We start from the raw sequence: 112,773 nt of genomic DNA, 5'->3' as shown, positions 1-112,773 counted from the left end.
CCCCTCCCCCTCCCTCCCCCCTCCCTCCTCCTGATCCCCACAAGAACAGTTCCGCTGTAGATAAGTTAAGGCTTAGCCCCTGTCCTGATAAGCTTGAGCCAAATCTAACTCAGGCTTAGGCTATCACTCTTGAGAGGGATCTGATCCCAGTAATAAAGGCGACTCTTTCAGGATTGGTGACATTATACCAGAGCTGTCAGTCAGAGAAGAATGGGTTTTTATACGACAAAGCATGTCACCAGCTCAAGTAACCTCATGAAAATCGGATAAATAGACACACGTGCTTTAAAAAGCAAGCAAGCAATCATCTTTTGGGAAAAGGTTACTTCAAATGCAGATATGTAAACGCTGAATAAATCACAATTAGAAAAAGAGTGACACATGTCAGTGGTAATATCATTTATCTCCAGGGGGAGTCAAACTGATTTGTCTCCTCAGTCAGAGGGCTGATGGGAGCAGGGGAGACTGGAGACAAGTAGGAGAGAGAGATAAAACAGCATGGTGTGCTTCGGTGGGGAAATGATTGCACACGCCTCCTCTGGGGGAGCTGAACTGAATTGTCTCCTCAGTCAGGGGTGTAAAGAGTCATGCCGGGTGTTGTGTTGCGTAGGTGGCTCCCAGCACCAACCTTTGCTCCACAGTCTAAGCTCAAGGTCTGGTGCCGCTACTCAGAATAGCATATGACACACTGTGTATGTTAATAATCTGCGGGAAATGTGGGGAGGCTGCGGAAGCAAAGCAGTGGGACGTTCCACTACTGCTCTGCTGAGCATCAGTGTTTTTATATGGAGCAGTGGCAACCACCAACAGTGTTTGTGTACTGCCTTTCAAAGCCTAACAGCAGCAAGTGCATGAGTTGTGAAACTGAGAAAAAGTACTTCAAAGTTTATCTTCTATCCTGACAAAGGGAGTGTTGGTACACAAGTGGATAGTACAGTATATATTTTAGTCACATTTATAGGTTTAATTTTTGCTGATATGAAAGCTAAATTCCCGTCATGCCCTTTAAAACACACAAAAGCTACTGCTATTTCCCTTTCCAGGGCAGTATGTCTATATCTGTGTATGTGCTACATGTGTCTGCCTAGTGAGTATGTCCTCCACAGGTCTGTGTGTGGTCTGAGTGAGATGGCAGGTGCTCAGATAAAACCTAAATGAGAACATAACCAAGAGGCTAAGAGGATTACAGGCTTGTATTGTCTTTGCACAAAATGTTGCATTTATATTTGATCAGCAGACCTTAAAGAGGGACTAAGGGATTGTAAAGGTGACCTAGTGCTTCATATTACACAGACCTGCACTGTCTAACAAGCACAGACAAGTGCAGGGGGTGGGGGGTGCACACAGGCTGCTCTGACACACACACACACACACACACTCACACACACATCTTTCGAGTCAGCTACATTTCCATTTTGTTTTTACATAGGTGAAGATATGAAATGAAATGGCAATAAGTCAAATAATGTGTTATGAAGGACACACAAACACTCAACCAGGATATCAAAAACACAATAATTTGTGTCACATTCTCTCTCACACCCAGTCTCATGTACTCAGGTGTACATGCATGTACATATGCACGCACACACACACACACACACACGTAAACACACTGACATACAGCTCTGCTGCCACTCAGCGACTGTTCCTTTCTCTAAGCCGTAATCTCTCCTCTCGACCCTGTGTGTAGAAGTCTGACAGACAAAAGCTTAGACTTCATTCAACAGCACAATTTCAAGTCTTCTCTCACTGAAGCAGTTACAAGTTCTGCTGATACATCTGTGTGTGTGTATGTGTGTGCGTGTGTCTGTGTGTGTGCGTGTGTGTCTCTGTGTGTGTGTTTGTGTGTGCAGTCACACCAGAGACCTCCCAATTTAGATTCTTTGAACGTCTTGGACTTTGGCTTGGCAGCAAGACGTCGGCCACAATGGGGCACATCCCATCACACACACATCCTCCCCCACATTGTGTGTGTGTGTGTGTGTGCATTTTTCCGTGTGTGTGTGTATGTGTGTGTAAGAGCAAAAGAAAGAGGTGGATGTGAAGTCTTGGTTTACTGGCTGAAATTCATAAACTGAGAGTAACACCCAAAACACACCCAACGCAAATAAATTCGCACCTCACTCTGTGTGTGTGTGCGCGTGCATGTGTGTTTGTGTGTGTGTGTGTGTGTGTGTGTTTGTGTGTCAGACTCACCACCCCCCCTCCAGTCCACTCTCTCTCTCTGTGGGGAGGCCTGGTGGGGAGATTAGGTGGTTAATCCTGTAGATCTCAGAGAAAAAGCCACTCCTGATGTCACAATACATTTCACTCAGTCCCACCAGAGAGAGGACAGACGCGATACACATCTAGACCTCTGACGGAAACAGGCCACACACACACACACACACACACACACACACACACACACACAGACACACACACACACATGCATACTCACACTCATGCACGAGACAGAATATTCCACTAAGATCAGGCTTATAGGCTATTACATTATGTATGTACTATACGCATGGTATAAATAGACCCACAATCATATCAAAGTCATATTATTCTTTCTCCTGTGTCCCCTCCATAATAAAACCAAATATATAAAACCCTTTAACTAGGGATGGGACAATATGCTTATCTCACGATACGATTCGATACGCAGTATGGGGTTCATGATTCAATACAACCACGATAAGATGTAATAAATAAAAGTTAAATGACGACAAAATCTGACTGCGCAGAATTATGTAGCAATGGCATTGTCTTGCTAGAATGTAAACAATTTAAAAATGTCATTACAAAGTGCAAATAATATAATTTCAATGGAGAGTTTGTGAAATTGTGATGGTCAAGCCGTCTCATTTGTGATTACTACAGCGGAATAAAATGTAGCTAATATCGCGATTCATTTTTCTGTCCCACGATACGTATTGTCGCATTTTTGTATTGCGATATATTGAATTGTTATATTTTGTTCCATCCCTATACCTTTAACAATATTTGCCTCCAAAATCTCTAATACCATTCAACAAAATCCCATAATTTTACCTTCTCAACTCTGTAAGACATTCTTCATTCTTCATGTACTAGAATGTAGAACAATCTTGGATGCTGATTAATTGATTGATTGACTGATTGAGTAATTCCAAAAGGATTAAGGATGAGCAGTCCTGTCGTCTCGCCTTGTCCTGTGAGTCACCAGTCACTTCTAATGGACTGACAGAGAGACTGATCAGCCTTGGCTGTCATTGGCATAAACCATATAAACCGTGGCAACCATGGCTGAACTTAAACAGATCACGCATGTGCACAGTATGATTTGTACACTGTTAATAAAATGTAAAAATGAGAGACTATCGTTCAGCCATAAGACTCGGGTTCAAGCCTCCGTGTCAGGCTGAAGTGCCCTTAAGCAAAACACTGAATCCCTACCAGCTCCATGGTTGCTGTTCTGTAGCTGGGCCTGACCTTTGACCTTCCTCGGGCGAGAGCGGGGGGGAGTAAAATGAGAATTTCCCTACTGGGATCAATAAAGTATCACATTCCTATCATCACATTATGTCCTGCCAGTGTCCGACAAAAAGCTCAGAAAAGGCTCGATTAAGCCGCTCAATTGACCGAGCCTTTTCTGCAGCGCTGTAAGGGTCGAAACACTTTGATACTTGTGTTTGGATAAGGCAGCGCATTGAAGAAGCAAGAGCAGCCGGTCATAGATTAAATTAGATGAAATTAATTTACATTTTTTTGTAAGAATGGTCCCATTGACATTCAGGGGCAGGTCAACCCCCCCACTTCCTCCCTCCCTCCATCCCTCTCTCTCTCTCTCTCTCTCTCTCTCTCTCTCTCTGTGCATTCATAGGAAGGAAAATCCCCCTCCCTGCCCCCTCTCAGGAGGGGTGCAGTCATTTCCCCACCAAGCTGCACCGCTCACTGTTTCATCTCTCTCTCCTCCCAGACTCTGCCCCCCCTCCTCCCACTACCCCCTGCCTCAGTTCCTCCTCTCACTTCAATCATGGAAGTATTATATTATCTTCAATGCTTGTCCCCCCCCCATCTGGGGACTGCCGCCATGTTCTTAGGGGGCTGCGTCAAGTTGAGCACAGATGGAAAGACTGAAACCGGAAATTAAGCGATTTTCGCCTTCAAAATAAAAGTGTAAATTTTTTTACATTATTTTTAGTTTTGTGGAAAAAAACATAAATTGTATTTTCCTTTTCTACAGATTCTACCTTAATATTGTACTGACCTGAAGACTGTAATGTTATGGATACACTTTGCTATTAGTGTGGTTCAGAAATGTGTCTGTTCTCACTCATTCAAGTTAGGAGGTTAAGCCTAGGGCCTAGTGGTTGGTGGTCTTGTGGTTGGGGGGGCTGGGCTATCTGTTAGGTTTGCACCCTTCGTTGCTACCTCGTTTTTGACTTTGGCAAAGTTGGTAGTAAAAGGCGCTGTGTACTGATCTGATCATGTGATTGAGGTAACTGGTATCTGGACATCCTTCAGTAACGTTACAATATATTCTTTATTTTCACTTTTTTTTTTTAGCAAAATTATCACTCAAAAAACGTTGCAGCATATGTTCGTCAATAAGGTTTTGATAAATAAATAAATAAATAAATAAAAGTGTTGAAAATAGTTTTATTTTGAAATTTCTGAACGGAAGTCCCGTTTCTGTTTTTCCTGGCTGACTTGACGCTGGTTTTGTGAGGCAGGATGACAGCTGAACGGGTCCTAAAGGGACAGGGGCACAATCTGTGACATTAGCAGCAATAATTGTTAAAAACTCCGGTTTTACAGAGCACACCCGACAGATTTTGGCCTGTAACGCCTCCGTACAAACCGGTGGAGGTGTTTGCGTTTGTCAGAAGACGTTAACCTTGCGGATTTTTTTTTTTTTTTTTAACCAAAAGATCCGTGTCCGGATGTGCCAGCAATATTTGGTTTTTCGCATGGCGTAGGCACCTTTTATAAAGCAGGATATTATTCACATTTGGAGGGTCGGAGGAGGCCCTCGGGTCGACTGTTTATTGACCTAACATTAACTGTATTCTGAAAAGACCGATTCGTCTGGAAAATGGTCAAGGAAATGATTGTGCAATAGAGAGGAAACATTGTAACACTCGTCTGACTACCTCGGTGTTGTGACTGTGGAAAGAGCAGTACCTACCAAGTCACCAGGAATAAATTGGTGTTTTATTGCCTCCTGTAAACTCAACATCGACGTGTTGTCAGAGCTCGTGAGAGCTGTTGTAAAGGAGACGAAAAGGGGAATATTTGTGTTTCTGCTCCTGTGTGAATCCCTCCGAAGACCGGACTACCTTCATCATGACGGGCAGCACCCCGGCGGATATGGTGAGAGAATTTTACCCCTGTTTCAAATATAACCATTTCCACCCAGTGTTCAACCACAGTGGGGCTTTAGTGCCAAACGCTTTTGACCAAAATACGGTACACAACTCGTCAGACTGTTTACTCAAGCTACAACTTTAGGTCACATTAATTGGAGTTGTATAGTGTCGTGAATACGTCGTGAATATACAGCCTCACAGGCCTAATATGACAATGATATAGAAACTATAGGCTACTGGCATAGCCCAGTGGGTCCCAAAGTGGGGTCTGGGGATCTCCAGGGGTCTATGAGAAGATTCCAGGAGGTCGCAGCAAAATGAGGAACGAGTTTAATTTCGGTTAGTTTCGGTAGCACAGTGAGAGAAGTGTATAGGAATGTCTAATCTCATCATAGTTTTCACTCTCTTTACTTTCTATAATATAGACAGTCTAGTTCTCCACAAATCCAACATCAACAGTCTTCTCAGATCCGTCGCACAAACTCTTATCAAATGCGGCTCTGTGGCTTAATTGGTGTCTATATAGGGGGAGATGGATATGAAAACGTGCAGGAACTCCCTGGCACAGCCGACACTATGGATTGAAAGATACTGAAGCGCCTATAGGAAAAGCCTATGTGCCTTCTCGCTGGTTCTTGAGCGCATAGTGCGCGCTACTTGCTCTGCCACCATAACCTCATTATGCCATATCCAGTGATGTAGTGGTAAATAAAAAGGTGGCTAAACTGTGACCTCGGTCGGTGATGGTCATAAGGAAAACAACCACCAGTATAATAACTACAATCACTTATATTTTATGAAAAGCATGACTTTATGTTCCCCTCCCCCCTTAAAAAACAATATCCTCATATAACTTCACATCAGGTTTATCCTGCTTACTATGATGTGTAGGCTACTATGAATTTACTGAGATTTATGTCAGCTTCTGGTGAGCAAACCATTCCACAAATAAAACGGTGTGTAAAGTGGGTTGAGGTGGGTTTACGGTCCACTGCATCCCTGGTCACAGCCGGCTCAAACATATATTTCCCCCTCTGTCTGGCAGTTTCATCTCTGTCATTTTGGCCGCCGTTGTGTTGTGCCTCTATGAATACTTCCAGGCCTATGTATAGAAAGGATAAACCACATAATATGCCCCGTCCATGCAGAGATCAACTATCCCAGCTGTGTGTCTGTCCTCCTGTATGTCCTAAGTTAAACTGATCCCCTGAACAGCAGGTCCATTATGGCGTCAGGATGTTGGGGATAATGGCGTGAGGAAGTTGGAGGTGAGCTGGCCTCTGCAGTCAGAGCCGTGGCGTCTAATTATAGCACATCACAAGGAATCTCCATGGATTATAGACATAATCATGAACGGAATCTCCCATTTTCTGGCCCGTTATGTGGCGGCTAGCTAAATCCTGAACGCAGCATGAATCCTAAAGACCGTTCAAAGGAGGTCATAGGTTATATCATCGACTGTGTGGATGTGGGAGGCTTTTACGTGGGGTTATAGCAGTGTTATTGATCAGTTATGGGTTATCAGTTCATGTGTGTTGGCTTGATGATTGTCACATTCCTCCTAATGAAGTTTTACATATCGTCATTGTCGGGTGAAAACCTTATATCTCCAAATTGACAACTTTTCAGGGACTAAGAAAAACTGCTTTATTTCTAGCTTGACGACCGTGAGTTTTCCAATGGGTTTTGAAAGGTTTTCATAAGTCCAAGGTTTGTAGAACTTTCTTGACCCCATAGAGGAATGTGTAATCGTTAAATTTCTGTTAAAATATGAAAATCACCAAACGAATTACAAGGTTTTCACACAACAGCAATGATATGTGTCAAGGCAGTAGAGCGGCTTAGTAGTTAGAGACACTGCCGTTCAACCAGAGAACTTGGGTTCAAGCCTGAAGTGTCCTTAAGCAAGACACTGAATCCCCACCAGCTGTTCTGTAGCTCACCCTGACCTTTGACCTCCTCGGAAGGGGGGTGCAAGCGGAAAGAGAATTTCCGTGTGGGGATCAATAAAGTATCACATCATTTCTTGCTAGCACCAGACAAAAAAGCTCCCGTCTCTAACATAACAATAAAAAAAGTTTTCTCAGGAAGAGGCGGAAGACATGCTAATCTTCAAACAATGTTTTTAAATGGGTTTCTGGCATGCCGGAGCTATTGTACTCGGCCTCAGGTGACGTACGCGCCTGCAGCTGAAACACAAAGGGCAGATTCCACATACAAGGAAGACTTGTCCCGGGCAAAAAGATTCCTGCCAGTGTAAGTCACCAAAACAATTATGTCCCTGCGGGGCTTGGCTTAATCTTACGTACATGAAACCAGCTCCTTATGCGCCCTGAGGAAATATTGGGAAGTATTAGTTATTAACCATTAACTCACATCTGCATTTGACTGATTCTGTGTGGTTGAATTCAGCAGCAGACACACACACAGTCTCCCTCCCTCCCTCTCCCCCTCTCTCCCTCTCTCTCTCTCTCTCTCTCTCTCTCAGTCTGTGGAAGGAGAGTGTGAAGAGAGCGAGTGTGTATGTATGTACACACACTTATAAAGGCTGTATAGAGTGGGAGTGAGAGTAGGAGGAGAGGAGAATGTTGGTGCCAAACATTGTGGGTGAATGAATCTGAGACGGAGAATAGGAGAAGGAATAGTCGTGCCTCTCGAGTATGGAGGATGGGATTTTTTTTTTCTGAGGAGGAAAAGAAAAGAGGGTGCAGGGACAGGAAGAATGAAGGAGAGGCAGGGGAGGGGAGGGGAGGCACGGAGAGGGCAAATTACCTCCCTTCAGGCAGGCCCCAGAAGTGCTGACGGGGTCAAAACTGGTCGCCATGGCAACACTGGGACGCTCGGATCCTAGGTCTCTTTGCCTGTGTGTGAGAGTATGTGGATGATGAGAGATGAGGAGTGGGATGGGGTGGGGGGTGAAGGTATGTGTGTGTGTGTGTGTGTGTGTGTGTGTGTGTGTGTGTGTAATGACTAGCGGACGAGAGAGAGAGAGAATGAGAGAGAGAGAGAGAGAGAGAGAGAGAGAGAGCGCAGCACAGAAGCAGTAGAAGAAGAAAGCACCTCTGTTCAGATAAGCTCTTGCTGAATAAATACACTCCAGGAAAGACCGAGAGTCACATGGAGCAGAGAGTGGATTTCAAACATCACCGCCTTTAACATGACCTGGCACAGCAGACAAGACTGGCAGATACAGATATACACACACACACACACACACACACACACACAAACACACAAACAGAGGGGTTTCAGGAAGTGAGAACAAGGCTGCACATGACTGTGTGGTCTCCTCGCTTCGGTTGAGTTGAAGGGGCGGACATGTGTGTCTGCATGTGCATCTGTGTGTGTGTGTTTGTGTGTATGTGTGTGTGTGTATGCACAGTATATTACATATTAGAGATGTTAGTAGTAAAGTAGGAAGTAAACAAAGCATATGGGCACACATTTATTCCTGATATGATCCAAACTTTTGTTAAGAAATACACGCACACAAACACACTCAGTGGGTAGTATTCAAACACCCCATCATTTTTGCTGTGGTGCGTATGTGTTAATTTGTGCTGGAGGTGGCAATCACAACCCTTACTCATCAGGTCTGTATTTATCCAGACCAGGAAGCACTACAGAACCTGTTAACCCTTCGAGGACAGGTGAGATTGTTCCTCTCTGAAAGGTTTAGTTCATTTTGTATTTGTTACAACGTCAATTATGAATTCTTGTGATTGGTATTTATTATTCACTGATTGTTCTGATAGTGCCATGCTACCTGCTGTCTGTTACAACAAGGACAGGAATGGAAACAAGTCAATGACGTCCTCATCTCGTTGTTGATGTCACTAACAGTCATGTACTTTTAATAAATGTTTGAATTACTGGGAAATTGCATGTCTTTTAAAAATTGTCACAACTAACTAACCAGCATGTGAGCCTTCCAAGCCCTGCTCTCGTTTTACTTTAACATAGAATGCGGCTGAAAGCTACTTCTCATACACTGCGCTTGGCTAATTATTGTTTGTGCATTGAAAGCAGTTTATAGTTCATTCTCAAAGGGTTAGACTCCCCTTATGGCACACAGACACACAGGCACACACACACCCTCACCCACACACACAAAGGGGTCAAAGGTTAGGGTCAGAGGTGAGCGGTGTGTGGGTCAGGGATAAAAGAAGAATGGGACGGGAATCCTTGCTGCTGAAAACCGCACACCCCGTCTCTCTTCCCACTCATGCTTAGCTCAGCAGTTATTACGCCGATTAGTTAGAGGAGAGCGGTCTGCAGCCGCTCCTCGGCCTCAGGGTGGGATGGTAACGCGGCTTTGATTGACAACCCAGAAACAGAGGGAGAGGCGGACACGCTGTTGAACCCGACAGTAGCAGTTGCATGAAGCATGTCAGCGAATGCGTGTGTTGCCAGTGCCATGTGTTGCGAGTCTGAGTTACAGATCAGGATTACATCATCCCGCCTGGGTGCAGGAGCTGATGTATCGACTCTGACACTGTCACATGCAGGCCTTCGAGCGCCAGTTCTGAAGGTGCTGGATCTGGGCTCCATTCATGTTCATTTCAAGCGATTCAGGAAATGGATTTTTCCTTTACAAAGTTCAAACATTAACATTTTTTGCCACAGAGGGGCTATTATATCCATTCGATGAAAGATGAGGGAAATACATCGTTATATATATATATATATCGTTAATGGTATTACTGTATTGATCTATAGTCATCACTGTCTCCTTGTGTTTTATTGAATTGTAAAGCACTTTCTAAACATTGTTTTTAGAAAAGTGCTATAGAAAATAAAGTTATTATTAGTAGTATTATTGATTGCTCTTTCAATTTACATTTTGATTTGTTTGAATTCAAAATTAATTGATTAAAACTGAAAGGTTACAAGGTTGATCAGAAGGCCTCGGAACAGGTTGTGTAGTTGTATTAGCTGTGAGAGTGTAGTTGCTATATGAAAGATTGCATATTGGTATTGACCGTTGTCAATGTCCTTTTTTCACCAGGCCTCTGTGAGTGTAGGATTAATTCAGAGATATTGATGCGTGTCTGCAACACCAAGAGGAAGACCTATTGAGAAAACTGTCATCCATTGATCGCTTATGCAACTGTAATGTGTGTGTTGGTCTCTGTGTGAATATGTGTGTGTATGTTTGTTGAGTGTGTGTATGTTTGTTGGGTGTGGCATGTGTCTGTGCATGTGCAGGCTATGTATTGTCCTCTATGAATATCTGCACCAGCATTCCCCCTGCCATTCTCCAGCCAGGTCGGTGCCGTCCCGGCTGCCTTACCTAGTGTCAACACTCCTGTTTTTCCTTTTTATTTGTCCCTTATTTTCTTCAGTTAATCTCCTGTGTTTGAGACTGATTTCCCATATTTCAGAGCAATTGTCATTTGTAGTTAATTAGAGTCTGCACCAGTTGGTTTGCACTGGTGAGTTATCCATCACATCCACCACATTCCTTTCTGTTCCAAGTAAAGGAGTCATATGAGTTCCCAAAATGTCGCTGCTGTTGGGTGAAAACCTCATATTGCCAAAATTTCAACTTTTTGGGAACTAAGAAAAATAGACTTGTTTGCAACTTGACAACCATGCATTCTTATTGTCTTTGAAAACGTTTCATAAACCCAAGGGTTGTAGAATTTGAGCACGTTTAATTACCAAAATTGAAGTTACGTGGTTTTTACCTGACACGATATGTAGAATTTATGGCTGGGAAAATAATGACCTGTCTTCATGATAATTTAGGCGGGGGACAAACTTTCAAAAGCAGGCTTTAACCACCAAGATGTAATCTTAAAGAGGAAGCAAGCTATTAGATTTACTGAGCCACCAGTCTGCCTGAAAATGAGACTCTTTATGTCTTTTTGTGCTCAGTTTGCACTTCTGATCAGCCCGGCTAGAAAAAAACTCAATAGTGGTATGAGTAGCCCAGTAGGCTACTATAAGAGTTGTCAGCGTGTGTGTGTGTGTGTGTGTGTGTGTGTGTGTGTGTGTGAGTGTGAGTGTGCTTATGAGTGTGAGTGTGTGTTGGGGTAAGGGCTTATTCTGCTGGAAAATCCCCCTCATTTTCAGCAGTCAGTGTTGGCAGGTATGGCTTTGCACAGGCTGAGGAATGTGTTGCACTGCTTCACCAGTGCAGGGGCTCCTTGGGCCCCAGCAGAAAAACCTTCTAGGGGAAACGTGCTTGTCTACACCACTGATTCTTGTCCTAATCTCTCTTCACAGTGAATAGGCACTTGTTGTGTTCTGCGTGTCCTCATGCCTTGAGTATTATTATTATTATTCAAGTATTGTAGGAGCAATGACGAAATTAGTCATATAATAAACACCAACTGCTCTACTGACCTCTGACTTTGAGCGCTGATGAAAACAGCGTTAGTTTCGACAGCTCATGCTGCACGCTGAAAACCCGAGGACAGAAGTGAAGCTGAAGTTCAGTGAAGACACTCTTTGGCTTTCATGCCGAGAGTAAACACTACAGAGAGTCAGAGCATGATATGAGTGGGTTTGAGTGTGAGTAATATGTGAGCAGTGTGACTGAAGCAGGAGCTCAGATGGAGCCGACACAACAAACTAATGTTGACTAGATCCTTTACGCCTGTAGTCACGTATGATGTGCATGTGTTTGTCCATGTATGTGTACATGTACATGTTTGAATACAGAAACCAGCAAAAGTCCAACCTGTTCTTCCTGTTAAGTGTGACGTGTTGCCGGGGGCTTTGCCAACGGAGCAACGCCCACTCCAGTTCACACTTGCCCCAGAAAACAGCACAAACTAGAATAGAGTCAAAAGGCCATTGTTCGCATATAATGGAATTGTGCCACTACTGAAGGCGCTGTGCCATTCGGTCCCTTATATCCCACTGTTAACTCTAAAGGCTAAAACTCACCCGATCCTAACTATCTGATAGAATAGTTGAACCAAACTACAGCTTTTTGCGTGAGGGGGCAAAGAAGTGACTGAAGAGATAAAACCCAGGATGCGGTGAGCTGACTGAATTGCGAAATTGGAGGGAGGAAGAGAAACTTTGTAGCACAGCAGAGTCGAGAAGTGATCACAAAATGACACCTAGAGGAGGGCGAGGCTGCATAAAGTCATTTTCAAGCAGGAAGTAGAGAGGTTTATGTTTAGTGAAAGGATATTCACAGCGTTATTGACTTTGGCTCATCTGTATAATTTCTCTGCTACTTCAGATCTATTGAGATGATTGTTTGATGCATACAACACGAAGTGAGATGTTATTCAAAGCCTTATTACCCTCTCTATCAAATATCCCGTTGACAGACATTTTTGTCAATGTGAAGCCAACTGGGTGATGTTCATGCTATTTATAGAAGTAGCTTACTTGTTCCTTTTAGGTAATAACTTTCTAATGGCAATGGGTTTCCGCAAAAGTAATGTCTGAATCAATGTGCTCAGTGCATATATTGATCTTCAAATTTTCATCCCATGCACTAATTGCATCGATGAAACCAGTGAGCTTGATACAATTCCCTGTTTTATTGTAGTTGGCATTTACACATCATCATTAAGAGTGACCTTCCAATTAAAGGGACCTTCCCATAAGGCCATATAACAGTAAGTTTCCTTCAGATAATTTAAATAGATATGCAGTAAAAGAAAGGACTCAAGTGAAAAGTACCAGCATTCTCCTTTAAGAGTGTATGTTCAGTAGCCCGTGTGTTCTGTGTGTGTGTGTGTGTGTGTGTGTGTGTGTGTTGGGGGAGGGGGGGTGGTAGACTAGCTCAATAAAAGGAGCCTTTCAGCTGCACTGGAAACAATTTCCAGTTGAGGGGACATTTATATTAAAGCTACTTCGTTCTAGCATAGTTTGTATGTGTGTGTGTGTGTATGTGTGTGTGTGTGTGTGTGTGCGCAGCCAGCAAGCATAGACTTTCCCTCATCCTGATACATTTTAGGACAGACTGCCATTTCTAAATCAGTGTTTAAATCTGTCCTGATATTGTAGCGTCCTGTGCCAGTGCAGCCAGACAGACAATACGTACTGAGGGAATTAGAGGGTCAGCGTGAGACTCCTCGGGTCCCAGACAGGCCAGACATTAGCCGCAGAGCAGTCAGCCAAAGGTCAGGCCTCATCTACTGGATGTTCCAACAGGATCAGCTGGCCTCCAGTCCTCATACACAAGCGCTGTTTTTTTTTTTATGGCTTCAAAATGTAAATAGTCAAATGGTGTTTCTGCATGGAACCCGGCGCAACGCGTCACGCTTTGACTGGGTTTACGGTAGCGTAGCAACGGTTGCCAGGTAGCCCACCTCAAAATTAGACCTCCAGGAACTTGTGCATGATTGCTACCAAGCACTAACTGAGCTGCAGTCTTAATCCTCAGCTGACAAACTGAGCTATCTTCAGTATTGAGGCTATAGGGGTTAGCTATGTGAGCAGTCTGTTTACATACCGATAATCCTGCTCAGTTTAACCATCTCATGGTACACTCACTGTTCCACTATCCCTCTCCACATCTGCAGCCATACTGAATGCCATAATGAAGGCACATGATGACAGAAAGATGGATGTGTATACAGTATGTGTTGTGATTTGTATAGGCTAATGACTACTGTATGTCTTGTGCTGTCTCCATGTATTCAGTGTGAGACCACTGTATCCTGTGTAGCTGAAGCTGTGACTACACTAGTTGTTTATTCCCTGCACCAATATCACCAAGACAAACCTCCCTGCATCAATTGTACCCGGAAAATAAAGTTATTCCGATTCTAATGCTGAATGAAACTGCAAAGTTTCCTTGGAACAGCATGTAACAGTAAAATAACTATACAGAAATATTTACATTTTTGAGCTATAATGGAAAGGGAGGATTAGAGCAAGAAGGAAAGGATTTTGGGAAGATGCTGGAAGGTGTTATGATGCACGAGGGAATGGTAATAGTGAGATATATGGATGGTAAAGTAGCAAGGAACCAATTTGCCTATGTTGCTTTTACACATTTACTGATTTCATGGGAGACAGACACAGGAGAGATGTGAAGGAGAGATTAAGGGATGGAGAAAGACGGCAAATGAGGAATAGAGAAGCTGAGGTCACACAAGAGTTAAAGATGGAGCTCAGAGAGGAGACGGCCAGAGAGAAAGAGAGGAGGGAGGGAAGAGTGTGTGTGTGTTTGTGTGTGTGAGTGAATGATGGAGAGAGGGTATATTTGGCCTTCATGCTGTCTTGCACAAATTTGTCATTGCATGTTGGACTCTACAGAGCACTCTGAATTCAAATATCCCTAATGAACTCAGCAGGGGTTGTGCCTGCGTGCGTGTGTGTGTGTGTGTGTGTGTTTGTGTCTGTGCGTGCATGCTTATCTGAGTGAATGAGCAGTAATGAAGCATTGGACCTTGGACTAGAATGATTGAGGGCTTTTCATCCATTTTTATCAATTTCTTGTAATGAGGAAGCAATGGTTTATCTCCAGGGAAGCAGCAGGGCCTTGCTCACATCTCTGAAAGCAGCAGGAACTTGCCTTACACGGAAGACATCAGTAGACAGTGACCTATAGTTGAGTTTTAGCTGTCTAAATGTTTGCTTACTACTAGCAATACACCGTAGACTAAATGTAACTTTGCAAAACAGCAATGTCCACAGGCTGCCAACAGTATAATAGATCAGTAAGTTTTAGACCCCCTGGATGTTTGTGGGTGAGTCAGGCTCGCACAATTTAGTGAAGTTTAGCTCACTTCAGCTTAGCTCAGCACAGTACACCTCAGTCAACTCATTTCACCATAGTGCAGTATGGTCCAAGGCTAGCAAGGACCATTCAGTCTGAAGGTGGCAGGTAATCAGGTGTCTAGAGAGGCTGTACTGTCATTTGAAGGTCACCGGTTCAATCCCAATGTCCATCTGTTGTCAAAGTGTTCTTTGAGCCAGTTGGCAAACTCAGACTCCTGTGGTGAAGTCCATTGTCTCAGAGGGATATACAAAGAAACACATTCCTCATTACATTGTGCAGTATGGCAATTGTGTGCTGTAAATACCTTAAATTTCCACTTCCTCCCCGTACAACAGGCAGGACAACCCCAGCAACCCCCTTGGCTGATTATGTGATCCGGGCATATTTTCTCACTTGGCATGGGACGATGTTTGTCAAAGATCTTGATTGGGTCCCCAGCCTCCCCTCTCCTCCCCCACCACCCCCCTCCTCCTCCCCCTGCACCGTTCCTTCCTGTTGTTGCTTGTGTAACCAACTGACTCTTATGTCTCCCCACTGAGGCTGCCGTTTTCCTGTTGAGACAGCACAGTGCAAACACACCCAGTCGCTCAGATCTCTAACCGGACAATAAAAAAACACACCAGAGATGCATTTCTTCATGCTGCAAACACACACATTAAGTTTCTGTCTATATTGATAAGCAATGGCACATTTGAGAGGACTTGAGATCCCCACGGGGATCATTACAATTTTATATTCTCTTTAAATATACGTGTATCACAGTTTAGGAGAGGAATGTGTCTCATTTCTACACAAATTACTAGAACTGGGGCGTCCTGGAGGCTTGGCAGTCTAGGGTGCATCCTCTGCTCTCACCGCATCCGGCACATTGCTTTTGTTGTATGTTATCCTGCATCTCTTCCTGTCCACTGTGTGCCGCCTGACTAATTAAAGCATTAAAAATTAAAAATAAGCATGAAAACCGGTAAATATGTGGATGCTATTAGATTATAAGGGCTAATTCAACTGTGCTGGGCCAGAACTAAGTAGGCGCCTGTGTGTGTGTGTGTGTGTGTGTATGTATGTGTGTGTGGTGTCTGGGGTCGGGGGGGTGAGGGGTTAGCAGCCTAGAGCATAGAATGTTGAACAATCCAGGAAATTGATTTATTTTAGGTTGATCTATTTTTAAATATACAGTACTGGTATGTTACTGGACAGTCTGTCTCTTTGCTGAATAGGCGTAGAAAATGCACTCTGTTTGTGTGTGTGTGTGTGTGTGTGTGTGTGTGTGTGTGTGGTAGTAATGCCCCTGGTTGTTTCTGTCCAATGCCATCTGGTAAATTCCAGCACAGAGGGCATTTTAGCTTGCCAGCAATCTCTCTCTCTCTCTCTCTCTCTCTCTCTCTCTCTTTCTCTTTCTCGCTCTCTCTGTCTCTCTCTGTCTCTCTCTCTCTCACACACACACACACACACACACACACACTTCTCTACACACACAGCACATCACGTGAGTTGTGACTGCAGGGCAGCACTCTGTCCTGAAAGAGTGAAAGAAAATGCAGCGTTATGGACGTAACTGCTGTCTCCCAGCCATTCCTCCTCTCTAGTCTTGCGTTCATTCTCTCATTTTTCACTCTCACGTATTACATCATTTTCTTTAAATTTCTGCTAACCTTTGTTGTTGTATCTGCCGAAAGGGGCAGAGGGAGTGATGGATAGAGAACGAGTGTGTGTGTGCACCCTCTCTATGTGCACAGGTGTACCATGCTTTTCTTGGGGGGTGAAAACCTTGTGTTTCCAAAATCTCCTCAGGAATTAAGGAAAACAGCCTTATATTTACATTGGCAACCATGCACTTTTGACATAATTGGTTTTGAAAGGGTTTCATAAGGGTCATAAAAATGTCCCATAGAGGACCATGTAACCTCAAAGTCACAGTGAATCTGCATTTTGAGAGCATCTTGCTTCCTTAATGTGATATATTTCCTGTTGAAACATAATATTGGGGCAGGACATAATGCAGTGAGGGATTATTCAAAAGTGTAAACCAATGGGATATCAGTTAGGCAGAGAAAGGCAGTTCAAAATTCTGTGATAGTTATTGGTTGGAATTTTTATGTACGCCTCCTGGTACACATAACTGATAGTTAGAATGACAGCAGCGATATACAAAGGAAAATACATGAATGTTCATGCATGCCACATAAGAGATGCATATAGTTTTAACTGCGTGTAAGAAGCAGAAGTAAACATTCTGCAGATTAGGCTAGAGAGTGTGTGATAGAGGTTAGTGTGCTACTACATAAATAACACAGGATGTTTTTATGTCATAACTTCTCCCAGCTTGTTGCTTTACTTTATGCTACTCATGTCTAAAAATAGATGCAAAGAGTTCATTTGCCAAATGTTTATCCGTTTTGGAAAAAGAAATCATTACATGAAATTCATCAAACAAAAACATGCTGGATCCAGTTTGTGAAAGGGTTATCATTTTATTAACCATAAACATAAGTTGCTCACTATACTTTAAAACCTACACATTTTGTTATAATCTTGTGCTATTAGTCAACTTGGAAGAGTTGGTGTCACTTCTTACAAATGGTTGATATGTTATTTTGCAACGAAACTCACCTTATATTCTAAATTATGGATGCATTCACACATGGAGCACATGGCAAAGTTTGTGCTGGGCTGTGCATAAAAGGGACAACCTGAAAGGTTACAGATCAAGCTAATCCTGCCTGCGGGGGATAGACTACACAACGGTGGAGAGACCACCTAGGAGAGAGGAAGGGTGGGGTGAAGGGTGAGGTGGGGGTGCAGAGACAGAGAGGAGGAGGGGAGAGAGACATGGGAAGGGCAGAGGTCACTGCAGAGTATGTTGTTCTCTTGGGGGGGGGGGGGGAAGGACAGCGGGGGGTGGAGGCTTTACTTGACTCTGGGGGTTTCACTTAGCGGGGGTCAGGAAAACATGGAGGGGAGGTGGGGGGAAGACAGTGGTTAGACACCCAGGAGAGAGAGGAGGGGACTGGGCAGAGAGGGCTAGTCCGAACCCAATGGAATGAGGAAGGGGCAGGAGGAAGAGAGGAAAAGGGTAGGAGGTTGTGTCATCATCGCCATCATCATCATCATCACCCCTCTGTGTGGTCCCTTCACACCACCGGTCCCCCAACATGCGGCATGTTGCCCTTTGGGTTTGTGTGTTTTTGTGTGTCTTTTTTCCCACTGCTTTTATAGCAAAAGTAACAGCAGCCCTTGTAAACCTTGTGTATCACTGTAGGAACTGAACAGAGGGAACATGGATGATGAGGTAGTAGGACTTGCCAAGTAATCTTTAATTACCGCTTTTGGGAAGCAGCAACAATTGCATACAAACAACACAAAACAAAGTCCAATGCTATAATTTGCTACCTCAAACCCTAAAGCCTAATATGGTAGTTCACTGACTTAAACCAGCCAACTTCAATACTATAGCTTGCATGCAAAACCGTTGAAAAACCCATGTAAATGTAGTGCTGAAATGAAAGTTGAAACAATGTCCGTAGTCGTCCATAGCTGCTACCTGCATCGTGTTGTGAAATTGGGACCTAAATAGCTTTCTGATACCAGTTCAAAACAGTTTCCAAATACCATATTGTGAAGATTTTGTGCTCGTTTGGGTTGACGCTGAACTCGGCTACCTCCTGCACGTTGCCTGCTGGGAAAGGGTTAACAAGTTTCAGGTGCCACTTCTCATCTCCTCAGGCAGTTCATTGTTTCCCTCAGTTGACCTTGCTCCCGCTTGCCACTTCTAGAAATGTGTCAGTACACAGAATCTAATGTAACTATCTATTGTGCTATTAAACTTGAGTGAGCGCCAAAGTAGGGGTTGGGGTTATCAAATAGACACCTCCCATCATAGATGTTTGGGTAAATTACACATCTCCATGGTGCAAGTTACTGCACAGCTGTTACCTGCATATCCAGAGAAAAAGAAAAAGACTTTATGGGCGTCTGGGTTTCAGGCAGTCTGTCGCTGGGGCTGCAGAGTGTTGAAGTGAGCAGGGAGATTAGCCTTCAACTGAAGCATGTGGGTTCAAGCCCCCATGTCGACAAACATCTGCCCTGCTGACGTGTCCTTGAGCAAGACACCGAACACCTATAAGCTCCAGGGGGGCTGCTGTCAAGCTGACCGTACACTTTGACCTCCCTGTGGAGCGGGGCAAGCAACAAGAGATTTTCACTATCTGGATCAATAACGTATTGCATTGTTACTATTATTATAGCACTATCTGGTGGTATTACAACCATAGGTACATGGTTGTTTCACTGTGGAACCGTGCGCCATCCCGTTACTTCATTCTCTATCTCATTTCTTCTCTTGTCTTTCACTGGGAGGGAGGGACAGATAGTCTAGACGCTGACAGAGGGATGAGAAGAGAATCGATTGAAGCATACGAGGGCAATTTCACGTCTCGCTCCACAGCTTCAAAAACAGAGCCTCAGCAAATGCCCAGCAGGCACCGTGTGTGTGAGTGTGTGTGTGTGAGTGCGTGTGAGCGCGTGTGTGCATATGCATGCGTGTGCACACGTGTGTGAACGTAGTAGGTGATTCAACACCACACGGCTGGTGGATGACCGAAAGGACAAAGTGACATTTCTTCCCCTTCTTCACCCTCACGCTTCCTCTTCTCGCTGCCTCGCTCTGACCTTCATTGTTCCCTCTTAAAGTCCTCTCTGATTCTCTCTCTGTTCCCTTCCTCAATCCCCCGGGCTCGTCTCTAGAAGTGTCAGCGTTTCTTCTGTCCTCCTATAGCATCGGACCTCGTCATCACTATCATGGCGTCTCTACAGCATCAGCACTTCACCGCTGCTGCTGTCTGATACAGGACATTTTGCTCCGTCAATCTTTCTCTCTGTTGTGGTCTCTTACCGTTCAATCCCTCTTTCTACAGATTGCAACACTCTCCACTGAGTTTTCTTTCTGTCTTTCTGTCTTTCTTTCTTTCTTGCTTTCTTCTTGCCACATCTCACTCTATCTCTTGGTGTGTTTTCGTCTGTACACCTCTTTCATGTTTAATTTCTCTCTGAAAATATTTATTGGAGTTCTGCTCTCTGTCTGGTGATGAGGAGAGCGCAGCCTTCCCTAGCCGAGGTCTGATGTGGAAAGCACAGCGCTGCCTTCAGCCCTTAAACTGTTACAGATGGTGAGCTTATAGACACTGGAAAACTTCACTAGAGAAACCAATGGAAATAGTCAAGCGACACTGTCATCCTGTTCTATTAAGTGACATTCTTTCTCGCTTTGTTTCTGAACACATACGCACTGCATTTGCGAGCGCACATGCACACGCACACACAGACACGCAGACACATGCAGACATGCCTCCGTCTTTCTCTCATTTCCTCCAGTCATTTGTAAAGTGTCATCTGTGATGCAGATCTCGTGTCTCATAATGTCATTAACTTTAGTTCCTGTGTTGACTCTGTAATGATATAAAAAGCTCTGACGTTCATTCCATAGACAAGTGACAGGGAAGAGTCGAGGTGCTGCCAGACACTGGTCTCAAGTCAGTCCGACAGTCACACAGGGTCCAAGACCAGGTCCAATCTATAAATGATGTTGGGAATTGGAATTATTTTTTTATTCATTCTTTTGTTAATCAGAGGACCTAATTAATTTAGGGAAATTCATGGGGGCCGAGCGTGGCAACTGCATTCTTTCTTGAGTTTGAGATTTCTGCAATCAGTGTGGCAGTACGTGCAATCAGGCTTGATTACTTTGTTTGACTGTGTGTGTGTGTGTGTGTGTGTGTGTGTGTGTGTGTATGTGTGTGCATTTGCAAGCCTGTTTGTGAATGTCTCTAGCGAATTTTCTCCTGTGTGTTTACAGTTAACAGCAAGGTGAAGAACATGTGTGGTGTGGTGGATTGTTGTGTCCTCAAAAGTCAAGAGCAGTAGAATTAATTTCAAGTTGACGTTCATGTCTGGCAACAACCAAAAGTCAAGATTGTTGCATTCATACACGCTGTGTTTCTCCACGAGTCTACTGGCTCTTGTTGGACCGTGGTCAGGTAAAGACGTCAGCCCCTTGACACCTTTCTTATTAACAAGCGTCCTGGGCACCCAGATTGTATCTGCACAGATTTTTATCAGGATATAGACGTGTAAATACTCTCAAGATGCACTGAAGACAGGTAGCAGTCTTTAGGAGGGAGTCACAGATGCATTATGGCACCACTGAATCCAGACGTAAATACAGTAGTTTACCCTTCACATACAACAACTACGGAAACGGAAATTAGTGTCCACATAACTAGTTGATATACACATGGTTGTACTGTGATTTTAGTAGTCTTCTGGTTTATTATAAAAGTGACTCCAAGTTGCAGAGCAACATCAATCTACATATAGTTGGCAGCTAGTTTGCCAAAGTAGCATTGAAATAGTAAGACTTTTTTATGACGCACTTCTCAAATGAAGGGAGCCAAGGTGGTGACAGCTGATAAACATGCTCATGTGTAAATATTTAGCTGGGCTCGAACTTAGAACTCTTCACCGATACTGTTCCCTGCAGGATAGCTAGCGGTGCAAGGTATTAACATGTGGTGTGGTTCATTAACTCCTGCACCATCTGAGAAACACAGTCCCATCGCACCTTTCACGTTCTTTAGTGACACAAATTAATGTTTGATAAAGATCCCTTTGATCTCTCTGCTTCCACACACTGTCCCGTCAGTGACCGTGGGTGTGTGGACTGCTGATGGGTAATGTAGTTCTGCTCAGTTTTGGCAGCGCTCACACTTAGCATGTTAATTCATTTGGCCCTGGGGTGTTGAACAGCCATTTGAAGTGTGGAAAGAAAGAGAGAGAGAGAGAGAGGGGAGGCAGCCATGCGTAGTAAACCTGCGTCAACTTCTTATGACAGCACTGATCGTGGAGAGGAAAGGATAGCAAGAACGTGTGATCAAAGGCATCTACCTGGCATCTGTCAAGAGAGGAATGCAGCCCTGGGTGTGTTTGCATGCACAATTTTGCGTGTGTGTGTGTGTGTGTGTGTTTGTGAGTTAAGAGAGGTGAATTTTTTCTGAGAAGAGACTGAGAGGAGAAATGACAGCATGAAAGGGGGCTCTACCCATTTCTGGAGAGAGGAGGAACAACTGATGGATTAAAGGGTTATCTGTGCGTAAACGGGGGGGAGAGAATGATGAAGAGAGAGGACGGAGAGCAGGGAGCTGTCAGGTGCAGCGATGAGCGCTGCAGTGCCTGCTGGAACACGGGAAACAGCCGATCATTCATGTGACGGGAAGGAGGAGGAGGGAGAAACGGGGAGCAGGAGCGACTGGATTCTCGCTGTGAAGAGGAAGTAAACGTATCAAAGGATAGGTCTTTTTGAATGTCAAGTACAAGAGGACGAGGACTTGTAGAAAGATATGGGGTTTGAGGTTTGATGGGGCAATTGAGAGATGACTGATTGATGAATAGAGTGAACAGACACATGACTGATGGTGGTGAGAGCAGGGGAAAGGAAGAGTGTTTTGTGTTGCTGGTTTTCTCCTTTATCCAGAATCCAGGGTGAGAACTTCAGCAGAGGAATAATGATGGTTGAAAGGCTGAACGGCTGTGCTTACCGCAGAACTTAAAACGGATAGGGTCTTTCAGGCTAACATTCCTGAATGGTAATATGGCTGGTGTCATAGCAGAGTCCTCTGCAAGCCCAGCAAACTTCTGGGTGCACAAAAGCCTCAAAGTCATACACTGAAAAGAAACTTCCCACATACTGTGCTCTTGAATAGACTGTGAAGTTATGGTTTGACCTCTTGTCAAATCTCCTCACACCTTAAACCTCAAATAACCTTTCATTGTCTGAATCATTTAACCTCAATAAATTCAATCTTTTACAAAAGTGCTGTGTGCGGAGGGTCTCTTTGCTGTGTACAATTTAAGATGGCTGCCATATGTGTGATGAAGAAACGCTGGTATGACAAAGTTATTAAATTTCGAATGTAGCCGTTTTAGCTGCGCCACAGCAAGTATGAAGCATGATCTTCCAGAAACTTATCTGATAAGTTCTGTGGTGTTGACTCTCACACACTACTCCATGATGATTAATAACCTTATATCCAAATATAGTCCCATAGGGAGTAAGTTATTCATGTCCATCCTTTTTTTAAAGGAGAGTGAGCAGTCCACTCACCTTTTACAGAGAAAAGGAAACTCGGAAGAAAATTCAGCTGGGATTTAATCACAGCAGCGGCACATGTATGGCTCCAAAAGTAGCAGATTTAACCACTCAAATAAAATATACAAGCAGACTATCATGCCACTCTGCCACTGAGTCATTTAAAGCCTGGTAGTAGTAGTCATGGAGAGGCACTGAAAAGCAAATTGACCGGAAAGAAAGCCCAACAATATGGTTTGCTAGATGTCATTGCACATTAATCATTTTTCCTTGCATAGGATAGTTTGTACTTTTGTGGAATATAATCTCAATCTGTCTAAGAACACCGTTTTACACAACACTCTGTCTGATGTTAAAGAAAGGGCGGTAGTTTGATACCCATTCATTTGATACAACTAAATTACCCTCAAATTAAAGCTGACATTCTGCACTTAACCTTGTAGTCATTATGTCAAAAGTATCAGCTACAGCATCAGCCTTTGTAAAAGGAACTGTGAAATGCAGAAACCTCGTACAAATGTACAAATGCTGTCAAGGTGAACTGCTTTATGAAACATGTCAATCTTAGCATTATCAAAATAAGCTAACTAAAATCTATGTAGGGTAAAAACCATAATGCACTTCAGACTTTTTTTGCGGTTGTTACAAGCTGTCCATGCTGAGTTATCACTTCTGTCGCTGAACTTTAAACTGGAAGGCTGCAATCCTGGTCCAGTTTGTGTGTTTTCAGCAAACTATCTCTATTAAATATTTGTTAAGCTAGCCTACATAGTGTGGGTCCTACTTGCATGTTAGCAAGTCATCTACCTCTCCACTACCCCTCTGAATCAATTCTGTGTCTAAAGAGAGCAATAATAAATCAGTACAAAGATCTGGAGAATAATCAGACTTCTATTTGTGAACTTTCCTCTGGAACTCTGTGCACAAAGTACAACATATGATCAAGTTTCAGTCAAGTCATCCCACTACTTTTAATGGTGTTCTACCTCTTACCTGTCTTTTACCTGCAACTGTCATCTGCTCCTCCGACTTGTCCCCAAGAGCACCAGTACATTTTCAGAAATACAGATTTCTATTTTGATTGCTAGAAAAAAAATATCAGCTTTCTAACTTTCCCCATTCCCTGGTCAGTTATCACAACACGGCTGGTAGCTGTGGAATCTCTAAAATCTTTGGTTTCATTTGAGTAATCTCTCTAGCTTAAAAACCGAGCAAGATAGGGTCATGGAAAATCTGCTATGTCGGAAACAGTTGTTGGGTCACCACCGGGTGCAGCAGGCTAATGTAGCGAGCGCATTAGATGAACAGACCGTACCTGCTTTTTTCTGAACAAGAAAAAAACAACACTGCTGTCTTCTTCGAGGACATTCTGTTCAAAATGAATTTCTTTGCTGGTGTCTTCTTTCATTCATCGCCTCATGCGTCACTGGACTAAGTTAGGTTTGTGAGTGCCATTGGCTGCCTGAGTGGGTTAACAAGCTCAAATGTGAACTCTACTGAAGCATGGCTCACGAGAGGCTGCAAAACTTTCTCAACCGCAAATGTGCAGATGTTCTTTTATTAATCTCACACACAAAACAGCAAGATTGCGTGTGGTTTCAGTTCAACTCAAAACGTAATCGATTATAGCAATGATTATAGCAATGATATCTTAGAGGACGTTCTTTCAGCACCACTGAAGAACCTGCTATCACAGTAAAGAACACCCTGTATTATTATAGTATTATGGCTTTTATGCAATGGTTGTTAACACATGAGTACTGTCTGAAAGCTTTCCCACATGGTGTACATAGCCTACAGAATAACAAAACAGACGGCAGAAAACAAGAAAGATGACTAACTAGCTCCCTGGTTACCACAAGAGTTGGCATAGCAACCGATCGAGCATGACTATATGAATTATCAGTGCTGCTGGAACACATCTTTGACCAGTCAGACTGCTTGGCTGAAGCTTCCCGTTGTATAACAGTGAAAAAGACTATTTATTCAAAGATCAAAACGCGGGGAACAGTGGCTTTGCTTGCTCTCACAGTCAGGCACCTGTTGGTAACATCTTCACTCTCCGCCTCTCTGTCTGTTTGTTTGATTTAGCCTATTATTTATACTTTGCACAATTAATGTCTGAGTTGCCTAAAGGCTTAAAAATCCTTCTTCAACCTGTTTCCTCCCTCTCATTCATGAATGAAATGGACCCAACAGGGGAAATCTGTCAGGGATCATAGCTTTCACCTGGATTTTGGATTCACCTGGTGTGTCTGTTTCATGAAAACAACAAGTTCCCAATGTAATGTCCTAGGGTAATACCAGTTGCCTGTAATACATGGTATTGGTAAGTGGGTCAAAAACACACCATGAAGCACAAGCCGTTATCGATAAGCGCCCTATGAAGGTGTTTAAGTTAATGATATGAAGGTGGTTACGTTAATGATAGGCTGAGTGGAGCTAGGTCAAAGTTCTGCTGTTTATTTCTAGATGTTAACTACAGTGGAAAGGTCTGTTACGTCCCTTAGCAGACTATACAGTGAGGCAGATGTTTGGGCTATGCATGTATGGGTATATGCCTTGACAGCAAAGCTATATTTGGATAGCCTACAAAATGTGCTCTTTTTCCTCTGAACTTTTCCTTGACTCCCAAAATGGAAGTCTTATGCCTTTATTGCGTTACCCTTATGATGAATGTTACTGCGCTTGCTAGAAATGATGATAATACGAGTCTCACAGTATTTCTTTCCCTTATCTGTGCGGATGAGTCTGCCAGTCTGCCATCCAGGATAAGAGGTAAATACAGGAACACCGGAGTCAATAACAGGTGACCTGCCAGATTATTACCACTTACATTTTGGCCTGAACTGTAGCCATTCAGTAATAAACACACACACACACACTCGCATATACATACACATATACTCACACAGAAGCACAGAGCTTACAGTGATGTGAAGATATAGGGAATTGCTTCCACTATTCCAATATCACACTCTCATCAATCAGCCGTCCTTACATAAGCGCTCTCTGTTTGTGTATACATGTGCGCACAAGTGAAGAAACTTGCACGAAAGAAGAAACAATATTACAATAATTTGCAATATTGTATCATATGTGATGAACTCAAAACTAGGCTATTAGCTCAATCAGAAGAGCTGATTTTCCTATGGGCTTGTTTTGTGGAGGTGAAGTGAGGCGCTTCTGATGTTGCTGCACGCATTTTACTTGCAGTTCCATCACGTATGGTCAAACCCTTTTCAAGAATAACCGTGCTCTATTTTAATAATTAAAAAAAACAATACTTCCTAATTAGCGAAGACATTAGCAAGCTATTTGTGGGTTAATAGTTGCAGTTGTTCTTTTTGTGACTGCGGTTTGTAAGCTCACTAAGGTCTGTTTTAAATAAATCAGTAAACAAGCGTGTTTTCTGGCAGCTCTATTCCTTCTTTTCCATTTGACAAAATTTATTCACAAGCCAGCCAACAAGCAGCGCCACAGCTTATATCTCTCTTACTGTGTAGCTGCCTACATTCACGTGCAGTTGTTGACAGTCAGAAGGCAGTGCCAAAATGAAAGTGCCTGCAAGTAAATATCAATGAAAGCAGCTATTGATAATTCACGTGGGATTTGTATTCTGAAAACTGAGCGCTCTGAGTTTATAGTTGAGTTTTGCCCAGGATTTGCTCTGGATGTGACGGGCAAGTCAGAGCAGGCAGGCTGCTGGATCCAGCCTACATCTGTTTTAAACAGACCACAGTCTTGCCAATCACCCACCTCCTCGCTTAATATTCATTCATGGAGCCAGACTTCCATATTGACAGTAGAAGCTAACCTTACTGTGTAGACTAGTATGTATGAGGCTGCTCTAATATATTCCCACAGGAAGGCTTCCCACTCTATAATTTGTTGACTGCTTGAGAGGGTCTAAAGAGCAGCAATACTCTTTAATGCACTTATGCACACACATACACACACAAACACAAGAAATGTACACAAACACACACACACATTCACACATACACACTAGGGATTGCCTTGAGGCGCATTTGAGAGTGGTACTCATGTAGAATAATTATAGGTGACACTGGGTATTCCATTCTCCACCGTGTGATGTGTACAAACAGTGTTTAGCCAAGGAGTGCTTGCTTGCTTCATGTGTTTACACCATGTCTAGCAGCACTAAGCAGCAGGCTTACATTGTTGTAGTTCAGAGTATGTCTAAATGTCTGGTCTGGAGGCTTGGCAAGCAGGGAGTCGTATCACAACTGCTCCACGCACAAGTAGCCCGTTTGTTTGACAGGGTTTTTCAGAAGTAGCCAAGAATAATGGCTACTGCACCAGCAAGTTCCAACATCCTGTTACACATTACCATAGCTCAGACAGAGACACTTTCACATCCTCTCTTGCAAAGCCGTGATGCAGTGCAGTCAGAGAATAATCTGTCCTTGAGAAAGCACATTGGGGAAGAGGCATATTCACTATGTTGTTGCTTCCAATTCTCCACAAGCCTTTCAAACTGGTCTAGGCTTCTTAGAGCTGATCTCAGACTAAAGCTTACGCTGCGAGTTCAGAGCGAAGCAGGTTGGAAGCTGGGACGTGCTGTGTATGTGTGTGTGTGTGTGTGTGTGTGTGCACGTGAGGAAGTGCATGTTTGCTTGCATATGTGTATGTGCTTGTGTGTGCGTGTGCTCCTCTCCCATCCCCGGAGCTGTTGCATTTGTTTATAGAGAATAGATTGTAATTGAATAGACTTCCCTGAGCTGGCTGTGAAACCTCATTACTAGTCCCTCTGTAGAAGAGACAGGGAGAAGGCACAGTGACCCTCGGGGAGAGAGGGGAGAGGGGGGGGGGGGAGAGGGGGAGAGGGGGGAGAGAGAGAAAAAGAGCAAGAGAGAGCTAAGACCTTACCTCAGTGAAGAAAAAACCTGAATAGAGGGAGAAATGAAGAAATACATGAATAATAGGCAGCAAAAGTCCACCCCCAGAGATAAGAAGAAGAGAGAGATGCAGGAAAAGAGGAAGGTGGCCTGTAAGGACAGAGAGTGCAAAGGAGGACAGAGAGAGAGACAGAGAGAGAGAGAGAGGTAGAGGCAAATACAAGGAGACCAGAAGTTGGGCAAGGTGATGATAAGAGGAGAAAGGCTGGGCTTACCTCGTCTAATTAAAGCTAGATCCGTGCCTGCTGTTATTCTAGGCTTGCACATTCTTTCCTACACTGCATATTGTGCAGAGCGGGAGATTGACAGAGCGGGAGAGAGAGCAGGAGTAGATGGAGAGAGAGAAAAAAACTGAAAGAGAGAGAGAGAGAGGGAGGGGATGCAGAGAGTGCTGCAAGGAGCGGAAGAGAATATAAAGGGATACAGTGGAAGATGCGGTGGATGGGGGTTGGGGGGTGGGGTGGGGGTGGGGGGGTGTATGCTATTGCGTTTTGTAGGTGTTGTCAGGTTAAGCCACCCACCACTGGCTGTTGTCATGGTAACGACCAGGTGTTCAACCAGGAAGAGGGAGCCAGGCTTTCCTTAAGGACAAGGGCTTTCTCTGCGTGTCTCTCCTTCTCTCCCTTCCCCAGTCATCATTTCTCTCTTCATGTATATCATTCTGGGTCATTCTCTATCACATTCCCCATTATTTATTTTTGCTTGTGGGTGTACATTAAAAAAAAAAAAAGCTGTGACAGCAGACGCGATCACTTAAATCTCCCAGCCTGTCAATAGGTTGCTAACATTCTGCAGTTTAATTCCAGATTGTAAAGCAGCTCATAGTGTGAGATGACAGGTAAGCTGTTGATAGCTGTAAAGCACAACACACATGCTGCTCAGATGGCAGCAGACTTGACACAGTTACAGGTATGCAGACAAGATAGAGCAGGAAGAAGCACCTCTTCATTAAAATTGAATGTTGTTTATCATTTATGTCAGTTTAAAGAATGAAGTGTCAGAAGTTGCTGTGGGCAACAGACAACAGTGTATGTGTGTGTGTGTGTGTGTGTGTGTGTGTGTGTGTGTGAGATGTACATGTGTGCGTGCATGTGTAGCAGTAGTAGCAACAGTGTCATATGTTACCAGCTGACACTGTACAGTGCGAATGCGTGTGTGTGTGTGTGTGTGTGTGCGTGTGTGTGTTTGTGTGTCAGTCCATATACATTTATGTGACATGACATGAGTGCTGTCAGACTTCATCAGGGGACACAAAATCATCTCCTACAAATCATGTCTGTTCTTTACTGAACAACATTTAAGTAAAGTAGAACATTTGACTTAAACTGTGAATCTTCACAGTTAATTTATGAATATTCCCACAATTCCCATAATCCTCTTCTTGTATGCAAATTAATTAACATCATGTCACATAATTTGTGAATATGCACACAATTCCCATAATCTTCTTGTGTGTAAATTAATTCACATCTCGTCATGTGGGGGGAGAATTCATTTATTCAACTAGTTCTCATGGACTGCTCTATCGTCAACGGGTCGATAAATGTACACATTTCCCAAGGTAAATGTAAATGTGTACATTTGTCCACATTTGTTTGTTTGTGTGTCTGTCCATATACGTTTATATGTGCACGTGTGTGCCTCACTATTTGCCTACATGTGTTTGTATACAGTGTTTCTGTTTCTGTGTCTATGTACGCTTCTAAAGAAAGCTCGGTACATCTGATCTTTCATGAGCTGCTTTATCTCAGTGAGACAGTGTGTGGGGTCGATGTTGATGTATGAATATCACTAGGTGTGTGTGTATGTGTAGGTGTATGCGTTGTTGTGTATATGTGTGTGTGAGTGTGTCTGTGTATGGCTCTCCCATGCTTAGAACTATAAGCTGATTTGATAACGTGCTTAGAGAGATCTCTGTTTCAATCCGTCGGTGTTAGCTCTGTTACATCACTGCAGCCGTCTTTGTGTGTGTGTGTGTGTGAGTGTGTGTGTGCGCGTGTTTGTGTGTCGCTCGGAGGAGTAGGGTTAGGGCGGGTGGGGGTGGTGTGATGTCGAGGGCCAACAGACGTTAGGCACATGGGAACGCACTCGGAACAATGACACACACGTGCCTGTGCCATGCGCGCAACGCCAGCTACACACACACACACACACACTGTACACAAAAGCAAACACACACCAGACAGACCTTTGCTCTGGCTCTTAAAGGCATACCGCTGTTAAACACACATCAGGGCAGTTAAGAGATAAGCTTGGAATAACCTCTGTTCTGCATTATAATGCCAGGCAACACTTTGTGATGGGATATGCAAATACTGGTTTTAAAAGCTAAACAGCACGCTACTTTTAATTCACCTCCATATTCACTAAGCTGTTTTTGGGTGATTTAAAGGCAATATAGATAAACACAGAGATGGGTTGCTAGGCACCGCATCTCTGTGTTTATCCACCTCTCCACCTCTATGTGGAGATGCCTGGCAAAAGACACCGATGTGAGATGTTGTTTGTGAATCAAATGTAAACGATAAATTTGTCTTTCTGTTTGTTGGTATGTTTAAAGTGTTGACAGAAGCATTTTAGGACAGGAGGGTAGCACAGTGAATAGGGAAACTGTCCTTCACCCAGAAGCCCCCGTGTCGACAAGCGTCCGCCCTGCTGAAGTGTCCTGGAGCAAGACACTGAATCCCACCCGGCTCCAGGGGGCGCTGTCCTGTATCTGACCCTGACCTCTGACCTCCCTGTGGAGGGGGGAAAGGGAGCAGAGGACTTCCTTATTGGGTCAATAAAGTATCATAGTATTATTCATATTAATATCACACTTGGCTGTCACCACTGAATACCAGCGGCAAAATATCAGGAATTAGTTATTTAAGACAGATGGCAAGGCTAGTCAAGGCTACCAGTTTTTAATGTCAGCAATCCAAAATAACTAACTCTTCGTAGTTTGTGGTTTGTTTTACACAGCGACAGCCAAGTATGCTTCTGTCGAAATTCCAAAGACACTCAGAGTCTCGTTCACACAAACTAACAATCTGAGTATACCTTATGTCTGCCAGCCTGTCTATTACTGGGATATGAGAGTGTGCCCAGTTCCAGGAAATTAACCAGGAACAGAAAAAAGTGCAATTAGCAAAAGCAGTAGGTCCTTTGAGTATTGTAAGCGAAGGTGTGTAGGAGAAGATCAGGTAAACGTGGTAAACGACAAAACGTGCAAAGAAACCACCGCACACTGTCTCTTCCTTACAGTTAAAACATTTTACTGAGAAAACCTACTTTTTAATCTCAGTCATCTTCCTCAAGTATGTCAAATAGTGCAGTATATTTGCAAACAGTTACACATATAGTTTTATCTCTAGACGGATACGATGGGAGGGAGGCAAAAATAGAAACCGGCTTGTGAGTTGTAAAGATGAGAAGGTGAGAAATTGCCAGAGAGCGACAGAAGTGGAAACCAAAGACAAAGAAACAGAGAGATGGAGGGATAAGGGAAAAAATAAAGAGGAAGTGAGAGAGACAGATGGGGATGATCCTGCGGAAGGGAGCCCTTCACTTAACACCGATCTCCGCAAGGTCCTAACATCCTTCTCAGTCTCTGTGGTGTGACATCCTCACAACCGGCTCTACGTATCAACTTTTATTGTCTAACATGCATAAAAATGGAAATTGCCGTTTCCTACTAAATTGCCAAACTTGCACCTCAGTGTGTTCCTAGATTTACAATATTTGAATGTGACGAGCGCGACAGTTGTTTGTGAAATGTGGTGTTTGACGTGTCCATCAATGTGTTTCCCATAATGACATATCCTCTGTGTTTGTGTCTGTGTGTGTTTGTCTGTGTTGCAGATTAATCTGCGGCTCATTTTAGTCAGCGGGAAGACAAAAGAATTCCTCTTCTCTCCTAACGACTCGGCAGCAGACATCGCCAAACACGTCTACGACAACTGGCCGATGGGTGAGTAGCTTTGTTAACAACCACAGCCATTATTACTGGTAATGGCAGTGATAATTCTGAAAGAAGTAGCGGTAATTTTCTTCAAGAGGCAAGTTCAGGTCACTCAGACACATCATGGGTTAAAAAATCATCCTCTAAAGGTCATGTCTGTTCTTTATTGAGCAATATCTGTGTAATAAAAGGAAGTGAAAATTGTACTATTGTGAAAATTTGACTTAAATTGTGAATCTTCACAGTTAATTTGTGAATATTCACACCATTCGCATAATCCTCTTCTTGTATGCAAATTAATTCACATCACGTCACATAATTTGTGAGTGTTCACACAATTCCCATAAACCTCTTCTTGTGTGCAAATGAATTCACTTTGTTGCAACTAGTTCTAATGGACTGCTCTACTGCCAACAGGTCGATAAATGTACACATTTCCCTTGGTAAATCACATTTGTACATGTGTCACAGCAGTGCAAGGCTCTCTCACAGTCCTGTCACTGTTTTGTTATGGGTACGATGTACCATGTGGCCAAATTAACTCAAATTGGCTTCTGTAGTAAAGTGAGATCTGTGAGGTGCGGCATATTCATTCATGTAGCCTTACATCAGAAAATTGGCAAAGGCAGACCCTGTGTTCGCTTAATTGTCCTGCATGCCCCATTGGACGGAGTTAGGATGGAGCACATCTGAAGCCAATTATTCTTTTGCCAAACTGGTGCGCATTGGCATGTGTGCCTCTTAACTGTTTGAAGGCAGATCAGACGTTGCTGTGTTGATGGTCTGTGTATTCAACGTAGATGTAGTTCGGCCAAGTAATTGATGCCTGTTTGATTTTGTATTTTAGTCCAGTAGTGAATGCACTAGCCTGCACTACTTTCATCCATGTGTAAACAGATGTGGATGTGGATGCGCAAAACATACTTGGCTCTTAGTTATATTCTGTAAATGTGATTTTAAAGACTCTACCGTAACATAACTCCATGAGGCCAGTAACCTGTTAATATATCTGTACTGCAACAAATACTTTTCGATTTCCTAATCTGATTAAATTCGTCAAAAGACCCTCAGGTGCAGAACTCTATCATTTGACAGTGGCACAATACGCAGTCATTATGGTACAGATGTACAGTCAGCAGGGTGAGAGAGCCTCGGACTACTGTGAGTGTTTTCCACTCACATTAACTGGGATATGTACACGTTTACCAGATTTACCTTGGGAGTTGGCAAATGCACTCATTTACCCTAAAATACATACACACACACACACATATTCTGGCATTTTATAATAAATCACATTGTTGCATAAGCAGAGCTGCTTTGTACGTATGTAATATGCTATAAGCTACGTCTGCTAAAAAGTTTGTTGCAAATGTAAACTAGCAAGCCAGGTGATCTAACATTACTGCATTCTCCATGGAAGAGATGAAGTCAGCTGATCAAGTAGGGAGCCAGAGAGCTGAGATCACATCATACAGGACTGTGGGATTGTCCCCTCTGTAAAACACCCACCTCCTCAACTACCTCTACTTCACTGCTAGCATTCCCTTGATGTTATTGTGCCTGCTGACCTTATGCCAGCTTGAATGCGTGTGAGCAGACTGCAGCTTTTTCCCACGTGTTCTTTGAAGAAAGTTCCATCTGCTGCGGTGGATGTGCGGCAACTCGATAACACACTGTAATAAATGTTGCAGGTCGGGAAAGAGCATAGACACCCTGTAGGCGCAGCCCACAGTACATACGAAACAGGATGATGAATTCTACCGGTACAATAGACATCCAGGCTCTCCTCGACACGATTAGCCTCCTGCACTTGGGGTCAATTTCCTTTCAGTCCAGTCAGTCGAGGAAGCACCCTGTGTTCCTCCTAGACGGCAGATCTGAACCTTGGAAGACCCGGAGCCGCCGCTCAGCACCAACACCTTCTACTGTAGTCGGAGAGACACACATCTGGTGGCCAGACTCTGCCACCTCGCAGCTCCTCCCTCTGTTCTGTTCTCTCTCCCGTGTAATACCCTCTCTTTTGTCTTTGGCCCTTCCCGAGTCTCATCTCATGTTCTTCTGTTGCTCTCAGCCTTTCTCTCTTCGGGTCTCTCTCTCGCTCTTGTGTAACGGATCCTACAAAGCACACATATTCTACATACTTTGTAGTTTGCTTACGCAGTACGGTGTGGGCGGTGAAACCTCTCTTGTACTTACACTGCCTTTTATCCTTAAATGTTTAAGAACATTCATTAGCTGTGTTCAGTCGGGAATGGGCTTGTTTTGCTGGCTTTGTTTCTTTATTTTGGTTTTTAAATTGGTCTTAAATTCAATTCCAGGAAGCATTAAAAAGATCTTAAAAAGGTCTTAAATTTAGGGTTAGGGTTAGGGTTCTGAAACCTGCAGATACCCTGTGTATGCAGTATAGTGGTGATGATGATGATGATGATGATAATGATGTGTGGGAGACAGGTGAGAGGAGTATGACACTGAGAAGGTGGAAAATTAGATGCAGAGAACTTTGCAATGATGATGTGAAAGGACAAAGAAGAGGAAGGCAGCAATGAGGCAATATATGAAACCTCATTCTCTTTGTCGTTTTCTCTTTTTAACTCGCTCTTTCTCCATCTTTCTCTGCCTCTTTCTTTCAGATTGGGAGGAAGAGCAGGTCAGCAGTCCCAACATTCTGAGGCTGATCTACCAGGGGCGTTTTCTACACGGCAATGTAACGCTAGGAGGTGAGAAAACACACACGCACACACATATATCACACACGGACACACATATGCATATGAAAATACACCCCCCAGAAAAAACTCATGTGCCCATAGACACACACACATACACACACACATATATATATACACAGCAGTGCGTTGCTGGAAAGTTCTTTGCTGTTCCCGTCTCTTCCTGAGCCGCAGAACAGAGGTACCTCAGTGCTCTGGACAAGCCCGCTTTGACGGAGAGAGGGAGGAGAGAGGAAATACAGAAAAAGAGAGGAAAGAGACCGGTCAGGAAAGGGGGAAGACGGGTGTTTGGGTAGACCTCAGCAGACGAGAGAGAGAGAGAGAGAGAGAGAGAGAGAGAGAGAGAGAGAGAGAGAAAGGGAAAGAAAAAGGGAGGGAGAGGGGGGAGGCGTGAAAATGTGCGCCATAAGTGAGGAGAAAAAAAGAGGATGGTTTCTTTTGAAGCGGCCCGCTTCACTTCTCCCTGGCTTTTAGGCTTTTAGTCTACTTAACCCAATTTTGATTTGACCGGTGTTTTGTGTGGTTAATGGGGATATGGCTGTCCCTAACCCTTTTACACTCATCCCATTACTGCCATCTATCTGATAATTCCCTTATCGTTGGTTTAACATGTTTGCACGCTGACACAGAATCCTCTTAAAGTCGAGCCAAAAGATAACGCCCAAAATTCCTGACAGAATTGTTCCAAGTATAGGCAGATGGTGCAGGATTATAATGCTCCATAGGGGCGAATTTAACGTTAGCATCCCTGGAACACAAGGCGAACTAAAATAGTGCTGGTTGGGTTATAGGGGGACAAAATTGGTTTGTTGGTTTCGTAATGCAAACACACACACACACACGAACATGCGAGCACACAGCCTTGTTATGGTATGATTGATGAGTCAGATGATACTGATGCTGTATGACTTTGTGTGACTTTGTAATTGTGGATATGGCTCATTGAATAACCTCTACACCTCTCTCTCTCTCTCTCTCTCTCTCTCTCTCTCTCTGTCACTTTCTCTCCCCTCCAGCTCTCAAACTGCCCTTGGGGAAGACCACAGTGATGCATTTAGTTGCCAGAGAGACTTTGCCTGAGCCAAATTCCCAAGGTAACCAGCGCTCCATCCAACCCCCCCCTTTTTCCTTTCAGAAGGCCTTTCACACGCTAAACAACTCTAAACGTTCTGGTCCCAGCCATTATTTATCTCTACACATGGCTTTCCTTTGAGAAACAGCCACTGGTGCAAATAATTGGCTCCCTCAAGTGCATCCACAGGATACAGCACATTGTGTAGAATGTACTGCTAATATAAGTCATATTATGTCATAGGTGTTTGGAAAGACTCGCAATATGTGACAATACGTATCGTGGGGCAGAAAAAATAATTGCAATATTAGCTACATTTTATTCTGCTGTAGTAATCACAAATGAGACGGCTTGCTCATCACAGTTTCACAAACTCTCCATCCAAATTATATTATTTGCACTTTGTACTTTTTGACATTTTTGAATTGATGTTTACATACTAGACTTTGTTGTCATTGAAGTTTTATTTACTACATCGTATCATGGTTTTATCTAATCGTATCGTGAGATAAGCATAATCTTCCCATCCCTAGTAGTAGGTAATCGTATCTAGTCTCAGGTCATGTTAAATTTAGCTGATATTAGTTGTGTGACATATAAAGTCTTGTGAAATAAATCTAACTAGCTACGTTTCTGTCTGCCTAGAAGGTGATTAGGTGACTGGGAGGATCAGTGTTTGCCCTGACTCTGATGTTTTGCATATGTGTGTGTGTGTGTGTGTGTGTGTGTGTGTGTGTGTGTTCTCAGGTCAGAGGAATAGAGAGAAGACCGGGGAGAGTAACTGCTGTGTCATTCTGTAAATACACACCTCCGCCATCGGCCCTCCATCCTACTCGTCCTCTTCCTCGTCTTCGCCGTCCTGGACCTAATGAGCTTGTCCCCTGTCCTGGAGCCTGTCCACAATGCGGATGTGCGCACGCACACACACACACACACACACACTCTCTCTATCTCCCTCCCTCTCTCTCTCCCTCTCTCTCTCTCTCTCTCTCTCTCTCTCTCATACACACACACACAGACATACACACACACACACACACATTAAGACAGCAGGCTCAGGCTGATCCAGGACACAGAGTTGGGAGTATGATATTGATTGATGATAGAATTGATTCCTTTGTTGTACTTGATTAATTGTCATAACAGAAAATTAGAGGAAGGAACTGGATCATCAAAGTTTTGCATGTTTGTTTATCTTTTTATTTTTTTTAAATGCACACCTTTTTAAGCCTTCTTCCATACACACACACACATACTCATACACACACACACACACACACACACACGCACACACACACGCACACACACACACACACACACACACATCTTGTCTAGCCAACCCCAGCCAGTCTGCTGTACTGACAGTTCGGCTGGGTTTCTGGCTGGCTCCTCATGCTAGCTGGTTGTCATAGTAATGCAGTGCCCAAGTTTGTGTGTGTGGCCTTGTTCTCTCATACAGACCGCAGAGAATTTTAACCACTAACAGCTCTTCCAACACACACACACACACACACACACACACACACACACACGTACACACACATACACACACACACACTATGACACCCTCTCTACGCATCCAACCATATGTGCTTGTGTGATCTCCCTTGGTGCAGCAGATGAAGCTTAGACGTGCCTGATCAGAGTACTCAAACCAGGACACACACTCACACACACACACACACACACACACACACACACACACACATACACACACACCTGTGTCCTTTTTACTGCCCTCCTCTGCATGTGCCCTTAAAGTGCACAATAGAGTAATGATTCCTTCTCGCTGGGAGAGCGTTGCAGAGACCGAACAGATCCCACTTACTCGCTCATAATGGTCTAGCCGATGCCTAACAAACAAACAAATACACAAACAACCAGTGTTGGTGTTGTTGTTTTGGTCATTTGTTTGTCCATGACATTTGTGACTGTGTTTTGACAGTCCATGCATATTACTGACCGACCAGTGTTGTGATTAATAAAACTTTTGTCAGTTTTCTTCCCTCCCTGACGCCCCGTCCCATTCTCCATCTCTCTATTTCTTAACCCCCCCCCCCCCCCTCCTCCCCTCTCCCCCTCTCATAGGAGATAAGGAAAGGCTCAATGCGCTCTTTTTTTAACACAGTGTTGTGAAGGATCTCACTGACAATTGCTATCCAAGCAGGGAAATGAACTCGGAATGAAATGTTCCTTATTTTTCTTAATTCGCTCCTTGCTCTCTCCTTAATTCTCCTCTTATTCTCCCTCTGCGTTAACAAGTCCACTTTGCACAACCGAAGCATGTGCTCCTTCATCGGATTAAAACAAAATGTATAAAAAAAAAAGTTTATTATTTTATTTTATATTTTTCCAATGGGAATAATGTTCCAAACTAAGGTAACGTGTAGAATATATTTAATATGAATCTTATATAGAACATGATGACTCTAGATCTTGTTGATATACAGTATATTGGTGTTTAGTCTTCGATTGTGTATACGGTTAGCTTCTAGCCAGTTCACACTGTCACTCGCTGACAATGTCTTGTACTTAACAGCAGCAAAACCTCCCTAATCATTGACAGACTGTATTTTTATTTTCTCTCTTCTGTGCTCTTTTGTTTTATTTTTTTCAATTGTTCATAATTTAATGTAATCTTTTTTTTTCTTTGTGGTTTTTTTGCTTTAAGGAATCGCTTTGTAACAGCACTAGGTCTTAAAAATATTGTTTATATTGATCAGGGTTCAAATCTGTACAGAGATAAACGTTTTCAAACCAATTGTAAATAGCACTAATGCTCCCCCTTCCCCTTCCAAACTTCAAATGGAATACATCTGTAAACTAAATAAAGATTATTGAAGTGCGTGGCCTTCGTGATGATTTATTGCAGAATAAATGCATGCGGTTACTTTAGTCTTGTACTGCTTATTGCTGTTGTCAACCACTTATCTGAAGAAATGATTGCTAATCTTCCCATTGACGCCCACTCACTCGCTCACTCAGCTCACTCAGTATTCAAGGCGTAAATGACCACAGAAACTTTTCATTCAGGAAATAATAACACTAAAATTGCAGCTAAATGTTTTTTCCTGTAGCCTCTAGGCAACTGTCCAGTCTGTAGGCTGAAGCGCAGCAGCAAGAAGAATAAGCACATACAGTCCAGGGTTCAATTTTGCAGCAGGGCCATGCTCTTCCACTTCCCTAATGAAATGCTGACAAAATGAGATGTCAAATTAATGTGGGGGCAGTTTTAAATTGGAAAATAATAAATTAGAGTCTCTGCATGTCGCTCGGTGTTAATGTTAGTGTGTGAGAGGGCAAGAGAAAATATGAGGGGAGTTCTCCTGATGTGCTGAAGAGTGCATCATTGTATTAAAACATGAAGACTGTACTTTAGTGTAGAGAGACTGATGTGTAGCTTTCAGTTGCCTTCAGTGAAATTCTGTTTGGTTTTTCTTCTTCTCCTCCACCTCCCTGTTTTCATCCCTCTCTCCTCTCCTCCCTGCTCAGTCTGACTGTATTCACACAGTGACTGTAGTGTGGGCCAGTTATTCATCATGAATACAACTATTCTCCTTCTGTCACACACACACACACACACACACACACACACACACACACACACACACACACGCACACACGGCCTGGGAGCAGACAGAGTGGAGCGTGGTTTGTTACAGTACCACTCGAGTCCCAGGACAGCACGTTCTGTGTGTGAGACATTAAACCAGTCACCCTTGCTACTGCCTGGCCCTGAACAATACGCCAGTCTCTTAACACAGATAGATTACTGTTTCAAAGGAAGCCTCAGTCTGTAACGTGTGCACCTTGCCTCTTGAGATATTCTGCACGTATCGCAACTGACAGTGACATTTAAGTATGAGGCTAGACGACGTCTGTAAATATCAATAAAACAGATTATGTAAAATGATTGGGCATTGCTGTTTGAACAAGAGGCTACAAGGGCGGAATAGATAAAATGTGAGGATAGGCAGGTTCACAAGAGCAATAAACAGATGAAGCAGATGAGGACTGGTTCCACATGAACCACTCAATGAAAGTGTTTTTTCTGTCATTTATTCAACTTAATACGATATGATTTCCTATAACTGGCACTAATTGCTCCATTTCCCTGGTGTAGAGTGAATGGGACTGTAAGGCTGTTTGTGAATATGCATAGGAAGCCTCTTTCATAGAGTGATGTTATGCCACATTTAACTTTTCTATGGACGTGTTTGGGTGGATTATATGGTCGAAAATGTGATTATGGGTTTTCATTCACCAAACATTAGTGGGTAGCACGGGCTAACAGCTACATGTCATGAGTGTGCGGTCCATGTGGTAAAGCAGATCACAGTGGAGCCTGTGAAAATTATAAGGCTTGTAGATGCTGCCATCTTCTGGCCAAATACCTGTATGGCAATAATATGACCACCAGTGCTAAAAATGTATTCATGGTGCTGTAAGGCGCTTTGGATAAAAACATCCACCAAATAGCCTATGTTATATTATGAGTTTGGCAAAATCTTTTTAATTTCCATTAGGATGAATGTAAACATCTTACAGTCTACATTTAAAACTAACTCAGATTATCACATTGTAATTTATCCTTCCTTCCTTAAGGCTCTTTCCATGAAAGTTGCACCTCCCTCTTTTCAAAGCCCATTGATTTACAAACATTTATAAGTTCTGGAAGACATTGCTGATGCAGCAGCCGCTTAGGGAATATTATTATTTTTTTACTTCCTCTTTACTTCCCTTACTTCCTGTCTATATTCCATCCATCTCATGACTGATTTTATTAATCTCTTGTTAAATATCTGAATCTATCTTGTGTTTTGCGGTCTCTCTATGGTTGCAGATTACTCGATTTTTTCTCCATTCAAAGCTTTTTTTTAAGGGCAGAGACGTCATAATATTCCCCTTCATCACAGCTGCAAGGGCGTCCCAAAGCACAGACGGAGACACTTCAGCCAGATCATTGTTTCAACTGCGGGTGTATTTCATTCTCCGTCATTCTTTTCCTTTGGGGCTATTCAGGATACGTAAATTCAACCTCCATAGAATGAATGTTGATTTCCTATTCAAACAGGGAATACAATAGATTGGACATGCTTGGAGGTTTCATCGCTACACCAAATCTCCGGTTTATTTCTGTTGTAAATGAGAAAATAAGCTTTCAATGAACTAAATAAGAAGAATAGATATGTATATAGCGCTGACTTGACTCTAATGGTAATAATAATGTTGATTTTAGGTTTTGAGTGTGTAGGCCTGACTTTGATGAGGCAAGGTTAGGATTTAGACACTTTGAATAATTCCTTAAAAAATGTAATCACAATTCAGGAGTGCAAAATGCGCTACAAAGACAAACAGCAGTAACTATATTTTGTGTGTTTTAAACGTCAAAAGTGGTTTTAGATTTAATATCAACAAAAAATATACCCATAATTGCTGTCAAATTATATACAGTCCATCTGTGCTTTTGTCAGGGCAAGAGATCTTCTTTGAAGTCACTTTTCTCAGTTTCAGTACTTAAGTAGTTACTGCTCTTCGGCTTTGTTGGGCAGCTTACACTGTGAGTAACCTAACCACAGTGCCATCTGCCTCTCTTTCCTGTAACGATAATAAATCTCTTTGTCATTTGTTTTCGACAGGCAGTATCTGATACGAGGATAGCTTCCCCTCCCCTGTGCCCTGATTTACAGGAGGATGAAAATACTGTCTGCCTTTTATATCCCATCCCACCATGGCAGCATTGTTTTGCTGTAAGAGGATAACACAGGCAACGGGATATTTCAAACCACAGGTGTTATGGATGTCAGTGTTTTCTGTGGCTATGAGGTCCAAAAAAAACCCCAAACCTTCCCTTTAGGTTATTCTCATTCTCAGTTTAACAGCTTGGCCTGCAACATGCTCACTTTAACGCTGTCATTAAATTTATTTTTACCACAGGACTTGTAGTCTAGATTACAGCAGGGGTTTGTTTTTGTTTTCAGTACCATGGGACTACCACAGGAACATGTTGTTTTTGTAATGGTATTTGTTTACGTTTTAGACAAAGGAATTAACCCAAAAGTACAGACGCACATAAATATAGTATGAATTATCTGTTTTGGATTTTTAGGGTACTGTTGGTACACATAGAGACATGGTAAGAGGGGAAAACAGTGGAAAAACATGTTAGAGGAGTAAACACACTCAGCCCCAGCTCCATAGTTTCCCATCCATACAACATATTTTTATATACTCAGTGAACCAATTGTGAACATCTATACTGTATATTTGTTAAAGGTTTAAGGGTGAAAAAAGGATGGATAGCACATAGTGAATTAACTGTACCTCACAAGTACCCAGATGGCCTGTGTTTATCTACACAGGACCTTCTTGTTTTTTTAAATATATATAATCCCATTCAGAGCCATAAATGTATTATGTGTGTATTTTATCCCATCCATAATCAAAACATCAAGACAAAGTGTTTCACTTGGTGACAGAGGCAACTAGGCCCGGCTTGGTGGGCGTAACGCCCCTCCTCCTCTGGAGCCAGCGTCTGAATATCTGCTTGATCTCCTTGGTTCTCAGGCAGTAGATGAACGGGTTGATGAGTGGAGGGAACAGACTGTAGAACAGAGTGGTGGCTATACGCTTGTCAGCGGTCATGGTCAGGTTAGGAAAGTAAGGTGTAGAGTAGATGAAGAAGCGTGGTATGTAGTAGATAGAAATGATGCACCCCTGGGTGGCACAGGTAGAGAAGGTCTTCGCTCTGCCCTGAGGAGAACAGTGGCTTAGGGTTAGAAGGGACACAGTTATGAGCTTTAAAAAATAAAACTTGCTGAGAGAAAGGCAAAATGCTGATAATCAAAACGAACCACAAACAAACCCGTTCAGTTCATTTTAGAGGGTCTGGGTTCATTTGGCGTGTTCACATATGCACAAAAAATTGCTGAGTCATTGGACTCAGTCCACTTGAGAGGCTGAAACAGACAAAGTGCTAAAACACCCTATAACTTCATGATATAAATGATGGTGGCTTTGTAATATAAATTATCATAATCTAAACTATGAAGGTATCAAATTCAAACTCAGGCAAAAGGACACAAGGACAGTCTATATAAAAATACACCATAGTCAGAGGGGAAAGAGAGGTGAACCTGACCTGTCCGCTGGCCATGCGCAACACCGAGATGATGATGCAGATGTAAGAGAAGATGATGAAGGATAAAGGAACATAGAGAATAAACATCGCCGCGGCAAAGGCGGCACTGAACTGCCGGATGGCGTCGCCACAGACTAGAGGTGTGAGAGACATGGTGTCGCAGAAGGCGTGTATGATCCGGTTGGGTCTGCAAAACGGCATTGTGGTAAAGTTGATGGTGCTAACGCCGGGGAAGATGTGAGCCAGCGTCCAGAAGAAGAGTGTGAGGCCCGTCATGGTCCAGTTAGTCATCAACACCGGGTATCTGAGGAGGAGGAGGGGTGGTAGAGAGAGAGGGAGGAAGAGCCAGAACCATGGAGAGGAGAAGAAAAAGGAAAATGGCTTGTTTTTAGTCTTCTCATTGCAGGGCTTAGTGCTTGATCTGACACAAGTGCTGTAATAAATGAATATGAATCTTGATGAAATGCCACCTGAGAGGGAAACAGATTGCCAGATAGCGGTCCAAGGCCATGGTCATTAAGATAAGGGAGTTCAAGGAGCCAAAATAATGGATCATCTGCTCTTGGAACAGGCAGGTGTGGAAGCCGAGAGTCCCATCATTCCACCAGTAGCGAGCGATTAGTTTAGGCAAGGCCACTGTGGCAAAGCCTAGGAGAGAGAGAGAGAGAGAGAGAGAGAGAGAGAGAGAGAGAGAGAGAGAGAGAGAGAGACAGAGGGAGAGAGAGAGAGTGAAAACAAGAACAAAAGAAAAGAGACACTGAGACACCGAGCAGATTAAATGTGACAGGTTTATTTTCTTCTAGAATTTCTTTAATTATTTCATGGGGAAAAGGCAGCAAAACTGCAATGTCATCAGGTTGATTTGACTTGCAGAACAGTCATTTCCAAAGCTATAAATTGGAGTCACAAGAAAACCCATTAATTCAAACCAAAAGTCAGACAGATTCATACTGTATACCCTCGACAGGTAATTAGGAACATTATTGGGTACACCAGTCACCAACCCCCTTTTGCCCTCAGAACAGCCTGAATTTTTACACAAGGCAAGAATTGTATAAGTTGGAAAGTTGGAAGTTGGAAAGACTCCACGGGGATCAATTCATGTTTACATCAATATTTGGTTGATTCTGGCCTACCTGGCTTTCTGTCACCAACAAGTTGGAATGCAATCGAATTAATGTTTTTTTTTTTTGTTTGTCACACATTTTCTGGTAAACTCTAGACAGTGTTGTGCATCAAAACCTCAGAAGGGCAGCCGTTTCTGAGATGCTGAATCAGGGATAAAATAAGACTTCAATGACCAGAGTTCAAAGTGAAAAAGCAGCACACCAATATTATAATGAAAAAACATGAAAAAAAGACGTCACCTCATTTTACACCGAAATGTGTTAGCAGCCATGGCCAAAATTTTTTTAATAAATAATAATAATAAATAAATGAAAATGAGGTGATGTTTTTTTATCATGTTTTTTCATTAATGGTGTGCTGCTTTTTTGTGCTGAAACTGGCGTTCCTGCCACTGACAACCATACCATGCTCAAAATCTGTTAGGTTACTCATTTTGCCTACTTGCCTGACACACTGGACACTGAGTATAGAAGAAACATGGTAGGCTATGTAAAAGATACCATCATTACCAATGTCTGAGAGGGCCAGGCTGACCATGATGATGTACATGGGTTTCTGGAGGCTGCGCTCCACAGCAAACACCACCACCAGCAGGAGGTTGCCCACCACTGTGGTCACATAGAGGAAGAAGAAGAACCAGGCCACCAGGTCAAAATACTCCGGCTGGAGACTGGGGAAGCCCACGATAACAAACTCTGACACACGCGTGTAGTTCTCATCCACCTGAAACATGCTGAAAGCAGAGTGAGGCAGATCAAAATACAACCTATTGAGAGAAAATGTCCAAATGTGTGTTAAGCTGAGTGATTGAGACTCATATCAGTCCTTACCTCACACCCTGGACTGTGTGACAACACAAAGAGCAGCGTCTCAGTTTTATAAAAATTTTGTGACAGGCAGGAGGTGCAAAGTATGTCGATACAACTTTGTCCCAGTAGAGACACACGCAGTGAAATGCTCCTCGGTTGTTCAAGTAACAGCTGTATCATAGTAAGATGGCATTTTTTATGCTGTAATGTTGTTCTGTGATTGTACAGTTAGGGGTAATCTGAACACCCATTATTTCCTCACCCAGGACACAACACTTAACTAATGACGGACACAATGTAAATGTACTGTTTTCAGTAAAATTCCCATCTTGAGAATCACATAAACACTGTGCCACAGTTGTCAAATTAGCCAGTTGTGACACACAAGCCTGTTCTCGACCAAAGTATGTTTCATTTTTGGCTGATGATTTTGGCATGGCTGTTACTTCAGTAAAGCGATCCCTCCTGCTCCAGTTCTGAACCTGCTCTTTGAAAACTTTGCATGTGGTGAGCTATGTGAATATGAAAATCCCATTCACAGTGTGTAAAATGGCCAGATAATATTTAAGAAATAATTTTCCCATTAAGTCCAGTATTGTGTAACACTGGCTCACGGCACTGACTTCCTTGTTTCTGCTCTAGGTCCGACATGCAGCAGAGGCCCTAATTTATTCCTCCACGTTACAAAGAGACCCTGCCAAAATGAAGTATAAGAAGAGGAGCAACATTTCATGTTCCTACATTCCTTTGACATTATCAGAATCAGAATAAGAATTGCTTTAATTTGCAAAGTAGGACAGCACAAGGAAATTGACCCTAATTAATTACTTAATTGATGTAACTTAATTGGTCCTAACATATTCCAAGGGTCTGTGCTTGAAGTATAATTAATTGTTCAATGGTCATCTTGTATAAATGATAATGCCTTGTGTGTTGTAGCCTATATTTCAAGCAGACTTCCAAGGCAATACAGGACCGACACACTAGGTGCAGGACACAACATAACAGGATCTAACACAGTATATAGCACAGACAACATAGTATTTATTGACAGTAGGCTAAATGGAAACACAGTACAGTATATGTATGATATGTGTATATATTCAAACCTGGAGAATTGTTCCTAGTTGAAGATGTGCAAGGTACAACTAGGTTGATAAATAGCAGATGACCCATAAATAATAGATAGTCATTTATGTTGTGTTGTGCACCTGTGTTGTGTGTGTGTGTGTGTGTGTGAGAGAGAGCATGCTTAGAGGCATGGGGCTTAGGAGAGCTAGCTGAGGTGGGGTGATTGTCACTGGGAAGAAGCTGTTGCAGTGTTGGGTGGTACAGCACTAATGCACTGATACCATCTTCCAGAGGATTGGATGTCAAACAGATGGTTTCCCAGGTTTGCAGAGTCGGCAGTAATCATCTTTACCCTTTACCTTACATGGCATCATGCAGGTCTTTGACGGAGGACAGCCGGCACCCGACTACCTTCTCAGCTATCTGAATGACACACTGCAGTCTTGGCTTGGAGTGGGAGGAGGTAGAGTCATACCAGGCTGTGAGGATGCCTTCAATTACGGATCTGTAGAATTGGACCATGATTGGCCGAGACATGTTGAGCTGCAGAAGTTGGCGCAGGAAGAACATCCTCTGTTAGGCCTTCTTGATCAGATAGGAGATGTTCTCATCCCAGTTGAGGGTGTTGCAGCTGGTCGTCTTAAGGAATTTGTGATCTCCTCTGATCACAGTAACATCGCTGATTACCAGGGGGAGATGGGCCTGTGGGTTGTTGCAGAAGTCAATCCTCATCTCCACCATCTTGAGAGTATTAAATGCAGTGTAGCTATTGGCCCAAATCACCAGGCTGGCCACCTCTCTGATAGATTTACTTGTACTTCGATTAGGACTACTGACTAGTGACTGAGGGGTCAAGCTGCAGTCATATTCAGTCATGTTATGTTCAATCATTTTTACCAATGTTGCAAAGATTACATTGGTTCTCTCTTTCAACAACAATGAGAGACTCAAACATGCTCCTGCCTCATGACTGACTGCAAGCCACACTACCTCTTCTTTGCTTATTTGTGTACTCTGCTAGAGTGTTGTATAAAACTGGATAATGTGACACTGCCACAAGTAGAGACTCCTCCATGTTGGATTTTCTTTCAGAGGTCAGCATGCCCAAAATAGAAACTCTATTGTCTGACTTTGACCTGCAAATTTGCAGGTCAAAGTTCACCACATGTGAACTCTGTATGAATGCAAAGGGGTGAAATTGCTTTGCAACCAGAAATTATTTTCTGGTTGTTTTGTTTTTGTTATTTTCACCCTTTGCATGGTTTTCAGTGGAAGTGAATGAGGGCTGAAGCAAATTTTTGTGCACTTAGGTGCATAGTGTGCCTGTACAGTCTCCTGCACAGAGCTCTATGTCACACAGACAGAAAGAGTTAGTTAACTAACAAAGCCAAAAATCAACTGTTTGTTTATTGTGAGGTTAACTGAGCAGACTCTTCTCAAGCTACAACTCATAGTGCTCTGGAGTAGAGATAGGACCAAAAGGACAATAAGACAATAAGGCAGTCTCCTATGTGACAGTAACCTAATTTTGAAAACAAATCTACCTTATCACACAATTCCCTTTTTTCTTATAATATTACTGAATGGATCTACACCAATCATATCGTTGTTATATATTTAAAAAAAAAATTGTACACAGCTATCTCCAGTTGACCTCCATGATGGCACCAGCTGTGGTTGCAAGGAGATTTGTGATGCAACTGCAGTCTTAAGAAAAACACCTCCAAAGATTTTGCTGGGTACATCAGACCTTTCACGAAGGCAGTCAAAGGTAGCCATGCATTTAGAAAAGCAGAAACTCTTGCAATTAACCAAATATTCAACAATAATTGTTCTATAAAATATTAATAATGAGATAAATTTATAAAATACGATTTGTATAGGAGCTGGATGCGCCTTTCCCTTCAACTTAGAATGACACTGTCAATTCTTGGATGACCATTAAGACATATTTAGATGCTTAATTATCAGGTATATAGAGCCTGTTTGAGCTTGTATTAAAAGCTATCTGATAATTTATATCTTCAAGATTGCTTTTTAATGAAATTTGAAAAATTATGTGAACTAAAAAAAGATGACAGTAGCCTACGATTTTAATATTTTATTCAGACTATTTTACCAGGATTTGGGCAGGCTATAACTTCATTCAAAATTAAAATTGCCCTGTCAAAACCTGTAGAAAACACAAATTTCTCCAGAACGATTTAAGGCACCAATTCACTCTTCCTCCATGACCCAACTTTGGCTCCAGACCCAGATTCTGAAAAACACTTAAGTATATGGGTATCATCTCTCCATACAATGACCCACACTGTAAAGGCAGATAATTAATATCACTTGGTGACAGAGGCAACTAGGCCCGGCTTGGTGGGCGTAACGCCCCTCCTCCTCTGGAGCCAGCGTCTGAATATCTGCTTGATCTCCTTGGTTCTCAGGCAGTAGATGAAGGGGTTGATGAGTGGAGGGAACAGACTGTAGAACAGAGTGGTGGCTATACGCTTGTCAGCGGTCATGGTCAGGTTAGAAAAGTAAGGTGCGATGTAGACGAAGAAGCGTGGTATGTAGTAGATAAAAATGATGCACCCCTGGGTGGCACAGGTAGAGAAGGTCTTCACTCTGCCCTGAGGAGAAGGGGTAGAAAGGACACAGTTAGGAAAAACTTACAGTAATACTAAAACACTGCAAAACTCTCACACTGTCACATCAGGTACCCACACTGAAAGACACAGAGAGAGAATATTCAAAAGTTGCCCAACAAGCCCCATCCATATTTGCATAAGAGACAAAGAAAAGAGAAGTGAACCTGACCTGTCCACTGGCCATATGCAATACAGAGATGATGATGCAGATATAGGAGAAGATGATAAAGCAGAACGGGACATAGAGAACAAACATCCCTATTCCAAAGGCACTATTCAACTCGCGGGTTTTGTCCCTACAGACCAGGGCCATCAGTGATATGGTGTCACAGAAGGCATGTGCGATCTGGTTGGGTCCGCAGAACGGCATCATGGTAAAGTTGATGGTGCCGACGCAGGGGAAGATGTGGGCTACTGCCCAGGAGAAGAGTGTCAGGCCGGTCATCGTCCGATTTGTCATCAACATCGGGTATCTGGGAGGAGATGGAGGAGATAGAGAGGGAGAAACATGGAGAAGGAGGAAAAGGGAAATGGAGGAAGATGAAGTAGTGTGTGTGTATGTGTGTGTGTGTTTCTCCCTCTCTGTGTGCCTGTGTGTCTGAGCGTGCTGCCTAATGCAGGTTCCTTTTTCCATTATTTTTTTCCCTGCTGCTCAGGTCAATAAATCAACTTCTAGTGCCATTTCATTCAAAACAGTGAGGCTGGTATCGAATGTATGGCACAATGGATATTGATATCTTTTCAAAAATCCAGAATCTATATTTATATTGAAAAATCAATACTTTTGACAACCCTAATTGGAAGCCTTGAACAGATAAGCTTGACAAAAGATACAGGACTTAAAGTGGAATACCTCTGTATCTTTGCGTTAAAATATCTTACTGCTAGACTCAAAGACAGTTCAGCCTGTTTTAGTGAACATATTGTTGCTCATAGCCAGAAAATAGAGAGAGTAGCTTCTCCCACCCATAATCTGTGAGGTTAGACTGATGTAATTAATAGAGAATGAATTGAAAATGGATAAGGTGACACTGAAGGACTTTCTGCAGGCAAATTTTGTGCAAACTTTTTACAAATTCAGAAAGTAATTCTCCCTTTCATCGCCAATGGAGCAGATACAGGCTGTACATTGATGTCATATCACTGATTCGAGGGTTGCAATCTAGTTTCTGTGTTTTTCTGTGTTATGAGAAAGAATTGTATGTTCATAAATACTGATTGGACTGTACAATTGCATATGAATATTGTCTGTGAATTCTTAAACTGAGTGGTATTTAGCTTTAATGGTGGGATTGACAGTATAGTAGAAGTGATTAAACTTGAGAATATCAGCGTCATAGCTTCATGACACTAACCATTTCAAATAATGTGAGACCAGTGTGAGAGAAAGTGCTATTTCAGTGGTGTTTCATTTGGAAGCATTTGGACTATGTTGAATAAAGAGGAACAGAAGAGAATTCAATGAACGACATCTTAACTGAATAAAACTAGACAAAATGGGATGTATTTGGACTTTTAAAGTTCAACATAGAAATGAATTCAGATTCTCTTGTCATGCCACCTGAGTGGGAAGCAGATTGCCAGATAGCGGTCCAAGGCCATGGTCATCATGATGAGGGAGTTCAAAGTGCCAAAATAATGGATCATCTGCTCTTGGAATAGGCAGGTGTGGAAGCCGAGAGTCCCATCATTCCACCAGTAGCGAGCGATTAGTTTAGGCAAGGCCACTGTGGCAAAGCCTAGGAGAGAGAGAGAGAGAGAGAGAGAGAGAGAGAGAGAGAGAGAGAGAGGGAGAGGAGAAGGAGAATGGAGAATGTCATGCATTTTTCCTTTTTTAACATTTGAAAGGGAAAAGAATCTAGAAGTATAACATCATCAGATTGATTAGACTTGCTATTTAATTTCATCCTATAGTATACAATTGTTGATCAGGCCCCATAAAGTGTCGATTTCTGGAGCTATAAAATTACTATAATTAGTTAGTTAGTTAGTTAGTTAGTTTATTATTATCCTTTCGGAAATTCTCTTTGTGTCTGCGGCAACTGTCAGACAAATACAACCACAACAGAAAGGACATTACAATTAAAGACAGACATTTAACAACAAAGTGCTCCACATCAACATCACCAACAATCAAGAATTAATACAACAAATTCAAGTGACACACACCTCATATCATCAGGATTTGTTTAACAGAGCTATACTGGAAGGTAAATATATATAATTCACAAATTAGGATCACAAGAAACCACATTCACTTTCCCAAAGCCAGACGGCATCAGTCAGTAATACAACATCACATTACAAACAACGTCTCCTCTTCTTACCAATGTCTGAGAGGGCCAGGCTGACCATGATGATGTACATGGGCTTCTGGAGGCTGCGCTCCACAGCAAACACCACCACCAGCAGGAGGTTGCCCACTGCTGTGGTCACATAGAGGAAGAAGAGGAACCAGGCCACCAGGTCAAAATACTCCGGCTGGAGACTGGGGAAGCCCACGATAACAAACTCTGACACACGCGTGTAGTTCTCATCCACCTGAAACATGCTGAAAGCAGCGTGTGGCAGATCAAAATACAAACCATAAAGCGCACCACATCATGGTGCGGAGAATGGTGTGTGTATGTGTGTTTATAAACAGAAGTAAGAAATAAGAAATTGTGTCGGGGGCTCCTTACCTCCTACCATGCAGTATATGCTCAAAGAGAAATGAATCTCAGCTTTATACACAATATTTGATAGACACAGTGTCCAATTGGCCAAGGCAATGCCTGATGCCACCTTGTCCTAAGAGAGGCATAAGGAGTGACGCACAAGTGAATATACAGCATCTCACAAGCAGTGCCAACCAGTCATTAGCTGACCAATTACATTTGATGAAATGGCAAATTCAAGAATGCTTTGGTGGGATTGTAAATAAAATGGATAGAAGAACTGGAGTGGAAAAAGTGTGAATTAAACAAAAAAAAAAAGAAACAGCTGGCAGCCAGCGGCCCCAGCTGACAACAATGATGATGATGATGATGATGATGATACAGCTAGAGAGAGTGGATCAGCATGATGTGAAATGCTTTGCAAGTTATTAGTGCTGTGCAGTTGAAGGATTTGTTGAACTATGTATAAATTATTGCACTTTTAAGAGCAAAATTGTTATAATATGCCCATCTACTGTAAGTGATATGCATCGTCTTTGCAAAGTCATTAATGATCTACTGTATGTGCTTTTCTGTGAGAATCTCATTTGTTGCTGTTGTTTTTAGTCTGCCAGTAGGGCAGACTAAAAAGTTATAGGTGAGGCAGAGCAGGAGGACTGGACAGCTAGATTTGTGTACTTCTAATAGTATTAGAAGTACAGAAAGACATATTTTAATACCACTACTACTACTGGCACCACCAGTGTCTTTATTTTATTATTATTCAATAGATTCAACTATGTCATGACAACTGACATGAACATGAATTAGACTTTATGAATGTTTACGACTGTTGTCATTAAGTGCCATTGAAGTCCATAGAAGTCCAGACTGATCTGTGGAGCGAAACAGAATGTGAGGTCACGTGATCAGGATGGTCTTACCAGGCTAGGTTGTAGAGTGGGTACACCAAAAACGCTAAATTACAACTCCTGGAATGCATTGAACATTACAGATTGATGATATACAACAGTGTAAAGTATCCAAGGGTAGAATTTACATTTAAGGTAGCATTTGTGGTGATCATTTGAATTTGATGGATTTTAATATTGTTATATACAGTATATAATGTAATGTCAAATTATAATGTAATTTCATATTTTAATCCATCTTGTAATTAACATATTCCATGTAGCCGACCCCTTCAAAGTACATGTAGAATGCCCAGTGAAAACATATTTTTCTTTTATGTAGATGGTCTCTAACACTGTTAGATATCTTTCCAAGTGAGGAACCACAAGAGAAAAACGGAGTTACGTGATCGTACGTATACACAAACATTTGATATACTGACATAACGTAGTTGTTATTGACCATCACAGTACTGTAATCTGCATTGTAATTGCCCTAATATGTAATCATTATGAGCGGATGAGCTATGAGGGATTGCAGTTTATCTTGATGAAACCATAGTCTTAGTACATACAGTTCATCTTATATCTTACAGTGCTTGTTTACTTCATGTATCCAAGATTGTACCATGTGTGGGTGATACAGTGCTCCAGTCCTCACTGAACTGAGATTTGTGAAACCCTTAGTGGGCAAGGAGGCTGATATTAGGCTTAATCTGGCCCACAGTTTGCCCCCTGTGGAACCATTTGGCTAGAGTCTGGCGAATTTCCTTGGTCCTGAAGCAGTAGACAAAAGGGTTGAGCAAGGGAGGGAGCAAACTGTACAAGAGGGTGAGGCCGATACGGAAGTCTTTGCTGATGTTGAACTTCATGATGTTGATGGTGTAAACACTGCACCGGGGGATGTAGTAGAGAGAGATGATACACAGCTGGGAGCTGCAGGTGGAGAAGGCCTTCCACCGACTCTGTAAGTGGAGGGTGGAGGAGAGGAGGAGATGAAAGGGCAGAAGGGTCAAGAAGAGGGGAAAGGAAGGGGTTGAGGGGAGAGGTGAGACAATGATTGGAATTAAGAGGAGAATAGTGGAGGGGATGGGAGGTGGAGGAAGGAAAGAGACGAGGGCAAAGGAGAGGATAGGAGAGAGGAGTGAGAAAACACTTGTTCACATCTAAATTCTGCCCTGTTTCAAGTCCTTGGAGCTACATGTTTTACATTTTTGTATTGTATGTAGGTGGACTTGATCCACCAGGTAATTGCATTGCATTGGTTAAATAAGGATACAATTGCATTCAACATTGATTTAAAACTTTGCAGTTTTAACACACAAAACCTTTTTTAAACATACAAATTACATATGATTCCTAATGATTTATATATATATATATATATATATATATATATATATATATATATATATATATTTAATTCATTCTTTTTTAAATGGCAATTATGTTTTTGCAATTTTTACCCATTCACGCAATTTTATCGCAAAAACACACACACAAAACATCACACTATTGCATTGCAATTTTTGAGAAAATCCGCTGCAAAATCAAGCATTTTAGGCCACCATAATCAGAAAAAAACTCCTCCTGGCCCCTTTTTCTCTCACCTGTGCAGTGGTCATCTTTGTCACAGCCGCAATGATGTTGATGTAGGAGAAGATGATGAAAGAGAAGGGGACAAGGAGAACGAACATGGCCAGAGCGAAGGACACCTTGCCCTGGAGGGAAGTATTGCCACAGGCCAGCTGGGTCAGGGACCTGGTGTCACAGTAGCATTGGATGATGTGGTTGGGACCACAGAAGGGCAGCTGGGCGGACTGGAAGGTGGCGATACCAGGAGCGATCATGGCTGACACCCAGGAGAACACTGTTAGGCCATTCATTAGCTGATTGGTCATTATCTTGGGGTACCTGACAAAGATCCATCATCAGGTTAGGGTATCTTCTCAGGGATCAGTTTAGTATAAGCATAGTTGCAGTGGTCATATATGAGGTAAGTTGAGAAATATCTTGAGCGCGGGCATTGATAAAGATATACAAGTAAGCAATGCATGTGTATATTTTAACTTCCTTCTCACATCATCACTATTATACACTAAATATACAAAATATTTGCGACACTTGAAGTACACTGATGAGGTGAATCCAGATAAAAGCCATTCTCGCTTTTTGATTTCCCTCATCAAATCTGTAACAATCACAAAGGAAGAGATGTAGGTAAAGAGAAGCAGAGGAGTTAGAGAAGGATTTGAAAGCTTTGAGACAATTGAGATGTGGATTGTGCACGAGGGCCTGCAACTCAACATCAGGAAGTTGTTAATTTTGTACATTCAGTGTATGTTTATAGTCTCAGCTACAGATCGGTCTGACTAAGGGCGTGAAAAAGAGTAAGGGCTTGTTGAACAGAGCATTTATAGTACCAAAAATGCCAGTTTTTGTGATATTTGGGGGTTGTGGGTTACAGGTTATGTTCTGGCTCAGAAGCCTCCGCACTAACATAAAAGACAGCTCTTTTGGGTGTTCATAGAAATAAATTAAGAGTCCACAAATGCAGTGTCTTATTTACTCATTCGTGGAGCAATTTGTGGCATTACATGTTGATGATATCATAGATTACATTCATTCATACATTCACTCCCCTGGTTTCTAGCTTTGGAAAAAAGCTGTTACCAAATATAACCGATAACTGATATTGTCCTTAAAAGATAAACAAGCAATTCCTTTGTGCCACCTGAGAGGGAAGCAGATTGCCAGGTAGCGGTCCATTGCCATGGTCATCATGATGAGGGAGTTCAAGGTGCCAAAGTAGTGGATCAGTTGATTTTGCATAAGGCAGGCATAGAAAGATAGAGTTCCTGCATCCCACCAGTATCGAGCAATAACTTTGGGTAGGGCCACGGTGCAGAAGCCTGAATCAGAAATTAAATCGCAATATTAAATCAGAAATAGTTTGCCCCAGATGAAATAGTAACAAGAACGCACAAGGGCCTCTAAATGCTCCTGCATTTTTGAGCAGAGACATAGAAATGGCAAATAAGTCCATACAATATAAATGTACGGCAACCTCATAAAAAAGGACAAGAGAAGACAGGTCAACAAATAGAAGATAAAGTTAAACTCTGCAGTGTTAGATGGAGCCGCACCAGGGCAAAAACATCACCCTTTCTGTCATACTGCAACTACATCTCATCCCTTTACCAATGTCTGAGAGGGCCAGGCTGACCATGATGATGTACATGGGCTTCTGGAGGCTGCGCTCCACAGCAAACACCACCACCAGCAGGAGGTTGCCCACCGCTGTGGTCACATAGAGGAAGAAGAAGAACCAGGCCACCAGGTCAAAATACTCCGGCTGGAGACTGGGGAAGCCCATGATAACAAACTCTGACACACGCGTGTAGTTCTCTAACTCCATACTGAGGATAAACAGAATGACAGTTTGATTAGGCCATGCTTGAAGTATTTTAGAAAAAACAACACCGGGAATCATTAGATCACAAACGAAAATTAAGAGACAGAATATCTGGAGAACTGCTTCAAGGCTAACACTGGCTTTGTAAAAAATTATAATACATTCATTATTTACAGTATAAACAACTTTACTGAATAATCTTAATACACTATGCATACATACAGTATAGTCCATCAAGGTTAAGTCCATGTCAAGCAAATGGTGTTTGCGTCTAATAAAATAACAAGTTATCTTAGGACTAGTATACCTCATCTCTCGATGTTTACCAAAGAGTGCGCTCAGGCCGATCTTTTCACTCTTATAGCCTATTACCATCATTACTAAAACTGAATATGTGTGTGTGTGTGTGTGTGTGTGTGTGTGTGTGTAGGTGTGTGTGTGTGTGTGTACATGTGCGTGGGTTTGATGTGGTGCAAGGCCCTTATCTTCACGTTTCTGATTGGCTAACAATTACTATATAGAACTAATATGGTATTCTGGGAAAAAAAAGTGGATACACATGCCCAATTATTTTCTCTCTCCATTTCTCAGGTAATGAACGATTGACGTGCCATAAACATATGACAATTGATTTTGTTTCATCATATAACAGACTGAGGTATGATGAATCAAATAACATAGTTAGCTATCATAGCTATCAAAGTTGCAACAAACACCAACTTAAGTAGAAGTATCAGAACACTCAATGGTACTTCAAGTGGGAACTCCTATATGTCAAAAAAAAAGAGATGTAGTCATAAAGTAATGATGAGCAGTACCATCTTGTATTTGTTTGTATGACTGTGGTGTTTGTGTGTGTGTGTGTGTGTGTGTGTGCGTGCGTGCTTGCATGTGTGTGCGTGTGTGTGTGTGTGCGCGCGTGTGTGTGTGTAACCATTAATGTGCTTTCCTTGTGTGCCATGACAACAGCACTGGGCTTGAATGTGCAACTACTAGTGGAAGGGAGCCAGCAGAAATACTCTCTCTGGAACAATTAGTCAGGTTGTGTCATACAGGTTCAGGTAAGACAGCTGTCCTATGGGGGAGACGCCTGCTACAGAACAATAGAGAGAACAACACCTGTGGGTGGGTTGACAGACCTGTTTTTATGGAGGAAAAGTGAGATCATGTTAACTCCACAGCCTTTGAGGCCTCATGAAACTAGAGACACAGCAGGCGCATTATGGGTCAATATTGAAGTTTTTATATTGAATAATATTGTATATTATAATATGAGACTGTCCACCCCCAAAAAACAACCACATAGGTCGTGTGTTCCTACCTAGTTTAATACATCCATGGTTCCTACCCTCTAATACGACCCACAGGAGTGTTTCCTAAATTAGCGCCCCTACCGGCGGCAGGAGATGGCTACGTTGGTCTGCGTCCACGTCACGTGACTGTCAAGTTTCTCTCTGCGGTGAAAAAAAAAAAAAGGCTGACATTCCTTTTATTCTCAGTGGAAAATGCAATATTTTAAGATAGTTTCGGCATTAAAATGCGTTTTGATAACATTTCTAGCGAGAAATGTGCATTTTATTTTCATAATCTTCGTTCAGTGAATGTATATGATGTTTAGTTTGTTAGTTATTACGAAGATTAATTCAGGCTTTCTATCGTTGCTATGGTGGTTGCTATGCACGCTGCTATCGCTGAAACCACAGTTGTAGTTCTTCCGGTTTGCAAAGTGGTCGTAAAAAGATATATCTACTGAATATATCAAATATCTAGTACAGCCGAACTAGTAATTACACTGCATCTAGATGATCTATGTTAAGAAAAAGTAAAGATGTTGGTTTATTTCAGACATTTTAACCAAAACAGGAGTCGAATGCGCCAAGTCCACCCACAACAGCCCTTCCGTGAGCCACGTCATCCGTGTGTGTGTGTGTGTGTGTTCCATAAAAGGAATGTCAGCCATTTTTTTTTTCGCCGCAGAGAGAAACTTGACAGTCACGTGACGTGGACGCAGACCAATGTAGCCATCTCCTGCCGCCAGTAGGGGCGCTAATTTAGGAAACGCTCCTGTGGGTCGTATTAGAGGGTAGGAACCGGAACACACGATCTATGTGGTCGTATGGGTTGGAGAACTTGTATAATGTTGAAGACATTTGCTTAGGACAGAATCATTTTTGGGTATTAAATCACATTTTTTATCATGTTTTTCAAGTATTATCTGATGAATTTAAGGTAGCAAATATTTTCCAAAATGGATATAGTGTTTCGGAATTAAACCCTTAATTTCATGTCTCATCCATGTCTATCTGTGTCTGTGTGACCCAGGTACAGCAGAAGGCCAAATTATAGCAGTCTACAGTCTTTTGTATGTGTATTGTATACCTATAGGAATATCAGTTTGCTGTGGTTCTCTTAGAGATAATAAACGAAACAAAACGTCTACCATAGTGTAGACTGGACAGGTGCTTTAAGCCCCACAGGAGGCCTATTTGCAAAATTGGTCCGTAGAATATAGAATGCCATAATGAAGTGAGCCCCACAGGACTGGGGCTGTGGATGCACAGCGTTTCATTTTGTCCTCTTCATTATTTTTTTTTTTCAGAGGAGACATCTCTCTGTGGGGGAATCTGAACACCTGTAATATACCCAGGGAGCTAATGTGGCCTTTCATTAATTCAGTGATAATACCTTGATAGTAGAGGATCCCTAAGGATAAGACTGCATGTCTCAGTTTGGAGATAACCTCAGTTATGGAGCTGGGGATGAACAGAGGCCTCGGGGCCTTGTAGCTCCAATAATCTCTAGAGGAGGCTATGATATTGTTTTTGGCACAACACAAATGAAAGCCAAATGAAATTATCACAGAAATTTAGGGAATGCTGGTGAGGCTGGTGATAGTGTTTTATCTAAAGCCATGTTCAATAATAATACAATTTTGTTTAATGTTAATGTTAATGATTTATGTTCAAAACCTCATACGATGCAAAACAAATTTAAATCAGAATGTATTTGAAGTAAATCAAAAGACAATTTTTGAGTTTTGCATTTATGTTATAAACAGTGCCTGAAATGGGCAGGTACTCACCGGTACTGAGTACCGGCACTTCTGATTTTTGTCCACATGCGTACCCTTACTTCTTATTGCGTACCGGCACTTCTGATTTTTGTCCACATGAGTACCCTTACTTCTTATTGCGTACCGGCACTTCTGAGTTTTGTCCACATAAGTACCCTTACTTCTTATTGCGTACCGGCACTTCTGATTTTTGCCCACATGAGTACCCTTACTTCTTATGCCGTACCGCCACCTCCTGGTACACCTTAGTTGAATGAAGAGAGTATCTCCGTATGAAGTGCGCCATAAACTTGATAGGGCTTCATTTAAGCAGACAGCATCCTACAGACTGAAGGCAGCGCTCCGCTCACACACGGTGAGTCAAACTGCAGCCAAAAACAAAGCTGCATAGATCAAGTGAAGAGGTGTCACTCTGGCCCTAAATTAAATAGCCTCTTGTAATTACGTGTTCTGCAATATTAAAACCATTCTACTGACGTTTTGCCCCGCAAAGGCAGATTGTAAACAATATAATGGCTGACATTCTGATGCAGGACTTTGTGGGCAAAACGACAATGGAATGATAGTGATAGATTGATAGATTGGCCTCTGTCTATTTGCATCAGTCTTCTGTATGCTTGTAAGCATGTAATCTTTCTCTGATGTAATCTTTCTCTGATATTATTACAGCACTAACCCAGCACATTTTTCTGTGTTGATTTTTTTTAAATGGCAAGGTAGGTTAGGACTAGTTGTTTTGCAGCTAAACTGACTGCAGTCTTGTTTCATTTTCAGTTGGATTTATTGTAGCATATATGCAATATTATATTTGTATGTAATGAAATGCATACAAAAATACATTTGAAGTGGGATATATTACCAAGATATGCGTATAAATATAAATATGTCCAAGACACATGCCATGCTCATGTCATGCAACTGCTGAATTAGGGTACTGGCACCTTTTTTGGTCCAATTCAGGCACTGGTTATAAATACCAGCTATAAATATAAGCTATGATAAATAAAAGTAATTAAGATAAATGACAAAAAGCAAGCAAAATGTGGGCCATGAATTATGAAAAAAGATATAGGCAAAAACAAATTACATAAAAATCTGTCTCTAACGTTTTAAAATTTGACTATAAAAATGACTGATATTGCCATCCTGAAGCTCATGAAGCTCATAAAGAATGAGAAAAATAAACTCCAGTGAAAAGGAATATCACATATTTTATTCTCATGAATCTCATTTTCAGTTTGGTGTAACTAGGCTACATTTTGTGCTAATATACCTCCACAAGGGGTAACCTTCAATTTAAATGTAATGTGTATCAACACTCAAAATAGTGCAATAACCCATCATATCAAAGTCACAGTATGACGGGGGTGTCCATACACCGTGTTTGTGTACTCAAAAATTACACAAAGCACAATGTATTCATGCTGTCAGCACTGATGTTTCTTCTAACAGTAAATAAAGTGTATTCCCCATATAATAATGCTTAGAGGCCCATGGAAATGTCATATTTTCAAACATTATTTTAAGGTGTTCTGAATATATTGTTGGGTGTCACAGCATACTTGTCAATTAGGTATGTACAGTGATTGAGCAAACCTTATTGCATGGTACTGATTTTACATTACAAAATGTAAAAACCTTTGAAATGAGAATCAGAACCTCAGTTAGAATTTGATAATACCATCTGAATGAATGCTGTGAAGCACAATTCATCAGCTCTGATATCTGAAATTTGGTTGCAGAAACATTTGAAAACAATCCTGCATTCAGCGCTATCTCTCATCTCTCCTCTCATTCACTCAAATCACCATCACATTTTATCCAAGATAAATAAAAAATTCTCCGCTACTTTTTGGCAGTAAGTCAGAAAAAACCCCAGTAAGCCACATTTGATGTGATTGCCTGACTAATATCACTTACATGGTGCAACACTGTTCTTGAACAGTATCTGTGCTAATCTAGTCCTAATTTCTTTAGTCCGCAAACAGTAGACAGTGGGGTTGATGAGAGAGGGTAACAGTGTAGACATAATCAGCAACGAATTCCTCTCAGTCAGGTTCAGCTTTACTCCTATTCTGGTTAACAGCACAGAGACAAACTTTGGAGCGTAGTAAATTAATACAGGGATGAAATGGCTCACAACTGTGCTGAACACCTGACCCTTGCGGTCATTGCTGGGCAGCCTCAGCACTGTGTACATGATCTTCCCGTATGATATCAGGATCAAGGGAAGTTGTCCTCCAAACACCCACACACCTAGGATGGTGATGAGACGAAAATAAGGCTCAGGGTTCACACAGGAAGCCCTGATCAGAGCAGGATAGTCACAAAACACGTATCTGATAATCGGCTGGCAGTATGACAGCTTGTCAGCCTCGGCAACAATTTTCCCCATGCTGCCAATGCCTATGAACCAAGACAGTATAATCAACATAAAGACTCGAGGGTTAGTCAGGATACTGGTGTATCTGAGCGGTTTGCTAATGGCAAAGGTGCGGTCTAGTGCCATGAGAGACAGAGCGAGACACCCAGCGATGTCCCCCAGGTGGTAGATGTACATGTGTGAGATGCAGGAGTAGTAGGAAATTGTTTTGACCTCAGTTAGCAGTACTGAGATCATAGTAGTACTCGCACTGGTGGTGAACATGACATCTACCACGGCCAGGTTACAGATCAACAGGTACATGGGCCGATGCAGTCGCCTGTCTGTAGCAATGATGTAGATATTGGTGCCGCTGCCGAGCAGAACTAAAGCGTAGCAGAGCAAAATGAGGCAGCCCAGAACCTTTTGGTGAGGCAGGTGGTCAAAGCCTGCGATGGTAAACACTGCCACGCTCTGCCCTGAAAAATTCACAAAAGACATCTTCAAGCATCTGGACACAGGGTGAGACTTAACACCTAAAGGCACAGTCACAATATTCTGATGTTATAGAACAATTTTTGTTATAGGATATATGGTCATCTGCAGTTCCTCAACCTCTTGCAGTGGTTAAGCAGGTAAGAAGAAATGAATGAGACACTGTCCCAAAGCTACAAGTTATAAGATTTACCGTCGAGGTCATGTGGTAATTGTGGTCGTGCCGGGGGGAGGAGACAGAAAAGGATTACTGTGTTGTTTACCAGTTTGGTGTACAGACTCATCCCCTTCTTTCAATACCACTTGACAACCACAACTAGTTGAATGGACAGATTTTTTTTTTCGAAGCTAGAGAGAGACCAGTCCACTCTCCTTAGTATTTTTTCTTTATTTAAATAGTAAGAAAGCTGAGAGGGAGGGGAAACACAGGAAATATGGTTCTGTCATGATTCATTTCTTGGTGACTAGGAGTACATGTGATCCATGAACAATTTTAGAGTATAGAAGTGACAGTCATTCTCAAATTTGTGTAGAAACCCCAGTGCAAGCCAAGTTTACTTTCCAACTGAAGATGCAGTGGTTGACTTGGCCAGCGAGAACAAATGGGAAGCCCCGAGATTCATTGTGAGAATAATGTGTCATGTTCAAGCCACACTATAAGCTCTATAAGCTATAAGCTGGTTGAAACAGTTGGGCAAGTGAACAACTGTACGTCTTAATTAATCAAGCAACGTCAAGCACACAGCCCATCTCAAATTGTAAAGATACATTTTCTGTTCTTTCATTCTTGAGACGTTTGTTCATGGATTTGATAATCACCTTCACAGGCAATTTAGATTCGCCAATCCGCCTGACACCTGCATGTCTCTGGAATATAGGGGGGGAACCCATACAAACATGGGGAGAACTAAACAGAGAGAAGGCCGAGACTCAAACCCAGCTCCGTCTTACTGAGGAAACAGTGCTAACCACTCACTCACCATGCCACCAGAGTGCAGTTTTGTAGCTGATATAAATGTAATTTCAGCGTTTTATGTACAGTTTTCCTCTTTATTGGTTAAAGGTCCATTGGGGCATACAATTTAAAAGTGGTGCTTTTTGGAGTTGCATTAAATTACATTTAACAGGGGCTTAAGCACCTGAGGTATGATATGTATGTAATTTGCCATACTTGATCTGTTAGCTATGACAACAACATAATATATTACCCTTTGATTAACAAGTTAAATATTGCCAGACTTTAAATCCATCATTCAGTTAGTTAAAGAAATACAACATTTCCAAATTTGTAGCTGTATCCGTTGCACTTTGTAATGTCGTTATGGAGTTCTTTAATTTACTTGAATATACAGTATTTTTGCACCTTTGATTTACCACTCATATTCTCAGCATGAGTTTATTGATCTTTATTGATCCATCAAAAGATCTACCTGCATTTCATGAAAATTTGTATTTTAGTTTTTAGTTTTGTAAAGGCTGCAGAATATTGCAGAAGACCTTTTTCTACATACAGATTTTTGACAGGGGGCCTGCTAAACATGATTTTTTTTTTCTGTGGAAAGCTGAGGGGACAATTTATATACTGAAAACACATTGATCATTAGGACAAAAGAACATAATGCCTGATTGGCGTAATGAGAGCGCTATTATGAAAGGTCAAAAATTTAAACTCAAAGGCGATAGATATCTCAGACACAACTGATCCAATTTTGACAAAACTTGGAGGGATGATGCATTTTGGCACAAAGTTGTGGCATTTGCAAAATTCCATTGATTGGCCTAATGGGGATGCTAGTTAAAGGTAAAAATTTCAAATTTTGAAAGGCCATAACTGCTATACCACTGGTTCGATTTTGAGGTACGACGCATCTTGTTACTGATTGGTCCAAGGTCTGCATACATTATTCGTTGGGGATGGCATGCTTCACTTGTTTTACACTTGTCTCCATCAATCACAGATCATAATCAGAAAAAAAACAATCAACTAAAACCATTACAGTCTTGTCAGTCTTATCCTGTCAGACAGTGAAGAGTGGTATCAGATAATACCCGAGAGACAAGACAACAGCAACATGAGTTGCAAAATATCATTGTGTCCAATCCTTGTGTTTTAGTTCACCTGTTCTGAAAGCTAGCCCCTAGAGCCAACTGCCTACCTGTAAACATTCACCTGAGGTGCTCTGCCATTTAATTAGGTCTCTGATGAGATCTGCTGCTGTTTGTCATCTTTGAATGAGGTAGCATTACAATTTAAAATACTGTTGCAATGTAGAAGAGTAAAACAAGTAAACAAGGCCGCATGATAAGGCCAAAAAACCCCTCTGTCATTTAGTTTAATTTCCTTACCATAGTCCTTCTTAGTGCCCATGCAAACTTCTTTATGCAAAGTAAAAATTTTAGTATGACCTTTACATAATTACCTCTGCCATGGAGGTAATGTTTTCACCCACGTACGTCCGTCCGTCCGTCCGTCCGTCCGTTAGCAGGATATCTCAAAAAGTTTGCTCAAAACTTGGTAGGAAGGTTCGTTATTGGCCAAGGAAGAACTGATTAACTTTTCATGTTGATTGGCCAAAAGGGGGAGTGGTGGTGAGAGTGGTCTTCCACAAAAAGGTGCATTTTTGTACATTTCAGAACAGATTCACACATCACAACTTTGACAAAAGGTTGTGCAGGGAAGAACCACTAGGCCATGCCTTCTTACGGTTTTTGTAATGTCTCTGTGTGAAGCCTTGCAGGGTGTTGGAGGTGGAGGTCTGTGCTCTACTGAGCACATTTTCTAGTATACCAAGTGTGGCATTGCTGTGGGGACAGTCAGTGGTACTCTTAAAGTTAGAGAAGTGGGGTTGTGCCGGTTCAAAACTCCTGACCAGCTGGGAAAATCTTGTTGGAGGATGTGAATAAGTAACATTCCTCTCCCTGAACAACTACAGTCAAAGTCCTTGAGCAAGGAAAACCCCCAAATACTCTGTAATAATAACACTGTGGTAGTCCTGGGCAGCTCTCAGGTGTGTGTGATTGTGTATCTCTCTCATCCCTAATAAGGCGATTGCTGTAAATATGAATGTGCTCTTAATCAACTTGCTTGGTTTAATGGTTTTCAATGTTTGAGTGTCAAATTGATCACTACATTTTTCAAAATGATCACTAATAAGAAGGAAGCACATGGCCATCACACAGTAGAGTTCAGTTGATGAGTTGTTGTGATAGTTTGGGCCTGAAAGCAGAATAAGTGTAATTTTTGGTGATTTCTGCACTTTATCTGAGTAAAGGGTTACTTCATTGTTACATAATTGTTGAGGATCAACATCTGATTCAGGTGATTTTCCCAAATTGTCAATACAGTAGTTCAGCTATGACAACAATAGAATTCTAACAATGGCCCCAGATTTGGGTCGGGAAATTTTGAACATGTTACTTAACCACTGCATGGCAACTACATAACAAATATGTTCAGATCCACAATGGAAATTGCATCACTCTATGCTATGCTCTTTACTCTTAATCTAACTTTATGGAAAGTTTTCAACTTCATGAGGCAACACATCTCTCCCTCCCTTCAACTTACCTCCCAACTCCCTCTCTCTCCTGATGGTCCTATCCTGTTTTGGACAAACTGTTTACATCAGCAGGCTAATGAGCAGCAGAGCCAAGATATCCTCACTGGCCTGAAATACTGAATGTGTCATCATCCTGCAGGAGCAGTGTCAACAAACAGCTCATTAACAGCCTCATTAAGCACAGTTGTTCCAACTTTCAACTAGGGAGCTGAGAATAGTTAAGTCATTAACTTCTCACTCACGGGGACTACACAGAGCAAACTGTTTTAAGAGTGGTACATTATGGTGTTCCACAAAAAACAGAAAAAAGTTTTGTTTCTTTTGTTTATATGGACATATTTTCTCTGTGTGACTTAAAGAATCTCACTGAAAGTATGTATAGATGGAGAGGTATCCATTTCCATCTGGCAAAGATCGTATTCTGGCAAATATAGCTGTGGGCATTTATTCAAAACTGAGTATTTTGATGCAGATTATAGTGGTAGATGAGAAACTGGATTTAATTTATCTTCAGTAACAGTGGTAAACTCTGACAATGCCTCTGCTGACTGTAAAGGCAGATGGAGATGCAGTAAATGTTCAAACATTTCAATGTTTTTCTATCTTCTCCCATTGTTTTCCAAACTCGATGTTGATCTTGACAGAATCCTCTTCTTTTTATGATAATAATAAGATAGTTTAAGATCCTAGTAGGGAAATTCTCTTTTTGCTTGCCCCCTTCACAGTGTGGTCAGAGCACAGGGTCAGCTAGGCTATAGAGCAGCACCCCTGGAGGTTGAAGGGAGTTGTAGGGAGTAGTAGGGAGTGTAGGGAGCAGGGTGTAAGCTTGCCGATAAAGGTGCTTCAACCCAGATCCTCTGATGGAACAGTGACCTTAATATGTTTGACAGCATAGGCGTGCACAAGGGGGCGATTGCCCCTTCCCTTCTTGTCCTAGGTGCCCTTTTCAGATTGAAACAAAAAAAGAGTTTCTAAAGGGGCCTCACTATCTAAGGAGCTATAAGGTGTCTTATAACTAGTCTGAAGGGTATATATGCCACACTATTTCCACTACATGTAGGCTATTCAACTTATGCTCAATTGATTTCACATAAACAGTGAATGGAGGCGAGTGCTTATCGTTGCTGCTTTTCATGTGGGAGATCCGGGTTTGATTCCTGATCTGAATTGTTGATCAAAGTGCTTCATACTTTGTACACTACATAGGCTACATAATATATTGTATGTACATAAGATACATAATCATTTTATACTCAATTGATTCCACACAATAAATGGACTGAAGTGAGGTCACTCATTGTCTCGTTCGCTCGAAAGCAATGTTTTGTTGTACTTCAGCAATGCTGTCCCCAGATCAACATTACGGTCAACACACCTACATGATGTCCCTGGGTCAACATTTGACATGATGTCCCTGGGTCACAGTGCCTGAAATGGGCCGGTACTCACCGGTACTGAGTACCGGCACTTCTGATTTTTGTCCACATGAGTACCCTTACTTCTTATTGCGTACCGGCACTTCTGATTTTTGTCCACATGAGTACCCTTACTTCTTATTCCGTACCGCCACCTCCTGGTACACCTTAGTTGAATGAAGAGAGTATCTCCGTATGAAAAAAGTGCGCCATAGACTTGACAGGGCTTCATTTAAGCAGACAGCATCCTACAGACTGAAGGCAGCGCTCCGCTCACACACGGTGAGTCAAACTGCAGCCAAAAACAAAGCTGCATAGATCAAGTGAAGAGGTGTCACTCTGGCCCTAAATTATATAGCCTCTTGTAATTACGTGTTCTGCAAAATTAAAACCATTCTACTGACGTTTTGCCCCGCAAAGGCAGATTGTAAAGAATATAATGGCTGACATTCTGATGCAGGACTTTGTGGGCAAAACGACAATGGAATGATATTGTGTAGAAAACATAAATACATTTATATTGTGAGCAGAGTGATGCCATTGCCTCTTCACTTGATCTGATGGAGCAGAGCAGTCAGTGGAGCACAGGGCCGTTAAAGTGTCAATCATGAAGAAATTCATGGTAATCAAACGCCAATATGTCCAATCAACACTACTGGTCAGGTGCCAATAGAGAGAGAAAAGAAAATAGAGGATGTGCAAGCACAAATGAAAGATATGTTATTGCGCCAAGGAGGAATAAATGTACGTAAAAAGTTACATAATGCTACTTTTCTTATATCATGACTGTCAACAACACATGGTCAATATTGCTTTGTTGCGACTACCTCCAAAAAGCACAGACAGCTCTGTCCGTCAGTTATATAAAGACAGTATTGGCCTCTGTCTATTTGCATCAGTCTTCTGTATGCTTGTAAGCATGTAATCTTTCTCTGATGTAATCTTGATATTATGATATTATTACAGCACTAACCCAGCACATTTTTCTGTGTTGATTTTTTTTAAATGGCAAGGTAGGTTAGGACTAGTTGTTTTGCAGCTAAACTGACTGCAGTCTTGTTTCATTTTCAGTTGGATTTATTGTAGCATATACGCAATATTATATTTGTATGTAATGAAATGCATACAAAAATACATTTGAAGTGGGATATATTACCAAGATATGCGTATAAATATAAATATGTCCAAAACACATGCAATGCTCATGTCATGCAACTGCTGAATTAGGGTACTGGCACCTTTTTTGGTCCAATTCAGGCACTGCTGGGTCAACATTAGGGGAGGTTTCTCTAAAACAACAGGTGAAGCAGAGCTTCACTCAAAAAAAAGAGAAAAACTTAATAATTACATTTTTTATAATTTTCATTCTCATCATCACAATTTATAATGCAAAACAGCACCCCCTTCTGATTATTAAAAATAACTTCAGTGAAGCAAGTATTTTCTCAGCTTCACCAGCTAATATAACTCAATAATAACTTTATAAGCCATTGATTGGATAGTTATGGAGTATGACACGTTGTTAAGACCGCCCGTGAAACAGTGCCTCACCAGTCTGTCAAATCATGATTGACATACGCCTAACCGAATTAGAGCATGTATATTTTATGGGTTATCTTTCAATTTTGCGTAGCATGCAAGCTAATCGCTAGTGATTTAGCTAGCTTAGCAAGGAGAAGAAAATGGACAACATCGTGGAACAGATTCTATAAAATACATTAATTTCTCCAATCTGACAGTACATGGCGCAAACAACTTCCACCAGCGGGTTTTTCTCCCTTTTCACACACAGATTATAGAAGTTGCCTTCTTGCCGGCTCATAAGTATGCAGAGATGTGGATTAAAGAAGGGTGACACTCTGCCAATGAGATAGGGAAAAGTGTAAAAACATAGGAGGTTTGTCATCACCGCAGATTGTCAACATTGGGTCAACCCTGGGTCAACATTAGGCATGATGTTCCTGGGTCAACATTAGGCATGATGTTCCTGGGTCAACATTAGGCATGATGTCCCTGGGTCAACATTAGGCATCATGTCCCTGGGTCAACAAACCTACATGATGTCCCTGGGTCAGCATTAGGCTTGATGTCCCTGGGTCAGCATTAGGCTTGATGTCCCTGGGTCAACACACCTGTATGATGCCCCAGGTCAACATTAGACATGATGTCCTTGGGTCAACATTAGGCATCATGTCCCTGGGTCAACATTAGGCATCATGTCCCTGGGTCAACAAACCTACATGATGTCCCTGGGTCAGCATTAGGCTTGATGTCCCTGGGTCAACACACCTGTATGATGCCCCAGGTCAACATTAGACATGATGTCCTTGGGTCAACACAAGAGTATGAAAAGTATGAAAGTATGAAAAATGCTGAAGAAGGCACAAAAAATCATAACAAAACACCGTGCACAGGTAGTGATGTCATATGATGAAGTTTGGGATTGGCTGAGCAGATTTAAGGCAAGCACTGCCCTTGTTGACCCTGGGATGGCCCTAACTTGGCAAAATCAGGACATGTGCATTGGCACTACCTCATCAATAATTTGTCCGACTGGAAAACTCTGCTCAGTGACCACAAAAAACAATATCAACAAATGAGAAGCCAGGTGCACACACGACATGATGAACAATTCTCCAACTTGCTGTTACATCTAAAGACATAATTACTATCACCTAAAGTGAATGACTTTAAGTTAAATTGATTTATTGACCCTGCAAACATACTCTTGGGATTTGGAATCAAGTCTCTATCTCCATTAGTTTCATAGTTATGGCTATAAAGCAATAATCGTGTAATGAGAGAAATTCCATTGTTACCAAAATCGAATTGTTCAATTGTCCATTGCCCCAAGGCTTACCTATCCACTAATTTTCATGGTAAGAGATATCCTGCTGACAGACAGACAGCATAACCCCCTTGGCAGAGGTAAAAAGGTCACCCAACAACCAGCCAAATAAAAATACAACTGGGTCATACGGGGGCACTAAAAGCCACCTGTGGGAGTTTCATCAGAGAATGGGACAACAGGTTCTTAGTATGAAGGTATAAAAAATGGTTGATTGATCAGAGTGCCTTCATCAGAGAAAGATAGAGGAACCCACTTTCATCGACATAAAGATACACAGGACTCCAACTGACACACAGAAGAGGACGGTTCTCCTTATTTGCCACTGCACTGAAAACGGTTACACAATGGACCTTTTCAACTCGGCTCTTGGCAAAAACATTACTTTTGTGCGTCCTGCATACTTCATAATCAGCGGCTTTACTGGCATCCCCAATGTGAAGTATTACTATGTCTTTCTCTTTTTTGTTTATATTGTGTCAGTGCTGGGAAACACTGTAGTGATGGCTGTAATATACTTGGATCATAATCTTAAAACTCCAAAATATATTGCTGTCTTTAACTTGGCGTTTGTGGACCTGTTTGGTAACTCTTCTTTGGTGCCAAAGGTTCTTGACACCTTCCTGTTTGGCCACCGACACATCTCCTACAACAACTGCTTGGCCTACTTTTTTTTCTGTTACGTCTGCCTTACAATGCAGTCTCTTAATCTGGTTTTACTCTCCTATGACAGACTGGTAGCTATCACCTACCCCCTGCACTATCAAGTGCTGGTGACACACAGATTGATGTTTTCTATAGTTGCTTTTTTCTGGCTCTTCACCATCATTGTTATACTCATTGCAGCAGGCCTTCTCACTAGACTTTCCTTCTGTGAGTCCCTGGTTATCAACAGCTTTTTCTGTGACCATGGCCAGATATTTCGGCTGGCCTGCAATGACTACACCCCCAGCTTTGTCATTGCTTATTTATTGCCAGCTACTATTCTTTGGCTTCCACTGCTGTTTGTCTTGATAAGTTACTCCTGTATTGGCCGTGCTCTGGCTAAAATAGCTACCGCCCGGGACAGACTCAAGGCCTTTAAAACCTGCACAGCTCACCTGCTACTAGTGGGGATCTATTACCTCCCATTCATAATCACATTTGTCTTGGGAGGAGAAATTCATCCGAATGCCAGGATCATTAACTTGTCTCTGTCCTCTGCCCTCCCTCCCATGTTGAACCCTATCATTTATGTTCTGCAGACACAAGAGATCAAAGAATCTGTGAAAAAGCTGTTAAAAATCAGAAGGCAATCCAAAATTACGCTGAAAAAATAAATCATGATAAGGACATTTGTGGATGCTATTGGGTTTTTATTTTGGGCAAAATGTACATTACACTAAAATATACTGTAGAATATTGTTAAAATAGATTTAGTGATGTAACAGCCATTCTCAGTAATAGATTAAACTTTTTTAACATTACACAAACTGGTTTTCAGCTGACATTAGTAGCATGAATTAGGTTATCTTTTGTATACTGAGCATGAATAATTCTTAAATAATTAAGTTCATGATCATCATGATTAATATTGAAATCAAATAATTAAAAGCATGTGGCTATTTTAAGACAGCACAGCACAATACACCGTACCTACATACATACACTTCTTATGATGTATGGATCCACTGAGGTACAGTAAGACTATAGTTTCTGCCTGTTTGATAACTGGAAGGACATGCTGCATACAATAAGAAGTACTTTTAAAAGGAAAGCAATTGAAAATGTGGGTTTCACAGTAGCCTTTATGCCCACCTCTGCCACATAGGTATCAAGATAAATGGTTCAATATAATGAGAAGTTATTCTACAAAACTATCACTACCCACCCCAAAGTTTCCCAAAATAATAGCAGAAACCCAACATGCTCCAATGAATTTCATTCTTGGGGGAAATCACAAAAAAATCACAATCAATACATCTTTGACTCATTTGACTCACTGATTTGTGGTCTATGCATTTACATAAGCTTAAGTTTTTCCATAGTCATGTCCTACAGTCTGTGAGCAAATGTAATAGCAAATCATCAAAACCATAGATAGAAATGCATTATTGTATTTCTAAAACCAGTAATAATGAAATAAAGGATTTATTTTGATCAAACAATTTCAGTGTTTCTCTGTACATGTTATCATGATGGAATAGCCTCTCTACATCAAAAAAATCAGAAAATCAGAAAAATCATTTTGTATTTATTTTCATCTCTTGTAATAACAGTAGTTTGCAGTCTGTATTTCATGCATACCACTATGATGGCACCACTATTTTATGAGAGGACATTTTTTTCTGTCTCTTCAACAGGGTTGCACAGAGTACTAGCACATTTTCTGGTAACTGATCGAAATTAAGTAATTTAAGAATTTATGTGTTTAATATAAATTTTTTTTCCTTGAAGGTAATTATTCTTTTTGCATTAAATAAATTAGCTTAAAAGTTTATCTTAACACTATTGTTTATATCACGTGAAATTAGTTTAAGAACTGGTTCAGAAAAGATCAAAAAGATTGAAAAAGCCATACCCATAAAAATGAATACAATGGGGAATACTGCTCAATTTAAGAATTAATGTTATTCAAGAATTCTAGTTATGTTATTCCTATAGTCTAGGACAGATGCAATTCTGTGAATAGGATCAATTCACTCCCAAAGCTAGAGGCTCCAAAGACAATGGGAAACCCACATAAGCCTATAACCATCAATTTGACCCCATTTAGTTGACGTGTCTTAAAACAGATTTAACCTTATTTTTAGCAAAATATTTCATGGCTTTTCCTAATTTATCAACAAGTGTAAACATTAAATAAACACTATAGTGTGACTTTGAAGTCGGTGTTGTCTGGAATCATTTTGATCGCACCCTCTATAGGCATATAGGGAGTGTGTTTTTGTTTTTTTTCCTGGTTTGAGTGATCTCAGTGGCAATTTCACATACAATTTGTCAATCTTCCTCATGCACCACAGTTTCTATAGAGCTACCATGGCAGCGAGACCTGTAGCAACTTTATAGACCACCGAAGTATGACGTACATTTTTGGTCCAAGTAAGCCATTCTGGTTCCATTGCTTTCTCAGACTAATGGGACAATGAATAGGGGTGTAAAATGATTGCCTCTAACTATCTGACACCAACACTCACTATTTTGCTTAAGATCTATGATCTCTTTATTTGTTAAGGCGGATGTGGACCAGTTTTGAAGCTGCAATGAAAAAATGTAAAAAATTGCTAGCATTAAAGGATAATTGCAGTTATGTTAAACCGTGGCTTTGTTTTCCTAGTTTTTGCCATTATGATGATTGATTGTGTTAAAAATGTCATCACTGTAGAGCTTGACGTACTGTCCAATACACATGTACAGGGCCAACATAATCTTTTACCGTTGAACCCAAAAAGTGATTAAAACACGTCCTTTCAACACAATCATTGGTGCCCTGACTGATATGTTTTATTGAATAAATTGATGCTTGATAATCTTAATGACCCGTAATCATAATTCAGACCTAGATAGCACACCCTTACCCACCTAAGGCAAGATCTACTACATTATTAAATATTTTTCCTTTTTCCAGGTAGGCCTAACAGACTGTTGAATGCTGAATTATTCTGTAAAAATTAAAAATTACAGTTAAAAATTACAAAACTTTTACAGCTTTATCAAAAAATGTATGAGCCTACCTGCTTTTGAAACACATGTATGATAACCTTTTATTAATCAGCATAATATATGGACTTGCATCATTGTTTGTTCATTAGTAGCCTACTACAACTTATTATTAGAGAGACACACTTGGCCGCTGTGGTTTTAGTTAAAGCGTTTACTTAATGGAAATGGAATAGGAAAATGAATAAGCAAATGAAAAACGAAAAGATAAATTTAAATGTATTTTTAAAAGCCATTTTGCAAATGAAATTATAAATTGAGTGACTTATTTGTGGATTACAGAAAGTATTATGAAATCATATTATTAATTGATCAATTTAATTTCCCATACTATTATAAGAGGTTTAATTAACTGACACAATTTAAATCCATTTTAATTAGTAATTTAATAAATTGTTTGGCTTATTTCTCTTTTAATTAATCAGTTATTTTAAAATACTTCAATGAGAGCTCTGCAGCTATTACTATTAGCATAGCACTCTCGGTGCTTGTGCTTTAAGTAGAAGAGTTGTCTAATGGTAAAGTATGGTCCAAAATGAATTGTGAAAAGGAAAAATAATATGAAAATGAATAAATAAATGAGCAAATGAAAGGCAAATTTTAAATGTCTTTTTAAATAGCATTTTGCAAATTGATTTCTAAATTCTTTTATTTGTCCATTTAATTGTTTTATAAATAGCTTTGTTAAATGGCTCATTTAAAAGCATTTTTATTAATCGCTTTATAAATTGTTTTTCTCTTTTAATTAATTACTGATAATTAATCACTGTACTAGCCTATAATAATTGTTGTGGCACACGCGGCTCTCCACAGAACAGCTGTCTTCCAATGGGAAACATGGGGGGCATGATTATAATATGAATATAAATATTTTAACAAATTTACATTATTATTATTGCAATTTATGTATTGGATAATAAGAAATCCTAAAATGAACTAATTAGGGCCCGAGCACCGACCGCTGCGAAGCCCTATTGTAAGGCAAGGAATTATTATTTTCCTTTTTCTGCCAAATGATTCGCATTTTTGAGGGGCTAAAGGTGCTCGACAAGTTGCAAAACTTTGCACATGCCTCAGAAGTGGTGAAAAATTATATATTTTATGGGTCTTGTGCATGGGTGTGGCAAAATGGCTCAATAGCACCCCCTACAAAATTTCAAAAAAATACCCCTCACGCTACGTTTCACCTACATGGACAAAATTTTGTAGGCACATGTATCATGTCCAGACTTAAAAAAAACCTCAATAGGTGCCATGACCTAAACCCAACAGGAAGTCAGCCATTTTGCATTTATTGTGGCATTTTTGGCCATTTGCAGGGGTCATACTTTAACGAACTCCTCCTAGGAGGTTAATTGGATCCACCTCAAACTTGCTCAGCGGATATCAAAGACCTTGACGATGACAAGTTGGTAAAAGCTTGAGTTTTCGTACAACGGCGTGGGTGTGGCGAGGCGTCGAATTTCCATGCTTCGCCACAAAACAGGAAGTGGTTTATAACTCCACTGTACATGGTCAAATCTGCCCCAAACTTCGCATGTTTGCTAAGTGTCTCGGCCTGAACCCATCTAAAGGCCAATATTCAGTTATGGTCATAGCGCCACCTACTGGCAACACAGGAAGTGGTGTGTAACTCGGCTGTACGTGATCAAATCTGCCCCAAACTTCACATGTTTGATAAGACTCCCGGCCTGAACACATCTACATGCCAATATTCAGTTATAGTCATGGGTGAGGCGTCGAATTACCATGTTTCACCACGAAACAGGAAGTGCTTTGTAACTCGACTGTACATGGTCAAATCTGCCCCAAACTTCACACGTTTGCTAAGTGCCCCGGCCTGAACACATCTATATGCCAATATTCAGTTATAGTCATGGGCGAGGCATCGAATTTCCATGTTTCGCCACGAAACAGGAAGTGGTATGTAACTCCGCTGTACATGGTCAAATCTGCCCCAAACTTCACATGTTTGCTAAGTGTCCCGGCCTGAAGACATCTACAGGTCAATATTCACTTATGGTCATAGCACCACCTACTGGCAAAACAGGAAGTGGTTTGTAACTCGGCTGTACGTGGTCAAATCTGCCCCAAACTTCACATGTTTGATGCCAGTCCCGGCCTGAACACATCTACAGGCAAATATTTACTTATGCTCATAGCGCCACCTACTGGCAACACAGGAAGTGGTTTGTAACTCCACTGTACATGGTCAAATCTGCCCCAAACTTCACACGTTTGATGAGAGTCCCGGCCTGAACACATCTACAGGCCAATTTTCAATCATAGTCATAGCGCCACCTACTGCCAACACAGGAAGTGCTTTGTAACTCCACTGTACGTGGTCAAATCTGCCCCAAACTTCACACGTTTGATGACAGTCCCGGCCTGAAGACATCTACAGGCCAAATTGGAATTATAGTCATAGCGCCACCTACTGGCAACACAGGAAATGACACGTTCTATACTGAAAAGGCTGTGGCACACCCCGACGTGCACGAAGTGCGAGGGCCCGATCATCGCTGCTTGCAGCTTTAATTAGTATTGTAGCTTTGAAAGATTTTATTGTTCTGTTTATTACTTTTATTGGAGAGGGACACTAATTTGCACAACTTCTGTAGAATGGCCCATATAAGTCATCGTATGTGCTTTAAAAAGTTGTTTCTTAAAAATGACAAGCAACGAAAATTAAGGAGTGCAAAAGTCAGGGCCTTAGTGGCCTTAAAATATTCATGTGACCATAGAACAATCATGAAGGAGCGAGTCTTAGAGTAATAGAGTAAGCGTAAAGGAGAGAGATAGAAGTTATAGATATATTTTTTTTAGTGTAAGTAGAGAGGGGAAATCACTCAGTGGGAAGATGGGTTTTCATTCTACAGCAAGCCCGGTGGAACCATCAACAAAAGATAATTTTTAACCAAAATGATACTTCATTTATATTTGGTGCATCTTAAGGGCAGAAGATGAGAGTAAAATGAATAGTATGTTGCTGTTCGGAATGGAAATATTGGAAATATGGAAATATTGGAAAATAATTTCACTTTTGAGTCCTGGATAGTTCTCTTAATGGAGACTGTATGTCATTGTCTTATCACTCTACTGATACGACCCACAAAACCTAAGAAATCAATGTTCTAGTCATTTGATAATTACCCATCAGTTGATTGCATCAGCAGTCAGATGCCTTAAGCTAAGAGACAGTTATACCAGGAGTGTTTCATGTGAGCATGTGACACAAGAAACCTGCATTACTGTCCCACAAGTACAGTGGAAAAATATATATGACAGGCTTCTCACTGTGGAAGCATTTATTGTCTTTACTGCAGTGAACACTTGACATCGTCTGAGGTGAGTCTGAGGTTACTTTCAACAACTTTTACCAAACATTTAAACCATGTATTTCTTCATTATATATTTTTTTGTTTTCTATTGTGCAAACAGGAGAGGCTGTGATGGGCCACGAGCACCAAGCTGCTATTATATTCAATGCAACATTTGTTCGTCCTGCGAAGTTCTATCTCAATGGATTTTCCAACATCCCTCACGTTAAGTATTACTATGTGTTCCTGTGTTTTGTTTATACTGTGACTGTTCTTGGGAATGGATTCCTTATCTCAGTCATCTACCTGGTCAAGGCTCTTCATACTCCTAAATACATGATTGTCTTCAACCTGGCTTTGACAGACTTGTGTGAGAGCACTGCCCTTATCCCAAAGCTGTTGGACACTTTTCTGTTTGATAGGAGATACATTGTCTATGAGGCCTGCGTAAGTTATATGTTCTTTGTTGGGATCTTTGCAACTATGCAGTCGTGGACACTCCTCACCATGGCATATGACAGGTTTGTAGCAATTTGCTTTCCTCTAAGGTACCATGCTATAGTTACTAAACCAGCTATTGCTGCTATTCTGGTGTTTACATGGGGTTTCTTGGTAAGTTTAGTAGCATTCTGTGTTAGCCTTATAGATCGTCTCTCCTTCTGCAGATCTTTGGTGATTAACAGTTTCTTCTGTGACCATGCACCCACATATAAACTTGCCTGTAATGACACTTCTTTAAATAACATAATGGCATATGTCGTTTTTGTCCTAGTCCTCTGTATTCCTCTTATATTGATAGTAATCACATATATTTGCATTGCCACAGCATTGATTAGGATTGCATCAGGCGAGGAGCGAGTCAAAGCTCTGAAAACCTGTACTTCTCACCTGATCCTAGTGGCTATTTTCTTCCTACCAATTGTGAGCACTAATATAGCTTCAGTGGCCACCTACATCCACCCTAATGCCAGGAACATAAACTCCTCCATGACACACACTATACCAGCATTTCTCAATCCTATTGTATACTCTTTAAAGACAGAAGAAGTGCTTGGATCCATTAAGAAGCTTTACAAAAGAAATAGGCTTAGTAACACAACAGTGAATAAACAGTTGATGTAATAAGGCCTGCACACACAACACATTGGGCAAATTTTTGAGCAATGATGGAAAGCCTTCCCATGCAGAAAAGAAAATGAGGTCCAAGGTTAAAAATCTATATGTCATCTAACAATTTGTCGTTCCCATGTAATGGATGCAACAATGCTGAAGCTACCCCTTCATCAATGTTGTCCATTAATATTGCTCAAAAAGCTGAACTGTGTATCAAAAATATTCAAAACTGTATTCTAGATTAATATGCAATGATAGTTGTAATAAGTTAGTACATTGGGTACCTGGGACTTGACTTTGACTTGTACTTTGATGACTTGTAAAGGTTTCTAAAGTCTTGACAAAAGATCTTGTGTTTGTGTAAATGACTTAGATTGAAAGTGATGAGATTTGTTCCACCAGACAACTGAATTTAAATTCTGTTTTCTGAATTTGCATGGAATGGTTGAAAGTTGAAACTGATTATAGAAATCAAACTCATGACGCTCTTACCAAGTTTTTATCCTATTAAAACCATATTGCATTGAAAAATCCTAGATATTTAGTTTTCTTTATTATTAATTGATACTGGACTCTTGATTTGTTCTGACTTGACTTGGGGTTCTACAATTAGACTTGGGACTCGACATTTGACATGGACTTGACTTGGGGTTCTACATTTAGACTTGGGACTTGACTTGAGACTTGTGCCTCAAGACTTGAGACTGACTTGGGACTTGAGCAAAGTTGACTTGGTCACACCTCTGGTTGGCATTAAAGCAAACATATTGTATGATACTAATAAAATGATATGAGTCATCTTATGTGCTTTAAAAAGTTGTTTATGTTGTTTATTCTACAGTAGTCAAATTGAAGGCTGAAAAAAAGTTGAAATTTGTATTGTTTTTCCAAAGTTTTCTTTTATAACACATATGTTGCACTCTGAATGACACAAATCCACTCGAAAATTTGTCACAACCGAAACATGGTGTAAACCCTACTGTAACACACACAGCCAATTGATCATTTTAATTTACCCCACTGAAAATTAAAATTTTTCAAATTCATCTTGCCTGCTGTGATTTTTAGTCAAAACTTAAATTTTTTAATCAAATAAAAAATCAAATTTGTGAAATTTGGTGAAAATTCAGTGCAAAAGTTCCCTGTAAAAAGGACAAATTTGCTAGTTTCTGATTAATGACATTATATAAACCCACACTTGCACATTGCCTTGGATTTTCAAATGATTATTTGTGTTATTCTAAATTTGACCAAAAAGCAGGTGTTTCAGTTGTGACTGCATTATTGAGATTGTGACAGCTCTTAAATATTTACTTCTACTACCAAATAATAATACCTGCAATGTAACCGTAACCCTAATGTAATGAAAATGCTTAGAATAATCAATGTCACAGGCAATAAATTACCTAAGAAGTGTTTGCATGTCCTTCATCTTATTCTTCATTTTATTTCGGCTGAAAAATTTGGAACAAGAAATGGCAAACAAAAACGGCGAGTATCCAACAATGTGCAGTGGAGTAGGCCTAGTTAAAATAGAACACAAACAGTACCTAAAACAGTAGTTTCTGTTTTCAAAAGAGGAAAAAACCCCAACATGCTGTGGTAACTAGAATAACCTGAATGGGAGAGTGGGGTAAGATGAGCCAGTGGATAAGTTGACCCATCCCCTTTATCTGGCCAATGTTACATCATTTTTTGTCATTTGACCACCAATTTAAGAAGAAGCCTTCATTTTTATCATGACTGTGACAGAGGAGAGCATGTAGGGAATGTGCAAAGCACAAATGCTCAAAAAAGGTTTTTGTTGTTAAAAGTAACATTTTTGAATATCACGTTTAATGATGCCTATGCTATTGCAAATTTAGAAAGGTTTCAAAAATGTATGACAAATGTTGGTCTCCTACCAAAGTATAAAAAGCTTTGCTCTGAACCCATATACAGAGTCGTTTTTTCCCAAAATGATGGCTATGGTTTAAAATCAGCGAAATACTCGACGGTTAAGTGATCCATGGTTTAGCTTGCTCCACCATTAAAGTTAAACCTGCAATAAGCAATATCAGACCTTATAACCAATCCTGAAATGAATGTGTGCTATGTGGAGATTTCATTGAGACATAATGATATAAACCAATATCCACACACGTGGGCCAGCTGTGTCACTGTTTTCACCTCTTTTCTAAAGCTTGTTGTCAAATTCCGCTCTGGAACGAAGCTCCTCTCAGTCCATTCAGTAGCTTTTCATTTTTTTAAGACTAGCTTGGCTCCTCCCTTGCTGTTCAAAAGCGGCTCTCACCCCCTCGCATTCCTGAAAAAAAATTCCTGTAACGGCGGAATCAATGAAGTGAGCGAGTAAACTTGTTATACTAGTAAACTTGCTACCTACCTCTTCATTTGTAATTGTGGGACATGTAACCTTCAGCGGGAGAAAGGCCTGTCCAAGCGAGACTGGTAACTGGCGACACTTATCCATATGTACGCTTAGCTTAGCTATTAGCCTTTATGCACGGTGCTTTGCAATGTTTGTCCTTAGCAAGCCTCCGTAGTGGCTTTGCTGTGCTTTATTTAGAAATGTGTTGCGGTTTCTGTCACCCTCTTGTGGTCAGAAAACTTCACTTACTGCAGCTTTAAGCTGATTGTCTGATGTGATTTGATAGGTGGCATGCTGACAAGGCCTTGCTTCACAGCAAAGGAGCACATCATCAAGCTTATTTATGGGGTAAAACGTCATTTTCCTATTCCTTTTCCATTGAGTAAATGCTTCAGCTAAAACCACTGCTACAGCCTACTGACTGCAGATAGAGTGAGTGAGAATCCACAGACCAGCAGCTGGCCAATGAGAGCTTGTGTTACTACTCTGTGGGTATGATTTTGTATTATTATTAGAGAGACACACTCGACCGCTGTGGTTTTAGTTAAAGCATTTACTTAATGGAAATGGAATAGGAAAATGAATAAGCAAATGAAAAAACGAAAAGATAAATTTAAATGTATTTTTAAAAGCCATTTTGCAAATGAAATTATAAATTGAGTGACTTATTTGTGGATTACAGAAAGTATTATGAAATCATATTATTAATTGATCAATTTAATTTCCCATACTATTATAAGAGGTTTAATTAACTGACACAATTTAAATCCATTTTAATTAGTAATTTAATAAATTGTTTGGCTTATTTCTCTTTTAATTAATCAGTTATTTTAAAATACTTCAATGAGAGCTGTGCAGCTATTACTATTAGCATAGCACTCTCGGTGCTTGTGCTTTAAGTAGAAGAGTTGTCTAATGGTAAAGTATGGTCCAAAATGAATTGTGAAAAGGAAAAATAATATGAAAATGAATAAATAAATGAGCAAATGAAAGGCAAATTTTAAATGTCTTTTTAAATAGCATTTTGCAAATTGATTTCTAAATTCATTTATTTGTCCATTTAATTAACTGTTTTATAAATAGCTTTATTAATGGCTCATTTAAAAGCATTTTTATTAATTGGTTTATAAATTGTTTTTCTCTTTTAATTAATTACTGATAATTAATCACTGTACTAGCCTATAATAATTGTTGTGGCACACGTGGCTCTCCACAGAACAGCTGTCTTCCAATGGGAAACATGGGGGGCATGATTATAATATGAATATAAATATTTTAACAAATTTACATTATTATTATTGCAATTTATGTATTGGATAATAAGAAATCCTAAGATGACCTAATTAGTATTGTAGCTTTGAAAGATTTTATTGTTCTGTTTATTACTTTTATTGGAGAGGGACACTAATTTGCACAACTTCTGTAGAATGGCCCATATAAGTCATCGTATGTGCTTTAAAAAGTTGTTTCTTAAAAATGACAAGCAACGAAAATTAAGGAGTGCAAAAGTCAGGGCCTTAGTGGCCTTAAAATATTCATGTGACCATAGAACAATCATGAAGGAGCGAGTCTTAGGAAAAGAAATAGAGTAAGCGTAAAGGAGAGAGATAGAAGTTATAGATATATTTTTTTAGTGTAAGTAGAGAGGGGAAATCACTCAGTGGGAAGATGGGTTTTCATTCTACAGCAAGCCCGGTGGAACCATCAACAAAAGATAATTTTTAACCAAAATGATACTTCATTTATATTTGGTGCATCTTAAAGGCAGAAGATGAGAGTAAAATGAATAGTATGTTGCTGTTCGGAATGGAAATATTGGAAATATGGAAATATTGGAAATATTGGAAAATAATTTCACTTTTGAGTCCTGGATAGTTCTCTTAATGGAGACTGTATGTCATTGTCTTATCACTCTACTGATACGACCCACAAAACCTAAGAAATCAATGTTCTAGTCATTTGATAATTACCCATCAGTTGATTGCATCAGCAGTCGGATGCCTTAAGCTAATTAGCTAGTTATACCAGGAGTGTTTCATGTGAGCATGTGACACAAGAAACCTGCATTACTGTCCCACAAGTACAGTGGAAAAATATATGACAGGCTTCTCACTGTGGAAGCATTTACTGTCTTTACTGCAGTGAACACTTGACATTGTCTGAGGTGAGTCTGAGGTTACTTTCAACAACTTTTACCAAACATTTAAACCATGTATTTCTTCATTATATATTTTTTTGTTTTCTATTGTGCAAACAGGAGAGGCTGTGATGGGCCACGAGCACCAAGCTGCTATTATATTCAATGCAACATTTGTTCGTCCTGCGAAGTTCTATCTCAATGGATTTTCCAACATCCCTCACGTTAAGTATTACTATGTGTTCCTGTGTTTTGTTTATGCTGTGACTGTTCTTGGGAATGGATTCCTTATCTCAGTCATCTACCTGGTCAAGGCTCTTCATACTCCTAAATACATGATTGTCTTCAACCTGGCTTTGACAGACTTGTGTGAGAGCACTGCCCTTATCCCAAAGCTGTTGGACACTTTTCTGTTTGATAGGAAATACATTGTCTATGAGGCCTGCGTAAGTTATATGTTCTTTGTTTTGTTCTTTGCAACTATGCAGTCGTGGACACTCCTCACCATGGCATATGACAGGTTTGTAGCAATTTGCTTTCCTCTAAGGTACCATGCTATAGTTACTAAACCAGCTATTGCTGCTATTCTGGTGTTTACATGGGGTTTCTTGGTAAGTTTAGTAGCATTCTGTGTTAGCCTTATAGATCGTCTCTCCTTCTGCAGATCTTTGGTGATTAACAGTTTCTTCTGTGACCATGCACCCACATATAAACTTGCCTGTAATGACACTTCTTTAAATAACATAATGGCATATGTCGTTTTTGTCCTAGTCCTCTGTATTCCTCTTATATTGATAGTAATCACATATATTTGCATTGCCACAGCATTGATTAGGATTGCATCAGGCGAGGAGCGAGTCAAAGCTCTGAAAACCTGTACTTCTCACCTGATCCTAGTGGCTATTTTCTTCCTACCAATTGTGAGCACTAATATAGCTTCAGTGGCCACCTACATCCACCCTAATGCCAGGATCATAAACTCCTCCTTGACACACACTATACCAGCACTTCTCAATCCTATTGTATACTCTTTAAAGACAGAAGAAGTACTAAGCTCTATTAAGAAGCTTTACAAAAGAAATAGACTTAGTAACACAGCACCAAGCAAACAGTTGATGTAGGCTTAACACAGTAAAAAATCGAAATGGCTCAGCAAAGTTGTCCAAAAATGGTGACCTGTGTGTGGACTCCTAAGTGTTGACACACATAAAGGAGTGTTTCAGTTAGATAAATGTGCTGTATAATAATTTATTATACATTTATAATGACTTCAAATAAGAACTGAAATTGTATTTTACATTAATTACTTTCCATTTATGTTGCTGTATAACAAGAGTTGAAGTAGTTTAACCAGCTGTATAATTATCTTTCTTGCAAAATGAAGTGAGTGATTTTCATGTTTTGGGAATTGTTTTTGAGAGTATATTGACTAAATTTAGTTAATTTCCTAGATGAACTGAAGAATTTAATTCCAAATTGACAAAAAATAAAAAACAAAACATCCTTATTTTTTACAAAATGATTGTTGTCATGAAAGTGCCATGTTGGTTACCATTACAAGTTTGAGTGATTTTCTTTACTAAAACATTAAAACTTTGTTGATGAGGATATTAATGTGTTTTTGCAAAATTGACTGATGGATTTAAGGTACAATATGATTTTTCCAAAATGGATATGTAGCTCTTTGGAGCGAAACCCTTCACGTGAAGGGAACACTAACTTTATACACTGAACCTTTTCCCATATGATCTCCTGACATTGGCTAAAGTATTGTTTTTATTATTATATCACTCCAACAAAGCTTCATTGTTAGCAGCTCTTACTTTGACATGCAAGAGGAAGAAAGCACAGAAAGCTGGTGAGATCTTTAAATATAAGAAGTGCACTTTGCTAATTCAGTGCCTTCAATTGTAATCTCAAGATCAACCTTGGGTAAAAGGTAGAACCAATAATATACATATGGTCTCTCTTGGAAATTACACAATATGTTTTAGGATTAGACCATGTTAATAAAGTAAAACAGGACAGTGGAAGTCTCATAAAATACAGACACTGAGAACAGTTTGGACTGGGCTAAGTGAACTGAAATGGTAGTAAATGAAGTCATAATAATATTAATATTTAATAATGTTTAATGTTAAATTATACTAAAAGGCTCTCTGGGTTCAATTTCCTGGCCCCGGCCCTTTCTGTGTGGAGTTTGCATTAACCCTTAATGGAAAATTTGGAAAGGGCATCACAGAGAGGGATTTTCTTGGACTTTTTGTGCCTTTAAGTCAGTAGAGGATCAAAAAACAAAACATAAAAAAAATTTTCTTGGTATTTTGATTTTGAAGACATGATTTTTATTTTATATTTCTGATACCATTTTCTAATTTTCAAATTCACTAAAAGAACAATTGCAAAATTATATTTCAGGGTCAGACTATGAAAAATATCCATGTCTGATTTTTCATTATGTGCAAAAAAGAGGCTCTCTGAAGCTTCAGCATCAAATAAAAGAAAATTATGAGGAGCATGTCTGACAAGCTGACTCTCAGATGCTATTACTGCACTGCCACACTAGAGTGCAATGTAGCCTGCACCAGAAAAAAATGAGGCCATTACAGACTATGTAACTGAGTCAGATTTCAATGTAATTGTCAAAGGGTTACAGGGTGAGGAGTTTACCCTGCTATTTGCAGTATCCAAAACATAGCGGGGCCACTAGCACTGATAGCAGCTTAAAGTAAAATTAAATAAAACCAGAATAGGCGACTTGAACATTTAAGAGCAAGTATACACTCTTGAATTGTGCACATGCATGTACACACAAAATCAAACCAAAATGAGGACTGATATTACCAAGTCCAAATGTATAAAACAATGAATTAAAAGAATGGCTTAACAATCCTGTCTTTGTAGGTTTCTTACATATTGACCATGCAGCCAGCAGGGAATACTTCCCATTAATCCATTGTTATTGAGATTGATGGTAAGCTTGGAAAATATTGGGTGAGATGTTAAATGTAAGCCTACGTGTAGGTACAGAAAATGTGTAGGTGTGGTGGAAATGAGTGTAGCTTTGATCAGAGCGGTTAAATGGGGTGTGCGACATCAGAATTCACTGATGAGCCCTCTGGAAATGCCATAGGCCTGATTCTATGAAACATCGGTGACAGAAGGTGATACCCTCTACACATGATACCCTCGATGACCCTCCCTCTCCCCATAATTAAACATCCAAGCCAAGCTTTCATGCAGGACAGGTGCTCATACTTGTTTAATAGCATGAAGGATAATTATACCAGATCCTGTTAACTGGTAAAAAGAAAAAGTATGGCCTTGTGTTCAGCTGTGAGCAGAGTCTGTGGAGTTTGTCCGCTGCTTCATCAGCTGTTCTTTCCGTGCGTTCTGGAACGTCGCCATGCAGTCTTTGAACGTCTGGACCTGACTCTGGCACCGGCGCCAGTCCTGCTGTTCGGCCATGCACTCCTGCACGGCGTAGTGTAGCTCAGCACAGCCGGTGCGCGATATCATCCGGTCCACAGGGTCATCCTCATCCTCACTTCGGCTGCGATTATGAGGTGAGGGGGATGTCATCCTGTTTCACTGTAGGGAGTGAATCAGTCAGTCAGACAGTCAGCCCGGGGACAACAAGTGACATTCAATTTCGCCTAACGTTACCTCCATATTTTGCGGTACCAACAAGCAAAAAAGCTAGTCAATACCAGGTTACCATGGTGATTTACAATATAGCTGACTAACTATGTCGGCTACAATTAAGGTACAAGTCTTTAAGCAGCAATACATCACATTATAGGCTGTACCTCACAAAATAAAAAAAGTCACGGTTAGCTAATGCTAACTCTAACTTAACTCGAGTTAATCAAGAATGGGGCTAGCATGTTAACTTTATCTAACGTTGACAACAATAATGCTTATACTTTGCTATCTTTCGATCGCACCTTTGCTTCTCTAGGCGAATCTGCCTGTCAAGGTGCCAAAGTTAGGTTTCAGTAACTTGCATAACTACGCGCTTTCGATAACCAGCCGTGCAGTTTACATGGGGGACACATTTGAGCAAAGGACGAAAGCGTAACCTTAAAACAGGTCCGATCGTCCCGACATTAGTTCCGCTGTTTGTAGCCAGGGCTGGATTGGAAATTGAGGGCTGGCGGTGAACTCGACTATTTGCTCAATTCAAATGTTGTTAAACCAGCTGCAGTAGTATCCTGCTAACGGTGTGTCACAACGATATTTGCATTTTACCAAATCAGATTTGGGTGCTCGACATCGTTTTCTGCGCTTGTATGCACGCGTGTACATCCACATCAAACGGAAACCTGTGGGGTGAAAAAGCCTGAGAGTATTGCACATGTACCCCTGGCCTTCTTTTTACTATCGAATAGTAACAATGTTCAGGACACGTGTCATTGAGCCTTTAATTTTATTGTATCTGTTTGTGAAAGTAACTGCAAAATTTGGTTTTGCTGGAAATCAGTTGGCGAATTAATAAAGGCAAAGTCGCAACAAATTGAACGACTAGAACTCCAGCAGCTCTCCATAGCTATTGTGGATAGCGATTTCTAACTTTCCCAATGCTCTAAGCTCTGCTTTTGATACAGACATACCTTTCAGTTACATAGGCCACACAGTCCAGTGATGTTACCATAAGCACTTGCACTGTATTCATGTATCCACTAGAGAGCAGGCAACTCACTTTCTTACCATTCTGCAGTCTATGTCTCATCATTTATGGACCCCTTTACACTAGGTCTGAAATTCATGCATTCATATATGGAATCCAGTAAATTCATATATAGTTTTAATACATTTTGTGTAACAAGTTTTACAAGATAGGGGAGAGTCACATCTTCTTTCTTCATCTGTTTTGCTGACTACCATTAATAACAATAAGATTTGAGCTCTTCTCCAGCTCTTGAATAGAATATTAAGAAAATGTAATGTCTTGGATATACTGTGCACTGAAGTATATAAGAATTTTTTTTCAGTATCACAGTGTGAGCTGCAAATTTAGAAGAAAATTTTGGTTCTCACTTAGTCGCAAAAAAAATGACAGGTATTGTGTTATATCTCAAAAATAACCTCAAATTATTTATCATGAAAATCATTGAGTTTGGTGACACATGATTTGTTACAGTAGCATCTTGAAAACTGAAAATGAAGTGGTGAAATCATTTTCATAGACTTCAAGATTCCAATACACTGCCATAACATGTGACTCATGTTATACTTGCTGTAAAGAGGTAACATTTTGGAAGTATCGAATTGGTTAGGTTAGGTTCATTAGGTTCCCAAAGCAATAGCTGAAACTGGTTTAGGTACAGGCACCTGCTATGCTACAGTGTGTAGAGACAATAATTTTGATCTGTGACCAGATATAAGGTACACAGGCATGAGTAGTATACACATTAATGCAGGACATCTATTCAGAAAAATGTGTTATATAAAACATGTTTTAATGTTGATCCACAACATGGTTTTTAATATTACATAGAAGTGCACTTTTCTGCTCAAAACTCAAAGCCTCATTTGTCGTTACTCTGTGGACATCGTGAAAGCATGTTTGAATTGTAATTGATTGGTATTATCGCAACATCTTTTGCTTTGCTTAAGTCAAAAATTGGATTTGAATTTGAAAGGTGAAACATGGTGTAATGGACAAACAAGGTGGGAAAGCATAGCTTACTTCATTCCATCATTTGGTTAATTAGTGTGTTTGCTTCAGCAAGATCACTCATATTCTTTTACTTCCTTCTTTATTTTTTTAAAACATTTACTCTGAAAGCAATTTGAGACAATTATTGAACATTGAAAACATTGAAAAATAATAAACTTTGAAATGGCAATGCAATTTGTTCATCCTCCTCCAAATAAATGCTCCATAACATGATGACAACACATGATTTCAGGGATCTGGACACACAACTAAAGGGAATATCATGAGGTCTGCTGCCAAGATTAGAAATGACTTAAACAGGAAATCATGGTTCATCTGCTTTAAGAGTGGCTCTTAACCATGTTTGATCCAGTGATCTGATCCTAGCTAATGTAGGCCTACTAGAGTGATTATTTAGTAGTTTTTATCATTTAAATTCCTCATCAGACAAATATCACATTACTGAACAGTTCAAGTATAGCTCTACAGGGGGAAATGAGATTTGGAAATTCCATTATTATAATTAGAAATGAGCTCATCACAAATTGCTTCACACTTTGTCCCCACACCTGACAAGCACAAATGAGAAAATACACAAAAATAATTAAATACATAAAAAAACATCCCACACAAATAAGAAAACGACCTTTTGAGCAGAGTAATAATGAGGATGGAATTTATTCTTATTCTGATTTTATTCAATATCATAAATTTTTTTTTAAATTAGACTTTTAAATATCGATGCTGCTATGTCACAGTACATGAGATACTGTACGACTGTTCTCGTTTCCTTCAAACACAAAATAAATGTTACTGCAAGTATCAGATCAAGGGATGTATAGTGCAAACTCGCCTGCAATAGCCTATCATGGAAATAAAAAGCTTGACAATAAAGGCCAGAACAGTCATAAAACCCGTGTGTAATTAATAAGCATGACTTCATTGATATTACAATATGAACCACATGAAATAACATAGGTGCCACTGCTGAGACACAATAAAAATAAGTAAAATAATCTTAAAAAAACCCCCAATAATAAATATATTTTTCCTGAGTTTAAAAAAACAGTCTTTGATGGCAAGACCTTGTCGAGAGGACCACTGCCATAAATATTAACAAACTTGCAAAACGTAACTTCACAAATCAACCTCTGTTCAGCGAGATTTAAAGTCAGACACAATTAATCAAGAATTAACAACGGACAGACAGAGAGATGAGCTCAGGTGTGCATTTTCAAGGCTTTGTTAATTTTACACAAATTTTGAGGCACTTGAGTAGCCTATAGGCCTATATGTTTTTAGCAATGTCACTTACTGTATATAGCCTACGCCTATTTTATAGCAACATAATTGCTGTTATTGAGCTCACCTAGTGTTAGAGCTCACCCAACTGAACTGGTGACACTTTGACACCAATGTACACCTTGTCTATTCACATTAGTGAGGTCGACAAGATGCTGTTTTATAGTCTCACAATGTAGGATCATATGTAAACAAATAAATAAATATATGTTAAATAAATGTTAAAACCATCCATCAACAAGCTAACAAATAGCCTATTTTTTGTACCACACCGTACCCAAGTTTGACTGTTGGCTCCATGTTTAAAAACCTTTAAGATTTCCTTTAAATAGGCCTGGTGGGTGAGAAGTTGTTGCTAATCTTTATTTTCCTGACCAGTGCAAGGGCTCTGGTTTTGATCTCTTTGGTTTTCAAGGAGTACACGATGGGATTGATGCAGGGTGGGATGCAGGAGGACAGCGACAGGCTCAGGACACGATGGTCCGGATCAATGAGTCGCAGATGAAACCCGATCATGAAAATGGAGAGAAGAGGAATGAAAAATACAGCAACAAGGATGAGATGCTCAACGCAGGTGGCCAAAGCTTTCACCCGACTTTGCAATGATTTCATCCTGAACACAGTCACCAGGATGCTGAGATACGACAGAATAATGAAAATCAAGGGGCCTCCGAGGAGCAACAAACTGAAAACAGAGGACAAGGACCAATGCAAAGTGTAATCATTACAGGCGAGTCTAAATACAGGCGCATAGTCACAGAAGTAGCTGAACACTTTAAGAGAATTGCAAAAGGAGAGTCGAGTCATTATTGACGTGCAAAATGCTGCTGCTCCCAGAGAGTAAGACCAGGTCAGCCCGAGTATACAAGACATGCTCCGCAGTGTGTTGATTGAGTGCTGACGCAGAGGGAAACATATCGCGATCAACCTGTCGTAAGCAAGTATAGCAAGCCCAAGTGATTCCAACGTCACAAAAGAATAATAGACAAACATCTGTACCAAACATAAATTGAATGGAACGAAATTGTCCTTAACGAGAAATGTCTTTATCATGCTGGGAATAATGCAGGTGTTCAGGATCAAATCAATCACTGCGAGGTTGCCAACAGCCAAAAATTTGGGAGTGTGTAAACTGTGGTTAAAGGCAATTACGTAGATCAACAAAATATTGAACAGTACTGTAACCACATAAACAAACGCTAGAAAGATGAAGTAGAGATTGATGAGGCGTAGCGTTTCAAATCCGATGATATAGAAGCCCGGGGGATGAATGAGAAGTGAGTCGTTAACAACAGTCCTGAGAAAAGACATAGCTGAACTCCACACCCTGTCTCCTGGAGGACGCTCTCTGGCCCACGATGCGTAAAAGTTCTCCAGTCTACAGAGGAGGGAAACATACATATCACAGTGACTTTTCTAGTCAGATACTTTAATGTCAAACTAACACCTCATGTAGACCGCAGGTCTCTAGACCATTATTCAATATGTTTATCCTGGATCTGCTTTTGTAAAGCACCTTCAAACTTTGCCTGTACATGAGCGGTATAAAGTGTATTATTATTCATTTCAAGCACGTATTAAATGTGCTAAAAGAAAGTGAACGCAGCTCACCTTTTGTTATGCTGAGGATCGATTTGCAGTCTGACCTTACATGATGCTGACTCTAAAAGATCTGATCTCTGACCTGTATCCAGTGGAAAATATACTCTCTCCATTGATCTCCAGAGATAACATACAGGCTTCTCATTAACAACAAGGAAGTATGTCATAGGCTAATTGTGCAGTACCCTATTATTGAAATTCAGATATGCCATGGAGAGTACGCTTAATTTGTCCAAACTTATCTTTTATTTAAAACACCTAATTATTATTTTGAATAATGATTCACTGATTCTGAACATCTCACGTCTCCTAATCTCAATGACAGCGATGCATGTAAATTAAAGAAAACCTCATTATGTGCCTTTTTTGAAGTTTGGGGCAGCTGCTGAGTTGCTTTCAGGACCAAGGACAGCGATTTGATGTAACTGTTGTAGGTCAAGTTTTGGTGAACTACAAAACTGACATGAAATTAGGTCATGAGGAGTCTCAAATGTGTGTGTGTGAGTGCAAAAAAAAGGCCAGAACAGTCATGTCTCATACAACCCCTGACGTTATTGATATTAAAATATGAACAACATGTAATATTATGTGCCACTGCTGAGACAGTAAAATCATCTTGAAAAATATCAGTTTTCCTGAGGTTCGATTAAAATTCGTTGCTAATACCTTGTCGAGAGGACCATTGATTTCACTGATGAACAGAAGGATCACTAAATCTTTTATGAGGTACTGAGCAGTTACATTAAGCCATATATGACAGCATCCCCCAAAGTATAATCCATTTCAAAATGCTTATAATAAACTCTATGTCTATATAAAAGCAATATAGGGATACAAAAGAAACTGATATGTATGAATCTCATTTGTTGACCCCTGGGAGTAGAACAAGTGATTTAAACAATGCAAAACTTATCTTCATAAATCAACCTTTATTTAGAAACATTTAAAGTCAGTTTACCCTCCTTTAAATCCATGAGATGTGCTGTGCGGTCTTAACTTTTAAATTGAATTTGAAGTCTTTACCTGGTAGCCTCCTGTTCATATTATGCAACCTACACATTTAATCCAGTAGTTGTCTATTCACGCTGTAACACCCCCAGTTTCTTCACAAGGAGGAATTTAGGATCAATTGACAACGGACAGACACTATTAGAGATGAGTTCAGGTGTGCATTTTCGTTGCTGTATTACACAAACACATTGATTTTGAGGCACTTGAGTAGATATACAGTACTGTGCAAAAGTCTTAGGCACATGTAAAAAAAAGTCTTTAAAGCGCGGACGCTTTCAAAAATAATGAAATGAAAAGTTTCTAAAAAATCACTAGAAAGAGCAGTCTACTGACACACTAATGCAGAAAACAAATAAACAAGCATCATGTATATAAAAGACAAAATGTATATAAAAAAATCTAGGGTGCCTAAGACTTTTGAACAGTACCATATGTTTTTAGCAATTTCACTTATTTACTGTCCTATATATATGCCTTCTGTGCTGATTGTTTTTATAACAACCTGCAGCTGATGAGGATACTATGCATAATCACAATGTTTTTTTTAGTTGTTTTTTTTTAAATCCCATCATGAATTCCACTGTGGAAGTTACAGTCATAATTGCTATTATTGAGGTCACCTAGTGTTACAGCTCACCCAGCTGAACTGGTGACTCTTTGACACCAATGTACACCTCGTCTATTCACATTAGTAAGGTCGACAATACTTTGCTTTAGATAAGGTAGGTTTTCAAAGTAGGCTCATATGCAAACAAATCAATAAATACATGTTAAATAAATGTTAAAACCAGCCCTGGTCTCCCCTATTCAAACACGACTAACAAGCAAAATAGCCTATTTTCTGTACCACACTGTACCCGAGTTTGACTGTTGGCTCCATGTTTAAAAACCTTTAAGATTTCCTTTAAATAGGCCTGGTGGGTGAGAAGTTGTTGCTAATCTTTATTTTCCTGACCAGTGCAAGGGCTCCGGTTTTGATCTCTTTGGTTTTCAAGGAGTACACGATGGGATTGATGCAGGGTGGGATGCAGGAGGACAGCGACAGGCTCAGGACACGATGGTCCGGGTCAATGAGTCGCAGATGAAACCCGATCATGAAAATGGAGAGAAGAGGAATGAAAAATACAGCAACAAGGATGAGATGCTCAACGCAGGTGGCCAGAGCTTTCACCCGACTTTGCAATGATTTCATCCTGAACACAGTCACCAGGATGCTGAGATACGACAGAATAATGAAAATCAAGGGGCCTATGAGGAGCAACAAACTGAAAACAGAGGACAAGGACCAATGCAAAGTGTAATCATTACAGGCGAGTCTAAATACAGGCGCATAGTCACAGAAGTAGCTGAACACTTTAAGAGAATTGCAAAAGGAGAGTCGAGTCATTATCGACGTGAAAAATGCTGTTGTTCCCAGAGAGTAAGACCAGGTCAGCCCGAGTATACAAGACATGCTCCGCAGTGTGTTGATTGAGTGCTGACGCAGAGGGAAACATATCGCGATCAACCTGTCATAAGCAAGTATAGCAAGCCCAAGTGATTCCAACGTCGCGAAAGAATAATAGACAAACATCTGTACCAAACATAAATTGAATGGAACGAAATTGTCCTTAACGAGAAATGTCTTTATCATGCTGGGAATAATGCAGGTGTTCAGGATCAAATCAATCACTGCGAGGTTGCCAACAGCCAAAAATTTGGGAGTGTGTAAACTGTGGTTAAAGGCAATTACGTAGATCAACAAAATATTGAACAGTACTGTAACCACATAAACAAACGCTAGAAAGATGAAGTAGAGATTGATGAGGCGTAGCGTTTCAAATCCGATGATATAGAAGCCCGGGGGATGAATGAGAAGTGAGTCGTTAACAACAGTCCTGAGAAAAGACATAGCTGAACTCCACACCCTGTCTCCTGGAGGACGCTCTCTGGCCCACAATGCGTAAAAGTTCTCCAGTCTACAGAGGAGGGAAACATACATATCACAATGACGTTTCTAGTCAGATACTTTAATGTCAAACTATTATTCAAACGATATGTTTATCCTGGATTTTCATGCCGTTTTGAAAAGCACCTTCAAACTTTGCCTGTACATGAGCGGTATACAAAGTGTATTCTCAGTCATTTCAAGCATGTATTAAATGTGAGACATAGAATAGACATAACCTATTATCACCTTTTGTTATGCTGACGATCGATTTGCAGTCTGACCTTACCTGATGCTGACTCTAAAAGATCTGATCTCTGACCTGTATCCAGTGGAAAATATACTCTCTCCATTGATCTCCAGAGATAACATACAGGCTTCTCATTAACAACAAGGAAGTATGTCGTAGGCTAATTGTGCAGTACCCTATTATTGAAATTCAGATATGCCATGGAGAGTACGCTTAATTTGTCCAAATGTATCCTTTATTTACAACACCTAAGGCCAGAACAGTCATGTCTCATACAACTCCTGACTTTATTGATATTAAAATATGAACAACATGTAATATTATGTGCCACTGCTGAGACAGTAAAATCATCTTGAAAAATATCAGTTTTCCTGAGGTTCGATTAAAATTCGTTGCTAATACCTTGTCGAGAGGACCATTGATTTCACTGATGAACAGAAGGATCACTAAATCTTTTATGAGGTACTGAGCAGTTACATTAAGCCATATATGACAGCATCCCCCAAAGTATAATCCATTTCAAAATGCTTATAATAAACTCTATGTCTATATAAAAGCAATATAGGGATACAAAAGAAACTGATATGTATGAATCTCATTTGTTGACCCCTGGGAGTAGAACAAGTGATTTAAACAATGCAAAACTTATCTTCATAAATCAACCTTTATTTAGAAACATTTGAAGTCAGTTTACCCTCCTCTAAATCCATGAGATGTGCTGTGCGGTCTTAACTTTTGAGTTGAATTTGAAGTCTTTACCTGGTAGCCTTCTGTTCATATTATGCAACCTACAAATTTAATCCGACAGTTGTTTATTCACGCTATAGTAGTGGTTCACAGTATAGGCAAAGTGTTATTGTCCATTAATAACAATCATGACTGAATGATATAGGGGAGACTGGGGATCATTCTAATGTGGAATTAGCTGTAACACCCACAGTTTCTTCACAAGGAGGAATTTAGGATCAATTGACAACAGACAGACACTATTAGAGATGAGTTCAGGTGTGCATTTTTCATTTTCATTAAAGGCAATTACGTAGATCACCAAAATATTGAACAGTACTGTAACCACATAAACAAACGCTAGAAAGATGAAGTAGAGATTGATGAGGATTGATGAACAACAGTCCTGAGAAAAGACATAGCTGAACTCCACACCCTGTCTCCTGGAGGACGCTCTCTGGCCCACAATGCGTAAAAGCTCTCCAGTCTAAAGAGGAAGGAAAGCAACATACATATCACAGTGACTTTTCTATTCAGATACTTTTATGTCAAACTAACACCTCATGTAGACCGCAGGTCTCTAGACCATTATTCAATATGTTTATCCTGGATTTTCATGCCGTTTTGAAAAACACCTTCAAACTTTGCCTGTACATGAGCAGTATACAAAGTGTATTATCAGTCATTTCAAGCATGTATTAAATGTGCTAAAAGAAAGTGAATGTAACTCACCTTTTGTTATGCTGAGGATCGATTTGCAGTCTGACCCCATGTGATGCTGACTCCAAAAGCACCCACAAAATTCCTGCATCTCTGACCTGTAGCAGTGGAAAATATACTCTCTCCATTGCTTCTAATTAACAAGAAAGTTTGTCTTAATTGTGCAATACCACATTATCCATTTGATCCGTGGAGAACATGCTTAATTTGTCCAAACTTATCTTTCATTTCAGTCAGGAACACTTTAGTCACAAGATAAAACCATTAATTGCAACTAATGGTAATACAGTTATGTTTGGCGGATATGGCCCTGCTCTATCAGCTCTCTGCTTACCCAGCAAACATGCTGAAGGTATAGCAGGGGCGCCATGCAAATCCCCCCATGGGAGAATACAGAGCAGAGCCAGAGCAGCAACACTCAGCAGCGTTGAAGAGCCACCGTGGGCTCGACTGCATAGACTATAACAGGTGGAGGCTGGGGAGGTGGAAGTAAAGCTTTACCAAGCAGCAGAGTGTGCAGCAGTTGTGAAGCGGGAATCAGTGTAGGAGGAGGCCATTTAAATAGACCGCCTTGTTATGAGAATGGATTATGATTGGTGTGTGTGGCGATCAGCTGGTAGATGACTAGCAACGCGTGACGTCCGTGCCCTGCCTGAACTAATGCGATGCTTCATTTAAAACACCTAATTATTGTTTTGAATAATGATCCAGTTATTCTGGACATCTCACATCTCCTAATCTCAATGACAGGGATGCATGGAAACTTATTATGTGCCTTTTAGAAGGCTGGGGCAGCTGCTGAGATGCTTTCAGGACCAAGGACAGTGACTTCATGTAACTGTTGTAGGCCAAGTTTTAGTGAGACAGTTGAGTCACAGTTTGGTAGGCAGAGTTCCACAGTGAGCAACAAAGCCTAGTGGTCAGGATAAAGTTTGGTAAAGCCTACACTATCACCGACTTTTAAGTCACAAGAATTATGAAAGAATTATTGGTAGGCTACTACAGTGCCCAGGATTTATGGCTGTGCCTACACTGGCTGCTTGTCTGTCATCCTGGGGTTGGAAGGATATTAATGATTCGTGTCATTCCAAATTAACTAACACAACATGAGCACCTTACTTAATGACTGACCCTCATAAAGTGGGAGAGCCCAGTCCAGGTTCACAATTGTCTAAATGGGAACCTGAAGTGGTCCTTGTCAAGACCCACAAGACCTATTGTGTCTAGAGAGTAGACAGAGGTTCACAACATCAGCACTGCAGGAAAGAGTGGTAGCAGGAAACCCAGAAGGGACAGTAGGTCATTATTTCATATTATTATTATTTCTCCTGGACTGAGATGATGACTCTCTTCAGAACTTCAAAAAACTTAAAGTTTGTGTGAACTTTGGATGTATGAAGTGAATGAAATACATACTATGATGACATTTCTAATCCCTGATGGTGCATTTGTCATCAAACAGGGCATGGTGACCCCAAACTAAAGGATTCTCTCCTGCTTCTTTGACTCCTGGGAATCCTTCTAATGAGCCCCTTTTTTGATGTCATCACCAGAGAATGCTGGTTAATGACCTTGCCTCTAAACAAACAAACCATTTACTGTTCAAACTTTAGCCTAATTAATCTCATCTGCCTCAATTAGGAAACCCTGCACTCTCACAATCAAAACTGGAGGGAAATGGGTGGGGGTATATTAATGAGCCATTAACATTGTTCTTGAAAAGCTGCCATTTAATTCAAAGTAAACCTGGTACCTGTCAAATGGTCAACTGTCCTCTGAAACATATTCTTGGCCCCTACACACCAACTGTCCTCCATCAATCGTCTTTTTTCTGAAATTGTGAGTTTTTATAATTGGCAAGTTAAGCAAATAATAAAGAGAAACCATGGCACCAATACTGTATAGTGTACAACAGTAATAATGTAATTCTAAATTAACGCAGTTTACCAGCTTAGATTAATCCACAGCTGTTTCCTTCTCCTTGGAAGGCTGGGTATTCCTTTTAACATGAGAAAGCTTCATGGTATTGACATTATTGGCATTCTGTTTCCAGTCAGGCTACCATTGAATTTCAGATGGTTTTTACAGTTCACACAAGAGTTGATGCAGCATTTTAAACTGGAGACTTAAAAAAAAACAAAAAAAAAACATTCACTAGTTGCTTGTGCAGCAGAAGGGTTAGATGAGACAGGAAATGACAGAGTGTGTGGGCCAAAACAGAGGCACATGATATGTTGTGCATTGCACATTAGTGCTGTGCTGTTAAATCTTTTGGTGGCCTGGGTATAAATGATTACAATTTTAAGAAACAATGGTTGTAATGTCTGTGTGTTCTGTAAAAATCTCATTTGTTGCTGTTGTTTTTTTGTAGCCAGGTAGGACAGGTTATAGATGAGGCAGTGCCAAGGGCCAGAATACATACTGAGTACATATTCTTTTTAATTCTTAGCAGTTAAATGGCCAATTAAATTAACTTGTGCTTTTTATTTGAGACTGTCATAAATTTGAGATACAGGAAAATTGTTCAGACTAGATTATAAGGGGTACGTTATGAACTTTTACACCCCATTAGCCATTATTGTTATACATGATGGAGCACAGGTATTTTTTCACTTTCTGATTAGTGAAACAGGACTCATTATTTCAGAGGGCACTCAGCAGTGTGACAAAATAGGGATGGTGGAGGACAATTGGCAGTTTGTCGTGGCTGAGACTAAAGGCTTCTGTCCCACAGCCCTGAATATGTTTCAGTGGAAGGCTGACTGTTTGACAATTAGCAGGTTTGTTTGAATCAAATGGCAACTTTTCAAGAATATTTTAATGGTTCTCTAATGTGAGTTTGCATCCCCACTTCCCCCTCCAGTTTTAATTAACGGAGAAGGAGAATAATTAGGCTAAAGTTTGAACAGTAGAATGTTTGTTTATTTACAGGCAAGGTCATTAACCAGCATTCCCTAGTGATGACATCACAAAAGGGGCTCATTAGAAGGATTCCCAGGAGTCAAAGAAGCGGGGGAGAATCCTTTAGTCTGGGGTCACCATGCCCTGTTTGATGAGAAATGCACCCTCAGGGATTTCTATGCATTAGACAGGGCACTGTGTTATGTTTTTCATAAAAGTGTTCATAAAAATATAATGTAAGTTTGTAAGTTCCAAGGGGAATCTCATGAAAGTGTCAAACAAGACACTAGAGACACAAGACACTAGAGATAACATGCAAGCTTCTAATTAAGACTAAAGCAGTATTTAGTAATTGTGCAATACCCATTATAGATATTCAGTTTTGCCATGGAAAGTTAAGTTGTCCAAACTTACCTTACATACAAAATTATTATTATTTGGAATAATGATTCACTGATTCTGAGCATCTCATTTCTACTAATCACAAGGACAGTGATGCATGCAAGTTTGAGAAAAACTTATGATATGCCTTTTAGAAGGCTGGGGCAGCTGCTGAGATGCTTTCAGCACCAAGGACAGCGGCTTGATGTAACTGTTCTGATGAGACAGTTGAATCTCTGGTAGGCAGAGTTCCACACTGAGTGAAAAGGCCTCGAAGTCAGGATAAACTTTGGTACAGCCTACACTATCACCGACGTTTGAGTTTTCCAAGAAATATGAAAGAATTACATTTTGGTAGGCTAATTACTACAGTGCCTAGGATTTATGGCTGTGCCTACAAGGATATTCATGATATTTGTCAGTCCAAATTAGCTAACACAAAATGGGCACCTGTAACCTTAATTAATGTTTGACCCTCAGAGAGTGGGAAAGGTCAACCCCTCCACCCCCCAACCCTCTACACACACACACACACACAGACACACACACACACACACCACCACCACCTCCACACTCCACTCCATGTAACCTATACTCATGTAACATTTTGTACTCTTAGAAATTGGCTGACAGAATAGCAGGCCTGACTACTCTGTTGACCTGAGACACCTGAAGCTTTTTTAGTCAGAGGCACTTGCCTGGTCTTGTATGACACTTTCAAGAGACTCTCTGTAGAACTTAAAAAAACATAAATGACTTTGTGTGAACTTTGGCTGTATGAAGTGAATGAAATACATACTATGATGACATGTCTAATCCCTGATGGTGCATTTATCATCAAATAGGGCATGGTGACCCCAGACTAAAGGATTCTCTCCTGCCTCTTTGAATCCTGGGAATCCTTCTAATAAGTCTCTTTTGTGATGTCATCATCAGACAATGCTGGTTAATGACCTTGCCTCTAAACAAACAAACCATTTGCTGTTCAAACTTTAGCCTAATTAATCTCATCTGCCTCTATTAGGAAGCCCTGCACTCTCACTATTAAAACTGGAGGGAAATGGGTGGGGGTGTTCACAGATATTAATGAGCCATTAACATTGTTCTTGAAAAGCTGCATTTTAATTCAAAGTAAACCTGCTAACTGTCAAATAGTCAGCTGCCAAAACATATTCTCAGCCCCTACACACCACAAACTATCTTCCATTGCCCCACTTTTTATCACTCTGCTGGGTACCATTTCTGAAATAATGAGTGCTGTTTCGATAATCAGCAAGTTAAGCAAATAATAAAGAGAAACCATGATACCAATATTACCAATATACCAATTCACAGCTGTTTCTTTCTCCTTGGAAGGCTGGGTATTCAGTATTCCCTTTCAACATGAGAAAGCTCTATGGCACGACTCTAGTGGCATTCTGTGTTTAGTCAGGCCTCTTGTTGAATTTCAGATGGCTCTTACTCTTAAATTATTAACCACCAAAGCATGACCCCTGTCCTTGCTACCCTGCAACTACAGCTGAGCTCACTCCATCCTTCAGGACCCACCCCATGACCAGGCTTTTTTGTAGTTATCATTAGATCAGTAAACACACTTCCCAGGACCAGTTAGAGGGAAGCAACCTTTATGTCTGAAGCAGGTTGCCTGCTGAACACAAGACCATTTCCCTCTCCTCCATACATCAGGTGGCTAATCGTGAGAACCAGGAAGAATCCTGGTGGGCTGGTGAGTGTGTGGGCCGGTTGGACGCATCACGATGTGATAATTTTATAAACTGAGCAAGTTAACTTGCAAGCAAGTTAAGAAGTTGGACGGTCTTAATTTGTCAAAATAACAACTAAACTACTCACGAGGAATCCTCTCAAATGCTAAGTGATAATAAAACTATTAATAGCAAGTGAACTAACTGCAATGAACTGCAGTGAAAGAACAGTTCATGTTTGCATAATTTGAAAATACTGAGTACATGTTCTTTTTCATTCTTAGCAGAAAATGGACAATTAGATTTATATGTACTTTTTAATTTCAGACTCTCTCAGGTCAATTTTACCTGGGAAAAACACGAGTATTGTTTCAACCCCTCAACCCCATCTCATTGTATAGTCTACAGCACAGGTATTATTTTTCTACTTTCTGATTAGGCAAATGGAACATATTATTTCAGAGGGCACCCAGCAGTGTGACAAAATAGGGATGGTGGAGGACAAGTGGCTTTGCCGTGGCTGAGACTAAAGGTTTCTTTCTGTCCCACAGCCCAGTGGAATGCTGACTATTTGACAAGTAGCAGGTTTGTTTTGAATCAAATGGCAACTTTTGTAGAATATTTTAATGGTTCTCTAATGTCAGTTTGCATCCCCACCTCCCCCTCCAGTTTTAATTAATGGAGAAGGAGAATAATTAGGCTAAAGTTTGAACAGTAGAATGTTTGTTTATTTACAGGGAAGGTCATTAACCGGAATTCCCTGTTGATGACATCACAAAAGGGGCTCATTAGAAGGATTCCCAGGAGTCAAAGAAGCAGGGGAGAATCCTTTAGTCTGGGGCCACCATGCCGTGTTTGATGAGAAATGTATCATCAGGGATTACTATGCATTAGACAGGGCACTGTGTTGTGTTTTCATTTACTTTTTTCATCCAGTGTTCATAAAAATATAATATATGTTTGTAAGTTTCAAGGGGAATCTCGTGGAAGAGTCAAACAAGACATCTATGCATCTATGCGTCTATGCAGCTCAAACAGGGAGATAACTATGAAGGATTGACTGTATAAATCTGTGTGCCTTCTGGGTTCCTTACTATGCAACATACTTGCAACACTTCAACGCCAAATTTGTCAAAGTTTGATGCATCCCTCTCCCCTCAAGGACAATTAGGAGAGATGAGAAGTTCCAAGAATAACTGAGACATTATCTGAAAGAATAATAATAATAATAATATAGATGTATAATTAGATGTTTTGAATGCCAGACAAATTTGGTCTAATTGTGCTGTGCTCTCCATGGATCAAGTGTATTTGAATAAAAAGCACCTTCCAAATACTTGTTTCTTCATTTTAATTAGACACCTGCATGCTATCTCTAAAATTCAATAGAGAAAATATATTTCCAATGAAGAGATCAGAGATGCAGACATTTCATGGGTGCTTTTGGAGGCCTCATCATGTTGAGTTGCACTTAAAGAGCAAAATGATCCTCAATATAAGGTGAACAATGTTATTTTAGCACATTTATGCTGTTGTTAAAAAAGCTTTTATTCATAATAGTAAAATAACAAGATAATAACAAGAATAAAGTCAGAATTCTGACTTTGTAACTCAAATTTTTCATATGTGGCCCTAATCCGCTTCCACATGGGAGTCATGGCCTTTTAAAGCTGATTTTATTTTTTAATTAATGATAGCATCACCATCTGGCCAACATAGGTGCTTGACCTTGTCTGAGTAGTGGGTCTGGGTCAGAGGAGCCCACCTGCCAAGTTCGGTTGCTCTGGGACTTGCAGTTTCAGAGCTATCAACATTTTTAGCAGAGAAAAACAAAAAAACAACCACAAACTAAATCTGAACAAATACAATAGGGCTCCTGCAACAGTGCTGAGTGCATTAATACATCACCAATTATATGCAAGTGTATAAAAATAAGTTTAAACTTGTATCTGAAAAGAACAGTGTAGCTATAGTTACTTTGCCAGAGGAGTGTTATTACATACTTGTTTACAAAGATTCAAATTATAATGGTATCACTAATGTCTAACAGGTAAAAAAAAACAAAAAACAGCCCCCTCTCAGTAGGGGGCGCACATGGACAGCTCACAGACCGGTGCCGCATCCAGCCTCCCAGGTGCTGCGCTCATCCTGGGTGGCAGGCTCCAGCCGACCGGCCCAGGATGTGTGTAGGAAGGCTTACGGTTGCTTCTGCGCTTCTGGCTCCCCCTCCCGATGGATCCAGCTCCAGCTCGGTATGGTGTGGTGTGACAGCTGTGCGTCAGCATGGCAGTCCTCATGGCTTCCTCTGCTCTCCTTTTCTATTGGTCTGCAAGGCAACTCGTTACAGCTGTTCATCAATCAGTTCAGCTGTTTCAGTTGGCTGGACAGGGGCAGGTGTGGCTATAGGCACAGTAAATCAAGAAACCATGCAAAAACACAGCAAGCCAAAATCTGAAAATAAACCAACAACACTACACACATTAAATCAAACACTAGACACAAATATTGATATAATTTAGGGCACAGCAAACCAATACAGCAAGCTACTGAACTACACACATAGTCCAAACATGCACTGGGAATTCTATCCACCTTACACATTCAGGACGAGTTACAGACTAGGCCAGTGGTTCTCAGTCCTGGTCCTGGTCCTCAGGAGCCATAGTCCTGCTGGTTTCCTACTCAACTTGGTGGTTAATTACATTCACTTGGTTTAATCAGGGGTTAAATGATTCCTGGGACACCAGAACGTAATCACCTACCAGGTAAAATAGAAAACCAGCAAGGCTCTGACTCCTGAGGACCAGCATTGAGAACCATTGGAAAATATAGTACAGTTACATATAATAGTCAATACATAATGAAATATGGGTGTTAATAGCTTTCTCCAAATCAGAAAAGGATAGCATTGCCTATTTGTAGAGATATTTCTCAACTGGTAGATGATGGAAGAGCTCTTTGGACCTGATTTTCTGATCCTGCTAACATTTTCATAGTTTCCACAAGTGGCATTTTGTGGGCCAATTATAACAGCCTCAATGATGAGACAAGTGAGCGGAAATGAACCAACCAGTGTACTGTATTTGCTCAATTAAAATGCAAAGTGATAGCAAGTTAAAGCCATCTTTATGTTTTACCATCCCATGAAATTAAAACACTTATTTGGGAGATCTGGCCTTGAGCCCGTCTGGCATTGAAGCAATGTAAATTGTCCATCAGTTTTTTTTAGATTGCAGACTGATAAGATGTTTTGCTTTTTTTTTTTTTTTCGTAGTGCCTTTGGGTAGGCACTGGAACAGAATGTGGCCACATACACAGGATGGTCCCCATGCAGCTGTACTGTAGACAAATGCCCACTGGAGGGCAGTGTTTGGCAATTCAACAATTTTCTGCCAACTTGATGGCAACAGTGATGTGTGGGCCCAAAAATGTGCACTTCTCCTGGGGGCAGAAAGTTTATGTGAGTCACAAATGTGCACTATCTGAAACCCACATTAAATCCTTATATACATAAAGATGTAATGAAATTGTACACCTGTAAACAACATTAATAATTAACAACACACATTTAGAACATGATGGTGCATTCATTTAGTGTAAGATTTACAGGATCTGGGAGTGTCCAGTGTTCTCTGCTGTTGTAGTAGCACACTGAAATAAAAACACTTTACATGTAACTAACAGGGCTTTTTATCCTCTAAAGGGGTAGCATCCTGGAAGCCCAGAAAAAAATAGTTTCAGTGAGTAAATGTAAAAAAGAATAGATGCAAAAAAGGAAGCTTAATCTGTGGGTCATTTCCCAGAGAATGTAAAGGCTAAAATCAAAGATAAGAAATTGTAGGTTCATTGGGGACAAGTAATGCAGATTAATAATGCAAGAATGCTCAGGATAGTCATACTGTGCAGTATATGTTTTACAAAGCTTAGGCACAACATAGTTTGAGATTTTACCAAGATGAGCACTTTCTTGTTCACAATAGTCAAATCTGACTATTCACAAACATTTCATGTTTTCTTAAGTCAAATATAAAATATAAAAACACTGCTAGAATTCAGTATCAATTTTGGATCAAATTAGAAAATTTAAATGAATTGAAATAACTCATGAGCTCACACTGTGATCATAGGGCTGAACAGCAAGGCGAGAGCTAGATTATACCCTGTGCAATTCTGGATGCCTTGCATTTGTCACTGCATCCATGTTCAGGTGACTCATTGGCTTAAGGATTCATGGTCAAGCCATGAAGCCAGCGTCAGAAGCAGCCACAAATAGTACAAAAATGCTAGAAGAATTAATTTCTGGGTCAAATTAGAAAAAGTGAAGTACACTTGTGGTAGAATTACAGTATTTAGGTCTGACCTAACTAAGCCATAGGTGAGGGATGGTAAACAGGCCTTATTGAAGATTTTATACTAAAATAGGTGGCTTGTGATACTACTTGACTGTATTAGATGCTAACACAACCTGACACAACCTGTTTGAGTTTGACATATCCACTGTCCCACTGATGTCATATAAAGATACATCACTTCTGAAGTTTGACTGTTACTAACACAATGCTGCCACATGATTCAGCTGGTGAGATAGCAACTAATTTCCAACCTACTCTGAAGCAGAGTCAAGGAAAATTAAATAAAGCACTCGAGAGGAAGATGTGCTAGATGAAGCATATGGTAGGGAGAAGCAAAGACATGTTGAAGTAGCAACTGAGGCTGAACAGTGAGGTAGGGAAGTCAGGATATTCCCTGTGGACATTAGATATAGTGGATTTGCAGCCACAAGAAGTTTACAATTCACAATTCAGGGAGTCAGGGTTATGCTGGGCCATAAAGACAGTTTCAGAGACAGTCGAAAAGATTGGACAGTGGCTCTGTCTGAAATAAAGGGAGAATAGTTGGGGCCCAAAGAATAAAAATCCATCTCTATCCATGTCTAAGATAGGAGCTTTAATTTATCATATGATGGCAGCAGAATTGAGAAGTCATACATGGCTTCAAGTCTCATTCTTTTTACATTCAGTAATTAAATTCATTGTTTACTGGTTCATTGTGCTTTCAAATAAGCAGGGTCAGCCACTCCTTTAGATTATGATTGTTGTTAACATTACTTTTTCTGAACTACTGAGTGCAATGTTTTAGGCCAGCAGGGCCAGCTATCCTTTTAGTCTGTGATGTTGATGTATGTCTGTAAATTGCAAAGATCTGCTAACCTGTAAATCTGACGACACTGTATGTTTTTTTCAGTTGTATTATCCTCAATCTGTGTTGTAAATATTTGTTGTATGCTATACCTTGTATTTGCTCTATTCTTATCTAGAGTGCTAGAACTCTCTAGAACTATTCTTTGCTTCTGCAATTACCAAATTTCCCCATGGGGACCATTAAAGTTAATGTAGCTTTCTAAAGCTTTCTAAACAGCTGATGAGGTTGCTTCATACTAGAACTGTCAGCCATCTTATTAATCACCAAATGTTGACACAATGTGGTTTCTGAAGTGCTGAATAGGCTGTCTCAATCAGAATCACTTTAACCCAAAATAATTATAAATGTAGGCTACCTGCCATCTCTGAAACATTTCTGTGCATTTCTGATAAGGACATAAATCCAGATCCTACATTCTCAATTTTTGGGTTACCCCCCGATGGCTTTCTCTGACTCTGTCAGATGCTGTAGCCTTCTCATTGCTTCAGGCTCATCAGCAAATTCTTTTAAAATGGAAATCAGCCAAGTCACCATTGCACTCTTGGTGGGTGGAAGATATAATGGCACATCTCAAACTTGAGAAACTGAAGTCTTCTACCCGTGGTTCAAGAAGGATATTTTTCAAAGTGTGGCAGCCTTTTCTCTTCTGTTTTGAACATGAATTTCTTTCTTAAAATGTGCACTGAAAATCCCAATAAAGATATATGAATAATACAACTATTAATATACAAGAATTCTTCCTGGTGACATTTGTGCACAGCTATGACATGACAACCTGTCATGTTGTGCAGTAAGTTCTCATGCTATGGCTGCAAAGACATAATGCTTTCACATACAGTACAAAGTGGAATTGCAAGACTTTAAAGAGTCTACATATATACATGCAACGTTCAAGATCTCTGTGTATTTGAGCAACGTTGCAATCACCATCATTGTAGCTATAGAAGTACTAAGTGAGAATTAATGCATTTGTGTGGCTGAAAAATGTCACGTGCCAAGCCTGAACTACACAAGGTTGGAAATGGAAGATGGTGCAAAAAATCCTGCCTGGGTAAACTTAGGAGAACAGGTTAACTTAATTAGGGTCACGGTTCTTAGGAAGAAGCTATTGAGATGAGGGATGGTCTTAATGGTGGTAATGGTAGTGTTAATGGACCGGTACCATGTCCCGGAGGAAAGTTTTTGGAACAGGTGGTTGGCAGGATCAGTGGCAATCCTCATGCCCTTTACTTCAATGGCATGCTCAGCAACGCAGGCAACATGCTGGAGCTTGTTCCTCGAACAGGAGGAGGCTCATGCTTTCAATCACTATGTTGAGCTTGGGTCCGGTGGGCCTGCTTGATCGGGTAGGAAATGTTCTCCTCCCATTTGTGTGTCTTGGGAGCAGGAAGGTTCCTTTGAAAGTTAACTGTCATTTAATTTGTTTGTTCAACTCCAGGTTGTTAGTGGTACAACATGAGAAGAGGTGGCCACTTCTCTCTTGTTCATGGACTCATTGTTATTGGTGATGAGGCCCACTAGTGTTGTGGTCTGCAAAGGCAAGCAGTTTGATGAATGGGTGGCTAGAGGTACAGTCAGCCAGAGGAGCTGTCCATTTAGCTTTAGTGTTGTTGAGTTTTATGACAAATGTGGATATCACTGTGTGAGATATTGTGTGTTAAATGTAAGCCTGTGTGTGGTGTATTTCCAGTGCAGTGTAAGTGCTGGGTATGTGAGTGCAGGTCTGATCAGTGCTGAAAGCCAGTATAGAGGGGACAGGTTCTGGGACACCAGAGTTTACTGCTGAATCTTCTGGAGGTGTTATGGGCCTAATTAAATGAAACATTTGTAATGGGAGATGACCACTTAATAATTCCAATAACTACCTTTTCAACAACCAAGCTGGAGTTCTAGGTAGGATCCACTCTAATAAAGGCAAAGGAAATACAGTAGTTTCCTTAGATCCTTTGTTTTGGTAAATGACTGCTTCATGATGTCCCTAATGAAAGACAAAAAACTCAGGTAAAAATGGAGAAAAGTAGTGAACTGTAATGGCACATGGTAAATGTATGTAAAAAATTCAGGTGTGATTAACAGTTGGCTTACACTGTACGGTAGCACTTTATATTACAGTACACAAATTACAGGGTAATAACTGTGTAATTATATAGAAATTATTAGAAAGTAACTGGTAATTTCTGGTAATATAATATTTGTGATTATAATGCGTGATTTCTCAGTTAAATGCCGGTAATTTCTTGTGATAACGAGTAATTATTACCATAATTATTACCATGACAACAGTACTACATTAATGCTCGAAGTTGTGCAATCATTACTGAATAATTACTATGTAATACGCTAAACATTTGCTTACCGGCCTTTCCGTATCATTAACCAATACCTATTATGAAAGTACTATGTAACACCATGGGAACTGTAATCTGACTTTACTCTGCAGTTACTCTATTCCTTGGTTCAATAGGGTGATGATGAAATACTTTTCTGATAATTTCTATGTAATTACACAGTTATTACCCTGTAATTTATGTACCATAATGTAAAATGCTACCCACTGCACTATAGGTGGGGAAAGAGCACTTATAACACTCAGGAAGCTGATGGACAGGTTGTCAGGAGCTGCCGTTGCCTCTGAGGTAACAGGCCAATGTCATGACTGGTCAGAGGATCAGCAGCTTCTCTCAAGTGAAGGAGAGCATGAAATATTCAAACTGCTGAAACTGCATTTTTTCGCAGCTGTTTGAATGAGAAACTGCCTATCACACCCACATATTGCTCACACAGACTGGACTCACTGGCAGCTAATTAGCAGAGCTACAGTAGATGGTGGGGTGATTAATGAGAATGGGATGTTAATGAACACTGAACACTGAACTCAAGAGGACATTTCCAAGTAGTTAGAATGAATAATTGTTAGGGGATATCTGACATTTGTTTTCAATCATGATTTAGAATTGTTTCAGTGTTGGGAAAATAACCCTGTTTTAAAATATGGTCTGGAATTACTGCAATTAAGCTCATGGAACAGCGGTCTGCAGTCGCCAGATGTACCACAGAAAGTAAGCATATGATTTACTATTCAAATAAGAAATGTACAGGTCATTGTGGGATATGCTATATGTTTACCAATGTGTTGGTAAATACTAGGATATGAATAATGTCTACTTAAAATGCAGGGGTACAATAGTGGGTGCAAAATGGCATATGTGAAAGCAACCAAATTACCCATCAACTGTTTGTGGAGAAAACTATTTTTTTTCCCAAAATATCAATATGTCATGAAGAGTCTTAAATAACTGATGTCACAATTCTCCAGCGAAAGTTCTAGAATGTTATCATTGCCTTTAGTTAATTTTGAAATCGCACTGATATCCTTGAATATCACAGTTGCTCTCTGGTTCCACTCTGCAGTCATGAGTGTGTGCACACTAACATTATATGTCTTAATATGAGCTTAATATGACTAATATATGTTTAAAATAAACTATTTCAATGTCACTTTGTGTGTTTAAAAGAACAAAACCCAATCTAATACATGTGGATGGTGTTCAACAGGTAATGTCCCTTTGATCCTACCCTCTGCACACCTTTGTCAAGATCTTTGTCGCATGTCATCCCTCTCTCTCCCAGTCTTTCCTGTCTCTCTCCACTTTTAACTGTCCAATAAAGGCAAAAAATACCACAAAAAATTCTTTATTAATAATCATTACTGAACAATGTAGAAGAAACAGAGAATCATTGCTACTTTGAATTAGCTGTAACACCCCCAGTTTCTCCAAGATGAAGTAAACTAGTAAGTAAGTAAACAAGTAATTAACAGTGGACAGACAGGTGAGCATTTTTTATAGCTCTGTGAGTAACCATGGCAATTTTATAATTTTAGGCAATAAAATAACTTTTAGATCAACTGTTATCATTTATTTATTGAATCAATTCAAAAGAATGATACCCCAAGCATTCAATTTGCAAATAAAACAAACATTTATTAAGGCAAGCAGCTTATGAATTGTGGCCCATTTGCCATGGCAATCGTGAATAACTGAAACCACACACTGTACAACCATCTCACCATCTCACATAATTTTCCAATTATTTTCTAATTACATTGTATACAAAAACAGAAATATTTCTCATGTGTTAAAATAGATCGCACAATATTCTCAGGTTCAAGGAATGTGAATCCTAATAGCCACATAACACCATAGCGTGACACTAGAGGTCCATTAAAACCATTAAGACCATTAAGTGGATCATCATACATGTATTATTCTCTTTATTCTATGGCTACTTGTCAAAGCCTTAAAAATCAGGAGTGTTTAGACATTTTTTCTTATAGTAAAGTGTATTGTGTACAGTGAAATGTTATACGGGGTTGTGTTAATTTTTCTCTGCAGTGCTTGGCTCCCTGTTCCTGCCATTGTAGCTTACCAACCAGCTAATGAGTTAATGATAGTTATCCAGAATACTCTATGTCCATTCCCATAGTCTATGTATGTGGCAACAACAAATACATCTGTTTTGTGAGATCTGTATTATTGTACCTACAATGTGATTTTTTCATGCATGAATTTAACAACTGCTGATGCAAAGTTCACATTTTATAAAACTACTGACAAGATTTCACTGGTAGTGCAGATTATACAAGCAGTTAATGTTATGCTTGATACCTAGTGTTTTCATGAACCTCAATTTGAGGCACCTTCTCAGAGTTCATTTTTACATTTCAGACAATAGGAAGCAATGAAATGGCTGACAGGTTGGTCACCTGTGGTTATGTTGAGGATCGACTTTGTCTTTGAGTGTGATTCAAAATGATTTTGTCTCCAAGCACCCAAACGCACCCATGAAGCACCTACATCAATAGCCAATTTTCTTTGGAACATATACCCTCTCTACTGATCTCAAGCAATAACATGCAGGTATCTAATTAAGACAAATAAATATTTGGCAACTGTGTGATACTCTGTTATTCAAATTTGCCGGAGAGCGTGGTGCAATTTGTCCCTGTTAAGCATGCACCCAAGACATCTAATTATTCTTTCAAATAATGATTAAGTGATTGGCGGAGCATCTCCTACCTGTCCTTGAGCGGACAGCACAGCTTGTGAAAGCGTCATTAAATGCCTCTTAGCAGGCGGGACAGCTGCTGAGGGGCATTCAGTACCATGGACAGTGATTCGTAGAAACTGCTATTAAGTTTTGGTGAAGCGGCACTGCCATCAGCTAGTCGACAACTTCATCTGAGATGCAGAGAGGCAAGAACCCACAGTCAGCTTTAATAAGGCCGATAGTATCTTTGACATTTGAGCTCTAAGAGAATCACATTTTGGTAACTTCTATGGTGCCTATTTTATGTTGTGCATTAGCCTAGCCTTGCCTTTTCAATCTACCTCCCTGTCACCCTGGGATACGAAGGATGTTTACGATTCTTGTCACTCCAAATTAGCTAATCCAAAATAAGCACCTGTGCCCTTGCTGCAAAGAACTTGATTGAAATTAACGTGTGAAATTGGAGGAATTAATGTTTCACCTTCAGTGAGAGGGAAAGGTCAAAACTCTCTCTCTCTATCTCTCTCTCCCACACACACACATGCACACACAACACTTCTCATTAGCTCATTTCATCCATGTTTCATTATTCCTCCTTAGAAATTGACTTATAAGTCAGCAGGCTTAATTAGATTGTAGATCTGAGACACCTGAACAGCTTGTTAAGACAGAGTGTCTTCACCTGGTCAAAGGCTGATCGACCAGCCAATTGTGTTCATCCACAGTCCGAGATGAATCAAAGCCCAGTTCAGGGTTGCAATTGCCCTCTTGGGAATCTGGGGTGGTCCTGGCCGAGACCCACAAGAGCTGCTCTGATTAGAGGGCAGACAGAGGTTCTCAACATCAGATTTAAATACATTGGTTCCCATGGTCCATCACACTGCAAAGTAGCCAGGACCATCCACTGTGGAAATATCGACTGACATGAATATTGCAGGCAAGATGGGTAGCGGGGAACCCAGAAGTCACAGAGATTCATACATAGTCATTATTTCATAATTATCTCCCTGACTGAAATGTGTATAAATTCAGTTTTGTATGACACTTTCATGAGACTCTCTGTAGAACTTAAAACACTTGAAGGACTTTGTGTGAACTTTGGATGTATAAAGTCAATGAAAAACATAACACAGTGCCGTGTCTAATGCATAGTAATCCCTGATGGTGCATTTATCATCAAACAGGGCATGGTGACCCCAGACTAAAGGATTCTCCCCTGTTTCTTTGACTCCTGGGAATCCTTCTAATGAGCTTCTTTTGTGATGTCATCACCAGAGAATGCTAGTTAATGACCTTGCCTGTAAATAAACAAACATTCTACTGTTCAGAGTTTAGCCTAATTAATCTCATCTGCCTCTATTAAGAAGCCCTGCACTCTCACAATTTAAACTGGAGGGAAATGGGTGGGGGTGTACACAGATATTAATGAGCTATTAACATCGCTCTTGAAAAGCTGCCATTTAATTCAAAGCAGACCTGTTCACTGTCAAATGGTCAACCCTTCTCTGAAACATATTCTGTGTTGTAGGAGAGAAGCCTGTAGTCTCACCAACTGTCGACCCTCTTTTTTCACTCCGCTGGGTACCATTTCTGAAATAATGAGTCCCGTTTCTATAATTAGGGACAGGAACAAATAGTCTCAAAAGAACCCCTGATACCAGTAGTGCATAGTGTATAATAGTACTAATGTAACTGTAAGTCAGTGCAGGGTGATCATAACTTTACCAGCCAAGGTCAATCCACAGCTACTGTCTCCTTCTGCTGTGAGGGCTCGGTACTCAATCAGTATTCTCTTACAACACAAGCAAGGATTTTGATATTGACTGCGTTGGCACTCAATCAGGCCCCTGTTGAATTTCTAATGGCTGTGACAATTAAAGAGAGTGTTAATTAAAGATGCAATGTTTTACACTGAAAGTAGCGGATATTAAGAAGCAGAAGAAACTTACACCTGCTGGTTTTGTGCAGTGACAGCAGAAAACTGAGTAAAAGGGAAGGATGACAGGTGGGGGAAAAGAGAAGGACTTCCTTTGAACTCTTTATTAGAGTTCTTAGTGGCTTCACTACAACTACTGTAGAGACTGATAGCAATGCATATCTACAGATAATACTCACTCAGTAATTGATGGGTCATGATGCTATGTACTGTCAGATATTAGGCACTCGCAGAGAAAGGAACACATTGTGCTGAAAGTGTTGCCACAGAGAGAGTTGGGTATATGAAAGGTTGCCTGGAGTTTAGCTTCTCAGATGTGACCGAATTTTCTGACAGCAGCAGCTGTGTTGCAAAAAAAACATCATATTTTGAAGTTCATGGTATTTTAGACTTCCACCTTACTCAGTAGTCAG

At 40.6% G+C, this 112,773-nt stretch overlaps 9 protein-coding genes across 9 annotated transcripts; 4 read left to right on the top strand and 5 right to left on the bottom strand.

Annotated features, from left to right (window-relative positions):
* The first annotated feature begins 4,702 nt into the window (after positions 1-4,702).
* Positions 4,703-38,695, top strand: ubl3a (ubiquitin-like 3a). The gene is made up of 5 exons (XM_071911806.2): positions 4,703-5,346; positions 31,948-32,056; positions 34,681-34,767; positions 35,793-35,870; positions 36,596-38,695. Exons 1-5 carry the CDS (start codon positions 5,320-5,322, stop codon positions 36,646-36,648), a joined length of 354 nt encoding a protein of 117 aa, XP_071767907.1. The 5' UTR covers positions 4,703-5,319; the 3' UTR covers positions 36,649-38,695.
* Positions 38,696-42,313: 3,618 nt separating this feature from the next.
* On the bottom strand, positions 42,314-55,601 carry LOC139921529 (uncharacterized). The gene is made up of 13 exons (XM_078286726.1): positions 55,385-55,601; positions 54,918-55,095; positions 53,794-54,097; positions 52,909-53,148; positions 50,964-51,177; positions 50,198-50,288; positions 48,806-49,109; positions 48,335-48,618; positions 46,362-46,502; positions 44,627-44,850; positions 43,460-43,637; positions 42,990-43,293; positions 42,314-42,601 (listed from the first exon to the last, which is right to left on the bottom strand). Exons 1-13 carry the CDS (start codon positions 55,599-55,601, stop codon positions 42,314-42,316), a joined length of 2,967 nt encoding a protein of 988 aa, XP_078142852.1.
* Positions 55,602-60,583: 4,982 nt separating this feature from the next.
* On the bottom strand, positions 60,584-61,641 carry LOC139921528 (olfactory receptor 6N1). The gene has a single exon (XM_071911792.2). The coding sequence runs from the start codon at positions 61,532-61,534 to the stop codon at positions 60,584-60,586; it is 951 nt and encodes a 316-aa protein (XP_071767893.1). The 5' UTR covers positions 61,535-61,641.
* Positions 61,642-69,698: 8,057 nt separating this feature from the next.
* On the top strand, positions 69,699-70,670 carry LOC139921538 (olfactory receptor 6C4-like). The gene has a single exon (XM_071911807.2). The coding sequence runs from the start codon at positions 69,699-69,701 to the stop codon at positions 70,668-70,670; it is 972 nt and encodes a 323-aa protein (XP_071767908.1).
* A 5,832-nt stretch (positions 70,671-76,502) lies between these two features.
* Positions 76,503-80,124, top strand: LOC139921527 (olfactory receptor 1-like). The gene is made up of 3 exons (XM_071911791.2): positions 76,503-77,460; positions 79,250-79,261; positions 80,087-80,124. Exons 1-3 carry the CDS (start codon positions 76,503-76,505, stop codon positions 80,122-80,124), a joined length of 1,008 nt encoding a protein of 335 aa, XP_071767892.2.
* Positions 80,125-82,119: 1,995 nt separating this feature from the next.
* LOC139921526 (olfactory receptor 1-like) lies at positions 82,120-83,109 on the top strand. Its single transcript, XM_071911790.1, has one exon. The coding sequence runs from the start codon at positions 82,120-82,122 to the stop codon at positions 83,107-83,109; it is 990 nt and encodes a 329-aa protein (XP_071767891.1).
* Positions 83,110-84,264: 1,155 nt separating this feature from the next.
* coa4 (cytochrome c oxidase assembly factor 4 homolog) lies at positions 84,265-86,041 on the bottom strand. The gene is made up of 2 exons (XM_071911805.2): positions 85,936-86,041; positions 84,265-85,579 (listed from the first exon to the last, which is right to left on the bottom strand). Exon 2 carries the CDS (start codon positions 85,568-85,570, stop codon positions 85,319-85,321), a length of 252 nt encoding a protein of 83 aa, XP_071767906.1. The 5' UTR covers positions 85,571-85,579; positions 85,936-86,041; the 3' UTR covers positions 84,265-85,318.
* Positions 86,042-89,276: 3,235 nt separating this feature from the next.
* LOC139921524 (olfactory receptor 1M1-like) lies at positions 89,277-90,263 on the bottom strand. The gene has a single exon (XM_071911788.2). The coding sequence runs from the start codon at positions 90,261-90,263 to the stop codon at positions 89,277-89,279; it is 987 nt and encodes a 328-aa protein (XP_071767889.1).
* Positions 90,264-92,469: 2,206 nt separating this feature from the next.
* Positions 92,470-93,456, bottom strand: LOC139921540 (olfactory receptor 1M1-like). The gene has a single exon (XM_071911810.2). The coding sequence runs from the start codon at positions 93,454-93,456 to the stop codon at positions 92,470-92,472; it is 987 nt and encodes a 328-aa protein (XP_071767911.2).
* Between the last annotated feature and the right edge of the window lie 19,317 nt (positions 93,457-112,773).

This window comes from Centroberyx gerrardi, chromosome 11 (assembly GCF_048128805.1).
Source record: "Centroberyx gerrardi isolate f3 chromosome 11, fCenGer3.hap1.cur.20231027, whole genome shotgun sequence".
Classification (NCBI taxonomy): Eukaryota; Metazoa; Chordata; class Actinopteri; order Beryciformes; family Berycidae; genus Centroberyx; species Centroberyx gerrardi.
Note: the sequence above shows the minus strand (reverse complement) of the source record. Positions and strands in the feature narration are given on the sequence as shown.

Bases quoted from the DNA above. Each gene is read 5' to 3' on its own strand.
- ubl3a (XM_071911806.2), top strand. From the start codon at position 5,320: ATGACGGGCAGCACCCCGGCGGATATG. The intron at 5,347-31,947 runs GTGAGAGAATTT...TCTGTGTTGCAG, and splicing joins GCAGCACCCCGGCGGATATG to ATTAATCTGCGGCTCATTTT. The intron at 34,768-35,792 runs GTGAGAAAACAC...TCTCCCCTCCAG, and splicing joins CGGCAATGTAACGCTAGGAG to CTCTCAAACTGCCCTTGGGG.
- LOC139921529 (XM_078286726.1), bottom strand. From the start codon at position 55,601: ATGGAGTTAGAGAACTACACGCGTGTGTCAGAGTTTGTTATCATGGGC. The intron at 51,178-52,908 runs GTGGGCCAGATT...AGCATGTTTCAG, and splicing joins GGTTCCACAGGGGGCAAACT to GTGGATGAGAACTACACGCG. The intron at 42,602-42,989 runs GTCAGGTTCACC...TGTTCTCCTCAG, and splicing joins TGCGCATGGCCAGCGGACAG to GGCAGAGCGAAGACCTTCTC.
- LOC139921528 (XM_071911792.2), bottom strand. From the start codon at position 61,534: ATGTCTTTTGTGAATTTTTCAGGGCAGAGCGTGGCAGTGTTTACCATC.
- LOC139921538 (XM_071911807.2), top strand. From the start codon at position 69,699: ATGGACCTTTTCAACTCGGCTCTTGGCAAAAACATTACTTTTGTGCGT.
- LOC139921527 (XM_071911791.2), top strand. From the start codon at position 76,503: ATGGGCCACGAGCACCAAGCTGCTATTATATTCAATGCAACATTTGTT.
- LOC139921526 (XM_071911790.1), top strand. From the start codon at position 82,120: ATGGGCCACGAGCACCAAGCTGCTATTATATTCAATGCAACATTTGTT.
- coa4 (XM_071911805.2), bottom strand. From the start codon at position 85,570: ATGACATCCCCCTCACCTCATAATCGCAGCCGAAGTGAGGATGAGGAT.
- LOC139921524 (XM_071911788.2), bottom strand. From the start codon at position 90,263: ATGTCTTTTCTCAGGACTGTTGTTAACGACTCACTTCTCATTCATCCC.
- LOC139921540 (XM_071911810.2), bottom strand. From the start codon at position 93,456: ATGTCTTTTCTCAGGACTGTTGTTAACGACTCACTTCTCATTCATCCC.